Source organism: Platichthys flesus, chromosome 23 (genome assembly GCF_949316205.1).
Source record: "Platichthys flesus chromosome 23, fPlaFle2.1, whole genome shotgun sequence".
Lineage (NCBI taxonomy): Eukaryota > Metazoa > Chordata > Actinopteri > Pleuronectiformes > Pleuronectidae > Platichthys > Platichthys flesus.
In genome coordinates this window covers 7,700,990-7,841,231 of record NC_084967.1, presented here as the reverse complement: position 1 = coordinate 7,841,231, position 140,242 = coordinate 7,700,990, and the positions used below count along the sequence as shown (strand labels likewise).

The window sequence follows — 140,242 nt, the reverse complement described above, 5'->3', positions numbered from 1 at the left end:
CCCACCGCCCTTCGCCACCTACTCCCCTTTTGCTTGCTCGGTTGCTCCTTCCTCTCTTTGGACGGTACCCCGGCCTGGTCCCCTCAGACATTCTGCAGTGCGGTGCCACGCCCAAGTAAGCGCCATGAAAAGAGTCGAGACTTGATCGATCTGCAGCGCTCGGACCAGGAGAGCAGATCACACCCTTCTCCCCTTCACCATATTTAGTTACTCTGGTTAAAAGGATTCAAGATAAATGTGAAGTTTGATAAAGTCCTAAGTGGCTCAGTTTAGCTACTGGACATTCACCATGTGAGGTACATCATCTAGCACAGATCTTAAAACACACGCTGGATTGGAATCGGGTCGAATCAAACTATAGTAAGCGATCTGGCCTTGAGATGGTACCTTAACGTCAGGGGTGGATCCAGGGGTGGGGCCAGGGGGGCAATGTCCCCAGCTGAAGACTGATTTCACAACACAATGTGCTTGAAAAATTAAACATTTTCCAGATATATTCAATGACGTGCTGCTTTGCTTAAAGCTATCGAGCAAACAGTGAATAAGAAAATGTGCATCTTACTGAATCGAGACATTTTAATGGATGTTAGATATATAATTGTCCCCTCTTTGTAAATTGTGGTGGCCCTATTGGTCAATATTACTTCAAAAAAGCTTCGAAAATGAAATTCTGAGCAAATTGTAATATTTATTGTTGGAAAGTGACCCAATCTTCACCTGGCCCGACCCCTGCTTTCTGTTTTTTCACATGTTTTATTGAATTGAATGTTCTTCAATTGCCCATTATCTTAATTGGCACTATCTTACCCTGCGTAGAGGGCAGCCATTGTAATAAACATAGTACCTCGCATTAAAATATCCAAAAAACATAAAAAAAGTATTTCATTAAAGTTTAGTTGGGCTGAGCAATTATCTTTATCAAACAATTACAATAAGTAAGGGATAATAGCTCTTCACTGAGCTTATCGAGACAAGTGCATGTCCCCAGTGTAACTTAACGCCTGATTACATCCCTTATAAAATCCCTGTGAGCTCACATGCACGCGTTACTGTCCGAATGTAATCCTCCCTGCGTTATCACTGTACTATCAGCAGTCGCGTGGAGGTACAGTATGTTTTGCAGCTCGGTTACCACAGGTTACAGCTAAATGATTTACCCAGAGGGCCAAGGGTGTCCTAAAGCTCATGTCAGAGCTGCTTTCAACAACACAACTAGGCTGCAGCTGGCCTCTGTAACTCCAGACCTGTGCAGTGATCCGTGGCATTGTGTTCGGGGCACCACACTTCATCCGTTTGTGCAGCATTTTATGAAATGTGCATGTTTTATTTTTCCAAGCCGGGATTTTACACAAGATGGTGCTACATTTTTCACAGGATTATCTCATCTTAAGTGGAGTGCAACGTGTTCGGCCATGACTCAATCAATGGATCAATGACTGGACTGTTTTCCTTTCTTTATAATTTTTGTTTGAAAGCAGATCCAAGAAAAGTAAAGCTAAGAAAAGTAAAGCAGGGGAGGGAAAAAACTGCCTCAGTCCTTTTTCGGGGTTTGGGCCGATTCCCACAGGTTGTCTCACTTATTAGCTGCTTTCCTGCACCGGACCGAGCAGCACAATCCCTCTCAGTCTCCCTCCAAACACACAACAATGCCAGGAATGGATGCGTTTTGTGCAGTTCAACCGTTAGGCAACATCCGACCGCTTAATTCATTCAATTTCTCCCTCTGCCATGCCAGCACAATTGGCCTGAAAGGGTGCAGGTGGGGGGCGGAGGAGGCCGGTCCAAGCTGGTCACACACTGCTCTAAATGTTTCAGGTGTAGATGGGTTACAGCGCAGGACAAGGGGCGGCCTGTTGGGAAATGTGTGTCCTTGAGGTGATCCCTGCAGGCCTCAGTGGTCACTCTGACCCCTCCCAGACTCCGACTTGACCCTGGCTATATCTTTAGCAGTGAACGGTGCAAATGACCGGATCGGGTGGCTGCACCCTCTGCCCCTCTTCAATCCCTTTTCTCACTTTCCTTTTCCTCCAGATGATCACAAACAGCCATTGTCACTGGCAGACTGCGAGAACAATTGGGTTCTTATGCCGCGGCTGGTCAGGGTATGGGAGGGTAAACTTCGGCAATGACTGCACTAAGTAAATTATAGCTCCGATGGCCTGTGTGGTTTGGAGAGGCTGGGCTCTGTGAGAGGTCCCGGCGACGAAACCACCACTTCAGCACTTCTGTTTATTACGCAGAGCAAAATAAGGACGGCTCATCAAGCACAGAAGTTTTTACTATCGCTCACATTGATCCAAACACATAACTAACTGCAGAGGAAAAAAAGCAGTCGCACGAACTGAATAATTGCGTGTCTGCCGGGCAATGAAGGCCACAGTCCTCCTCCCTCTCTCCCTCCCTTCCTCTCTCAGATCGAGGCTCCGCCTGTCCACTGTCCTCCCGCTCTCCGCTCGCTCCACCCTCCCGCCCTATCTCCTTTCGACATGACATCATCTGCACATCTGTCGTCCCAACAGGGTGCTGGTGACATAGACAGGCCACAAAATTAGTAGAGCTCTCTCCCTCCGCCTTTTGTCACCCTCTCTTTCTTCCCCTCTCGCTTTCTTGTTGATCTTACCCTACTATACTCCTTATATTTCCATCCCCCTGTGGGCGCTTTTTCTTCCTGCTTTTCTCTCTGTCCCTGCACACCGTTTTTTTTCTATACCCCAGCTCTGCATCATGTCCTGCACATAAAATGGTCGCACCTCACATTACATCTCCTCGCTTCCTACAATGCGGCACATACATTTTGAGCAGGCAGGAAACAGCCATTAAACTAAATGATCCATGGGCCTCACCCCAGCCTTGACCCGTGTGATTGTGAGCAAACTCAATCAGCGAGGTCAGCACTAACACGATTTGACTCTGAGAGAAGTTTTTTTTCTCCTAACTTTCTCTGATTTGAGCTATTAGAGCCTGCTAAAAAACGGTTAAGAGGTCGCGACTACATCAACATGTGTGTGTGTGTGCGTGTGCGCGTGAGCAAGGACGAGAGAAAAGTGAGTGGGAGCCATTTTTCTAGAGTTTCAACGATGCCTAACCCATTAAGGGCCGAGTATTTCCATGGGAATAGAAAGTTACAGAAGTGCAACACATGTTTGATTCCCAGACCCGCAGTGCAATAATTCTTCACATACGAATTACGAACACATCAAATCGACTTATAGTGCAGCTGCAGTGGATTTGCAATGTTTGGTGGTGTAGATGAAAAAAATAAACGATTAAGTCTGTAATTAACCATGTTGCCTTAAAAAAAGTAGGTAATTTATCAACAAAGAGAACACACGAGCAGTGGTTCACCTTTCCCTAACACATTTTTCTGTAAATAAATACAATGCATGAGTACAAAATAGAAAAGACAAAAATAAGTACATTTTGAAAAAAATATAGAATTTTTCCCCGCAAAAGGATCATCATTTTTTTTTTGACATTGTCCTGATCTGACCCTAAAACTTCTTTTCTGCAAATTTTACTTCTAACATTGCACTACTTGTCTATTGTACCTTCTTTTGCCATGATTGTTATTTGGCTCATCTCCCTTTAGTAACCATAACTTTTTATTTTATTTTTAATTTTAGTTAATATTACTCATAAACATTTCATGCATGTGCTGATGTGGCAAATGTGGCACTGTAGTGTAACAGAACTCAGAGTTTAGAATAGCTGATTTAATGGTTTTTAAATCTTACTATCAATTACTAATAGCTGGATGATGTTTCCATTTGTAAGTTACAAGTCTGAATATGACTATGTGTCGAGGTGAGTGTATACCTATCCCTCTTTCACCTGTGAATCCTTGCTCTAACTTTGAACACAGAATTCCAATCCTTGCAGATGTATTGGATGGGGGAATAAAGTGCAGAAATAAAAAAATTCTGGATTTGTGAGTTTGAAAAAATCCTTCAGCTTTAAGGAAACCAGCTAAGAACAAAATAATGTTTGATGATACCCACTCAAAGATTCTCTAGATAAATGTCATGCTTCCCGTATTCAGGCTAACAAATTGAACGGTTGAATTTGGACATTTTGAAGGTAGGAACCAAGATGGTGGAACCACTGAGGAGTGTTGGGAGTGACAGGGCTGTTGTCCAGCTTCTCCTCCTGTACTTGGAAACACAGGAGTAAAGAGCCCCCTTGAGGATCTGGAAATGAAATACTTCATATGTTACTAGTGACTCTAAAACTGCTGACACATGGTAACATCAAACTCTCGTCAGCCTCAACACTAAGTATTTTTAAACAATAACACGAACATTTGGGCAAAAAGAGGATTTTATATATGTAATTTGGGACTGAAAGATATTATTGCAACATGATGATAAATCCTCTCTAAAATATATAAAAGCATGATGCATGTGTCTGTTTAGAGAAAACCTATTACAGATGCTGTTCTCATGCCATGAGAGACAGGATGGTGTGAAGTTGGTGTGAAAGTAATAAATTTGACCCAAACCAGACGGCTGGTCGAAGGTGGGATCATCCCCAGTGCTTTGTCTCCCTCTGCAGTTACAAGTGAGTAAAGACAAATGGAGGAGGCCATTTAAAAAGACCAAACTGACGAGCTAAAAGTGTGATAAATAGCAAGGTTTTATTTCGACTTTCAAATGAATGATAAGCTGAAGGTGTCACTTTATAGATTCCTTCTCACTTTTTCCTTTCTTGGCTTCAGGGTTGTTTTCCCAAACGTTTCCTGGTGACTCTGCACATCCACCCTCCTCAACATCTGTAATATGTTGGCTCCTCGAAAAATCTGCATTTATGCACCGAGGACATAAATCCTGTTTACATGAAAAGGGCTCTGCTCTCGAGACATTTATGTACGTTGTGGCACTGCGAAAACGCCCCCCCCCCCTCCATCTGCGCCCCAAAAGGGTTCAAGATGCTGAACATCGACAACAGCCATCACTCAAAATTGGAACCGTTCTTACGAGACATGGGAACAGTTCCCCTCTGTCATCTATTCATGTTTCGTGGATGCTCTGAACAGTGTAAATTAGACTTGATTACAAAGTAGTTTATTTCGGTTGTGTCATAAATACACTCTCTGCCTGTTAACGCCCCCCCCCCCCTCCCCCCAGTGTAGTTTTTGTTTTTCACCAACCACACTCAGATTTCTCCTTCATTCCAGCATGCCCTTCACCCCATCACACACACAGGCCCCATGTGTTTGTGCTGCCATATTAAAGTCGGAACAATGCCTCTGACATTGTGGTGCAAGCTTTAAAGCCACTTGAGTTGCATGTCGCTATGTGACAAAATGGCCCGTGGGCACTTGTCTGACCTAAACCCAATGGAACCCATCAGGGCGTCTTCACAGATCACACACACGCACACGTTACATACGACCAGAACCTTTCACAAAATGTCTTCCCTCATCGAGCTCAAAGCTTAAGTGTCACGTTTGAAGATTCAGGCTGTTGTTAATCTGTGTTTCTGTCACTGGCAACAACTCCTGGGAAGAGACTCAAACCAGTAATGTGACAATAGTGTGTCCCGGCTCTGCCTGTAGTCTTTTTAAATGCGGTGTAAATTTACACGTAGTGACAGACAACAGTGGGCCAGCTCTTGGGTGTTCTCGCATGTTTTTTCCTCACATGGTCTCAGTGAATAATAATGATGGAAATAGATCATTGGGTTTCCTTTGATCTTTTATTCATTGTTGCAGTAAAATGTACGGCCTTTAGGCACAGATGTTCTCTGTCCTATCATGCCACTAAATAACATGTCACAAGAACAACTACCTTTTTCTTATTGGAGAACCATTTCAAGTAGAGAACCTTAACATTGCCAAACAGATTACATGGAATAATAAACATGGAAAAAGACATTCTGTTGTCCTGCTCGTCCATTGCACTCATCCTGAATGACGTGTTGAATTTGGATCTTACTCAACTACTAAACGATAATTATAAGCTGGGTGAAAACATTGGTTGGAACACATGGTAACCATCCCTCATTAATTTGATTGAATTTAATGATTAGCCGAAGGACATGCTGCGAATGAGCCTATAATTATTGTGAAGCTTCCATCCATCATTCCACCCATCCATCCATCCATCTCCAACATTATACACACAGTATACTGCTTTTATTTGTTTTATTTTAGTAATTATTTTACTGGTTTTATTTAATGCTATGCTCGCCAATGTTATGTTATTCTCTTCTTACATTTTGCACTGTCGCTTCTTTTATTGTACAGAACTTTGTTAAACTGCAGTTGTATTTTAAAGTGCTATATAACTAAACTTGACTTCACAATTTTCCTGCAGCACCTTCTCCTGTATTACTGACTACACGACGATGGGACTGGCATTGACAAAAACATGACTTAAGATGAATTATTAGACGTTCACTACGATTATCAAAAACCACCATTTGCTTAACAACTACAGGGGATTCTGGGCTCAGGCACAAGATAGCCTCCCAAAATCCCACAGAGCCATAAGACACCATTATTAATCTGTGTTTTTATTTTCCAGTTTGAGGCCTCACTGCATCGCAGTTCCAGCTACCCCCTGCCCGTCTCCAGCCCTGTCATTCATCCTTTTAACGCGGATGAGGTTTTCAAAACCATCACTGTCAAAACTCGACAGATTACTATAAGTATCACAGCAACTGTCACCACTGATCTCCCGTCCTGCGCGTTCGGCAGTAAAACCAAATTCCTGTGCAGCTCCCCACTTCCCATGTCTCCCTGTTCACCTCTTCTCCTGCTCCAAAAAAGAATGAAAAGAAACAGATATCGCTGTGTGAACGCCAGGACAGTGAGTGCACGCTGCTTAAGTGCTATCTTGGCTTTGGAAATTGTGGTTTAGGAGGATTATTTGGACAGAAAGAGAGAGGGGTTGAGAAAGAGACGCAGTAAAAGGCGCAGAGAACACACAAACACAAAGGGGTTCTTCCTCCGCTGCCCCCGAGCCAGAGACATTATCTGCGAATTGTCCACTGGAAGGGCTGCATGTTGAGGTTTAAACAGCCAACACGCTGCTATTTAGTGGCAAAGCTGCTTCTCATACTCCAAAGCTCAGAGCACATGTGACTGCAGCTCGAGTTTCACAGAGTCCGAGTGGGCACGAGCATCAGGCCAATCTCATAGCAGCCAAAGAATGAACGGTATTTTATTCTCCTCCAAAATCACTGCTATCTCTCAAATCGCTCCGTTGGCAGCCGCCGAGAATTTAAATGAAAAGGTTTGCGTCCACAATATTTCCCTCGGGTCGTTTTTCTAAGAGAGCGTCTCACTTTTGTTCACATGACTGATGTCTCATTTTGCAGCAAATTGTATTAATACTATCTCATTGTGGTCGTTTGTTGGGCTCAAGTTAAGCTCGGGACGTCTCGATTTCCAGTCTCCGAAATGTCAACAACAAGCGGGGAAAATATGCACTTTGTCCTCGGTCCACTCTGTGAAGTAGACCAATAAAAACTGTGCTTTGAAGGTGCCTTGTGGAAGTGAACGGGAGCGTCTCCGCCCATGGTGCTCACTTCAAACAGGCCTGTGTTTGCTGTGGAACAGCTTTAAAAGGAAGAAACGGCAACAAATCCTCTAGTGTTCCCCCTTGTTGGCCTTCTACTCTAATGACACTATAGGGCACCTCAACGACTGTAAAGGTTTAACAAGGGTGTTCACAGCAGAGAAAAATGTGACAGATATATTGGATAGATAGATAGATATATAGATATATAGATAGATAGATAGATAGATAGATATATAGATAGATAGATAGATAGATAGATAGATAGATAGATAGATAGATAGAGTAATGGACAGACAGACATTAATTCAGAACTTGATCGACACTAACTCTACAGATGCTGCACCTGGCGCATTAAACTGACATTGAGTCTGAGATTCTTCCTTCATGCCACCACATGAGGGCGTATTGTCAGTGATCCACCAGCAGCACATGTGAGCTGAAAGAACCACTGACCATCTGAGGCATTTCAAAATGCATCCGACCCTCTGACGAGCCAATAACTGAGAAACTGAGAGTCCGATGTTGGAGTGATGAGCATTAAAAATTGAATTTCTCACCAGGAATTATTTACACATAACATCATAATACCTGTATGTATGTATGTATGTATGTATGTATGTATGTATGTATGTATGTATGTATGTATGTATGTATGTATGTATGTATGTATGTACGTATGTATGTATATAAATGCATTTATGGATTCTGTATATGAATGACTGCATTTATCATCTGGTAAGGTTACCAAAGGTTCCCTTTCATGTTTGGAAGGAGTGGGTGAGGTGAGGGGTGTTCAGCTGCATATTGCAACTTCACCACTAGATGTCACTACATTCTACACACTGAACCTTTAACTTCAATACATATAACAGTAACATATGTAGGGCACCTATATATATACATCCTGATAAATAAGAAAATTGTGCTGGTGAGACAATGGACAGATGGATGGATGAATGGATGGATGGATGAGAGATGAAGGGGGCTAGAGAGATGGTGAGATATATAATTAGAGAGATACACAGACAGACAGACAGATAGATAGATAGTTAGATAGATAGATAGATAGATAGATAGATAGATAGATAGATAGATAGATAGATAGATAGATAGATAGATACTTGTGGAGTTGTGAGCAGCTCCCTTATTAGAATCGGACTTCCGGAACCCTGCTGGCTCCCTCCCCCCCCCTCCCTCCCTCTCCCTCTCCCACCCAGTCCTCTCACAGACCAGGTGGCTGCGCGCACTTCGGCCGAGGGATGCAGCCTCTCATCTCCTCACACATGGACAGCAGAGCTCGGAGCTGCCGCAGCGCGCCACGGCTGCACTATAGCTGCTGAAGACACCACCACCACCAGCGCGCAGGAGCGAAGACATCAAGTCAAACCAACTCCTGGACTTCAGAGAAAAGGACATATTCATCCTCTTTTCTTTTTTTCAAACCGCAACAGCGCAGCAAAAGCGGTGTTCAATGCGCAACCATGCTCATCATCTCCTCCCGCAGTGCGCTGCTGTCCGTCTACTACCCACAGATCTTCCTCATCCTCACCAGCGGTAGCTACCTGTAGGTTTCTTTATGAAATGCACTTGCCCTATTTGAACCGTGAGTCACTTTGTATGCGACGGTCCCCTGGCGCGTGCAAATGCTTGTTCCTTGCGCGTAAAAATGGCCAATTACGCACAAGTCAGAAATTGGATAAGTCAAGTTAGATCGCGCGTTAAATGGTTCTAGTGTTGTTAATATGTTATCTTAAGAGCGTGCAACACGTGTTTTTACTTTTAAAGCTAACATTTAACCTCGCTATTTGGAGTAAATTGCTATATTTTAAAATGTCCCTTGTGATTCTGCTGTGGATAACTGTGGGAAAAACGTTGGAATATCCAGAGCCATTGGTAGGATATGCGTGATTTGTGTCGTTCAATCAATTACATTTTATTCCATAATGGAATCACAGACTATACCAAGGGACGGGGGCTGCAGACTGTTCCTCATTACATTTAATTTTAACACCGTGCCTTAAATCCAGTGGATGAAGATTTGGGTGTATGAAGCCAATATTTAATCTACATGATATTTTATATCTCCTAATTTGGGTGCTGCTGATGAGGTAACCTGCTCTCGGATTTACACGTTACAACAGAGCCATGCTGTCATGGCCGCACCTGGTATAAAGCAGCATATGGAAAAAAGTAACCTCATGGTTTCTCTCTCTATAGGAGCAGCATAACGTAACGAGCTTTCTCATGACATTAAAAGACCCAGACCCTCACAAAGAGGATGATTGCTGCACCATACATGCCTCTCATTCATAACAAGGGCAGGTCCTGAAAACCTAAAATAGCTGTGGTAATGTATGTCTTCTGTAACAGAGGAGAAGGGATGAAAGAATTACGTGGGTTGCTGAAAATTTACTTATTTTGCTTGAATAACAGCCAAGTTCTGTCCGACCAGGACACAGAGTTAAATCCAAACTACTCCAAATATAGAGAATGGTGGCAGGTACATGTCAGACAGATTCTTATCTATATTTTCTCGTAAAATCAGTTTTTTTTTTCTTTTGTCATCTCTATATACAGGGCACTATCCTCGGTGGTAGCCCTGGGTGCAAACATCATCTGCAACAAGATACCGGGTTTGGCCCCCCGTCAGAGAGCCCTCTGTCAGTCTCGGCCCGACGCAATCATCGTCATTGGCGAGGGCGCCCAGGTTGGAATCAATGAGTGCCAGTACCAGTTCCGCTATGGCCGGTGGAACTGCTCGGCCCTGGGCGAGAGGACCGTCTTTGGACAAGAGCTGAGAGTAGGTCAGTCTGTTTGAAATTCAGATTCTTTACATGTAGACGCTTTAGTGTGATGGCGAGAAACTGAGAGGGCAGAAGCTTTAGATATAGTTTTCAGTGGGACAAAACATCGAAAGGGAATGAGGAAAGCATGACGGGAAATGACCTCAGCTGGTATCAAACTAGATGTTGGCGTTCATGGTCAGTGTCTTAAATTTAGAGCTGCAATTAAAGATTTTTTCATGATCTATATTTCTGTTGATTTTTTTAATTAACCAATTTGTTGTTTGGTCCTTAAAATGCCAGAAAACGTCCAGAAGTGTCGCCCTAAGCCCAAAATGGCTTCCTCAAATCAGTAGTCGATTCTTGATCGATTGATAGATTAATGGTTGCAGCCCTATTTAAATTCCTCAACCATTGAGGCAAAAAACAAAGAGGTGTTTACCTACATACAGTCTTGTCCAAGGGGGCCGTCTAATCAAACTATATGAGATGGACAAAGGGACAGGTATATAAATTAGATCTAAACCACGACTCTCAAACTGAGAAAATAACTTATAACTAAACTGCGTGGCCTTATTTCCAAATGACTGAAATCAAAAGACCTGTGCTGACATCTTTTACTGTCATCCTCAGACCTCCTGTAAAATCTCCTCAGTGGCATCATGAGAAAAAAGCTCCGGCTCAGCACAACCGAGCAGCATAAAACAGACTTTCGAGATGGGTGGCAAAACTTTTAACTGAACTGAAGCCATTTCTGTGTGGAACCACAAACGCCCTCAATGAATAATTTGCCTTGTTGAGACCCTTAAAACAAAACAATAACTTTACTGCCATTGTTAGAGTCCCCAGAGGAGGCTCAGTTTGTGATGGATGTAAGGAATATCACTGGGCTTGCAACACAACTGTCACAGCCGTAAATTGAAGCGTGACGACTTCCTGGTGTCTCAGGCTTATCTGGGTGTGCCATCTACTGAAAGGATTTATAACCGCACTCTGTAAAACGCAGAAACTGACACATCTCCCTGGTTTTTTGTGTCCACTCGCTCCTATGTGAGTCTCCTGTTATAAACTGCATTTCACTCCGAACTGTTTTGTTGCGGTCTTGCTGTGGGTTTGGATCCATGTTTAATCTAGCAGCTCTGGGAGCAATCACTTTGGTCTGCACGGGAGAAGAGCAGGCAGACGTCTGGATCCCTTTATTTCTTTTGTCAGAGGGAAATGTCTCTTTTCTCTTGTGGCGTGTAAGCGAGGTCGAGGAGACACTTTGTTTCTCTCGTCTTCTCCGTGAAGACAGTTTTACAGAATAAGAATTTTCTGAAAGATAAAATCTAATCGAATCTGTACAAATATGATAATGGTGTAGAATGTGTCAGGAGTCTTCATGGATCATTTGCTCTCATCTTCCCATTCCTGCCCATCTTTCAAAAAGCAGATGTCAGCCAGTGACATGCCTCCGCTTGTGTCGCTTACGTACCATTCACAACTTCATTTGATCGACCTGCCAGGCCTGTGAACTCATTAAGGGTTGAGAAAGACCAGAGAGATTCATGAAAACCACTAATTGAAGTCAGCTCCAGCAGCTGGATGGCAACAATGGGACCCAGCATGCACTGCCGTACAATCAAAACAAATCACAGCGCGAGGAGATGGTTGCTTGGCTGTTGCATGCACCCCTGATTCCTTGAGAAACGCCCCCCCCCCATACAACATACGCGAGTGGGTCGTGGCTCTGGGGCTGATGAGGGAAGACTTCAGAGTTTGTTATGAGTTATGGACCGAGGGAACCGCAGGCCCGATGGTTTCAGCGAGCGAGTTTTGTCAGGTTGGAGAGGAGCCATCAGAATCGCCCCTATACCAGAGACGCCACGCATTAATACTCTGGGCTGTTGAGAAGAACAAAGACCCAGCATTATCCTGATTGGTTAGAGGATATCCCGTTACCGAGGGTTGGGCCAATAAATTCATCCCCCTCCTCCTCCTCCCCGCCATAAATATAAATGTGTTTATTCTCAAGTTCAAATGGTGACATACAAAAGGCTTGGAAATGGGCACATCTCAGTCAAGAGCCGGCCACAGATTATTTCAACATGTAATGCAGCAGTATCATTTGCTGTAATAACGCGGAGCGCCTGAGACGGACGCGGCATGACACTTAAGCCGTGTGAGAAATTTCAATGATGAGAAACAACAAGAGGCAGCAGCTCGACGAGAGCCGTCGCAGACAGAGCTCCTCGGTCGGCCAGTAGATGTCACTTGTGTTTTCTTCACTGTAGTGATTACGGTTCTAACTGTGAGAGACTCCGCTGATGCAGATCAGAGGTAGGAAACGAGGCAGAACGGTTATTATATGATTATAAACACATGCAGAAGGGTACTATGAACAGAACTGAATGTAGACAGTAAATGTACTTCCTCAAGTGAAAGTGAAGTACTAGTTGTATATTTTAATCATTATAACACATGCATCATAAAATGAAAAAATGTATTCATCCCCTTTCCAAACCCAGTTCCATTCAGTCATGCAATTTATAGTGGTGGCTATCTTTCTTTAAATGAGCAGTCCAATTTTTAACAGGCGGAAATATGTTTATCTACTGATGAGAGACTGTTTATTTCTTTCCTGAGTAAAAATTTGTGTTGTAATAAGAACTAAGCGGGCTGCAGCGATTCAACCACACTGGCTTGATGAACAGTTCTCTCTGAATGCCATGGCCGGATCAGTACCCCAGCTATCATCCCTAATTATCTGGCACCACTAATTGTACTAGTAGTTACTCGTTATATCAGAAATCCCCCACTGCTGTCTAATGCACCGGTAAAGGCTTCTTGAATCCTTTGGCAGGATGAAATCCACTTATATCTGCATTTTGCAGGTATTTTCCAAAGTAAAAGAATGCTATGATTATCTACACCATTTATCTAATCACAGCTGACACTGGGCGGGGGCAGAAAACACCCTGGACAGGTCGGCAGTGTATCACCGTAACTGAGAGACATGCACATCTACAGATTAAGATTAAGATAAGATACATTTATTTATACCAAACAAATGCACAACACACTCATGCAATGGTAGGTAAATTTATCCTCTGCATTTAACCCATCTGGTGCAGGACACACAGAGCAGTGAGCAGCCATGTACGGCGCCCGGGGAGCAGATGTTGGGGGAGTAAGGTGCCTTGCTCAGGGGCACTAGACAGGGTAGGGACAATCCTCTTGGATTTTTGGGCAGATCAATCCAGGTTCGTCTTTTGTTGTCTCTCTGTGGAGTCGAACCGGAGACGAACCAGAGACCTTTTCTGCCCAAAGTTTCTGCCACTAGACCACCGCCTGGTGCAGGCTTAAGAGTCTCCAGTAAACCCATCTGCATGTTTTTGGACTGTGGAGGGGAAGCTGGAGAACCCAGGGAAAACCCACGTTGACATGGAAAGCAATGCAAATGCCAGAAAAGCCTTATGACTTCATCAGTCTTATTGATTAATGAAGTTCGGTGAAGTCAAGTAGCTGCAGCTTAACTTATCCTTGAGGTCTAATTAGGTAGAATAAGAAGAAAGAAGCAGCAGAAGTGAAGCTAGTCTGTGTCTAGTTTCTAGAATGAGTCCAGAAATGTCAACAATTTCCAGAAATGCATCTAAGTGGCATCCTTCAGTTGTGGACCTCTGCAAACCCAACTCAGACTTTCTGCTAAAAATGTTACGTTTCCAGCCAGGAAGACATTGTACAACTGTATTCAGAGGCCAGGTATCCAGCAAAACTGTATGGCGTGTGTATACTATTCATTCCTTTCTTAGGGAAGTACAGCAATTAGTGATTTTAGAACTTCTACAAGAAAGCACCGGTACACATTCTCAGTCAGATGCTATTTTAACGTTACTTTTATTTACTCAGACTCTTCTCCATTCTCTCCAGGCAGCAGGGAGGCGGCGTTCACCTACGCCATCACCGCCGCCGGAGTGGCTCACGCAGTGACGGCAGCCTGTAGCCAAGGCAACCTGAGCCAGTGTGGCTGTGACCGCGAGAAGCAGGGCTACCACGACCAGGAGGAGGGCTGGAAGTGGGGGGGCTGCTCGGCCGACGTTAAGTACGGCGTGGAGTTCTCGCGGCGCTTTGTTGACGCCCGAGAGATCAAGAAAAACGCCCGGCGGCTGATGAACCTGCACAACAATGAGGCGGGGCGAAAGGTAACGAAACTAATTTGCTGTAAAAACAAGGTTCCCTTTCAAGCTCAGGCCCAAGGGGGAAACGGTCACCTGTCAGTTTTGTCATCTGAACATTTTTGCATGGCATTATAATATAAATCTGGTTCAAACCACAATGTAACTCCATACGTGCTTGGTTGCACAACATCTCTGGTCAGTTTTCTCTGGGCTGTCATGCTACTCTGTGGTCTGAGGAAAGGTAAAGCTAATTAGAGACTCCCGCTTTTGGGGAATGAGTTATTTTCCCCAGGTCTCTGACACAAAGTTGGCATCTGGTTAGTGCGCTGAAAGTCAAAATGCCTGCAGGAAGCCCAGCTTACCAGCAGACAGATTACAAGGATATGGGTTTACTGTTAACCATTTCAAATACGAGCAATGAACGGGAACTCAAAAGGACAATTCAAGCAGAACGAGAACAAGCTATTTTACTTTATTCTGACCTACCCTGTCCTCTTTCTGTGACCAGATCCTGGAGGAGAGGATGAAGCTGGAGTGCAAGTGTCACGGCGTTTCCGGTTCTTGCACCACTAAGACCTGCTGGATCACCCTACCAAAGTTCAGAGAGATCGGCTACCTGCTGAAGGAGCGCTACAGCGAATCGGTTCAAGTGGAGCCTGTCCGGGCCTCGCGGCTCCGCCAGCCGTCCTTCCTGCGTCTCAAAGACGCCCGGGGCTACCAGAAGCCCACAGACACGGACCTGGTCTACCTGGAGCGCTCGCCCAACTACTGCGAGGAGGACACGGCGACGGGGAGCACGGGGACGAGGGGCAGGCTGTGCAATGGCACCTCCACCAACACAGACAGCTGCAATGTGATGTGCTGCGGCCGGGGCTACAACACACACCACTACACGCGCGTGTGGCAGTGCAACTGCAAGTTCCACTGGTGCTGCTTCGTCAAGTGCAACACGTGCAGGGAGAAATCGGAGGTTTACACCTGCAAGTAGGGAACGAGAGAGACGGACAGCGGCTGAGGATGGGAAACAGACAAGGGGTCGAAGGTCAGGGGGATCCGACGAAGTGGAATTTGAAGTGAAGGACGTGGAAGTATTTATTCAACATTTTGCACATTTTGACTTCCTATTTGGAATTCTTCAAAAAAAGGAAAGGCACGCGTGAAATGGAACATGAAGCCTGGAGAGCGTGTCCAAATCATGTGACTGTGACATGAAGCGAATTCAATCTCTTCTTTCCCAGAAAAAAGCTACATCTTGCAAACACGTCACTTACAGACATCGTGCCCGAGTGGGAGGAAAGCAGCAAGGACTGTTATTGGAAGTGGAGAAGAGCGTAAACACGCTAACTGGAAGCAAAGTGCTCTGAGGAGATCCGGCGCCTGATGGATATTGAAAAGGTGGCGGTGGAATATTTTAACTGTACGCTCACACTGTATTTTGTTTGAACACTGAAAAATAAAAGCAAGATTATTTATGTCTTATAAGTCTTAGGATGGATAGCAAACTATTTTTCCTTTTTTGTAATGATCTTCAGTTGCTGCAGATCCCTTTTTTTCATTCACTTTATCAGTGGTCAGAAAGGTATTTGCTATGTCGGAATTATTTTTCTTTTGCACTCACATAGTCACACTTTTTTTCCCCTGCTGGGCTGGTGCTGTTGAGTGCTGCCCTGAGCCCTCTCTCATGGACGTATTCCCACCAGGGGCCAGACCCCCTTTTGTTGCACCAAGACCCAAAGAGGCAGAAACCACTGACATTACTATTTTAAGTATCCGACCTGTCAGCTTCAGCGTCACTTAAAATCCTGACTGTTTTCATTGTTTTGTTTTTTTCGGAGGGGCTCTTGACTTCTGAGAACGGCGTGTAAGCCTCAGTGGAACTCCATAGAGGTGCAATCAGGTTCAGATACATCCAACGTTCCCATGAGCAGCGGAGACGTGGAATTCCAACTGGTGGCCTCTGCTTACACAAGGCCTTCCAGCGCGGTTTAGGCCTGCCTGGGTGGATGGCATGTGCCCTAACCACACAGAAGGGGGTACGAGAGGATCAAAGTCCTCACAGCTATTTTTGGACGGCACCCTTAATGTATTCAGAAATGTTTATTTAGGCTTTATATAACTTAGAAAACAATTTGAAGAGTATATTTTTATATGAGGAACGTGGCACTTTATGTCATTTATAGATGGGAAACAAAGTTGCTATTTACCAGTGTTTTCTAATGTCATTTTATTCAGATTTGAGAGTTATAAATTATTTGGAATTTATGTCTTTGATCAAAGTTCCTAAAGTTGTAAATACCCTATGTGTTTTATTACCTGAGTAGCTCCGATCATCAATCTGGACACGATGCTTCAAAACTCAAAGTAGCTCACAGGCAGTAAAACCATTGTACATGAGTAGATATGTGGAAGATATATTGGAAGCGTTAGATGAAGGAGACTGTTTCCAGTTGTCTTAATGGTGCTTTCGGTGAAAAGGAGAAGCTCATTGCTGCCTGAAAAAGTGTAGTTATGACTTGAAATACAGCTAATTTAAGTTTATTGTCCTGTGGCTAAAACAAAGTCTGCATCACTTACAAATATGGACGGTTTGTTTTTTGCTTTTTTACCAATAAAATCTGAGTATCCTTGTAATGCCTCTTGAGTTTCATGTCACATCTGGAGTTTATTGGCCTCCTTATTAAAATCATTACAAAAAGCTGTTTGTCACTCACACAGTTCTTTATTGGGCAATTTATAAACATATTTGAACGGAACATGAAGCATGTGGTTTATACCCTGATTAAGTGTTTTTGTGTTTTCCCTCTTTAAGGTCTCCATCAAACCAGAAGGCACAGAGACAATATGGCTGAGGCCTGCTGGATAATACGCTGATATGGGAAACAAGAACTTCTGGCCTTGACTGATGTGGTGCTAATGTGTTAGGAGGTGAACAGACGACCGTGGCCGTGCCACCTCATTCAGCCTGGCTGACTCGCACAGCCTCTTTCCTGTGGGGCTGAAAAGCATTGCAGCCAGCCAGTCGAGCGCGAGTAACAGCTGTTTTGTTAGCCGTCTGAAATCCTGGGGACCGGAACCGCATAAGCTCCCACCACTATGCCGGTGGATTGAGGGGAGAGTCGAGCCGATTGTTTCAATACATTTTGTCATTAAAAATCTGAGGCAGAGCAAACAGGGTGGAGCAGGGTGTGGGCAGGCCCATAAAGCGCGGCATTGTTGAGGTGTCAGGACCATTCAGCTTATCCAGCAACGGGAGGAGCACGGAGGGATGTCATTCTGCAAACTAATGCTTCTGGTCTGATTCACTCACTCACACTTTTAGCTAGTATGCTCTCATCCATCCACCACTCATCCACTATAATCGATCAACACAAGAAGCTGAAACACACATTCACTTCAGCTAAATAGCACCTACATTATTTACTATAAATCTCTACAAAAGTCTATAATCCAGTAAAACTCTATTAAAGCTTGAAGAAAAAGCTGTTAAAGGTATAAAACCTGAACTCGCTATAAGCCCTCATGGTTTATTCATCTATATGACTGCAATAAGATAGAAATAGAAGATTAGGAATGAGTGGATGAATAAGGATGAATTCACTAAACTATGTTGAGTATAAAACTCTGTCAATAGAAGAAGCACTGCAAAAGCCAGCACAGGTATAGTGACAGACTCATGCTGTACACTGAGCGTTGTTGTTAAGTTACAAAACATGCATAGTTTATTCTTTGTTATTGCCTTTCGCAATATCCTTAGATTATAATATTAATAATGTTATGTCACTTTAAATAAGCAGGTATGTAAGAGTTTGAAAGAGGAAAAAGGAAAATGTTGTTGTCTCTCTGGTAAAGACACAACCATATATTCAGCTGTTGTGGTGAGGGTTTTTTGTGGTTGTTCTGTTTCACGGTTAAGGCAGAGGTCACTACAGGCCTGGAATTAAACCCCCAACCCCTGGTGGTAACATCAGTGTCAGTGGAAAGTGAAAAGACCTGGACACTGTGGTGCTTTTTGTTTTTGGACAGACCACAAAGCATCAGTTTCGCCAAAAAGGTACCAGCATGAGATTGTCCAGCCAAACTCTTCATTTCCCAGACTCCACTCACTACAGAGCGAGAGCTGCTGAGGTCCTTTTGAATATTGTTAAGCTCCTCTGAGCATGAGAACTACTTCTAGTACTAATACTACTTCTTTGACCCTGACCATAGATATATTTAAATTAAAAAGCAGTTTACTTTTATCTGTGGCATGGCTGTCAAGTTTTTCCGGACAGGCACAAATCTTTTTGTTCCGTTTCTTAAATACTGTGTAACATTAAGGAGGCTTCAGTACGTTATAAGTACATGTTCACACAAGCGCATGCACATGTACTTTATTCCCTCCTGAGCAACGACTTCACGTGAAAACCTGCTAGCGGGTTGAGGCTCTCTCTTCTTCCTGGCTGCTGCTCCGAGGTTCTTACGAGTCTTTCCTCACAGTTTTGAGCAGCAAACCTCCATCTCGCTCCTCCACCATGAATCCCAGCTCCCTGAGGGCAGAGTAGTCAGCCGGGCCGCGGCGCTCCAGCTCGGCCACCAGCTTCTGGTTCGGCACGTTGTTCTCAAGGAGGTTCCTGATGGCAAAGATGGCCCACTGGCTGATGACTGAAGGTTACCCAGTTAAGGAAATGATCAGAATTTAAAACGGGAATTCAATTAACTGTGGAAGCTTCGACGCAAATGTGCTTTGAATGGGGTGATATCAGGCATTATGAACTGTACTGTGGTTCTGTCACTTTGCTTGTGATGCATTCAAATAAGCCAATGCAAGTCCTGTCCACCAGCATCACTCTGCTTTCTGGGACACAAACTGCGGAAACCAAACCTATAGAAAGGTCGCACAAGGTCGTTCACAAACCAAGCTAACCATGCTGTGAAGATGGCCATGAAAGGCAATGGACAAAGACACCACAATAACCACACAAGTTAAAGTCATCCCTCCCAAGTTTCATGCAGAAATCCAATTAACCTTTTAAATTGCCAATCTGTCCCTGAACAGAAACAAATGCCAACATGAAACCAGTGGAAGGGGTGACCAGCATGTGCGTGTGTGTGTGTGTGTGTGTGTGTAAGCATGTACAAGAGGGTGCATGGGGACAGAAGATGGGCTCAGACTATTGACCTGGTTAAAGAACAGCCTGGGACACGGCCCACTGCTTAACAAACTGATACCAACTGGTAAGTGGAAGCCAAGCAGAGGCCGAGGATAAGAAGCTGGCCCAAAAACACATATGTACACTCTCCCAGGTCAAAGGTCAAACCCTGCTGGTTCACATCAGTTGAACGTACCAAGTTGCAGTGGGAGCGGAGCCTCCAGTGACAGTGTAGGGTTTTCACTGTATCAGGTTAACCAGAGCAATCTGATGCAAACCCATAAAACAGATAAATCCCATCTGGGTGAAGCCTGCACTGTTCTCTTATTGTTGACAGTGTGTCAAACAGAGGCCATAGTTAGTGGTGCTGTTTTATTGAATCATATCATAGTGATGCGTGTGATAATATTCTGCTCCTCTCGTTTCAGTGTCTGTGAGGCTGATAAAACATTGAAGCATATCAATATGCGATCTAATACAAAAGCACCACTGTGGTAGAAATGCAACAATATAAAGAAAGGTTCACATAACAGAATGCAAATTGCATTCCTCACAAACCAGTAATATAGTGCTACCGGGAACATGTTAACCTCCAGCTGAACTTCCAGAACCAAGTTGCAAAATTTGCAACTTATGTACATTATGTTTCCAGGTCAGACAAAGGATACATGGGTTGTTGCTGTCTATGTTGCTGTTGTCCAGGATGAGGGGGAGGCCTTCCAGCTCTCTCACCTGAGGAAAACAAATTCAGTGATATGTTAGAGAATGAACTGGTATTGATTAATCAAATAGATGTTAGAATTACTGACAGTCTTCCAGCAGTGATGACACACACAACAACATTTCATCGCTTCGAGTTTCATTGTTGTGTCTGTAGACAATAATTTAAATTAAGCAACCCTGCAAAAACAAAAGAAAACCTAAGGTTACATTTGTGAAAGGCGACGTTTGTGTTTTGATAACCTTCTGACACATTTTCAAAGCAATAGGTGAGTGTCAAATGAGAAGCAGCAACATGTTTTGCTTGCTTTGTCTGATGGCCATGCTTTCTGTGGTCTGACAAAGCAAACATACCACAGGCCCAGGCTGCCCACTCAAATCACCACCGCTTAAATCTTCCATAGAAACATTTGGGTGAATTGTAGGATTTGGTCGAGCGGTGCAGTCTAGCCAGCAAATACTGTTTCAAGAAAAAACAAAAGTACAAATATATTATGTAAAGGAACGGATTCGACCCGAGCGTCCCTGTCCCGAGCGGAGCCTCATGTCTATGCAGAAGCAGCAGTGTGGTTGTGGGTTAGTGTGCGACCGTCACAACAGGGTGATCTGCTCTGTATCATTCGTCCGATTCTATAGGCTCAATTGTTGACTTTGCTAACTGTTGCCCTCCTCTTGCCTTTGTGGTCACCCTTCAAATACACTACTGGGAGCTCCAGAAACACCGCCGGGCTGCTGAGTTTCAGAAAATGTAAATGTCATTTCAACTGTCAGAGACACAAAGTCGCTGACGAGCACAAGCACCCAGGTCTGCGTTTTCCACTTTCACGGGGATTGTCTGAATTTGCTTACATTATGTCCAAACCCTTAAAGAGATGAATAACAAGTGACTGGACCCCGACTTCAGCTCGGTACAGACAGTTCAGTGCTTTGCATGCACATCTTAAATTACAATATTCTCCCAAAGGTGAACAGAATGACATTTCGTTTACTGGAAGAGATCTTAGTGAAAAGAGATATCGGGTGATTTCTGACCACTGACAGACCACAGATCAGCATCCATAAATATTATTGAGAGGCCAACTGAGGGTGGCCGCCGCACAAGCATTCCACAAATCTGTTTCTATTAAGTAGGACTGAGTCTATAATGTACCATTGATAGAGGCCAACTCCTCCCTATCCACTTCATTATTTATCTGTTTTTTATGTTAATAGTCACATGCTGACAGACGGAGACAAACTGATAAAATCACCACAGAGGGAATGTTTCACGTTACAGTGCAAAACCAAGCAGTTGTGTTGAAAGAGCTGGTAAACTCGGAGTCACAGGAACACACGGCCTCATGCTCCATTAGATATTACACTAATGTGTGCTCCTCACTTTTTCTCAGTCCTCACACGTCACGTGGTTTGACGAGGATAAGACTGAAAAAGATGCAAATGAAGTAAGAGCTAGATCTGACTACGACGGCCGAAACCTCATTCTTTACTTGACCATTAATTCCATTAACTTTGACTAATCAAGGCTGGATTAGGAAAGAAAACAACCCAATGAAAGAAAATATTATAATATAAGTATTCGGATTTAAAATAATATCAAGGGCCTTCATTTCCCTTCTGTCAAATATATATTTTTTCCAAACCATCATTATTTGCACTGTTAGGGATTATACAAATAATTAATAATCAATGGATCTGTTATTAATCCAAACCTTGTTCTGGTTGTTGGTGTTGCTGTAACAGAGATTTCCTATTAGCCGGATGAGATGAGCCTTGAAGCCGGTGACAGGAGAAGAGTCTCCATCTCCACCGAGGGAGGAGAAGTTCTGAGCAGCACTGAACATATTCTTACTGGCCTTCCCTATGGTGTGCACCTGCCTCAGGAGCTCTGCAGGGAAAACGTAAATGGGGAAAAGCAGAACGTTTTGAGAAAAGGAGAACATACAACATTTTATTTACCAGGCTTTAGTTGAAACCATTACGGCTCCTCGCTCAGAAGATGGAATTGGAATTCCAGATAAATTTACTTTCGACATGGTGTTTAAATAACCAGTTATGTGATTTCTGTCAAACTTATCTGCATTTGCGAGACGGAATTTAATCTGTTTTCCTTTGGGCGATTTAATGGGGATCTGTATCTTCCACAGCACCATTTCAAAGAGTATCTATGGTGTGTAGCTGAAATATTTACCCTAAGACAGTCAAATCTGACCCACAGACTCCAGTTATGGAACCGGTCTATGAGTGTGTGTGTGTGTGTGTTTTCATTTACCAACAGTGGTCGGGAGAAGGTCAGGCTGGTCCTGCAGGAACATGAACTGTCTCTGGTCTGCGGTCATCTCACACAAAACATCAAGCAGACTGATCACTGTCAGTGCCTCCTGCAGGACCTGCGGGGGATTACAACCAACGTGAGTCAGTCACTAAAGGAAAGGATCGGAATGGTAATACTGCTATTGGAAAAAAACACTCCAGAAAATGAGAATGTAGACTTTTCCATTCAAAAGTTTCACAAACTTTGAATCCAAATCTTGAAATCTAGTTTATCTGTATCTCCGCACCTCATCGCTGGAGGCAGAACCAGTGGCAAGTGTGAGCACTGCTCCACAACCTGTCTGGAAGGAATGAGCCACGAAGCGAGCCACGCTGGGTGGGACGCCGCACTCCTCGGAGTCTTCCTCTTTTAGCTGGGCAAAGAGCAGTTCCAGCAACGTCACTCTGAAAACAGCAAATCTGTAAGTTACATATCTCGGGTACAATTTTAGATTTAAACATTGGTTATCTGTATCTGTGCTGGTTGGTGATTCTGTGACATATAGGCAGGATCAGAATCTGAAACCACTAAACTAGCTTTAACAAAACTGTCTCCCAGCATGTCAGTTTCTGTGGGAGACAGTCTTATTCATTTCGATGCATGTTTGTCTCTGCAGTGAAAGTAACGTACCGTTCAAGGTGAGACATCCCTGTGTACATGCTCTCCACCAGAGCTGAAGATTTGAGAAAGTGCTGGGTTGCAATGAGAACCCTGTAAATTTAATAAATACAAATTAAAACTTTACCAATGAGAAGTGGAAAATGTGAATTCTTTGCACATGAACTAAATATTGCATCACGCACACCATCAAAGACACATAAACAGACGTACGTCCAGTCCAGGTCAGGTTGAGTCCTACAGAGCTCCATCACCCTGAGTGCCAGCTGGATGTTCTGCGGCTCTGACATGTCTTCCACCTTGGCTTCATCCAGACACGTGTGGAGAACCATGGAGGCGTAGTTCACAGTCTTCTCATCCTTAGCCCCGAGCAGCTCCCTGCTCACACATGTTCAGCAATAGTTTAAATTATATTATATTATTATGTTTTCCAAACTTTATTTCGGACAAAACGGTGTTAAATGGTGTTTTTCTTTACGGATACACAAATATAACGGCAATTATGTCGAACACAACTTACAGGAAAAGATTTGGGAAACCCAGCCGCCAAATGTCATCTTTACACATTTGGTGTCCCACGGCCAAGTTACCTAGGAACTGGATCCCACAACGCAGAGCTGGAACACATGGTGAATAATAGGTTAATATGTACAAGGCTCGTTCTACAGATCATCTGATTTTTTCAGTATGGATGAATGACCCAATTCAGGACTTACTTTCAAATATGCCATCAGTACTCTCCCAATGTGTGTTCTGAAGGAAGCGCAGAAGTTTAAGCGATACATCAATGAAGCCGAGCTCCCTAGATGAAGAAAATTTAATTAATTTTGTGCTTGAAGTATATTTAGATGAGTCCTTGCTTATCTCTTTGGTTAAAGCTATTGGCAGATGGACATTATAAAATGAACATGATCAGGTGCCATAGGCAGATATGTAATTAAAAATGTATTTACATTCATCATAAAAACATCTGTATTGGCTGAATATGCTGATGTCTGGTGCTTGTGAGAGATGGACATTTAGTCATTTGACAAGTTCACATTAAAATCTTCTATTTAGAGCTGATTGTAACATCATTTGGGAAAGAGTGCTAGAAGGATGTGGGTCGTAGTGGTCTGGGTCGGAGAGAAAGTATTTAATTTGGTGAGGATCCAGGGAATAATTTTAAGCTTTGAATGAACAATGTTGGATTGGGTGGTTATTTTGATATTTTCACTTTTTTCCCAGGGAATAATTCATAGGTGGTCATTTCTAGATTAGCAAATAATATCCACAAGTGAAGAGCCTCCTGTATCAACAACACTGCGTTGTATCAGGAATCACCTGAGCAGACTCTGGTTGCGTGTGCTCTGCACACAGGAGTTCCTCTGGGCCCTGAAGCACTCGGCGGTCAGCTGCAGCTGCAGGCCGACAGACTGCTGGTCCTCGCTGGTCTCTCCGGCAGCATGCAGCTCGTTGCTGAGCCTTGTGAGGACCTGCAGGAGACTGGAGAACGCCTGCTCCTCCACAGCATCCCTGACAGGAAGTGGAAAGACAGAGAAGAGGAAGTCAGCGGTTTTAATCTAGGCCAGTGGTTCGTAAACATGAGGGAAGCTGAGGAAATTAATGTGGAGTGAAACTGAATTTCAATTTACACAGTGGATTTCTTCTTGAAGCTTCACTCTTTGCTGGGATACTGGCATCATCAGTGACATTAGTTCTGTTGCTGTGACAATCCAAAATGTCTGCTGTGAAAACTGTGAATCTGAATATCTACTGTTATTATTAGAGTGCAGCCTCGTTGTAGTCGTATTACGGAATAAACTCACAAAGCTAATCCTGGAACTCATCACTCTGAATAATGGAGCAGCCCTCTGGATGTGAGCAGTGACTCCAGGCTACATTAGCCTGGAAGCTAACGCCCTCAGTGTCCGTTGATTATAGGCCGGAGACAACATGTCCTCACCTGTACTCTCTGTCCCGTAACGCAGCCGTGAACGTCTTCAGCACCTGCAGGTGCTCCGCGCGGTGTTTTTCATTCAAAAGGCCGCCGATAGACGCAGAGATGTCCTGGTTGCTAACAGCTGCCATGTTTGCCTGCTTACGAGCGTGCGGGCGGGACTTCCGGGTGAGTATGTGCCGCACTATTGGTTGAGCCTCGGTTACGGAGGCGGAGTCAGAGCATGTGCTGCTGTTTTGACTCAGCTGTTCGTCTCCCCTGCAGCCAGAGGTGACGGACAGCTGCTGGGATGATGCTGCTACTCTCTGCTACCAGAGTCCCATCCCAGTACCGAGTGATGGGGGATTTTTACTGGGAGTCAGCGATTGATTTGGTCAGAGCACAGTTGGTGGACCCTCATTACCCCCCCCCCCCCTTCCCCGTTCATCACACTCCCTGACTCCAAGTCATCGCAATAAGAAGTGGATTATAAATATAGAATCCAGAGGAATAGAGAGCAGGAAAAAAAGAAAGAAGGTAGATAGATAGATAGATGGATGGATGGATGGATGGATGGATGGATGGATGGATGGATGGAAAGATAGATGGATAGATAGATAGATAGATAGATAGATAGATAGATAGATAGATAGATACATTGATTTATCCACAAAGGGAGAGTGCGATGTCAAAGCAAAAACTGCAACCTAAGACAGGTAAGACTAAATTTCAACATATACCTACATAAATTACTAGTTACTAATTTATGGTAAATATATTAGCAAATTAGTAAATATAAAATAAATAGGATTATGATATTCAGTCATTATAATCTGCTTTAACACTGAGCCTCAATCTGAAATCACTCTGCTGTCTTAAACCAGTAGATTGAGCAGTGGACTTGATATGATGTGTTTTCCACCTTAAGATGTGTAAAGAATAAAACATGACATTAAACATGGACTCAAATAATGTCACATGTAAAACATATGCTACCATGACAAAAGCCTTGAAGTGCATCCATCCATTCATCGTTCTCCAATACAATCACCTCTGGATAAAACATCATCATCTCTGCCTGTGCTATATTTAAACATGCTGCACAACATTACACCCACTCATTTCTGAGGTGGAAGTTTTGCAAGTTGCAGCTGCAGCCACATCTTAAATCAGTTCGCCTGAGGCCACGGTTAAAATGTCTGAAGATCGTTTCATTGAGGTCCGGACACGTTGTGGGACAATTGTTGCAGCTGCAGACAGAAAAAAATAAAAGAAGCCACAGGACAAGCCTCTGAGATTTCCATGTAAAGTGGTGGCGTTTAGATTACAGGATTTTCCTCCACATGCTTGTCCCCTGTGTTTTCACTGGCAGGGCGCAGCACAGAAGTGGTGAGAGGCCGATCAACATGGAAGAGGGTGGATTATGGATGGTAAGAGGTATCCACCTCAAACTATTTGTCAGCTTTGAGATGAATATTCCAAGAAGCAAACATTCCCGGTATAGGACTCCCATTATTCATCCTCCTTTGAGCCGAGAAACTGGAAATACCCTCACAAACTGGAAGTGGTGTAGGGTGCGATGAAGAATCAGAAGAGTTGGGTTACAGGAAAAACAGGACATCCTCTCAGGTTTAAGAAATCCTGGAAACCTATATTATGCCAACCAGAAGAGGACTGGAGCAGTGGTGGAGCTCTCCTCAGTGAAAACACGAATACAAATAACAGCACCAAGTCTTTATTATTCACGGACACTTGACCTGACGGTACAAAACACAGTTTTATTTTTCCTTTTTATCAAACGATGCGTTATAGAGCAGGTTAGTTGAAGCAGATGAAATGAAGCAAACATCAGATGGTTCCAGGGGGTTACACAACTGACTACAGAAGTGGCACTCATGACAACAAAATCTGAATTCAAATTAAACACAAAGGAGAGTGGTTAACGAGACGATAGCTGGTTATTGCCTTCAGGGAAGTAGTTTTATGCAATAATTATGCGAAAACTACTAAATCAATATCCACAAACTTGATGGAAGGAAGCAGTATGGGTCAGGGACAAACCCAGTAAATGTTGGTGCTAATCGGGGAATTGATAATTATATTTTGACTTTACTTTGGCCAACATCGAACTATCTAAAAAACAAGGGCCTGCTGTGAACTCATGTCCTGGATGGGTTGCAAACTGCAACTGTTCCTGTAATGTTCCTCACACTAAATGTGGCATTATTTAAATGCAACGTGCCAAGTTACGTGTTATTTCACCGATGTAGTACTTTCCTTCCCTTCTTGGCTGGGCTCAGAACCAGAACTCAGAGATAAAGATGCGTATGACGACAACGTTTTGATGGGAAATGGCTCCTGACTTGACATAATTCATAGCCACCTTCAGCTCCAGGTCCCGGGGGCCAACGATCGGTTTGACCTGCCGCACAACACCTGAGGGACGACTCAAATTCAGTACAGACACATATATAAAACAAGTAAATGTGTGTAATACTATAAGGGATTTGGTAAAGGATCGACTGCCTGGGTCCAGGTGGCACAATCTCCTCTTACCCATAATCTTGTTCTGGTGGAAGCGCTTCTCCACGTCGAAGGAGAAGTGTTCATCAGCTGAAGTGATCTCGAAAAAAAAAATCAGTCGCTCTGCTGGGATCGGCAGGGTAAGCTGCAACGAGGGTCCGCAGGAAAACAATTTCTGTCAGGCGAAAGGGTTTCAAGCTTTTATTAGTCCAATGGAGGAAAACCACAAAAGTGCATCCGCGTCTACAAAATCTGATATTTGTGCTGCAATTAAACAATTGTGCTGTGGGTTGGAATAGGGAATTGAATCTCATTCGCTGTGGCAGGTTGGAGGACGGAAATTTCAATGAGGCTGCAAATAATTGCTTTCAGGAGCTACTGAATCGGGTAATATGATACAACATCTTAATGAAGGCACATGCAGATAATCAACTGTGAATGTCAGAAAAGCGGTTTCTAAGAAATGAATTTGCCGTACCCTCGGGTGCGCTGAAGTCTATGAAGTATGGCAGAGAGAGGACGCTGTAGGTGATGATGTGGACGGGGTTCAGAGCACAGTTGGCGTCCCCAAATGGGCAGGCCTTAATACAACGTAAACCCATCGATACACCCGGTCTGGATCTATAAAGGAAAGACAGCCATGATACAAAAAAATATCAGAAAGTATAGAGGGAATCAAAATGGGGGGGGAAGGACTCATGACGTGTTCAAAGAAAAAAGGAAAAGAGGCATACAGACATATACAGCAGTTCGACCAAAAGTTGAATTGAGCAATAAGAGAAAAACCCTGGCAGCACCTGAATAGCCCCATAGACCTCTCTGGTTAACCAAGCGACGAGTGCCTCAGAGAGAGGCCAAACCGTGGAATCGTGTTCGTGAGGTGTCCCCCAGTGTGAAGACAGTGCCGCTTTCAAACACAACCTCAGAAAGTGCAGCGTGAGCGGAGCCGTGTAATAAGCAGCAAGCAGGTGAGTCCAAGTTGTTCGCTCAAAGGCCAAAGCCACAGGGATGATTGTGTGGTTGAAAACAGACCAGGAGAAAATCAGCAGGGGAATGTGAAAATGAATGTCTCTTGATTTGGTCAAATTACATCATATTAACACTGATGGAAAAGAAGGAAATGTAAAAAGTTTGACTGAATACGTTTAAGGCCATTCACTATGGTCCATACCTCCGACAAGGCCCAACAGTCCCCTCATGAAACCACATTCAAATTCATTAGATTCAGATACTATTCAGATCTGCAACATATTGCACACACTCCTCAATATCAGTTCCTTAAACCTGCCTGACGTTTTAAATCAAGATCCAGGAATTATTCTCTGGGAAATCAACAATGTTAAACAAAGTGACCAGAATAAATCCTGGATCCACACAAGAATTCTGTGGCTATTTTCCTGACCCACACGAGTTCTACCACAAAGTTTCACGGAAATCGGCTCTGTAGTTTTTGCGTAATCCTACTTAAAAACAATAAAACAAAAATGTCTATAATAACAAATAATACTACTAAAAATTGGTTGAGCAGTTTTAGCATTTTATAAATTAGCTGGTCATATAATCCGGTCAAAAATTCCATCTATGCATTTTCAATCAGCTCTACATTCACCAAACACTGAAAGAGGGAAGAGAAAATTGTGTGGTTGCATTTATCCAGAGCAGCTAGCAGGCTTTTCGGTATCATTTACAGTAGATTTACTGATAACCACCCAATACCAACACTAAAAGCTCCATCCATCATGTGAGCCGTAATACCGCTCCACCACTAATTGAGAGCCCACGCTGGCCGGGCCCCAGGTGCCCATAAATAAGTGCCACGCTTGTTTTTCTTTGCCGTCCGCTGAGGCGAGGCCTGTTTGATCCTACGGTGAGGCCGCTTGGAGTGGATCATAGGAAAAGTTGGTTTCTACATTAAAAAATTACCACAGAGGAGGAAGCACGAGAGTGGTGGCAGAAACCATTGGCTGTATGTGTGTGTGTGTGCTTAGATATTAAAGGGTGAAAAGCCATTTTTATCTGTCACTTTTTTTTAATTCCAGTCACATAGAAAGTACAAATAAAGTGAAGCTGCCGCAGAGACCTGAGGTACACTGAGCTTCCATCACCAATTTATTAACAATAGTGTTGTGGAGAACTGTAACAGATTATGAGCTCCATCTAGTGGTGAAAGAAATTTCCTATTATATCCACAGCTGCATCATATCCCAGAGTAAATAACAAAAAGGCCTTGACACTAGTCAAAACAGCTGAATTAAAATAAACTACTTCATCTTCGAATGTTTTTACTACACTTTAGCATGTAGGGTCCAGGACTACTAGTGAATTGTCTCTTCCAAAATGTCAGATTTGTCTGTGCAGTGAGATTCTGCCTTTTTTAACCATAAATGTGACAATTTCTTTTTGTCGCCATAAGGAAGAGAAGATGAGTAATACCTGGACCACACACACACACTTCTAAATAAGGAGTAGTTGAAATATAAAAAAAAGTCGGAAATGTTACAAATGGACGCTGGGAAAAAAAGAGAATTTGGCAAAGGAAAGAAAAGTGATGAAAAAGGAAAACCACAATTAGTGGTGGATACAAGACTTGAAATATTAGCTGTATTATTTACTATTAGTTTTACTAGTTATTTGTGTACATTTTACACAGACTTCTAATATGGCAGAGTCCTCTAGGGTCGTATTGGCTGCTCGTGTGTGACAAACACAGCAATTTTGGCCATGTACAGATGTGCCGTTCCGTAACGGATTAGCCTCATCTCCACGGTCAGAAAGAAGTCCAGAGGCTCAGACAAGGCACGGCGCAGGGAGATCACTCCTCCGTGGGCCTGATGCTGCACGGTGAAGTATCCCTCCTCGTCTCCGGACGCTATGCTCAAGAGCATGTCGTCTCCCAGGACCGAATTGGACGGCCCCATCCTGAAAACGTCGGCGGGGACGGGAGTGTTGGCGGGGAAGCTGATGTTGTAGAAGGAGATTCTCAGCGGAAGCGAGAGACATGACGCCGGGTCCCGTGTGAACTCGCAAGTTACGCGCTCACAATGGCTGAAAGGGAAGACATGAAAGGAAGGGCTCATTGGATGGAGGGAGGAAATGCTAAAAGACGCAGAGAAGTCTGGCGATGTTCTGTCAACGAAAGCCGCAGGAGAACGTCAACAGCCGGCCAAAATCAAAGTGACATCAAAGGAGATATGAGTCAATAAAAACAGTAACAGGACAGAGTCTTAAAGATCGAATATAAGTGTGAGAGATGCATCATGCACAGCTCAGGGGGACTAAATCGACAGTTTCATTTCAACAGCTCGATATAACCAAGAAGCTCTCACCCCTGTGACACTTGTCGGAAGTTCTGAGGACACTGGAGGGACAGGCAGCGGAATCCTCCCTGGACGTTGAAGCAGCCCTCAGAGTCAGAGCAGGTGTGAGTCTCTGCTGCACATTCATCAATGTCTGAAAACACGGGAGGAAATGAACCTATCAGTATGGAGAATCTTGGACAGGCTCAGACACAGGACCGTACCTTTACTACAACATAACATAAGTATTTCAATTATTAATATTGTCCCAGGGGTGATACTTGGATTCCTTTAAAATACATCCGATTCCTGAAAGCTGAAAATGTCTGAAACCGGTGGAGGTTAAGGGTTTTTCCTCTGCTGACCTTGACATGTGCGTCCATTGGGGGTCAGTGTGTAGCCAGTGGACGGGCAGGTGCAGTAGAAACTTCCTGGGGCGTTGGAGCATTGGTATGAGCACACGTGACCCCCAGCGGGCAGAGCGCACTCATCAATATCTGAGAGGAGGAGACGGACACATGGATGAGTGAACCAGTAAATCATCCTGCAATGAGGTCTCTTACATTAAAAGAAAAGATTTCCTTCCCCTCCACGGGAATAACAGCCGATGACAAGCATCAAAAACAAACCGTCACATGTTATCCCATTGATGTCACTCAGCTGGTAGCCATGGCGGCAGTAGCACTGGTAGGAGCCGTACACGTTGGAGCACTCCTGGCTGCACGGGTTCGCCTCACACTCGTTGACATCTGTCGGCATGAGAGGCAAAGGTACCAGATGTGTCTTTACAACTTGTACTTGAACACAAGAAAACCTCTGCTTTCAAATCGGGTTCTACCCTGCGCCCATCACACGCCAGAGTAAGAAGGAAAATGTCTATGCAGCGTGTAACTGGATTTTTTTAGTCAACAGAGGCTCAGACGTGATTTAAGTCAGTCTACCTTCACAGTTTCTGTTGTCATGGGACAGTCTGAAGCCCGTGGTGCAGCTGCACAGGTAGGACCCCTCTGTGTTCTCGCACTTGTGGCCACAGAGTCGTCCGGGATAGTGCCTGCACTCGTTGATATCTACAGAGCACACGGAGGACAGGTCGTGAATTACAGGTCTGAAGCGCTGTCGATGTGAAAATACAAATTCAACAGACATATAGGACACCATGCTAAAATTCCAACAGAAAAGGTAAATACAGTACCTTCACACAGTCTGGCGATGCTGTTGAAGACGAAGCCAATTCTGCACTCACAGCGGTATGATCCCACAAGGTTCACACAGCCGTGGATACCACACACATTTCCTGTACGACACTCGTCTACATCTGTGAGGAGAGAGGCCAGCGAGTGGGAGAGAGACAGAGGAAGGGAAGTAACATGGAGATTAATGTGAAATCCAATAATAAAGCCTTAGACTGAACATAAAGATGTAAGTTGGACAGCTCCCCAAACGTACTATTTAATTTGTTTTTTGATGTTGTAAAGTCAGGGTCATGATTGACAGCGGACACTGATTTACAATTGGTTGAACGCGAGTATCGCCACTTGCAGGCATACAACTGTCTGCGTGAACGGTAACGACTTTATGGGCAATATCACAAGCATGCACACAGCTATACGATGTAGTAATAGAGCAAAACACCAAGTTATAGATCTCCTAGTTATCATGAGAAGTGTAAAGGAATGCTGGTTCATTATAGAACGTTTACAGTCCCTGATTTACAGTCTCTGATTTACACAGAGCACATACATGTATCAGCTTCTACCTTCACAGCGTGTGCCGTCCTGGATCAGATGATAGCCTCTTCCACAGCTGACTGTGTTCCTGCGGCAGGTGAAGGAGCCCTCTGTGTTGATGCAAGTGTGTCCAGACAGGCATGGACTGGTGTTGGCCACGCACTCATTTATATCTGAGACGACAAAAAAAAAATCTACAGCAAACCAGCTCAGCTTTTGACCTGTGAAAGGTTTTTACCTAATAGTGACACCAAACTCACCGATACAGCGGCCGATGGCGTCCTGGATGAACCCTCCAGTGCACCCCTCCGTCGGGTGGCAGCGGAACGAGCCAACTGTGTTGTTGCACGTAAAGTCTGGTCCGCAGTTATGGGTCCCCAAAGCACACTCATCAATATCTGGAACAAGCAAGATGATTGCATCATAAATACGCAGTGCACCTGAACAAATACTCTTAAATACTGCATGTTTTAGGTGGATTATAATTGCAGGATTAGAAGGAATTGTAATACGTAGCAATTACAGCAAGCCATATTGTGATTTGAATTTGAATTTATGTCATGTCCACAGTGGTCCTGACTGGTTACCTTGGCAGTTGTTGTTATCCTGGAGTTCGTACCCAGTACCACAGCTGGTTTCCCTCTGACAGCGGAAGGAGCCCTCCGTGTTGATGCAGGTTTGGCCGGAGACGCAGTTGTGGCTGCCCAGTTGACACTCGTTAATATCTGAGGAGAGAGAGAAAGCCACTAAATCATATGAAACTTGAATACTGGAGCATTTTCAGTAGATTGAGCAATCACATTTTCACATGACAACATTACAACTCCCCAAAAGTGAAGCCAAAGGTCCCCAATCGCCACCTGGTGGCTGGCTGCAGAATAGGTCAAAGATCCCGCCTCGTCCATGTTAACTGATTGGACATGGACCAAACTAAAAAAATCTAAGTAGATATTACATTTTTCGCATTACGTACCTTCACAATTCACTCCATCATTTTCAAGCTGAAAACCATTGCGGCAGTCACATGTCCCATTAGCTGCACTCAGCTGAGAGCAAGAGGAGCCTGAAAACATCACAGGCACAAATGAGGAAGAAGTCATCTCAGTGTCACAGGAATAACGTGACTTGCTGATGGAAGACGGAGGGTTAGATAAGAAGGTGCCCAAACTACTGGTATCAACTACCTCTTGAGGATAGGCAGTTAACACCAGCAGGGCTCCATCCGCAGATCTCACGGGAAAGACAATTCAAGAGCCAGTAAAGGAAAGCATTAGGGGCTGAATTCTCTGAAATATGATGTATGCAGTCACAGTGACCTTTAATCTTAAACCACCAAAATCAGATTTAATCATCCTTATGTCCAAGTGGAGCTTTGTTTTGCGAATTAGGAGAGGTTCCCGAACTGTATTGAAAAGATATCGTGTCCACAGAGGTGGGACGGACACACTGTACAAACAAACCCAAGATTCCTCCACATTCAACCACTTCTTTTTTTTTACAGCAAACACAATCAAATTCCCAGCATACCTTAAGAGAACAGAGGTCAGACAACTCATCACAAGGTACGACAGACATCTCTGTTGTCTCTTATCACCCCCGGCCTTTGCTCCACATGATGTGACTGTTAATGCAGATCCCAGCTTCCCTACGTGTGTGAAGCCGGCTCGGAGACAGAAGCCGTGAGTTGCAACTAGTCACCATTTGGCAGCGTGTCTACAGCTTTTCCCAGAGCACACCCCTGTGACCTTGTCTGTCTGGTTGTCTGGCCAACTTGTGGGAAGCAATGTGTGTCACCAAGGCTGTTTGTTCAGCCCTGTGTCTTCCAGGCCTAATAAAAACATGTTCTAATGATATCCCATTGACTATTTTACTGATGTCTTCATTGACCGTGAGCGTATAAAGGAGGATAACACAGAGTGAAGCTAATCAAGACACAAAAGGCTGAAGTGAAATGCTCTTTTTTTTTACCCTCAGGCTTTGGTGTGGCCTCTGTGTTGTTGCCACAGCAGGATTTAGCCGTGTGTTCACAGTGTTTCCCCAGCGTCAGACCCGGCAGCTCGCAGTCCCAACTCAGGCCCGTCATGCCGAGCATGCAGCAGTCACAGCAGACCTACACAGGTGGCCGGTGAAAAGAAAAAAGAAATCCACACTCAAGTTGAGATGATTTATAAAGTGTCAGGAGAACGTAGAGGTGAAGATATTGACATCGGGGAAAAGAGCCACCTTGGAGACCTGCTTTTGCCTGAGGTCTCCCCTGAAGAACGCCGTCTCGCAGGCCCCTTGACTTCGGGCCAGTTGAACGCCCTTGTCGCAGAGCTCGTCTACGACTGTTGCTTCGCAGCACCGCTCCTGAGCGATCCTGGAAACAGACGGCACAAAATCTGGCATGAAACCTCAGCCAGAACAGAAAGAGGGGCTGGATAACAGAGCATGGAAAGGAAATCTCAATATTAACATTAGATCGGGTTGATCAAGTGTTTGTGTTGAAATACCTTACATTTTTACTTGGTACTATAAGGAGCCTACACACATATATAACTAAATGTTATGACACAAAGTAACCATATTCTTTTTATTTATTTGTATACTGGAAAATGCTTTATTTAGTTGATTTGAATTCTTTTTCCAGTTTCTTCCTGCCTTTCTGTGCCAAATGTCCCCTCCTCTGACCTCCTCCATGTGTTGACCAGGTGTTCCTATGTTCCAGCACTCATCACCTCCCAGTTCTTTAAAAGTCAAACGGGGGGCCCTTCAGTGTTAAAGTGCTCCAGGGGGCCACTTAACGCCCTGTACTTACTGCCCAGTTATACGAGGTAAACCTCCCCTGCAGTGGGAACATGTTTTGCGGGGCTGGGGGAGATGATTTGCAGGCTCGCAGCCCTGTTGGCTATTTCCTGCTTCTTTAAGATACACACTGGTCTACAGCACGTACGCGTTTCCCACTGCAACGTTTCACACTTTCACTTTATTCTGAATCCAGCCTGATGTATAATGACCCCCCCATTGAAAAGCTAAACCCTATGTAGTATTTCTGTTGTTAGATTTGAAACTATTTCACACTAATGAAACCACATTTAAATGTATAAGATCTGGTATCCAAATTGCACACACTCAGAAATAGTATCCCCGTTCAAATATTAAAACGATTCCCTGAGAAACTGTCACAACTTTCAGGAAATGATTCGCACCAAATTTGTGCCAGAAAACACATCTTTCTCTTGCTCTCACGTGTCTGTGCCCAGGGCGCTGGCCCATTCTCTCATGGCCTCCATCATGAGACCCACTGGGAGGAGCAGTGTTGTCGAGAGAAACCAGGTGTCTCTTACCTGCAGGTGTGTGAGGAGGAGATGAGGGGAAGGAATGAACAGTCCTGTTCTCTCAGGGCCCCGGCCCTCCCCTCCTGGCAGCACTTCAGTATAGTGGGATGCTGAGACTCTGAATGGGTGGGGGGGTGATGACATGTGGATTATTATTAAGACACACATCAGAAACATTGCATGCTGGGGGGGGGGGGGCTCACACACTCTCACACACACAGATCATGGAAACAAGGCTGCAGCTGAACTCCTACACCACCACGAGAGGAGGCTGTGCTATTCTCAGAACCGAATACGCGTTAAATCGTGGGCAGTTTACAATCACACTCGCACCTGAAACGCAAAAAAAGTGACTTCCTCACCTTGTGCCTGCAGAGCTCCGCACAAAGAAAACAGGAGAAGCGCCCACTGCGCCATCGTCTCATGAATGGCTCAAAGTTAGCGGTGATTTCGATGTGAAAAGACTGTGTGTGAGAGAGAGAGAGAGAGAGAGAGAGAGAAGGAGACAAGTACATCTCTCAGACCTGTGCAGGGGGGGTTGAGATTTGGGGGCGGGAGGAGGGAGTCAGGGCCGCAGACAGACAGACACACACACACACACACACACACACACACACACACACTCACACACACACACACACACACACACACACAGACATCTAACATATAAATCACAAAACACTACAATAAGTCAGGGTCAGGGTGTTGGCTCTGATTTGCAATTTAGAGCCAACACACTAACGTCCAATCCTGTTACAATGTAAATAATCAGTTTGCATTTTATTTATTTTTAAATTTTCCTCGTTTGCAGATTTATTTATTAACTATAAAAATAAAATTACAAAAAATATATTATAGCATATGTTGTATTCACTTATTGTATCTTATATAGGTCTTGTTTTCAAAATAAGGTTTGGTTTTAATTTGCAATGTTATATTTAAGGATGTTTTACATATATTTTTTAGAGCCCCATGGTGTAAGTATAGAACAAAAAGCTATATGATCATTTGTGTGTGATTGTACTAATTTTAGTCACCTCTTTAGGGTGACTAAAGGTCAGGACCAGTGGACCTAATGGGGACTAAAGCCCAGTTCTAATGAGGCTAAATATCATTTCTGAGTTTGTGGTTGAGGTCAGTGTTTATGTTAGGCTGTCCACAATGAATAGAAGTCAATGCAGTGTGTGTGTTGTTATAAAGATGAGAAGAGCAATATGATCTGAACACAACACTGTTTATTACAAATATTGTAAATGCAGGTATTTTTAATGCTCAACATTGTGTAGAGTTAATTTACAGATCAAGCGCAGTTGGTTTTGTGATTAAGTTTTACAGGACTTCAAATAATTATTTTTATCTCAGGTGAGTTCATGATTTTACAGGAGGGCTAAGTTAAAAGTCAAAAAGGTTTTTGACTAAACGTGTGCGATTTAATAAGATTCCGGCAAAAACAACAAAACAAAGAGGTGACATAAAAGCATGTTTTTAATGATGCAGACGGACAAGGTCACAATCTGGAAAACACACCGCTGTCAGAGGCCGACAAGGACAAAATGATAATTGTGTCTCTGAACAATCTCGGAGCGATAATATTTCAATAAATAAAAGTCTGCGAAGAAACACAACAAGGCGGCTGCGTGATGAATCATCTTTGGGATTCAGGGGAGTAAGAGACCTTGAAGTGGCCACATTTCTTTTTAAAACTAACCGTGATAACAATTTCTGTTTTGTTCCCAAAAAGTTATCAATCTCATCGTCACACTGATATGAGGGTCACTTCTTTGTACAGTATATACAGCAGCCCTATTTGTTGGATACGAAGCTTATCAAAATAATAAAATAGAAAATAATACTATTGCAGTAAAACACCACTTGCTTATGAACCAGGTGGCTGGTACAAGTCTATAAACACACAAAAACAGAGGCATTGATATTTATATTAAGACATCGCACATGCATTTCTGATCCAAAGTCTTGTTTCCTTATTCCAACTGCAGCGTTTGTGCCTCAAGTTCATGGCGTCATTTTATGCAGTGATTAGATAACGGGTGATAACGTACACATGATCCTATCAACAAACAGTTGTGTGCTTCTTAGTGTCGTCATTATCACAGAACTGTAACCTTTGTATAGCGATAACACAAAGAGTTTATTCAGTCCCTTAAATGTGCATCACTCTCTCTAAATACGTCTCTTCAGTGGAGCCGGACGCTTTCCCCCCTATTGCAAATATAACATGGTACAAAATCTGACTGCAGCACATGGAGGTCCCCACTGGGGCCGATTCTGTGGAAGACTAAAATCCTCTTTTTTCTACTTTCTCTCCGCCATCTACCCTGACTCCTCTTTGGCTGGGTCTGCTGCCTCCTCCTCCTGGGTTTCGGCCGCATCTACAGTCTCCTCTGCAGGGTGGTCAGGGTTCTCTTCATTTGGAGAGCAGGGGGCGACCCCGTCTTTTGTGCCACTATCAGCGGCGAGAGGGCTTTTCACCTCCTTCACCTCCTTCACGGGAGCCTTCTCATCTTTCTCTGGATCTGTAGGAGAAGTGGCGTCCTCAGCGGTGGCAACCTTCTCCTCTGTCTCCTTCTCTTCCGTTTCCTTCTCCTCAGTCTCCTTCTCCTCAGTCTCCTTGTCCTCAGTCTCCTTGTCCTCCATTTCCTTCTCCTCCGTCTCCTTCTCCTCCTTCTCCTTTTTGCTCGTGTTGGTTGCCTTCTCCTCAGTTTCCAACTTTTCCTCCTCTTCTGCGGCCGGCGCCTCTTCCAGAGGAGCCAAATCCTCTTCCACAGGGGGGATTCCTGGTCCTGCAGGACTCTGTGGTTTATCATCTTCCATGGGCGCCACATTGTCTGCCATCATTTCTTCATCCTCGTCGATCTCGTCCTCTAAAGGAGGGATCATCTGATCTTCCCTGCCACCAGGGAAGATCTTATCTGGGTAGGCGATCTTCAGCTGCTCCTCAAAGTAGTCCTCCAAGTACACGCCTGCGCTGCCCACTTCTGAGGTCACCTGGACAGTCAGTGCACAGAAAGGACAATGAAAGAGGAAGTTTGTACTTGAGCCCATAAATGATTGTTAAGTTAAGTTGTTAAGTTGATTTATGTTATTTGTAAAATGTGATTTTTACCTTGTAATATTTGGCACAGTTGAAAAATATGAGCCTGACATCGGCGACAAATCCCTCCAGACACATGTAATATTCACCGTCCTGCGACTTAGACTCCAGTCTCCTCTTCACTATCGACAAATCCATCGGCGTCTTGATCAGCTCTTTGTACCGCTTGGTCTCCTGCATGGGGAAAATAATTCAAAGTTTGAGATAGGGTTGGTAATCCAGGAAAAGCTAGCAAGGGATGGCTAAACGTGGAAAATATTCAACCGATCGACCCATTCCTCCCATCATATTTCAAATCAACCAGCAGATACGTGACCAGTTTAGTTCTATTTTCTAACCAGAGGTGTTTTTGTTTTTAATTCCACTGATAGACCACTGGATACAGATCCTTACCGATGGAGAAGCAGGTTGCTGGAAGTCAGTGCTGAAGTCGTTGCAGAACAGACGCAGGAGCAACCTCTCACAGCTCTGAATAAATAAAAGGAGGAAAGATTAGGTGCAAATTGTTCAGGAGAAGGCATTTATCTTGATGGAAGTTAAGGGCCTCTCACAAAAGAATTATAATAGAAACAGCAGATGAGGAAACTGAGTGAGCGTACCCTTCTATTGACTGGTGAGAATTCCTCAGAGACGACCTCATCCTTTCTGTCGGAGTCGTACACCATCTCAGGTGAGACCAGGTCTCGGCAGAATGAACAGAACCACTCGCCACTGAGGAGAGGAGACATGTGAGGACACTGAGAGCTGTGAGGACACTGAGAGCTGTCAGGACACGTGTGAGGATTAACAAAGTACCGACTCTGCTCGCAGGGCCCTCAGCACCTGGAGGAGAGCTCAACAGCATCTTCATCATTAGTCTTCACGTAGAATCCTCGAATTAGTTCTACTCTAATCACATTAAGAGATAAGAAATACAGGAACTGTTGTGTGAAGAGGAGGTGTAATGCTTAAGACAGCACATTACTGAAAACGTTATATATTTCCTTTTTTGCGCAAGTATTTGCATTAGTGTATCTACTTTGCTTTCCAGATCTTCCTTCATAATCCTCTAATATAATCAAATGTGATGGAAGCATATTTTCAGATTTTTATAATTGTTAAAAAGTTGTTTGAAAAAAAAAGGAATACTTGAGCTGTCAAAGTTTAAATAAGTAAGTACAAGGGAAAGTGAAACTGACCTGAAATCACTTACCAACACCCTTATAATCTCAATACTTTCTTATCATTAATTATACTGAAAGTTAGTTAGAAATAGTCCCTCAACCTCCTTGTTTTGGAATTAGACAAAGTTGCGCACATTATCAAGCCGTAGAAGTCAGGTATCGATGGAATCAAAGTGAGCATCATCAAACGTCACATCTTATTCGTCTGTTATTTTACTTTGTCAAAGCCCACAAAGCTCAATCCTCTATGAAACGGATTGGTATAATATACCCCGGAAAATAAATGAGGTGTCTTTTTTCTCCTCTATTCTTTTCCTTTATTGGGTCTGTTGATTGCCTATTTAAAAATGTGAAGACTATTTAAGAAATACCTGAAAAAAGAGAACTGTTGTTTACAGTTGTTGTGTGGCTCGGGAGAGGGAGGTCTTGGATATCCTACCTCCGGGACCTGAGCCTAGATAAGCGGTTGGATGGATAACTGTGATAAATGTTTTTCTAAGACTAAATGTGCAGCTAGTAAAGCTTCAAAAACCACACTCTCCATCGGGTACCATATTATTTATTAACTTCTGCCTATTAATTCCTGTGGTGGCACCCAACATACGCTGTAAATGTTTGACATCCCCGTGTCACCGCGAGACAGTCTTGTCTCTCACCTGGGGGACTCGTTCAGCGATGGGATGTGGCAGGTCAGGTGGAAAACTTTGGGACACTTGTCGCAACACAGCAGCTCTCCTCCGTTCTGACACACGGCACACCAGTCCTCGTTGGGATCTTCCTCCGGCTCCGCTCTCTTCACAGACTCTGGCTGAGCAACTGGCTGAGGACACTGCTCTTTCCCAGTGTTGGACTCTGATCCAGGGACCAGGTTTGGGACAGTCACCTTCTGCTGCAGCCGGGGCATTGACTGAGCCCCGGTGCTGCTGTCGGGCAGGCTGGACCCAACGCTGGACTGCACCTGTAGCCAATGAAAAAGCAGGATATATATAATCAAGTTACAAGACTGACAGTAAAAAAAAAGGGATAATTAGAAAGCAAGGACTTGACATTTTTGATTAAGGAGACAGAATAGTCCTTTAACTTCAGCCGTTTTCGGATAGAATGTATGGATATGTCGTAAAAATCGGTATAAATAAGTTTATCAGCACATCGACACCAGCGTCAGCTCGTATCGCCAAAAGCTGTCAAATCAATGTCAAAAAGCAGCTTTACAAACTACTACATACTAAAACTGTGCCACTTTAGAGCACCTTTAACAACATATTACACAACTAAATACATTTTTTAAATTGTTCTTACAAAGTGAACTTCATCCTCGTCCTCTGGTTCATCTTTGATGATGATAATGGGCCCTGGGGACGTCCTTCTCCGTCGCTTGGCTGACGGGGCAGACGTCGGCTCAGAACTCTGCTTCCAGGAAGACGTCCTTCATCGCACAGATTGTCAGAGACAGGAGAAGAAGATAAGCACCAATATAGATTGAACAAATACGCAGTGACCTTCAGCTGGTTTAAAAGATCAGATTGTCTTCTGAACGTCAAGATACACGTGAATGCAGTAGAGGAAAAAAAAAAAAAAAGTGTCACAAGGACATATTGCATTTTTTATATGCTAGGATTAGATAATGATTGTAAACAGTGACGTAAACAAAGGCTTTCAAAAAAGTGACACAATCTACAATAATTTCAAACAAACCTCAGAATAAAAACATCTGACAAAGGTCAACAGTTTCATGATGAGATAAGGCTAAACCAAGAATCAAGTAGTCAGTCCTGAAAACTAAACTTTGACAATTTAAAAGCCCTGTTTTATCAGGATCTTTTCTTACCCTGTGCCTCGGTCTGAAGACGAAGGTTTGGCCATCGGGGAGTTCTGCCTTGCTTGAACTAGAGAAAAGAGGATGATAAAAAAAAAACATAAAAAATCTGGAAATTGTTATGTAAAGCATTAATTTTTTTTAATCTTATTCACAGAGTTTTTCTCCGGCTGCGACTCCACTGAAGCTCAGACACTGACCTGCCATGTGGTTAAGTGTGCTTGTTTTATCTGATGATGCTGAGGCGAGACCTGGAACGTAGCTGGGTTTGGGGATGGAGACTGAGATGGACGGGACCGTTGCACTGGCTTCACTCCTCTTCAGGAAGGAGGGCTCAGGCATGCCCCTCTGAAGAAAACAAAACAAATATAGGGTGAAATTAACAAGACAAAGTTAAAAATCCTGCTAAAGTCAGACTGAAAATCTCTCTGATCCCTCTCGTACAGACCTGCTGTAGGGACATCTGTGTCGCTGCTCCCGCAGACAGAGGCTGTGGGTAGCGAGAGGTACCCTGCAACACATCCCCGGGTTTAGGAGGGAAGCTGGAGCTATTGATCAGATCTCTCAGAGACTAGATGTGGAAAAAAATCAAGTTGAAAGCTTAGTTCAGATTTTATAAATTAGTGTCAATTATTCCTATTATTTTGTAGGGATTTATAAATACTATCAATTAAAGGTTAAGACACACTGCTGAATAAAACATTGGTACAACAAATTCTTTAAGAGTCTTTCTGTTATTTCAATCTTTGATAAGTTTGATATAAATAAACAAGTTTGTCCTACTTCCAACACACACCCATACATCCAGTTTCAAATCTGCAGTCACTTACCTGAGCAGGTGTGTATCCCGAGTTGTGAAGCATGGAGGAGGTGGGACTTCTCGTGTTGGGCTGGGAACTCCCATACCTGCGTCCCGGTTGTGCCAAACCTAGGGGTCCCTGGGAGGGTGAGGATCCTCCGTGGACTGGCCTGGTCGGCGGCGGAGGGCCAGGGGGTCCCGGGAGCCGGACGTTCTGGTACCAGGACCAGTGGTTGGGAGGGGGCTGTCTGTGGGACTGTTGGGAAAGCTTGTCAACCTTGGACAAAGGGGTGGTTGAACAGTTTCAGTGCTGGTAGAGGCTGGACTTTAATTATGATCTTAAAAGGTAAAGAGCACTAAGAAAATGTCACAGTACTCGAGAGGCAAGCAAAGAGTGCAAATAAATATTCACCCCTATCCCCTTACTTTTTACACAGGACTAGTTAACTTGTCAGGGAATCAAAACCAATACCTGCATCTGGAGCTGGGCCAGCGTGCTCTGACGCTGCTGAGCGGAGAGCGACAGAGCTCCAGCAGCCGCCTCTGCTCTGGGAGGTGCTTGGTGGTTGGGGATGGGCGGTCGTCCCGGGCCCCTTTCTACCGTAAGTGCACCTGGACAACACAAGCAAATAATAACTATGAATAATCACTGAGTCCTCTGACTGATGGGGACTCACACAGTTCATTGGCTAAGGACTATTGTAAAGGATTCAAATCGATGCAGCACAACTTGAGACTTCATCTTTGTCTTGTAAACCCTGCTGCTTCAAATCAGTTAACTACTGAAAAACGATAAACACACTTTGATGTGTAAAAGTTCTCCTTTAAAAACCAAACAACTGTTGCTGCCTTTCAGAAAATAACAGACTTCATAGCAATGTTCTACAATGTACAGAATGTCTAGCGCTTGTGTCACAAAAACATTGCATTGATCAAATATACTTATTTCTCTGTATGTATTTAACATTTTCTCCAAATGTAACACTATGTAAAATCGATTTGATATATTTATCTCCCAAAGCACCATCATTTTAATCGCAGATGCAGTCAAGATATTCATCCAGGTGATTCCCTCCTCTTCTATTTTTCTGTCATGCTTAAGACTTAGGTTAGCACCACATACATGTGCAAAAATAAATGTATGATAATCCAGAATTTTATATTTTCAAGAACGAATGTGAGATTAAGAAAAATTGTATTAAGGCCAGGGAGATTAATACACTGGAAGGTGTAGATGTGAATTTAATCTGTCTTGTTTACTAAATTCAAAGAGCACCCTGACAAAGATAGAACAAAGGTTCAGGAAGATATGGTCGACAATTCTTTCCAAGAAACTGCACAGAACTGTGGATTTATTTTGAAAGAACATATTTTCCTCCTCCCTGATGTAGATATTTTAACATTATAAATCATCAAGGATTCTGGGTCTAACCTTTAATCACATTGAGCTTCAATTCTAGAAAGCTCTCATGTCGTCAATCTTTATTTTAGGTCTATGTATTTCTGCAGGCAGCCAGCATCACTGCTGATTGCACAAATGGTGAGTGTTTCTGATAATGTGATCTTTACCAAGGTCTACGTTAGTGGCCCAGAAACCGGAGCGACACTGGAAGCGAACTGAACTCTGAGGGACGATGGAAGGATTACAGCTTGCTCTCATCAGGTAATGGATCTGGTAAAGGATCTAGGAGACAACAGAGAGGCACATTCAACAAGTGTCACTGAAATCATAACACAATTGTCGTATTTTGTCAAGAAATTATTGTAAAAACTCACCAGCCTCTTGCAATACAGCAGAGCTGTTCCACTGTGGCTGGCTGTGGCCCATTTTGTAAAGCTTATTACATGATCGAGGTGCCGACTCAGCGAGTTGACGTCGTCTTGTTGCTTTTTCAAACCCAGCTCGTGTTCTTTAGTTAGACCCTGAGATCATGAAATATAAAAATATATCTCACAATTGACTTTGAAAAGGTCATTATTTTTAACATGGCGATAAAAAAAATCAGACAAACACTGTACCTCAAGCTGGTTAACCAGAATCTTCCCCTTCCTGTTGATCTCCATGATCAGGTTACAGATGGACTTCTTTATTTCATTTGTTACAGACTTACGGTTTTCTTCAACTTGTTGAAGTCTGAGAGGATCAAACAGAAAATAAAAAATATATCATCCGCTACTTTGACCCAATGTCTTTTGAATATCGTTGAATTTGCTGAAATGAAAGTCTCATTATGTATATGTAGCATTTCAGTGTTCTTAATTAAGTTTTAAACACATTGTATTACACCTGCAGTGCATATAGACCAGAGGCCTGTACTGCGAAACAGGATTTGCTGTAATCTGGGTAAATTCAGGTTTAGTCCAAATTACGATCACAGCTGTTGAAACAAACTTTACCCGTTGCTGATACAGCTGGACACTTCTTCAATGGTTCTTCGTTTCTCTTGTAACTGCTGCGTCATGTTCTCCAGGTACTGCTTGTGGTTTCTGTAAGCATCCTCCAAAAACTGGTAGCTGGACACAAAGAAGATCAAAGTGTGTGATGAACAGAAGAAAATAAAACTCCTTCAGCTGAATTACTCATTGGGTATTTTTTGGGAACAGACAAAGGGGCTTTAAAAGAAATACTAACACCTCAATGTATTTTGATCTGTTTCTGACAGTAAACAGGTTTTAACGCACAGCACATTATGAATGACAAGGGAAAAGGACTTGCTTAAAATTCAAAGCAGGCTTGCTAAATTATCTGCAATGCTGTAACAAGCTGCTTCTCCACAGGAGGCTATAAAGGGACCCGGAGAACTTCCCCACAATTGGGTCCGGAGGTTGCCTTTCTCACATGGACCATGCAAAGAAAAATACACTGTTTTGTGTTAAGGGGAAAACAATGGCACATACTTGTGATCCTTGTGCTTAAGCAGCTGACAGTCTCGACAGGTGAGTCGGTCACACGTCTCACAGAACAGCTTCAGGGGCTCCTGCTTGTGGACGTCACAAAACACGGGTTTCTGTGTGGAAAGGCCAACTGCTTCTAGGATAAAACAAACAGTATATTTTCTTTGTCAACAAAATGAAACAGCTTAACATTTCCTTTGTATGCTTATTGTCAACATTATACATATAGCCCCCAGTCCACAGCACCTTAGGTGGTTTGCAGAATATTCAAAATAAATCTGTATTTGACAGAAATCATATTATCGCTTAACTACAGAATGGATGAATGTGCCATAACTTAGGTTTAGAAAAAAATGCTGATTATTAGGTTATATACTTTTGTTCCAGAGAATTGCTGTGCACAGACGCACACTACCTGGAGACATCTCCTCCTTCTGTCGTATGGTGTGATCCCTGGTGAACTTGACCCGTTGGTGCGCCTCAACGCACGTCAGGCACAGAAACTCCACACACTCCACACAGTAACCTGTTGCTTCTGTGTTGTCATCGCAGCTCATACACACCTATTTAACCCAAGTAGAAAGAACACAACCAATTTGTTAAAAACCACCAATGTAGTTTGGGGGAGAGTGGTGTCATAAAGCTGAATTGTTGCTCATGTGAGAGGAAATGAACAGGATGTGCAGGTGACCTGGCTGCTTTTCTCCATGGTGCTGCTCGGCATCTCAGCAGAGTCCTTGACAAAGTAATTATCCAGCACGTCCATCTCCCAGCATTCCTGTCTGCATACCGGACAGCGGAGGGCTCCCACTGAAGCAAGAGACCAGGTCCATCATTCAAAATGTCACATCCTATTCACTGACATAGTATCATGTTTTATAATAAATGCAGGGCATTGGCTATTAGTTACAGGATATTCCGACAATGACACCAGCATGAGAAATGCGTCCGATACTGCCTAAAATGCAAGGTTGGACATATGGAAATCAATTCTACTTTACTACTCCAAAACAGCAGTTGAGCTGTACTGGCAAGGACTGCTTCTGGAGCCTTAACGTAGATGGACCACACACTTTTGGAACGGCTCGGACTCTTGAAGTTAATTTCCACATTCACTTTCTCCATTTATATTTCAGAAACTAAAAAGAGTGTTAAGCCTGGAACCAGCTCGGAGATGAGCCATGGCCATGAAACATTAGATCTGGAGCCCAAACATATTAGCCTACGGGAAAAGGCAAAAGTAGAAGACTGTGTGAATTATTGTTAGAGTTCAGAGTAGCTGTTATCAGCATACCGGAACATCCAGAGTGATAAGCACCTATGATATTAACTTGTTGCTTTCAGACATACGGGATATCCCAGCATGCGTCACTCCTATCCTTGCTTCATCGCAATCTACCACAGTGTCATGAACCACAACAGCCTCGTGAGTCGTGACACTGACAGGACCTGTAGGCATCGAGACGTGTGTACTCACGTGGTTTGTTGTTGTCGACCTGACCCTGGGAATCCCGCCGGGGGTCGGCGCTCCTGAAGGGGGGCGGCAGACACCTCTTGCAGAAGGAGTGGAGGCACGGCAGCAGCTTGGGCTCCCTGTTGTGGAAGCTCAACTTGCAGATGGGACAAGTGTCCATGAGCCCGATGGTGCCCGGCTGCTTGAGCCTCTCCTCCTGGGCTGGCAGACTCTCCGCCTCGTTCTCCACGATGATGACAATGTCGTCGTTGTCGACATTATCGACCCTTTCGTCCATCGCTTCTCCCGATCAGCGATCTTCTCAGGCAACTGATCGTTACAGCGGTGCGATTAAAAACAAAAGCAGAGCCTCAGATTTTAACTGAAGCCAGCCCGACAGGGGATATCATCACCGACCCGGCGCATTACAACATTAGATACGCAGCCATTTTAACACCGCAAACTGTGGTTTACTAGACGGTACTTTCACCGCTTGGGTTTGAGAATGACTTCCGTTCTGGAAGCTAAATTAGCGAGCTAGCTTGATTTGAGTGCACATATGCTAAGGGTCAATAAATAGGGGTTTCCCCGCGTTTGTTGCGCTTCCCATTAAAAACGGGCAACAATTAATATCGCACGGTCACTTGTGAATTAAAATAAGGCTACATACAAAGTGTTTAGAGGCTCATGGGTCCAGGGGGAAAGCGACCATCTGTGCGCTGGCTTCTCAAAACACAAACGATGTACATACCCACAAGTCACTGCGGTGTATTAAAGAGACAGTCACACTGTGCTGGTGTCGCGTCGCGGCCCGTTCCCCCGTTTGACTGTGTCCCAAAGCAATGTGTAAACCTTTAAAACAATTAAAAATAAAACCCCTCCTTGTGCGTAAATGTCGTTCTGAATACAAACACCAGCGGTGGGTTCAATTAGACTGTGGCTCCCTCAACAACACTTTCACAATAAACTGGATCAGGCGATATATAAAAAAATACCTGCTCCTTAAAGTAATTCTGCTAAGAAACTATAGTATTTAAAATAATGTTATATCTAGAACAAAGCCAATAGCGCACACAAGAACCAGTCATTAGATTATGATCAATTGTTTAATAATGGTATTATAAATGTGAGTCAGCTGTTAAATAACGAAGGTCTCTATGAAAATACTCAGAAAGTACAATTTACCAATCACTCCAAAAAAAAATAGCTATCCAGTTTGAAGTTTCGCCCTAAAGGTTTTATGTAAGTTTACAAATATGTACTTTCTCCTTCCAGGACAGTGTGACCTGCTTTGTTTGTGGCCCCTGGATATTTGACACAAATAAAGGTTTAGTGTGCAGAATCTAGTGATAGTGGTGAGGCTGCGTTTCTCAGCTCTCCATCCCCTTCCCAACATGAAGGAGATCCTGTGGTAGCCTTCAGTTGTCATAAAAAAAATCAAAAGGTGTGTTTGTTTGTCCAGTCTGGGCTACTGTAAACCACATGGCGGCCTCCATAGAGGGGACCTGCTCCCGATGTAAACATAAAGTATTTAAATATAAAAGGCTCATTCTAGGGTAAAGAAAACTACAATTTGTACAATTCAGATGAAATACACGAGTGAAAACTTCACTAGGATTATTTCTGCCAATAGATCCCTTTCCTCTAAATCTCAAACATGGGACCATTAAATACCACAGCTGTGCAGTTGTTTATTTCACACAACTGGTTACTATGAGCCTCTTGACCATGAATATAGACCTTAAATATAGGGTTATAGGGGATGCTGTCCTGGAGTTGGCAACCGTTAGGTTAAATACACTCACAACCTTATATTGACTTGCCCTGAACAACATCTATCAATATTAACTCAACTCACATCATTTGTAAACATTACCTCAATTGTAGCCTCAACGTACATTTTGTCGAGGGGCTGTCACAGTCCAGCCCTGCAGCCCTGGGAGGAGTCTTTCTAATGTTATCTCAGGAGCCACAACAGTGTCAAAGTGCAGCAGAACAGGAATAATCTTATCGCTGTGACTGACGTACTCAACCCTGAGCTCTAGACCAGGACGCGTGCGGCTGTGACGGCTCCAAGAGTCACACTTTGATGAGAATGAACCTCACAGCTGAGAGCCACTCCGTTCCTCTAAGTGATGGGAACAGCATACCCTTGATGGGACTGGGGACATATGGAGACCCTCGCACGGTAAGACACATTGTACATTTACCCAGATTACCCATTGCTCATGCAGACTATATTTCACTGAATTTGACAATCTCCTGACAGACGCCTAAAGGAACTGCATATGAATCCGTTAAAGTGGCCATTGACATCGGGTACCGGCACTTCGATGGGGCTTTGGTCTATTTCAACGAACATGAGGTGGGACAAGCGATAAGGGACAAAATTGCAGATGGAACCGTGAAGAGAGAAGACATCTTCTACTGTGGGAAGGTTTGTTTGTCTTTGAAGTTACGGCTTACTGGCTACACGGCGGTGAACGCTAACCTTTCTGTAACATGTTACAGCTTTTGTTTTGTCTCATGCAGTTGTGGAACACATTCCATCCTCCTGAATTAGTGCGACCTGCACTTGAGCGAACATTGAAGACGTTACAGCTGGACTATGTTGACCTCTATATAGTGGAAATGCCGACTGCCTTCAAGGTAAAAATAAGTTCCTCTGTACCTGTGGACGAAAAACATGGCTTGTCTTTTGTAAACATTGCATTACTGCCAAAGATATTTCACCTCAGTCATTTTTACAAAATTACTTTTATTTTCTGAAGCCAGGGGAGACATTCTACCCCAAAGATGACAGTGGGAAATATATCTATCATGAGACTGACCTCTGTGCAACATGGGAGGTGAGAGTCGCCCTCTACTTGCTATTCAAGAATAAAACGAACCACTGACCTTCACATATTGCTGCACCGTGTTTGATCAATGTTCAAAACTGAGTTTGAAAACTCTTGTCAAACCCACAGTTCAGAAATTTGCATATTCATGAGGTCTTTCTAGTCACATTCTCTCTCTCTCTCACCCCACTAAAATCTAAACATTGATTATTTGTTATTTGACTATAAAGATCAGCTTTAATCAGTCTACTTGATTTTCTACAGACAATGCTAAATGCAAAAAATTGACATTTTGTCATAAACATAGGCTCGGGTCAGGAACCATACTTTGACAGCCGCCTGTGTTATGTGCCTTTCAAACACACAGTTGGTCCAAAGTTGAACTTGTTGCTGTCTGGCTGTACCCTCTTTTTTTTTACCTCTGTCAGGCTTTGGAGGCTTGCAAAGACGCCGGGCTTGTGAAATCTCTTGGAGTATCCAACTATAACAAGCGACAGCTGGAGCTGATAATGAACAAACCTGGGCTGAAGCACAAACCAGTCTCGAACCAGGTAAGGCACGGTAACGATGCGCCTGTATCCTGCAAATAAGGCGAATGATACAAAGACACTCACGTTGTGGGGTAACAGCTGGAAGAGAACGTGCTGACAGTAAAAGGCACCAAGCAAATAAAAAAAAAGTGTCGCAATTCAGGGTCAGGCTGTGTTTGACGACAGATTGCGGCCAGCGAAATATGTCCAATGGTCACACTTTTAGATTTAAGTATCAGGCAAATCACTGGAATTCTTGTTAGACCAGACCATCTCATTTCAGTTGTGCCTTCATGGTCTACGCAGCCAACGAATTTGTACTACATGGCCTGCATAGACTCCCAATTTCTCTATAGGAACTAACAATCAATATGTGTTTTTCTAAACATAGGTTGAATGCCATCCCTATTTCACTCAGCCAAAGTTGCTTGAATACTGCCGTGAGAAGGATATTGTCATTGTGGGATACAGCCCCTTGGGGACATCCAGAGATTCATCCTGGTATGGAAGATGAATGCTCACAGAGTAATGTCCCTGCAATTAAAGGTGGCACACATCTATAGATAAGCTATTTGCTGTGTCATAGTAAAATACCAGTCTTTCCGACAGGGTGAACCTTAAATGCCCGCCGCTGTTGGAAGATGAGCTGCTGGTATCGGTTGCCAAAAAGTACAACAAGACCACAGCCCAGGTGGCCCTGAGATTCAACGCGCAGAGAGGAGTGGTGGTCATCCCGAAGAGCTTCAACGCCGCTCGCATCAAGGAGAACTTCCAGGTTTGCTTGAACATGCACCTCGAAATATCAGGGAAGAAAACACGAACCGATGTGTGATCGATGTCTTTTGAAACTCTGCAGATATTTGACTTCTCTCTGACGGAGGCGGAGATGAAGGCGATTGAGGGGTTGAACAAGGATATCCGTTTCGTGGAGCTCCTCATGTGAGTGTGATGCACACCGCGTGCGAAACGCCCTGCTCCTCTGGTAAACGCATACTGAACGTTTCTCTCTATTTACTCAACAGGTGGGCAGATCATCCAGAGTATCCGTTCCATGATGAATACTAGACACCACCGATTTCAAGCTGGTTCAGTTCATCAGGGGGGATTTTCTCTCTCGTCTCATGTTGTATCTCTTTTTGTAACTGTCCACCTATTTCTATACACTGTACTATTACAAATGTATTTGGTAAATCTCCATTCTGTGTTCTGCCTCAGTGTGTAGAGTAACACCTGTTACCCGCCACCCATCTTTGTTACTGTGTAAAACCTGCCCATTAAAAAGATTTTTAAGCAAAGTGTTCGTTAGTACTATGACCTCGAGATTCTCAAGTTTGGATTCCAAATCCAGAAGCTGCGAGTAGCACCGAGGGGCCGTTATACTGATGTGCACATTGCTACAGATGCTAGTGAAGATGACATGATTCTGAACCTTTATGGTTTTTGCATGAAAGGATCATGTGCCTGTAGGTTGTGGACATGGATTGTACTTTCTAAAACAGTAATGCTTTGTAATTGGAGAACAACATGCTGTATAATATCACTACAGCGACAAGTGAAAGGGGAGAAAGAGACAGACATACCCCTTAGCAGCAGATATCAGAGTTTCACAATTTCCATTTACTCAAAAGCGTTACTTCAACAACTGTGGACTGTCTGTTGAATTTAGGTCAGTTCCCAAAGAGACATTTTTAGATCAAATTGGATCTTTTAGACGTTGACATTTTTTGGGGGTAATCCCCGATGAAAGCAGCAGCTAGCCGCTGAGAGCTAGCTGGATTGGACGGTTCTCAACCTCTTAGTCCGGTTGTTGTCACGCCCTCACTCCCGGAACCCCTCACCCAGACCCAGGTCTGTCTGGGTTCCCCTCCGCGTGGACTGAGGGTCCGTGTGCGGACATGAAGCTGAGCGAGCAACTCGGATATTCCGACCTCCCGCCACATAGTGAACATGCAATAGTTTTCATCGATGAAGAATAATGTAATTTACGTAATGTTACGTTATGTAAATTCTTAATGATCAATTAATCATTGTCGATTAATTATGCCCATCCCTAAAATGAACGACATGAAAATATGAATTTAACTAATTATCCACGACTTTTCCAAAACTTTTGGGAGATTCTTTTTTTCCATGACTTTTCCAGGCCTGGGTAAAAACATTTTAAAATGCCATGACTCTTCCAAGTTTCCATGACCGTACGAACCCTGTAACTTTGATGTTTGCCTAGGAATCACAGTATGGTGAATTTCACTGAAGGAAAAAATATTAAAGAAGACTCAAGATCAAAGCAGACAAAGGCAACGAACCAACCTCTAGGGTGCACCAACACAGTAGATGGTGTCAGTGCACTTGGTTAGCACATTGCTAAAAACATTTCTAGCTTTTAGGTTGTGGTACACCGCTGAGAGAGAAAAAGCAGAAGAGACAAACCGCAGGCGCACAACGTTTTCTCAATGACAAACAGCAAGATTACTACCCCTGATTTAACCTGATTCCCCCGGCTAAAGAAAGCTCTACCAAGATGGCTAATTTCATTGGAACCACTGGGCGAGTTAGTCGTAGAGATGAATATGACCGGATGGAGTGGAGGATATCTTGCCAGGAAAATAGAGATCGGACAGACCCGCTGGGTAGGGAGAGGGCCAACACTCAAATGGAACGAAACTGGAGAATCCAGCTTCAACAGGAGCTGCTTGTGAACAGCCAAAAGCTGGAAAGACAGAAATCCCTGAAAGAAATGTATATCAACAGGGAAAAACAAACTAGACAAGACCTTGAGAGGTTGCGGAAGTACAGCAAACCTGAAACCCTCAGCACGACCAGTATTGCGTCTCAAGTCAACAGCACCATCAAGCAGAAGAAGAAGAAAGAACTCCACAACGATTACGAGGAGTTGAAGGTGGCTCATATGATCAGCGATCATAAGTTCACCATAGCGCTACAGGATAGGAAGGAGAAAAACCAGGTTCTCCAAGAAGAACTGGATCGGCTGAGAGCTTCACACCAAGAGATCAGCAAAAGGTATGAAGATCAAATCCTCACAGCGAGACAGGAGGTCGACGAGCTTAGGCGGGAACTTGAGAAAGAAATTAAGTCTCGTGCAGAGGACAAGCTTTTGATGCAAAACTTCATGGCTGAGCAGGAAGCTCTCCGTCAAAAGATGGAGAAGCAGACAAGACTCCTGCTAGAAGAGGCTGCTAAAAAAGGAAATGTTTATGCAGAGAAAGGTGGAGGAGCTAACAACTAAACTCAATGCTCAGCTCTCACTCAAGGAGGAGTTTCAGGAGCACCATGCACTGGATCCTTCACTCTGGAAGAGAACCAGAAACCTCCAGTGATTGAGGAATCAAAAGAAAATGAAGTTTCCAGACAACCATGCACCCAGCAACCGATCCCTATACTCTGCAGAAGGTGAAAATAACCCTGGGTTGGGACAGGAGGTAAAGAATTGTGTTCAAAACCCTGTTGTTTCAGAGTTTACTGAACTCATAAACAGGGCCTCACAGAAAGGCCAATGGCGTAATCCAAAGTCCACTACAAGATTGTATTATGTCTTAAAGCAACAAAAGATAAACCAGAGACTCTCCGGGGAGGTAAAAGAAAACTGTGAAACCATCATCTTTAATGTAGAAGACTCAGGTGGAATCTCTGTCTTCTGGATTGCTTCTTTTCTCTGATTTGACCTCATCTGAAATCTGATTGGTTCTCACGGGGGCCAATATAATGCAAATCTGTTGAGGTAGATTTAGCCGAGGGGGCAGCGATGGTACAGTACAGGACCTGCCCCTCTTCAGCATGATCTCAGATGGAACATCTCTTATACCTTCAGCACCCAGAGTAAAATGAAATAATTGAGCCGTGAGAATGACAATGACATGAATACTTAGCGTCACATATTGACTCATCAATTCTCTCCCCTTTAAGCCAACCACTCACCGTGAGACCACTTCCCCGTTCAGGCTTCTCCCTGATAAAATGGAGTCTCATAGTTGGAGCTGTTCGGTTTATCCACCTTATTAACTGAAGTGTCCTGAGTAAATACATGGTGTGTTTTTGTGCTGTACAAATAAAAAATTGAATGCCTGTTTCCGTGGGACAGGGTGGGGAAGATGAGCTCAAACAACAAAATGAATTTACATTCCTGAAAAATAAAACATGTATATAGTTGAGATGATTAAAAGCTTTTAATTCTTTATTATTTATAGTTTTACCAGTGAAATGAGGGCTGCCTCTCCTGATGTTGAAAACAAACTACACAACAGCTTTGACACTGATCATCCAGTTTGGATATAATTCAGAGATTTCCCTTTATGTTAACCATGAGTTGAGGAGACAACATGTGTATCCTCTATTATTTGTGAACAATGACACACAGCACATACACACCACAGAAGGCACAAGAAGCTTTACACAACTTTATTGAAGATTGTGTATAAATACACATGCACATTTCAAATGTAAACCCAAGTGAACTCAAGTGCAGCCAAACCTGGAAACCCTCATTATGTCATCATGCAAGGATGTCTTGATTATTTTATCTTAATTGTTTTACAAAAAATTCCCAAAACAACAGACGCATCCTTTTTTTCTTAAAAATATTCCCTCCCTGACGAGAGCGCAGGCAAGATTTTGCAAACTGGCGTGTTCGTGAGGACTGAAGCCACATTTCCCCCGCCCACCCGACACTTCACTTCTTGCCAAGGTTTTAAATATATTGTCTGTTTATTATTAAATGCTTACATATAAATAAATAAACTTTATCAAATGTGCACTCACAGAGTGAACTCTTATGTACAGTATTGTATAAGCCTATAGTAGCAATCACATCTCACTCAGTCAGGACAGGGGGTGAGTCGCCCCGAAAGGCAAGGCAGCGGCGTGGCGGCGAAGCGCGGAGACGCTGGTAAAGGCATGGTACACAGGTAATATTCTGAGGCGTACAGGTACGCTAATGCTGTTTACAATGGAAAGAACAGGTAGAAAAAGAAAACAAACACTCCACCATGGAGAATAGGGTTACATCGATGGAGGAATATCCTGCGACAATCTGCCACAAAACGTTTTCACTGTATCATGATCCCGAATAAGCTGATTGGTCTTTCGGGCAGACTCACCCCCGCCGCTCTCAGATTGTGTCCGCTCTCCCTCACCCACCCTCAAAGCTCAGGCCCACACAGAAGCATTTGTCTTCTCCCCACCTTTCTGGAAGGGGACACATTCAGCAGTACCCATGAATTCATACAGCAAGTATCAAGGGTGAGGAACTCCACTACCATCCCATTCAACCTAACCAAGAGAGGGAGCCATGAAATCAAAGAAAAACAAAAAAACAAAAAAAACAGACCTGGCCCAAAAAGAATCAAAAGGCATCAACCACATACATCTGGTCAGTGTTCATTCCATTCAGCATACATTCTGGCCCTCTTGTGGGTGTAAAAAAGAATAACTGAGATGTCGTGGCTGCGATACAACATGCAAATGTGGACATTCGTACTGAAGCGTGGGTGTATGCGGTGTAATGGAGACGGTGTGACAGTGAAGTGCAGAGAAAAGGCGACTGGTCTGAGATCAAGAGTTAAGGCCGAGGTGATCCAAACAAGAGATGATGCATCTGATGTCGGCGATATCACCCATGTTCCCAATCTCACAGCGCCTCCAATATGAAGCAGTTAAAAGAGTGCAGAGCCCCGGTAAAGCATTAAACACCACCTACAGTTACAGGGGCAGAGGTGACGATTTGTGTCTGCCAGCTAACCAGACAAGTATTAGGCCCGTTCAGACCTGGTATTAACAACTGTCCTGACAGCTTTTGATCATCACAAGTAGTAAGCTCTTAGTTTGTCTATGGCATAAAATCTATCCTGAATGGATTTCCTGTGATTGGATTCCATGTACCTCCTCTGTATGCAAATAAATATTTGTTTTTTGAATTTGTGGAGACCAGATTTGAGTTCAGTACGAGTTGATAGATGTGAGCGAAGTCAGGAGGGGATGAATGAATCAAAGAGCTCTGCACAAATCGACTAAGAAGATAGATTTCCTTCAGTTAAAAAAAAAAAAGGAAATAGAAATCCTTGTGTTCTGTGTTGAGTTGATATTCTTCTGTGTGTCTGTGACGACAAACTAGTCAATTTATGGTTACAATACTTTCGATTCATTGTGAAACCGTAGCGCTGAAGTATGTTAGAGGACGTCAGCTGAGTAGGAGGCCCAGGACGCATTTACGTTCACACAGCAAAAATAATGTGACCACCTCCCAAGTGTGGTCTCATTGATCAGCTTTTGTGTGCGTTTAGCTCAGAACTTAGCGCTGACTCAGGATAGATGTCAATACCTGAACAGGGTCTCTGTTGCATTTGCCGAGGTCATTAAGACAAAAAATTGAACACCAGGCAAGCTGTTTGGTTATTCTGCAAAGCTAGCTGGACAATATACTGATCCTTCTGTATTTCTATGATTTCAGAAATACATTATCGGAGGAGCCAAGATTGAGAGACAGCAGAAGCAGGACCTTAAATCACTAAGTTTGGTGCCAGTTTACTAAATACTAAAACAGCGTGATCATAGAAGCAGCAGCAGTAGCACAAAGCTCGGACAGTTTGGCTGTGTGACACTTTAAAACCACACCTCACTTCTCTATGTTAAAGGTTCAGTGTGTAGTTTAGTGACATCTAGTGGTGCAGTTGCATGTTGCAGCTGAGTACTACTCACCTCCCCCTCCAGTTCCAAACATGAAAGAGAACGTGTGGTAGCCTTCAGTTGTCATGAAACTCAAAAGTGTTTAGTTTGTCCAGTCTGGGCAACTGTAAACAGCATGGCAGCCTCCGTAGAGTGGACTTGCTCACGGTGTAAATATAAAGTATTTAAACATAAAGGGCTCATTCTAGGGTAAAGAAAACAACATTTGGTTAAATTTAGATGAGGTACACTAGTGAAAATATCACTAGGATTATATATATTAAATTTCTACCAATAGATCCCTTTCACCTAAATCTTACACACTGGACCTTTAAGTCTCCACTGCAGACGTGTCTCACCACTGAATCACTAAAGGAGCTTCCTAAGCATTTTATGTGAGGAGACCTTGAAGAGACAACTTCACTGTTAATCATCTGCAGTGTGCGTGGCAATAATACATAAAAAAAAAAAAAACCAAGGTGGATGGTTGGTGATTGTGCAAGTTCAAAAACGTTTCAGTGTTTAAAATATTTACAACATATCTGAATGATACTAAAAATGATATGCCAACAATGCATTTCTCTCAAAAATATATAAAATTAGAACAGAACACAAGAAGCAGAGGAAGATTCAAAGTGCTACACTAACGTACTGTGAAGCCTCGAAAAAAATTAAATAATAATAATAAAAAATCAATCCCTGGTGTCGTTCAGTAAGCAAATCCTAAACGAATGGACGTGGCGACACACACACACACACACACGCAAACACACACACACACACACCGTGATAAAACCACAGAGGAGGGCCCTGATTTCGTAGTTAGTAGATTTGTGTACCGCGGCAGCTCCCTGACCTAAAAAGGCGTCTTCGCCGCAGTGGCTCCGCCTGTGGAGCGGCCGAGTCCGAGCCGCTGGGTGGGACTGGTGGCGCCCGCTGCCATGCTGTGCTGTCCATATGGCTTTGGATAGAAAGATCCCAGATTCTCTCTCCATTAATCCGCATCTTCTGCATCCACATCAGTTGGCTTTCATGGCGACATCTCGAGTGGGCGTCTGTTCCTCCTCGTCTTCCTCCTCGTCTTCCTCCTCCTCCTCCTCCTCCTCATCCTCCTCCTGCTGCTCGTTGTCATTCTTCCTGCGCCGGTTCTCGTTCAGGTCCTCCTCGTCATTCTGAGCACTGGCGGCAGTGGCGGACGAGGAGGCCTGAGTGGAGGAGGCTGTCTTCTTTTCCCTTCTCTCCTCGTCCTCATTTTCATTCTCGTTCTCCTCCTCTCCCTCCTCTTCCTCCTCCTCGTTCTCCTCCTCGCGGTCCAGAGGGAAGTAGCCGGTGCCTTTCACCGTGTCCTGCCGCTGGTAGAACAGCACGTAGCCTGCTTTGGACTAGAAACACACACACAAAAACAACTCAGCTATACTGCAGATAATGCACAAAATGAAAAATAGAAAGACTGTGGCTGTATTCAAATTGAGTTCCAGTTTTAAACACCTCAAAACTATTAATTCAAATTAAACTTGATTCAAGTTTTTTTTTCCCCGAGAATATTGCATTTTTTCCTGATTGTGTTTTTTTAATAATTCATCCCAATTCGTCACAGCCTTAGAAGTACAATACTTTGATGAAATGAAATGTTCTGGTTTGTTTCCAGTGAATGGGTTTTGATGAATGCACAGTGGGACGGTTGCCTGGCTTTACAAAACGGGGACCCTCACCACTATTTGATCATCGTTGGCAGGAGACGCGCTGCTGTCATCAAAGTTGTACCACTTTCCGTCGTCTTTGTTCTTCCCGTAAGCGGTGTCTGAGAAGGACCAAGAAAAGAATACAATATTAAACACAGTACAAAACTGTCAAACAGGTTTTCCTCTTCATTACTGCACTTTTATGTACTAACACTGGTTTATTGTGTTATAAAGTGCTGATCATTTCAAAACTCCATTCAGGGACAGTGTGTTTTCATTAACACAACCAGGGTTAAGTTAACTTAAATATATATGTATATATATGACGTGCAAAACTCTAATAAACAAAGCCGGTAAAACAGTTTATAATACAGCAAAATACTGCAGCTCCTTTGTCACCCAAAAACGTTTGCTGCACTATGAGTTAGTGCTTGGAGTAACACATCTGTGAGACACACTGTGAGAAAACTTGGAAGAAGGTATTTCAGTGACTCTGTGAGGAATTGTGTTTTTGAATCTTACAGTGGCCTCCTCCCATTCCGCCATAGTGGTTGGACACAGCAATGAGGTCGTAGCGACACGGCCCAGAGTTGGGGTTGATCAGGAACTCAGACATGTCCAGATCTCTAAAGGAAGAACGCAGAAAAGTTGTCAATTTTACGCACGACTTGGTCCAGAGCCTTAAGGCTGAATTATAGTCCTGCGACTGCAACCGCGGAAGGCCACGCAGCTGCATCGACGGACTCGTTTAGGTTTATACTTCTCTAACGTGCTGCGCGCGTTGCAACGCAATTCACCGCCAGAACACTAGGCGAAGACAAAACACACAAAGAAGAGACGTCTTCTTCGTCGACTGTTTATTTACATCGCCACTCGGGCTCCTCATAGCCTATTTCTGGCGGACAAATCGGCCAGTCAGTGACGGGTTATACAAGTGGTCATACTTTCGGATCTCTTATGCAGGAGTGCTCTTCTATTTGTTCCATATTCGCTCTTCTAAATCTTCCGTGATTTCCGCGTATTGTGGGGCATGAAACCGGAAACTAGACTCCGGACGGGATGCAGTAAGCAGACCAATCACAAGCCTTGCAGGCTGCGTGAGGCCCGCATCGCTTTTTCGTGTAGTTAGAAAAATTGGCGGACGCACGCAAGCCCGCAGAGGGCACGAAAGGGGCGTGTTGCGTGTCTTGCGTGCATGCGTGCGTGCATGCAACCCGACTATAATTCGGCCTTGAGTAAGGCTTGGCCACAAACAGAAATGGGGATGAAAGAGTATGTTTGTTTGTGTATGTGTGTGTGTGTGTGTACCTCAGTGGAAACTCAACAAGGGAGTCCAGTTTGTCCCTCATGTAGCGGCTGTAGGAGAAGCGTTTCAGATGGACCACCAGCACTGGCGGCAGAGACCACAGGTCCAGCTTCTTAGTTGCCTGTTGGTGCTGCTTACAGTTTGGACAGTACCTGCGAAAGAGGACACGGTTTAGGAAACGCGTCATGATGGGGAAGTCCACAGGATGCTGGTGCTGCCACATGCTTGTAACTTGTTTTTTTGAAAGTGTGGCGTGTGTTCCTCACCACGGGTCCTCTGCTCCCAGTTTTTCTTTTGTGGTGAACAACTCAATGCAGTCCTTCAGCTTGAAGAACGCCTTCTTCTGGGGCTTGTACTCCATGCTCTTGTGCTTGTCAAAGTCCTGCCCGCAGTCACACACACACACACAAACAGAACTGTCAGGAAACTACTTATATCAGCATTGTGTCTTTGGACAGAGATGATATCCTTCTACAGAAAAGGAGTAAAAACTGATGACACCTCAGCACAGAGAGGCCTTATATTAGTATTATATAATTCCTGATTTAAAAACGAAGGCCTATAAATTACCACTTATTTCTAATTAAAACTGTTTTACACACTTTATGTTGTCTATAAACTTGTGTAGTGTGTCTTTGACAATGAAAGCTTTTCTTAAGGAAGCAGTAGCTGCAGTGGACATCATACGTCTGACCTTTTCACAACAAGACGCTCAAGCTCGTCACCACGACTCCCTGTCGCTCCTGTCTGGGTCGGGCTGCCATATGTCATTACGTGACAGCAGACTGCTTTTCCTCAACACTAACAGTCTTGGTGCTATAAAGTGATTCAGCTCCTCTGATGCACTAATGCTGTAATACAAGATGACCGTGTCTGATATTGGTTTTACCTCGACAACGGTCTCGTCAAAGTACTTTTTCTTCATCTCCGGTTCCCAGTCCAAAGAGAGATAAGAGCGGTCTGTAAAAAGGTGAAGACATGACAAATCAGATGAGTGACTGTTGAAATCGACTCTACACTCTTTATTACCACAGTTTGGGATCTGACTGTAGGATAATTAACTCTGGTGTTTAGGAAATTACTCTTGTGAATAAATTGGCAAATGTATACAATCATTTTTGAAATATGTTTACAGCCCCTGGGTACTGAATGAACCAGTACCATGCTTGAATTCTAAATTGGTCATATTTTGGTTATATCATTTGCTTATCCCCATTTCGTACCGCTGAGTCTGAGGTGTCCCTCGTCGAAGCGGATCTGCCTGGTGTCCTCCTTGACGAGTGAAAAGTCTGTTTTGCCCATGTTATTGAACTGGAATGTAAAAAGTCTCTTTCTGTTGTGCTCGGCCGTCTGCTGGCCTTTGGTGGAGTTCTGCGGGGCGACGACGCCGTTCTCCAGTTCGTTGTCCCCTCCCACGGAGTCCTCCGATTGGCTGTTGTCGTTCTCGGAAGGCAGCTCCTGATCCTGGCTGGACTCCTCGTCTTGCTCGTCAGTCTCCATCTCGCCTGCAGGACAACACAGCACATTAAATCAAGCCAATAAAATTAAGGGAAGGTCCCACACACACACAAATGCAAAGCGAATATCGCAGGTCAAAGTTCACCAAAGTAGAACTCCATATAAAGCCACTCTGACAAACTGGAAGCAAATGTGAAGCAAAGAGCCATCACCATTGAGACATTTGCTCAACACAAAAAGCACTTACTTGGTGACCCTTCCTCCAGGAGTCCATTAGTGGCGTTACCATTGACAGTGTGTTGTTTGGGCGGCTGTGTCTCTTCACAATCCTCCTCATCCTCCTCTGCAGCAGGTCGCACAAACCGGCTGCAAAAAGAATGTTTACATTTTTATTTACAGCAACTTTCTCACAATAATGTTTTGTGGGCATCATCAAAACTCACAAGCGTTGGAATGTGTCTAGTTCGTGGACCTACCAGAGGCGCAGGAGCAGCATGTTGTAGAGTTTGTCTTCACTGAGGGTTCTGGGTACAGCGATGAGGAAGGGCTGTCCGAACAGCGGCGTGCTGGTGTGGTTGTAGCCCGACTGTTTGTACTTCTCCCTCAGGTGCACCGGGATCACTACGTGATCTGTGTCCTCCACCCTGTTCACCGCAACCTCAAACCTGCAAACACATGTGAGGTCTGTATTGAAGTCCCACTGGAGAAGTCAGCTGCAGATGTGAATGTTGAAACCTGTTTCTACATTATTTGTATTTTTGGAAAATAAAGCCATTTAAACAGGTGGACTTTTATTTTCTTCAGTCACATCTTTTGTATATTACTAAGAATTACTAAAAACTGAAGCTGATTGATGAGCCAGAATTATTTAAATTTAGTATATATGATGTTTGACCTGTTTATTCTTGGGTTGAGTGTTTCTTTTTGGACTCTGTTTGTAATCTGAATGTAAATAATGCTGTTGTCAAACTTTGATGAAAGAGTTTTCCTGTCAGCCATGCTCAACACTCACACGTAGATATCGTCTCTCTCCATGATGCTGCTGAGGTTCTCGTTGGTTGCAAAGATACGGTGGAAACGGTGGTTGTAGATGTCAGTTACAATCATCTGGAGGATTAGAGACATATAGAAATACAATGAGTGAAGAAAGAAAAAGTCAGAAACCAAACTGGAATATGAACCTAGCCCTTAGATTATTGATTATACCTGTATAAATATTTTAATCCAGCTTCACTTCTTGTCATTAATTTTAAAGGAAATAGATCCAACACTTTCTCCACTCACTGCTGGGGTCAGTTTAAAAGGGAAAGGACTGTTTTGGATTGGGCTGTCCAAGCAGATGTTCAGTATTATAATGTGATGGCTAATACAGGACAAGAGCTGAGCTGAGCTGACAGTGATGATTTACCTTCTCAGCAGGAACCCCAGACAGGCTGGAGAGGGAGGTACACAGATCAGAGATGTAACCCACCTTCGGCACAGTCAGCTTGTACTGAAACAGAAACACAGGGGCTTTACTTCCACTGTCTTCACATGAGACCATAATGTTATGATATAACGCTGACGTGTGTTTGCATTTTACTTGTGTGGGTTTGGCCAGAGCGTCCAGTCTGACTAGATAGACCTCCAGCGTCCGCTCCTTCTTCATGGGAAGGGGCAGGGTCAAGTAGCAGAAAGGATCGAAGGTCACAGACACTTTGGAGCAGACAGGACACACCAGAGTTGACTTGAAAAGGCCGTGGAAGATATCCACGATGATGGAGTTGTTTCGCTTGATGTGGTTCTCCCATGCTTCTTCCGCCACGACCTGGAAGAGAGTGCACAACAAACCTGCTTTTGCAAGAGACCTCAAAACTGGAAAACCATAAACAAACTGAATGCTTGAAGAATCAATGTGAATGTTTGTACCAAATTTTAAGACATTCCCTCAAGCTTATCTTAAGATATATCATGTTCACGAAAACCATAAACCGTCTTTGTGAGACCATTGTGAACTTCACCTTTGACCACTCGTTACCAAATTAAAGCCAAGTTCAAGTGAATGTTTGTGCCAAATGTGAAAGAATTCCCTCAGGGCGTTTCTGAATTTGTATCCCATTCACAAGATAAAAATGTACTTTGTGAGGTCACCGTGACCTTGACCAACAAAATCACGAGATTACGTGTTCACGAAAACGGGACTAAAGGAATACCGGAAGGTATAATACATCTGGCCACCGGGTGTTGCTGGCGCAGATGCAAAAACATGACTACATTTTTATTCATATCTTTTACAGGGACTGACAAATTCACAGCACTTTCAGATCTGGAGATGGTTTAACACATTTTTGCGGGGTATTTTTCCAAAAGTCCTGATCATGACCTTATCGGGTCTGCCGTTGGCGTCCTTGAGCTGGATGTAGGGCTTCTTCCTGATGCGGTTCAAGTCCTCGTGAAGGCCGTCCAAGAGAAAGGCCAACAGCTCGTGGGAGTCCTGCTGCTGGTAGCCTGAGAACTGGGGGGCGAAGCGGCCCACCTGGGTCTGGAGGATAACAACATGTAGACAGATTGATAAAAATAACAAAAACAGAAGGAAGAATGAAAAGTTCAGAGGATTTGACAATATTAGACAACCATAAGATTAAATAACTCTATTTCCAAAAATTGAACACAATTCCTACTTTTGTTTGTCTGGAGGATTATGTTCTGGTTAATCTATTATGGTTATTTAAATAATGGTATGGTTTCCTACTCATGTTTTTGTTTCTTTCTATTACTTATGCAAAGGCATCCTTTTGCAGATATTTAAAAGATAACAGCTACTCTATTTTACAACTAATTTCCTGAATAAAGTAATAATATTGTGTTATTGTTATTGAACTTAACATTATGAAATACTCAAAGATACTCATGTTTTTTTCTCCATGTAGTCACCTTGAAAGGCCTCGGGGTGACATAGCTGTATTTGCCCGACCACAGCTGCTTGATAAGCTCAGAGTAGGCCCTGGCGATCTCCCCTTTCATTCCCAGCGGGTTGTCCTCGTTTAGCTCTTCTGTGTACTTGTCTTTGAGGAAGAACTCCGTCAGTGGAGGGATATTGCTTAAACACTAAGGAGGAGCAGAAGCATGACAGGACAATAATCAGAAGAGGGTGAACTAAGGCTCTGCATGGGATCAAACCACCATGCTGTCACTGACTACTAGCATGAACCCATCTCAATTGGGTACATTTGAGTCCAAAGATCACTGAATGACCCTTTGAAGAGTTAGAATTCTAACAACTTTCTTCTTAGAAATGTGTAGAGCCCCCTGGAGGCCAGCGTGTTACCTGCACAGCAGAGTTCATGAAACAGGTGTTTCCCAGGTTGGAGAGTCCACAGAGGCCCGAGCGATCACTCTGCCTGCTCTGGTCTGAGTAGTCATAGCTGTTACTGTAGGGGTGGTAGGAAGGCAGACTATAGCTCGAGTTCTTCACACTGTGCAATAAACATACAAATGCACAAACAGACAGTTATATACGGATGGGTGAATGTTGGTCATGAACATCTATTCTACACAGATATATTATACTACATTCTACTTTCTATGTTAAGTTGGTAATAAGTCAGGGGGCGCCCTTAGCTCAGTTGGTAGGGCGTCCCCCCCCATGGGCCTAGGCCAGCAGCAGACCCGGGTTCGATTCCAGCCCGCGGTCGTTCTCTGCATGTCACTCCCCTCTCTGCCCCATTTCAACTCTGTCTCTCTACACTATCAATAAAGCATAAAAATGCCAAAAAATAATTCTTAAAAAAAAAAAGTTGGTAATAAGTCGGTGAAAAATGATGAAGACTCAACTATCCACAAGTAAAACCTATAACCCCACACAAATATTTTCTCAGGCTCCCTTAACAATCAGTTAGAACATAAAGCTGGGCCTCCCCAACTGCAGCACTCAGCAGACCTCTGGGGTGGCTGCAAGTCAGTATTGGTAGTTTCAGACTCCCACTGGTCAAGGGAAACAGCTGTGATGGCGGTGGAAGCGGTGGCCTCGCAGTTCAACACGCGGTGGTCCACCCTTCTGCTCTCCAGCTCCACCGCCTCCGGTCTCAGGCACCACCAGCAACACAGGAGCATGACATCTCAGCACCACCCCGGCCCATGCCGGCCCACATGTCCGCACAAAACTAGCCGACCAGCAGCCCAGGTTAGGTTTGGTTCTGGTCCGACGCATACAAATCCTGGGGTTTGAGGGGCCCGGGAAGGGAAAGTCCAGCTCCAGTCTTCCACTGTTGATTCCTGAAGATAACTCAGCTCAATCTAGTGCAGCAGCTTCAATAGATTAAGATGCTTAAGATGCAATACAGTCCAGATCAGGTTTAGGCCTGAGTTTGACTTTCGAGTCCAGCACGGGCCAACAACCAAAAGACAATGCACATAAACACACAAACACACACTCTCTCTTTCTCAGAGCTAACTAAGCATCATCCCTCTTCTCTCCTCCCCCCTTCGTCTTTTTCGGCCTCTACCGCCTGTCATCTTGTTATCCTCTCTGCCTCGGATGTCCTGTCCCGTCCTGTCCTCTGGTCTCCTGCTCCTCCCTATGGCCTGCCTGCTGCTCTATGCTGCGCTACAGCTACCAGCAGATATTTATAGCAGCATCAGCAGCAACAAGGATGCTCAAGACTACCGCTACCGAAGCTAGAGGTGCACAGAGAGAGAGAGGGAGGGAGAATATAGGGGGAGGGGCGGACAGTACAAGGGGGAGAGGCTGACAGAAGAGAAATGAGGGGATGGAGGGGGCAGCTGATCCACTGCATCCAGCTGAGGCTGCAGTATTCACAGGCTTGACTCTATCTTAGTATCTCTCTACCCCTCTCTCTAACATTCATTAACATGTTCACTAATGTCGACACAACATTTATCCCCTTTTCTTACACTCGGCTACACATTAATTTGCAGCTCGTCTCAACACACACATTACCTGATCTTATTTCCCCTCTCCTGCTGTTTAAATGCACGATATGAGAGTTTTATCACATCGAAAAACACACACACAGACCTTCCCCTCTTTCCTCCTTGTTAATATGCCATGGGTGTCTGTATGAGATCTTTTTAAAAGGAGGGTTTAAATAAATAAAAGATCCAGAGAGAGGGGTGGTTTCATCACTGGGTGTGGAGGCAAGCAATGAGGGGAAGCAGGATCAGATGAAATGTATTCTGAAGGTCACTTAGAGACTGCAGAACATGTGCATCGCAATGAGTTCAGGGGAGAGGGAAAGAGACCAAGAGATACATGGACACACAGAGAGAGAGAGAGAGAGAGAGAGAGCTGGGGGCTCGATGCCAGAATCTAGGGACACCACCTCACAAGATGGTGACACTGCTACTGCTGCTGAGCGTCGCTACAGAGGCTAAACTGACCGCACAAATCAAATGGAGAAGTGTTATGTAATGTGGGAACACTTCAAATGAAAAAAATAAAACAGACTCCATGCATAATTTAGAGACAACGACAGCACTGGCACTACAGTGAATCAGGGACAGAAGAGCTGCTTTGACTAAAAATCCAATTTCCCCCAAGTCAGCCACTCAAAGCATTCCACCGACAGGAAACTGTGACGCTGCTATCAAACAATATAAAGCAGAGAAATGACAATGTGACACCACGTTACCAAGCTACAAGCCAATACTGAAAAATAACTGTTCTTTAAAGTAAAGGAAGGGCGGGCTCGCTTCACCTTCAGCACCTTCCTTCTTTATCAATATTGATTTTTTTGGGTGGCGAGCCTGTTGTCGCTATTTATGAATTCCAACAGTATTGAAAAATGCAGTGCAGAGTGTCTATATATAAGACGCACACACGCATAGAAAGACACACTCCAGCATGCAGTAAATCTCACACACAGTAGGTGGAAGGAGGGGACAGTAACAGTCTCCTGGACAGCAGAGCAACACGAACGCTCCGCCCACAGTTCAGCAGTGCTCTCTAGCAGAGGGCTGACAAATCCTCTTGGGCCCAATTGCTTTGGAGGAAATCGGGTTACAGTTACGTTTTCAGAAAACAGAAACTGAAAGCTGAAAGCTGAATAGAAACTGAGCTGTGATTCATTTTGGCGGAGCAAAAAAAAAAACAAGACTTGTGTTGTAACACTCCTGTCACCTCTGCCTCATGTGTAAAGATGATTAAGAACCATGAATCATCTGAAAATGAAGGCTCACAATAGGGCTGCATGTTCAAGCATGAATGATTATTAAATGCTGAAGAAGACTGTGCTTTATTTGTCTGATTCATTTTAGATATTCTTGAAAGCACTGATTTTCCCATTAATTCTGAGGACTGTGGTGACACGGCATTTTTTCTAATTTGGCCGCCACAGTTTCATAATGAGCTGGAAAATGTTTTCCACTTCTCATACTAACTAGACAGAATTTGGTGTTTTGCTCTGTGTGGAAAGCTACTTGCCTTGTGCTCGCTTCCGCTAATGTACTATCGCTTGCTTGTTCTATCGTCCATAAAGTTCTTACTGTCCAGGCAGAAAGTTAGAGCTCATAGTTTCACCTGCAGTTGTGTAATGCAATGCAGTTCACTCTCACAAACTAACTCATCTCTCTTCACTCTTTAGTCTGTGTACCTGTCAATAAGAATCTGCTGCTTGTGAGAGTGCCCTTTATAACCAGGCAAATCCTGTCTCAGACATACATTGCATTGATTCTGTGATTCCTTAATGCAAGGAGTGGTTAAATACCAGAATGATTCTCACACACAAGACAGCGTTTAACAACAAAACCCCAAGCCAAACAAACAGCCCATTCCACACAGACAGGTTAAGAACAGGTACGGTATCGTCTTTTAAAATGAAGAAACAAAATCTGACCGGAGGACAGTCTGATCATGAAAACACATTCGTTAATCAGTGGCTTACTTTCATGAGGAGAATTTTGGTATTAAAGATAACAAATAGGTCAAAAGATGATGGAAAAGGTCCTCTATTACGGTTTCATTATATTTGTACTGAAATTATGTGCACAATAAGATACAGCAGCACTGCAATAAAACAACATAAGGGGCTGCGTTGGTGTTCGACTGCTGTTTCAGGTAGCAGTGAGAGTACACAGGAACATCTACTGCAACAGTAGAATGACACAGTGAAACAGGTCAATTTGTATGCTTAACAGCTCTGTTGTTTCCTGCATTGTGGCTGCTTCGCCAAACTGGCCTAATTCAGATGAGTAATGGCTGTGTGGCTGATCTGTGGCATCTCCCAGGTGTTGGTTGTCCACACATTGAGCGTGTCTGCTGCAGAGCTGGTAGGTGAGGTTTCTAGTATAACTATTATATCTCATTCAAATAAAAGTCAGCCTATGTACTTAACTAATTTCCAGGACTCTAGGGAATGAAGCTGTGTATCTTCCAGTCATGTAAATATGTAACAATCACGGTCACTGACAGTGATTAGTGAGTCTCACACAGGCTACTTGAACCGGATAACGTGGGCGAAATGAAAAGCAAGACATTGCACAACGCACACACGCCACAAGTGTGGCTAGGGCGTAAGGAGATGTGTCTTTTCCCCCTTAGGACTTAAGTGACTCTGATTCTAGTCGAAAAAGGAGATGAAGGACAAGTACCACATAGAGGCCATTTTTAGACAAATTTAAGACTAAGCACAATAGGAAAATTCATCAAACTGAGGTAAATCAAAGCCTTAAAGCTTGAAAACAATTAAGTTTGATTAAGTTGTTTGTGTTTTTTGGATTTACCCAGGTTTTGAATCAGGGAACAAGCAGTATAAGCATTTTGTCTTTCTACGACTTGTTGATTGATTGCATCGCTAAACAAATTGCTGACATGTTGTGATCAACTCTTTTATGAGACTAAGATAGAACAGACCTTGTGGCCCAGATTAATGGGTAAAATAATTTCCACATCAACCATAATCATGCAGCCCGAGCCATAGCTATCAATCAGTCACAAAGAAAACCAAATGCAATCTAAGAACTAAACACAATTAAACGCTGACTGAGGCACCCAGAGGCACCAGTGGGCCATTTATAGAGAGCGCTGCTGTCACTGACGAAAAATTCCAACGAGATCAATCCCATGTTAGCCCGGCCCCCCGCCCTGCTATCAGCTGAAACTGCATCATCAGGAGAGTTTTAAGCCCCAGACCACAGCCAGAGATAGACCTGTAGAAAACAAACTAAGACACAGTTTACCATGGGATAATGTAAACTGCTTGACTGGTTTGTGGAATGTGAATTGAGCTGAGACACAGCTTGCATCAATCAAACTTAATCCATTAAATTTCACAGACTTAACAGACTTTCTTCAGCCCGCTTTCACTTTGGAAGCCAGCGCTGAGCTACATCTAAAGGCTCCATCTCTGGCTGTCAACATCCACGCCCACCCCTCAGCTATTCAAGCTATTCAAGCCCACTACTGAGCCTTACTTCCTGCTGTTGAAGGTGCTGTTATGATTGTTTGTGAGAGATGAAGGCGAGATCTTTGGCAAAGCAGAGAGATTGGAAGCACCAGATGACCTTCAAAAGATAAAGAATAGATCATGAGTTAGAGTAGAGAAAATAAGGAGCCTTTCGTAGAAAGGTGTGTGAGTGTCCATTAAATTAAACTGAGATGAGATCAAATAAATAAATTTAGGGATATGTCAGCAACAAAACGTAAAGCAAAAGAAGAAGTCATAGAGAGGAGGGATTTTTTGGAAGATGATGAGGTGCTGTAGTGACAGAGCATGGAAACTTGACAACGGGTTTGGCAATTTCCAAAGCAAAGGCGATAAAATACAATTTCCAAGAAAAGGAATTCTGGTGCTGTGTGACATCAAGTTACATTTTATCCCTTCATACCGACCAAAACTGAAAAATTCCAAAGCAATTCTAAAATTAACTGCTTACTGTCGTGTTTGTATACAGAGTGGAAATTGCATTCCACTCCTTAGATAACTTCCTTCTGTCAACAGAGAAATATAAGCCAAGTGATGTTTTGTGTCGATTCACTTACTTGGGGGCCGTGGAGCCTCGGGGCCAAGAGCCATCCTCGCTCTTCTGCTCTATTACAAGAACCTGTGGGTGACGGAAAAGAAGAGGGGGGATTTCAGCGTGTTTCCACCGTGTTTCAAAAGAATACCCAAAAATTGAAAGAATTCTGAATGAACTATCCCTTTAGGTTAAGTTTATTTCATGCCTTTAATTGCTTCAGAGTCTGAGCAATTAAAGGTTTTATCATCGTTGGCATCGGTCCGCTCTTCAGAAAACCCTCAGAATGCATTTTTATCCTGTCTGTTAATGGGTTAAATGCATATATCACACCTTTATTTTAAATGCAGAGCTGGATTTTTGGAGGATAGAGATTAATGGATAACAACCTGTTTCAGCTGCAGCTAAAGTGTCAGTGGCTGTTTCAAATGGGACAAAGACAGGGATCTTATCTGTCGTTTCCCTTGGTGAGGATTTGTCTAAGACTTAGCGATCCTCAGGAAACTGATGCTGGTAAGCGGGACGGCCTTTTGCCTCACTGTTGCCAAGTGTCTAAATAAATCTGTGTTAAGAGTCAACTGCTAGGTGGATGCCAAGACATACATGTTAAATTAAAGCAGCTTACGAAGAGAGGTTGTGTACCTCGCATGGACAGTTTTTTGACACTGTAGCCATCTCCTTACAGGACAGTTTCTTCTAAATAAATTAAAATTTAGGCTTTTCATTTACCAAGGAGAGAAATTTTGGAGACATTAGATTTCGTAGTAGCTTGTGAAACTGAGTGCAGGTCTTTGACTCGATGTTCAAATATGTTTTTGAGAGCCTGAACATTGTACTTTGATTAGTCATTGTGTCCTCTGCTGGTCATAATTACCTGTCCGATACTGATTCAAGCTAAGTAGAAAAATACGTAATTATTTAATCTCCACTCTGCTGTGTCCAAAAAAGAGTAATTGGTAGAAGACAAATGAGGAAAAAAGAGCTTTCACTGAACTCAGGAATACTAACCGTTTACAAAGCAAGTTATATTTGGAGACCTCTGAGTCAATTTTATCAAAAATGTTTGATCACAAGCCATGATTGGTTATTCCTACCTGTCCTTGGTAGAGGCCAGCATCCTGGATGGTGCTGTCAGGTTTATTGAGAGGCTCGAACGTGTTGCTCATGTACCTGTTCCACAGCCTGGTCTCCTGCTCATCAGGAATGCTGAACAGCTTCCTCATCTCCTTCTCGATCACATCTGCAGCAAAGTGTGAAAAAGAAAAAATGAGTTTGGTTTAAAACAGAAATAGGTAGGGGATTACCAACACTTACTTAGAAAATGGGAAGTGAAAAGATGTAGAAACCGTTCCACCGCACATAAGGAAGTAATCAGTAAATTCATATATAGACATGTTTGAATCAAGAATTGCAGAACGTTTGGAGCATGAATTGAGATGGTTGATGAAATGAAAAAAATAAATGCACTGAAATCAGGACTTTTTAAGCAATCTTGTATTTGACTTATGGATCATATGAAGGGATATTAGTAGTTAAGATAAATAAATAACTGACTGCGTATGTTCAGAGTTTACAAATCCTCTGTATTCCATGAACAAAATCATGACAGTCACTGTTACTTAATGTTTTAAGAAATGTTTTAAAAGCAAGATATTCAGCGTGAATATATTTTAGTGAAGTCATGTATCTTTCACAGTGTCCTTTAATCAGTATGTGTGTCGAAAACCTGGTAAATAAAGAAGGCTGAATATGAACTACGACCATGTAAGTTTAAAGATAGATACAGAAACAGTGACTCGGACCTACCTATTGTGTCAGCTTTACTGAAGCGTCTGGTGATCACATTGTCCATGTTGCTGTCTTCACAGAGCTTCAGCTCCGTCAGGTACACCTCCACCTTGCAGTGCTTCACAAACATACCCTGCTCGACCACCTGGAGGAAATAAATGGGGTATTATTAACTATTGAAATCACCTCGTTGAGTCAATGATTAAATGTACAGTATACTGCATTTATACTGGTGTCAATGTGTTTAGTGACAGGAAAGCGTTCTATACAAGTAACTCTAAAGAGTATTCAAGGTATTTTCTGCTCTTGAGCAGACATAAAGTAGTATCTTGCTTGACAGCTAGTAACCAAGCAGAGAATATCAACAGGAGTCGTAAGCTTCCAACTTTACCAGCACGTCAGATGCAGCGCTTATAAGTTATTCTACTTGATTTCTATGTTAAACATTGGAATTAAATAGGTAAGCTGTGGATTCTTTGCACTGCCTTTTTCTTGTGGTTAACAAAGCAGGGTTTGCTGCCCTGGTTGCCACTCCTCTGGTCTCCTGATAGGAGCACACTCAGACTGAAGTGCCTAAATTAGCAGCACCTCGTGGAAACAGCTGAGGGGTCCCAGCCTATTTATTTCACCACTGAGCCCCTCTGACACACACTCTCGCACACGGTAACCACCTAACAAATGTCCCTGAGAACTGCAGTAGTCTTGCACACACACTCGCAGCTCATATTCTCCCCCAGCCCCTCCCCTCCCCTCCCCTACGCTACAGAAGCCCCGATGCCCCCGGTGGGCCCATCCTATCCCTTAGCACAACACCCATGTGTTTTTAGCTCGGAGCTAAAAGCTCAACTCATCGCCAAACTCTTGACAACAATTTTTCAAATAAGAGCCGAGCCAGAACCATTCAGCCCACCCACTCCTCCCTTACTGGTTATGCCTGTCGCACTGAACTCGCAAGCTTCCCTCAGTGTGACCTCAGCCGTCATTCCTCGACTTCAAAAAACAAGGACGCGCAGTAACAATTCCCCGGTGCTGGCAATCACACCAGGACACAGGACAGTGGAAGGAAACATAGGACCAAACATTTAACCAAAATCCTCCTACATCCTTTTTTAAACGTGTGATCCCCGCATCTCAGGATGAAAACCCCACAAAAGAATCAAATAGCTTAGAAAAAGAAAGAAAGACTAATAATGGACCTCCTGCATGTTGTGTCCTGCAGATCGCTCCATGTAGCTTTTCAGTCATCCAGAACGTTGCCTGAAAATAGAAACCCGGCGGCCACCCGATATGTCCCACTACATACATGGCAAAAGAGGAGGGTCAGTGGAAGGCAGGGGGGGGGGGGGGTGAGAGAGAATGATAGAGATGGAGGGGGGAGAGGAACCTCTTCTCGCGGCCATGATGCCATGACTAGTGAGATTTGAGGCAGGGATTTGATACCGTGGGTTCAGTTGAGCTGTGGCCGCCATCATGAAGTATTCCACTGACTGAACTAACCATAGTACAGCCTTAAAGTGGAATGTGAACCAAAGTTATAATTAAAACGATAATTAATACCTGCAGTTGAAAAGAGACATGATTGAAAAACTGAGATCCTAAGTAAATATCCACTAGATCAATATTATCTTTTTCATGTTCCAGTGGATCTTTGTACATCAAACTGATGAATCCACCAACCTATCAATTCTCTAATGGTGTTACACAAACTAAATATAATGTATAATGAGCAGCAGTGGAGCTGCATCCATCCAATTATAAAGAATTATAACTCTGCTGTTACACATCATTTTCCTGATTCAGAACTCAAATTTGTTAGATTTTTCTGTACAGACACACACACTCCAGATTATCCCTTCCAGGGATAATCCAGACTCAACACAACCAACTACTAACCACAATCCTCTTCTGATAATGGATCAGAGAAAACCACCTTTGCTTGCATCACGTTGCTCGCCTAGCACACACTCTTTCCCTCAAAATCCATTCATACTCCTGAGCGAATGATTGAACCTTTACCTTGCGTGCGATTGGCTCCTGCCCGTCGGTCAGCGCGTACCAACTGACGAGCTTGTTCCAGCCCTCTGTGGGGACCAGGATGTAGTCCAGCTCGTCGATGAGGTGTTCCCTGATGGCGAGCACGTCCCCATCTAGATGGAGGGAAGGAAGAAAGGCACATTCAGTGAGACTACAATAACTTCTCCCTTACGCTACTGACCCTGCGATGACTGTCTCACAAAACACAAAAGAAGACAAAGGAGCTGGAGAGCTTTCTATGAACGCCCCCTACCCCAAATCTGAAAAGCATTCACAAACAATGTTGTTCTCATCCCCCTTTTCCTCTGAACTCTTTGTTGCCACTTCCAGAATGATTAAGCCAGACTGTCCGAGGGGCCACAGAGTAATGTAGGCGCCACAGACTATTCAGCAATAAATGCAATAAGGTTAATTCAGTAAAGAGGTGGATCATCAGGGGTCTTACCTCTGAGAAGACCAGCGTTATCAACCGGGCCAGGGTAGACATTCTGGTCACCCATCTGGTATTTGTCCCAGCTGTCAAACCCCACATATCTCTTCCACTGTTTAAACCAGTGACTGTCCACCAGGTACCTGCAGGGAGGGGCAGGCAGGAATACATCAGTTCAGATAGAGCAAGGTTGTTAACGGACACACATCAAGAGTCACGTTTGATTAGTATGCATGTATATAGTGACAACAGGTAAATCTGCCTGTGTCACTAATCAGATAGATAGTAACAGCAGCGCTGTGGACGCCGGAGTTGCGTTCAGGTCGCTGCATGCCTGTTTCGCTGGCTCTATGGTTTTGACAGGTGTCTGTTCTCCCCGACTCCGCCCTGCCGAAGGCGACAGATGAACCCGCTGACGGGGAAACAGCTTGGAGCTCCGGTGGTCTAGCAGGCTAGCTCCACACTAGCCTGCTAACAAGAGCTGATAACCGATGTGTAGCACTACCGAAGGGGTGTCACCAGGCAAAAGTGAAGCGGTGGTTGGTAAAGCTCAAACCAGTCGCTAAAACACTACATTTAAAAGATAAGCTGTGGTTCTTCATTGGCAGTCGAGCAGCTAGCGGTAGCCCAACGCCGCTAGCCCGCCGTACGGACACACATGAAGCTGACAAGATCCCGTTAGCTAGCTCGCGGCTAACTGTCAACACGGATCGTCACCGCGGCTTCCTCCTCCGTCATGGCGCTGACAGCCTCGGCGGAGGAGGCCGACGGCTCCGCTGCGTCTCTGTAAGGCTTTCAGGCCGGGCCTCACCAAGTGTCCCCCTTCCTCAGCTGTGTTTTCAGCAGCGCCGCGACCTCTCCTCTCTGGGTGTCCAGATCCGCCGCTCCTCCTTCCGCCATCTTTCCTCGGACATCGCCCGCTGCATGCTGGGTAAGAGCGGGGCGTCACTGTGGCACGTAGGGAATGACGTCATCACCGCCGCAGCCAATCAGCGCAATCGCCTTCGGCGCAGGATCAGTGTGACGACACCCAGCGGTGAAAGTTATTTTTCTGGAGAAATGCTCCAAAAGTGCCTCATCACCGTGATGCTGATCCAGCTACACACTGACTGTATATATATATATATATATACACAAAACATGACAAGAGTATGAATAAATAAATAAATAAATAAATACACACATGACTGAAAATAGATACAGTGTCTATTAATTGAATTCTTTATAAATGTTTTATATTCATGTATTTATTCATTTTAACATTATCTATTTATTTCCTTGTTTCTACATGTATTTATTTATTCCTAAATGTATTTATTTATGTATTATGTATTTATTTACATGTTGTATTACACGCTGTATCATTTATCTATTTACTCATTTATTCCTGTATGTCAACATTTATTCATATATTTCTGATTCTACCTTCTATTTCAACAATTATTTACTTTGTTTATTCATATATTTATTTACAGATTTATTTCTATATCTTTTTGCATTTATTCATTTATATTTTTTTGTGTCCATATGTTGAGGTAGTTCCGTTAATTAGGTCGGCGGGCTGGACTTAGTCTGAAGCCTGATTGGTTGTAGGACTGTGATCATTTGGTCTTCAACATCTTTTTTGAGTTGGCAGGTACACGGGAGAATCAATAAATGTAATAATGTGAAAAAGTGAAACAATGGGTCAATAGTTCAACACAACATGAAAATTAGCATCTTTATTTAAAAAATGTACTTACAAGATTCATATTATACAATATGAAACTACCCTGTATGTACCATGTTAATCCTCAACCTACTGCACATCTAAAAGAGTAATATATATAATTTTCACTGGCATTCTACATTTTCACAGTCTATTCACTTAAAATATAACATTTTAATTAAATTCTCGTAAATACAAAAAAAATCTCCACAATCAGTTATGATAATACAATATATGATACAAATATGACCAAGTAGCCATGAAGTGATGTTACCGATAGACAAGGAGACTTCATTTAACAGTTGTAACCTGCACTCTTACTGTCATATGCATTTGCAGAAAACTTTTAGTGGCACCTGTGAAACCAAAATGTTAATGGCTCATGAATTCCATCTTACATTGTATTGTGCTATTTACATTATCGATGAAATGCAGAGCCGAACAATCCATGCCAGCATATTAATGGATTTCATTCTGAGTAAAGCAAATTACTTTTGTCCCTGAAAAAAATGCCCTTGTCCCTTCCCAAACGTCTACATAATCCAATATGTGAAAAGATACTTTTTAATCTCCAGTATCAGACTTTTATCATATTACTGTTATCCCTGAAATGCCGGGCTCTGCCAAAGCCCAACACTGTCGGCCTGTTATCTCCTGAGTCCTCCGCAAGTTATAGTAGATGATGTGACACTTTGTTACACCTTTCCCTGCACTGATCTTAGGGGCGGAGGGAGGATGCAGCAAGTGATTGATGGAACCAAAAAAACCACGAGTCTCTTTCCACGTATCCCCAGTGGAGTCTCATACGTTGGTGTCTTTGTCTGAGACGGGGAAGTAGCCATTTTTAGCCGTGGTGGCGTCCACCTCGGGAGCGAAGATGGCCTGCAGCCTCTCCTGCTCCCTCTTGGTTTTGGGTAAGTCATCAGAGGGTGTGATGAGCACCTTAATGCGCTGTAGAAAAATGGATGAAATCAGCGAGAGTAAGACAAGAGAAGCCATTTCACAGTTAATAAGTACTCAGGGTCTTTTCACTGAGAAGTCGTCATGGTGCTTTACGGATTTAACGTTACCTCTCGGAATGTCCCCTGAGTCGTGCTGATCTTGTACACCATCCAGAGCGGGATGCACATTATGGAGGACATAGCCAGCAGCCAGCCGATGGCGTAGCCCCACCATGGGTACACATACTCGTTGTTGTACTTGAGAGGAGTGTATTTGATGATGGAGAAGGCAAAGGTACCCTGAAGAAACAAGCGGACAAATACTATGACTGTTGAAGAATGAACATCTCATTTCATATGTCTTTCAGTTTGAGAGCAGGACTTATTCATTTCAAGCTCATATCTTGTAACGCTTACAAGATTGTATTATCATAACTCTGTACTTCAGCATGAGGTCCCCTCAGCCCTTCTATTTTCTTTCCTCTGAGCCTAAACTTCTTTTTGTTTAGCAAGTCTCTCAAAATTCTCCAACCAGGTATAATGTTGATGAATGAAGTTGGTGCTGCCCTTGTTTTGGGTGTGTAAGCTGCGTGTGTGTGTTAGAGTAAAGTTAATGTTTCCTCAACAAGGGAAATACAAGAGCAGGAGTGAGAGCGAGGAGAAGAGCTGAAGTGCAGGAGATCTGAGTGCAAGACACAAAACATCTTGAGTTCAAGTGTGTTCCAGAAGAGAGTTGTGGTCGGCCTTTGTTATTTTTGGAAAGCGGCTGCTGTTTGTTGATACTCACGATGCACGTGGCCGGGGTGAGGAACTTCCAACAGAACTTGATGTACGGTCCTGGCCGGTACCCAATCATGTCCTCAATGTTGTCATAGAAACGATCGGCACCTGCAAAAACATTTATTTTAATATGCCCACGATCTTTGGAAAATACTTGTGAATCCTTCAGTATGTCTCCATTGTCCCACTCACCATAGACCCATGCTATGCAGACCGTCTCAAAGATGGACATGAAGAGCAGACACATCCCACTGGCTGCATAGTAGTCAAAGAGCTGGAAGATGTACATGCCCCCCTGAAGAGAGAGAGAGAGAGAGAGAGAGAAAGAGTGAGAGAGAGAGAGAGAGAGAGAGAGAGAGAGAGAGAGAGAGAGAGAGAGAGCGAGAGAGAAAAAGAGAGAATTAAACAGAGAAAACGACCTGAAATCCATTATATATATGAATATGTGATGAGTTATGGCTCTTGAACTTTTGCGTAACTGTTATTCTGCGAGGCAAAGCAGAAATACAGTCAATTTACCATTCATAGGTTAATCTCTGCCTCAGTCGTGACTCAGGCTGCTTAACAACGTTGGACACTTACCATGTTGACCAAAACCTCTCACTCGTACTTACACAATGGCGACCTGTTGACACCTCTGCAGAGAATTCTTGTTTCCAGCTGTGCAGAGGTGAAATCATGTCAACCGTGTTGGACTCGGTGAGAATCTGTTTTAACATAATCCTCTCTAAACAACCATCTGCTGCCTTCTCCTCCTCGAGCATCAGCAACCTGCTTCCAACCATGTGGGTGTGTAGCATATTTCATTTGCTTTAGTTTCACACGATCTAAATGCTGTTTTGGAAATAACGTCACTAAATTGGGTCAAATATAATGAGTTAGGGGTTAAAATGATATTTTATAGACAGTGAATATGCAAGTTATTATTACCTTTACTATGACAATACTGTTATTTCCAGTTGAAACCTGAGTTGATGCTTGCAGATCTTGGTCTCTGCATGCATCTGTGAGTGTGAGTGTTTCTGTGTGAGTATGTGTGTGGTCCCAAAGTGTGACACCCCCCCCCACCTACCTCCGTCAGCATGATGAGGCCCATGAGGAAGGAGATGAAAGCAACGACCAAGAGGAAGAGCTCCCTGCGGTTCTTGCGGCGGAACACAGTGGGGTACATGTCCACAATCGCAGTCACAAGGCTCTCCACACACACAAACTGACGACGGGTAAACACAGTTATTGATCACTAATCCACGATATTAGAGAAAAATGTAAAGTTCGGTAAACATCATTTGTGAATATGAATGAGCACGCAGTTGTCTACCTGGCTGTCCAGCCCCAGAAACACAATCATGATGAAGAAGAGTGCGGCCCACACAGGAGAGAAGGGCATCATGGACACAGCACGGGGGTAAGCTATGAAGGCAAGGCCAGGACCTGCAGAGAGATGAAAACTGACTGAAAACTAGAGCTGACACAAAAATAAATGATGACCCTAAAGATAATATCAGGACTGTTGAAGCTGTTCCTTCGTTGACAGAAGTCTCACCAGATTCGGCTACTTCTGAGATCGGGACGTTCTGTTCATAAGACATGAAGCCCAGGATGGAGAAGATGGCAAAGCCCGCCACAAAACTGGTGCCGCTGTTCAGGAAGCACAGCGCGAGGCAGTCTCTACAGAACACAGCTCATTGGTTAATATAAGAGGAGAACACATATACTGTAATCTATAGATAGTGCAAATGGGAACTTGATGATATTAGGTATGTATAAATATACACACAATATAATGTTGATATTCATATTATATTGCAAACTGTACTATACTTCCTATTAATGAATATTAGTCTATCTCTCTCTATACATATGTGTGTATATATATACAATATTGCATAATATACAACCTATACTATACTGAGCAAAATAATGCTTTGTTCCACAACTTCCCATAATATTCTGTCTATATGGGAAAGATGTATATTATGTAAATATCTCTATATTTCTTACATTGTATTTTATTGCCTATTTTTATTCTACTGTGTACTTTCCCTTGTTATCTTGTCAACCTCTTTTTTGACTATCGTCTGCTGTAACAAGTGAATTTCATTTTAATGTTTGTCTGTTCTCATCTTGGTCAAAACCAAAGCCAAAACTGAAGAATTATGTTATGGCGTCAATTTCAGATTTGAAGTATTTCTTTTTTTTTTCTCCTGTAATGAGGGTATTTACTTGTAGCAGTTGTTGTTGTATTTGTTGTAGCTGCCCAGAGCTGTCAGCGACCCCAAACAGATGGCATAGGAGAAGAAGATCTGGGTGCCGGCATCCATCCACACCTAACACAGGGGAGACATGTAACACGTGAGAAGATGCTGAGCTGCTGCGTCAAAGTCATGTGATGTATTACATACGTGTACATCCGACATGAGAGTACTAATATACTCAGGCTGATGTGTGGACTCAAACGTGCTGCTCGGTGTTTATATAATCCAAAGGAATTAATATGCTAGGTTTTCACATATGTACTCATTGACAGCTGCTGCACCATAGTAACTGGTGAAACTCTTCCTGCCTTAAACACTTATTAACAAACCAGGTTTCCACACATGTAGAAAGTGCATGATGGAGCGCTCAATAGGGACACAGAGGTTTTATCATAGAGAATAAACAAATTACATATCAGCCATGATTTTGACCCCTATGATAAACTAGGAAAAGACTGACCCAGAATAAGATGAAAGAGGAATTTAACAAAAGGAGAAATTATGAAATGTTTGGATCTGATGGAGAGACGTTGACAGAGCCCTGTTAAAACTCTCTCTGAGCCTGGTTAGCTGACTGTGTGCGGCTCAGTCCTGGTGGAGCTTCATGTTTACAGTCCCAGCAGCGTCCTGGCCCGGTGTTCGATCCCTGTGGTCTCTGCCTCTTTCATAAAGAACAGGTGGCCCCAGCAGAAACTAGGCTCCCCAGCAGAGAACCATGGGAGACCTGCACCTGGTGCTCCCTCGCACACAGGGACCAGAACACACAAGAACCCCTCCACTCGTGATTTCATGATTTTGTGGTTGGGTGTAAGTAACTTATAATTGTGTGTGTATATGTGATGCATACATCATATGTTCCGTTCATCTTGTCGGCTGCACACTTCACATGTGTATTGTAAATTGCCTGAGGAAGTGTAGTGCAGATTTTGGTGCAATGTGAACACGTGATATGTTCAATATGAATAAAATGTGAATTAACAGGTGACCAGTGCTCTGTAGCAGTCAGTGGGGTGGGGCAGCAGACAGTCAGACTGAGTTGAATATGTAGTATTCTACGTTCTGGGGTAAACTACAGCAGTGGTCTACAACTGAGTCAAAATTGCCAAAATTGCCAAAAGAGATTATGGATTATTTTCATTTCCCCCTATCGCCAGACATTCATATAATCCCTTCCTCTTTAGCAATTTGCCTTCAAAGTAAGAGCACAATGTTTGTTTTGTTGCTGCAATGCTTTATTCTGAGCTTTTGAACTCAGAGCTTTTACTTTAGAAGTCATAGACTTGGTTCTGAAGAGTGTGTCTTTTATTCATTTCTGAAATAGCCAACATGCAATGCGTAAGAACAGAACAGTTCAGTAAATCTGAACCAAACACATGAACAGTAATTAGGCAAATTCTGTTTAATTCAATGAAAAGCACTGACTATGAATTCTTCACTGCAGATAAACCTGGTGGGATGAACGCTAAGTTTTCTAACTTCACTCTGCACCTTAGACTGTTTATAAAAAGCTTTGCACACAAAGTCCCGCACAGAAACAATAAACAGTGACACAACATTGTAGAGCTGTTTGAGGAGGACTCACTGATGACTAAGGAATAATTCATAACAAGACAAGAGAACAGCCCATTCCAAACAGGCAGGTTTAGAAGCGACGCATCACTAGTTAACTTAATAGTAATCACAAACCAGATATTTACATTCAACAGATTTTCTCGTTTGGTACCTGTGGGTCGGACAGGCGTCCCAGGTCTGGGTAAAGGTAGAACTTGATCCCGATCGCAGCACCGGGCAGCGTGAGCCCCCTGATCAGCAGCACGATCAGCATCAGGTAGGGGAAGGTCGCAGTGAAGTACACAACCTACACACAGACACACACACACAGAGACACACACAGACACTCGTTATACATGGAAACAACAAACATCCTAACTAGGAAGAATAAATACCAGATGTCCTCCTGGAACTGTTATAACACATTTATTTGTACATCTCAGTTAGATGCAAACGGGGTCAAGACCCTGAGTCACCCCTCACCCACCTTTCCGGTGGATTTCACCCCCTTCCAGATGCAGAAGTAGCACATGATCCAGGCGATGAACAAACACAGGGCCAGGTCCCAGTTTAGAGAGCCGATCTGGTCGATGCCGGGGGAAATTCTCAGCGCTCTCCTCCTGCAGAGGCAACAGAGATGCATTGTTATTATTGTTATTATTATTATTATTATTATTATTATTATTATATAAGTAATACATCGTTAGGGAGAGGTTAGGTTAGTGTGACAACTCACTCCCAGAACTCCAATACAGGAGAGGTGGCGTTTAATGAGGAGTTGGAAGACACGTTTCTCTTCTGGAACTCCATACAGTTTTCTAAAAGGGGAAAAAAAAGGGAGAAAAGTATTATTAAACGTGTCACAGACATTGGGAGGATCCCGTGTCGTGTTCTGATGCACACACGTGTTACCTGTGTTCCACGTGTTGTTGCAGGACGACCAGGCCAGGTCCCAGGAGAAGGAATAGTACAGGTAGAAGATGCCCCAGGCCAGAACGATGATGTAGTAGAAGTTCAACAGGGTCACTATCACCTGGGTGCCATAGCCCAGTCCTGCAGGGAGCACATTCACAGTTCACGTATAGAGCATAACATAAATCATTTTAATGTTCCATATTTCTCCCCCCAGACTGAGAAGATACAGTCATTGTTAATCTCTTTGTCAACACTGCTTGTCTGTTCCAAGTTGTATAGAGTATTTTGTGGTCGTTTTGTGTCTTTTTTGATTTCTTTGTGGTCATTTGTTGTTTCTTTGCGGTTGTCTTGTTTCTCTTTGCGGTTGCTTGTTGTCTCTGTTGCCATTTTTTGTGTCTCTGTGATTAGTTTTGTGTCTCTTTGTAGTCGTTATCCATCTGTGTGTGGTAGTGTGCTTGTTAACAGTTTCCCAGTCCAGCACAGGGGCACCCTGACCCCTTGTGCCCCTGAGTGTGTGTCCAGGAGACTCATTCACTAACACACGTGCGACTGAAGGTGACACATTTGTCCTTCTTACCTTCAAACAAGGGACTGATCTTCCTCCAGCAGGTGATGCCTCCCTGGCTGGTGAACTGGCCCAGAGCCGTCTCCAGGAAGAAGACGGGGACGCCACAGGTGAACAGGAAGATCATGTAGGGGATGAGGAATGCACCTGAGGGGAGAAAGAGCAAAGGAGTCAGGGATCAAGCTGACTGAAACGTGAAGTTCAACATTAACTCGAACCGCGACAAATGTGGATTCACACTAAAAGCTAATGATGAGTCCCCGGGAGTATCTTTCAGGTTTTATTCTATTTTCAATTTATTGTTCTACACAGATATATTTATTTAATTTTATTGTTTCTCTCTTTCAACTTATTTGTAAATTATCAAACAGCTTCATCCTGATTATACGTCTTTTATCTTGCTCTTTAATCTTTTACTTTGCTTGAAAATTGTTTTAAAATGGGCTTTTTAAAGTTGTTTTCTTTTCATTTAGTCTCTGTGTTGTTTTTTATCGTCCCTGTGCAACACTTTTAATCTACCTCTGTGTAAAAATAAAACCAACCTGCCTGCAGGAAGAGGCTGAACTTAGGAAGATGTGGATTGATTTAAGATGGTTTGAACCTGTGACCTAATGCCTTCTTGTGTATTCTATCTCTTTAAATGATGCAGCTGCTTTTTTGTGAGATGGCCTTTAAATGTTCTAGGATTGCAACCAGAATAAGTTGGTTTGAACAAACCTAAAATAAATACAGATACAAACTATAAACATGCATTTATTATCTCACTTAATTACTGCAACAGCCTCTTCTCTGCTCTGAACCTGACCATATTGAAATGACTGCAGTCTGTACAAAACTCAGCAGCTCCACTACAAAAACTGTGTGATTAGGGCTCTTTTCTCTAATAGTATAATATATTTGGGCCTGAATCCCTGTCTCCCATGTCTCTCTTTCAGCTTGTGGGCTGACGTCCCGTCGGGCGGCCGAGGATGTTTGCTGTGCTCAGATTTCCTCCTCTCCACGGGGACAGCTGCCGCGAGCAAGGAGCAACAACAGCTGTCTGACCCCGTTCGGCCCCGACCCCCGACCTCTGACCCCTGCCACCCCATCGAGAGAGGGGGAGAGACAAAGGCGTCCGATTCAGCAGCCACGCAGCCACGTCCAAAATAAAGGAAGAAGCACTGTGGTTCATGGAGTACTTGTGTTCCTTCATTCCAGTCTTACCTCCTCCATTCTTGTAGCAGAGGTAGGGGAACCGCCACATGTTGCCCAGTCCGATGATGGAGCCTGCGACCGACAGGATGAACTCCAGCTTGTTGCTCCACTGGCCTCGCTCCTCCATCTTCTCCTCGGAGTGAGGCACCAGGTCAATGGCTTGGCTCGTGCCATTGGGGACGCCTGCTTTGGCCACGTCTCCTGCAGATTCAAACGGAGAAGAGGGGGAAGTGTCTCAGCAGGATGTTGCATGAATAAGGGCTGATCTGATTGTTCTCAGTCATGCACCAAACAATGGCAGCTGAAGAGGCGGCCACTAATATGCAAATGCAAAGCAAGACATTAATGAGGGAATTTGTAGAAAAAAACAATCGCAAGAAGACAAACCCTGACCTTAGCGTACATGATGAGCTACTGCAAGATCAATGAAATCCTTGTGACTTAAATCAAACAAACGGAGTGATACAACTTTACGAAATAAATGAAAAATCTCTCAAAACAACCAAATCTATTTCTATGAGATATTGTTGACATGCGTCACTCACCCTTCATCGCTGGGTCTAGCAGAACTCTCGTTTCCAGCCCGGAGCTGCAGTCTCGGGAGATTTGATCTGTCCAAAATGCTGAAGTTTTAGTATTTAACACAAGCGGAGAGAGGGGCGGGGGTTTGTAATGGCAAACTTAGGCCAAGCCCCCACCTTGCCTCCCTGGGTCTGCCCCTTTAAGAGCAAAGTCTATCATCGGCCATCACTGGGTGGTTTTAATCAGGGGACACGGCACAAGAAACACATCAGACGACATTGGGACATCGGAACTCTGCTGAAGACACATTGATAAGGTCGTCGTGCAAGGTTAAGATTTTAGATTTCATGTATTTCCCTCCTGTAAAGAAACACCAATAGGCCAAGGGCCTGTAGTGACATCGTTATTGATTTCTATAAGGAATTTAAGAGACAAATCTTCCATCCCTGTGGAAGGATAAACTGCAGATGTGTATTAGAAACTCATCTCCATCATGTGTTGCTACAGTCGCACTTTCCCCTCAGACAACACCACAAGCAGCAGGGGGCAGGGATGTATTTGCATTAAATGTCGAGGGGTTGACAACGGAAGTTATGCAATCGATTATCTATTATCTCAGCTCGTTTTGTGGTTCCATGTGATGCCACACCCCCCCCCACCACCACCCCATCCCCCGGCCCCCCCCTCCCAGCTCTATCTTCAGGGACAGAGCCACTCAAATGGAGGGCTGAAGCAGTTGAGGTCAGTTTGCACCGGATTTGAGTCAGCTGAGTTAGGAGTTGATTGATGAGTGAGTACACACACGTACACACCCACTCACACACTCATCCCAGCCCCCCCCCCCCGACACACACCTCCCCTCCGCTCTATTTTCAGCATATATCCATGATTCTAAATTTGACAAAGTGATTGCTCTGATCAGACTCAACATGGAAAAATAAATCACACGATAAATGGATGCTGAGTTTATAAACAAGACAAATCTATTGACAACTGAAAACAGTTTGGATGCAAACCTTAAAAGAAAACACATTTCATTTAACTTGCGTGTATTCATAGCAGAGCTCCAGAACATGAAACCACATCCTTCCTCTAATGGAGCCAATGAGTAACACAGGGAATGTGAGGCTTAAACTTAAAACTTGAAAATCAATCAACCTCTTCATTAACATGACTATGAGTCACAGCTGAGTCCCTGAGCACGACTACTGACTGAGTTCAACTCAGATTATTTACAAGAAATAGAACCTACAAATATATTTAATATAAGAGCCTGAACAAGAAAATCTTCCAATACGATACATATTTATTCATAATTTTTGCAATAAGTTCCTGAGATGTCGTCATCAAAACCATGACAGAGAAAATGTTACTGAGGTCTGATGTTTTACAGTTTTACTAAAATAAACAGTCACCTTTTTTTCTGCATGTTTAATTGTAAAAATTCAGTCTGTGAAAGGCTGATATGGGTCGACACTATTGGTCAAACAATAAATAAGTCGGATAAGTGTATATAATTCTACAAATAGCCTATTATTTTTTTTAACGTTTGAATTTGATGGGTGGCTGATATTACAGCTCAAAAAAATTTAAGTTTCGTTTCGGACATCTCTCTCCATGTCTTCCGACAGACAACATACTAACGTGCCTTTTTTAAATCTTCACCGATGAGGTTATGATTTCACCTCTGTCCATTTGTTTGTTTGTGAACAATAATTAACAAAAACAAGGTAACGGATTTCCGCAAAACTCGGTGGAAAGATGCAGTGCAGGTCAGGGAAGAAAACATTACATTTTTAAAAAAATTTACAAAATCAGGCACATTTTGGGAACTGATAGATATGCATGTGCGTTTACTACTAGTAAAACCACTGTAGATTAAAGCAAAAAGTGAATTGAGGCAAAAATAAATACAACAACAACACAGTTTTCACTTATTTGACTAGGAATAGTTTATTAAAGGTGAGAAAACAAAAAGCCACAATCCATTTGTTTAAATGCTTAAAAGCTATGTACATTATAAATAATTCCACTACATTACAACCATTTGCTTTTTTCCTAGTCTGACATCCTACATATTGAGAAGTAACCATCTGAAGGGCCAGGCAGAGGAGCGAGAGGAGCGGTTCAGGGTTTCCAGTACAACACGACCGATGGGAACATGTTTGTTTATTTGCCAGTTTGCACTGAACACAACAGCTGGGGTTTGTTGGACTGGACGTTAAGTGATTTGTTATTCTGGGGGGGAACTGGGGGAAATAGCTGGTGGGCGTTTCTAGAGGTGAAACGGCTGCAGGAGGACTTAGTGTCGTCTGTCCATTAACAACCTCTGCAGCACAACCGACTAGTTCAGAGAGAAAATGTCGTTGCTGCGGTCTCACAGTCAGAGCGGGATTCTCCCAGATGCATGTTGTCTTTTTATCTTGTGCCCTGTAATCGATGCAGTCACAGAGACACCCTGAGTGTGGCCCTCCTCTTCTTCACACGGGGTTATTCTCCAAATCAGCAGCTGTACAGTCTTATAGGTTGATGGGTTGTAATGCTCGCCTGATTCCAGTTTTGTATTAAACTCGTTGTGTGTGTGAGGTACAGTCTTCAAAGTCAGTCCTAGGCTAACTGCCTTGCTGAGGCTCTGGCTGCTGCTGCTGGTGGTGGAGCTGCTGGTGGGACGTCGTTGGGATTAGATGAGAGGCCGTGGCCACGTGAGTCCACGAGGCCACGACGGACGAGGGCAGACTCTGAATCGATGTCGCCAGCACCACCACGCTCTCCTCCGCCACCTCCTCCACGGTCATGCCCACGGTCGCCCCGGTGGCCTTGCGCGGGCAGTCCACGCAGATGTAGTCCTCGTTCTCAGCCATCTCGCACGTCACGCCCACGCACACCTGGTGGAACCACTCGTCGCAGCCGCCGTCGCACTGCACCCAGTCCACCTGGGAACACACACACGGAGACAAATGCAGACACGTGAGTGTGGAGACTACTGAGGACAATAATTAATTAGGTTTTAAGTTCAATACAAACACATTATTCTTGAATCTTGAGTTATGGCCACAGTGTGTACTTTGAGATCACACTGACTGGGACCTTTGACCACAACATTTCAACCCCCCCCTTGAGTAGCAAGTGGACGTCTGGAGCAATTGAAAACAAGCAGTAATTCCCTCAAAGCGTCCCGGATAGCAAAGTCACCCGATGGCACTGAGACGCCCAAAGCCGGCCACACATTGGCTGCCGCATTAAAACATGTAGCAGTGGTTTGTCAAGTAAAACACAAATTTAAAGGAAACAAACATCACTAATGTGTAATTTTTAACAGTAGGCGGCAAAGCTGTGAGTCAGTCATTGTTTGATTGATGTCATTTAGTGGAATACTGAGCCAAAAAATTACCAACTGAACACACACGCTAATTTTCTCTGCGCACAACACAGATAAACTCCTTGTGGTTAAACGTGTTGTGTCGTGCTTCTTGTGTCTACCCACAGACAAGCAGGCTCAGGAATATACACCTTCAGAAACGCACACTCAACAACGCACTATGAACTTTAGGAGCTGTTGTAATAATGTTCACCTTAAGATTCTGCTGCTGCTTTATGGTTCCACTCCATTTTTGTCTGTCATATAACTTTATTATATTAGTAAGCCAAACTTTACTCTTATGCTTGACCTTTTTCTTTTGTGTTCAATCTCTTTTTCAATGTTTAATTGGACGACTAGCAAAGGGACGCTTGTTTGTATTGATCAAATGACAATAGGAGCCCTTGAAATTCAAATCTTTAGCGTTTAACAATCTGCCGTTTCTTTCTATTTTACATGCCATGATGTGACAATCCCAGGGGACAATGAGTATCCCAGGGGCCTTCACTCAGCCAAGTGGTTCCATTCACTCAGGACCAGTCACCACTCTATCAAAAGCCTAATAGATACTTATGCAAATCTTTGGAGAACACGTAAAAGACACAGGTTATCACATCCCGGACAAACTCACTGGCAGTGAGAAGGAAGCATCATTCTTATTAACACCACACAACTGTTAATGATCCCAGCTTTGTGTGTTGCCTGCATATTCCATCACCTTCATCAATACATCATCCGTGTTCCGCACACAGAGCTGCAGGCCTACCAGTTCCACTGCTCCGATTGGCCGCCCCGTGGGCACAGAGGGGGGGGGGGGGTTAAGGAGACTGGCCACTGGTTAACTCGCCGCTGAGTCTGGAGCTCCGTCTCAAAAGAGAGTCCCATCAGTGTGTCCTGTTAATACGTTATCTGTAACTCTCTTTAAGGTGTTCCAGTGCTGTTATCAGCGTTCTGCGTTTCATTTTGAGATGTGTTTGTTATTAACTCTGTCCTCAGCAAACAAAGACACATCATTCACCAGGCGTTTACAGTCTCAACTACCTGTAAGCTTGTTCCTATCAAAGAGCCAACCGGTATTTACCGCCTCTCGACGTGTGGCAGCGATGTTACCAAGCAGGTCAAGAGAGTTCCCACTGATGATGTGCTCAGCCAACACTGGGGTCCATCATCAGCAGGGCACTCAGAGATTGAACTTTGCAGAATAAGAGCGTTTGCTGAGAACTGAATGGCAAAAAATGGCAGATGGGCTAAAATAAAGCAAAACGCTTGGTTTGGACAGGAAAGATTCACCAGTGGTATCCTTTGTTTCTCTGGAATGTGAAACGACTGACTTTGAAGGAGCCTTCAATATGGGACAGTAATTGGACTTTATAATATATATCATACCGGAAAGTCCCACAAGTAAAACAACGACATGGACCATATGCAACAAATATTTGCTGAGTCATTCATTCACTGTATATATTTGTTTTTCCAAGGGTTTAACCTGTTCAAGGTCATACAACAAGGAAGCAGTCATCACTTCACAGGCAGGGTCAGTAGCATAAAGCTTAATAAAATACATAATATAAGTTATTCTTTTTTTTTTAAAATGCACTGATATCGGATTGGTAATAATTGAATCGGTCAATAACTAAAGTCCAGGTGTCGGAATTTGAAAAAATGGTATTGGATTGTTTTTTATAATTACTCCAATATATTCAAATGGTTTTCCGGAGAACATGTAAGTTGAGATGTTTTTTTGAAAATGATATTAGAGCTGTAACAATAAGTCAACTGACGTCAAATGTAATCAACTATTAGACCATCTCTGGTTGCTGCTTTTTCCTTTTTCAATATTAGATTAATATATATTATTAAGTGAATGTGCTTTGGTTTAAAAATGTGGTTTTTGATTCATCAAGAGAATAACAGATATCTTCAGAAGTATAAATATAAAATTACAGCAGGGCTTGAATCAATGAGAAACAAGTGAATATAACATTTTAGAAGGGGATTTTGAATTAAATAAAAAAATGACATGAATTGTGTCAATAATTCTACTAAAGCATTGTTTTAATATGGAAATAGCATATTTAATTGATTATAAAATATTTAAAAGAGACAGAACTTTGAGTTTTAAAAAGGTGCACAGTCACATGGTCACTTGACCACTGTTAATTGCTAAACCAAAGCTGTGCCTATCAATCATCTATGATTCACCTCCTTGTGCCTCTTTCCCTGAATCACGCTCCCAAAACAGGTCTCGATCTAAGGAGCGGAAACTCAGACGTATCTTGGCAAGAGAAATATTTAACAATATTATTCCTGAATAAACCAGTGGAGGCCAATGGCCTGAGTTCTCACCTTATCTTTACAGGGTCTCTGGCAGTTCTTAGCTGCACACACAGCGTTCTCATCATTGGAGTCCTCAGCTCCGGACCAGTCGTACTTGGAGGGAATGTCCAGGATCTTCTTCTCCTTCCTCTTCTCCAGGCCCTCTCTGACGGCCTCTGCCTTGGCAGCCGCCTTCTCCTTCCTCTTCCTCTCCTTCTCCTCCTTGACTAACCGTTTGGCGAGCTGCTTCATCTCTCGGTTTTTGTCCATGTTGAGCTTTATTTTCTTTTTCTTGGGTTTCCCGCCCAGGCCGAGCTCCAGGCCGACCCTTTTCAGCTCCTTGGACTTGGCCGGTCGCATCTCTCCCATCACCTGGCCCCCGCCCACGGCTGCGGCGGCCATCAGCATGTGGTGGTGCTCGGCTCTTTCCAGCTTCCGTTTCCTCTTCTTCTCGGCATCTTTGAGCTTGAGCTTCAGGGGCTTGTCCATCAGAGAATCGTCGGGCTGCAGAACACAAGGAAGCGATGAAGCTATAATTCAGTATTTCTTGCAGGGACTACTTTCCTAAATTTGACCAGCGTTAGCAAAAGTCGTCACCAGAACCAATCACTACAACTGACTCAAACACAATCTTGAGGTTGTGTAACAAATGACCTCCCTACCTCCATGACCTGCAGGAATCTCTCCTCAGAGGGGGGGTGCGTGGCCTGCAGGATCCTCCAGATGTGCTGGGTCTCATCCAGGGACACCTCCAGCAGGTCTCCCAGCATCATCAGCTCCTCCAGCTGGGCCTTCGCCTGCGGGGACAGCTCCAGCACCGGCGGCTCCAGGCTGCGAGGGATGAGAGGGGTCTTCCGGGGCTGCTTTCTTGGTGTACTTATGTCTGAAATTATACATTCTGAGTGTGAGATTACAAAGGCACAAAGAAAAACTGGAATCCCTAATTTGAGTCTAATTCAAAATGTGAGTATAAATATAGAAAAACTGAATTTGAATCATCAAAGCTTGAATGGTCTACTGAAAAAAAGAGAGAGAGGGATAGATGGAGGGTCAACAAAGCACATTTAGTGACGGGGGTGGAAAATGTAAATGGGGCCTCACTTTGCACACAGGACTTGGAGGCGGAGGAGTAGGCATGCTCGGCACAGAAGGAGGGCGTGGCAGCCGGCCACATGTGACTGACCACCTCCTCGGACTTGACGGGAATCTCCTCGTCACAGAACAGGTAGGGCTTGACCTCACCTGGGTCCTAAAACAAAGACAAGAACAGAGACAAAACTTAAAAAACATCCTGCTCGCTAATAGGGGGTTTGAGCAATGTCCCTCAATTCTGCCTCCCTCACCTTCATATCGTAACCGTAGGTCTCCCGTATGTCCTCGTCTGAGTCCGTCTCCTCGTCATCGTAGTCCAGAGACTGACGAGGTGACGTGGCTCTGCTGAAACCCGACTGCTGGAAAGTCTGGATGTGGCCCTGGTGAGGGGGGGGAAAAAACTGACTCAGCACATGTAATGTTTAGCATTAGATTTCCTGTGATCCAGCTTCAGCTCTTCTCCTTGTGCTCATGCTGCTTCTGTGTGAATGGAAAAATCTGCTCACAGATTTCTCCTCTTCTACTGAGCTTCAGCTGCAAAACAGCCAGCTCAGAGATAACCAGTTAAAATAATTTCTTTAAGCCGTTTCTCAACGATCCCTCTGCTCTGTGTCTGTGGCCTCCTACAGTTTCTTAGAGTTTGTCTGTAAACTGATGAATGTCTTGTCTCTTTGAGAAAACTTCATTAACTTTCCAGTAACAGGGGCATCAACAATTCTGGATCAAAAGTCTTCTGAGACCCTTTTTTGTCAGAAGAGACTCCATGTTAACGGCATGTTTTAAATAAATAATTTACTGTATTTATGAGAAGCTTTGATTCATCTCCGTCTGGTTTCATTGACTGGATCCTAGGTTTGCAAACTACCGCTCCATAATTTAAGACCAAATTTTATACAACGTGTATGTTTACAACGAGCTGATACCTGTAAATCCCTTCAGTTCTTCACACTTTAGAATGTGATAATGTGTTATCAGTGCCCTCTTCTGGTCTATTCCAAACTTGCATCAACAGCCCCAATAGAGGCCATGAGAACTAAATACACCACCTAGAATCTGACTGATGTATGAGAACATAAACCAAGATCATTTAAATCATTCAATCTTTCAAAGTTGTTTACCTGTAAGTCAGGGTTGGCAGCAGCTTTCTGAAGCTCAGCGTTGATGATTTTCTCGGTTTTCTCTCTTGCAGCTTGCTCCACCATCCGCTGACTCAGCACAGACAGTTTCGCCAGGGCCGAGGACAACTCCTCAGTGGCGAGAGATTGACGCGCTTGGTCCTGGTGGGACATTTGGACCAGTGAAGAGGTGAGTACTTAGCAGAGATCAAAAGCGCTCACAATAAAGGTGGTGTAACCTGAGAAGCTCTGATCAGTAATATAATTTCGCTTCATACCTGCCAGCTCATTGCCCTCTCGGTCAAACACTGGAGAGCCTCTCCTTCTGGCAGACGCACCGGCAGCTTCTGCAGCGACACCAGCAGCGACAGAATTGTCTCTAGTCTCGGCCTCCTGGACCGCTGACACAGCGGACACAGGAATTTAGAGTCTTTGCTGTTGCTCTGCCAGCCCACGCCCACTTTCTTCTGGGTTCCCGTCTTAGGCAGAGGCACGCATGCTCCGTGGAACCAGTCCTTACAAAGCTCGCACTGCAACATGAAGCCGCTGGCCGTCTTTCGACACAGGCAGAACTTTACCTCCTCGATGCGGTCGGCCATGGCCATCTTGGCAAGGTTGGCAGCTCGGAGTGAGTGGATGGCCTCCACTTCTTTCTGCTCTTTGGATTTGAAGGCTGCGACGACAGTGGAAGGTTCTCGTACCTCCTCCAGGCTTTCCTCGAGGTCGCTGAGTGCGTCAGGGTCAAAGGCGCCTCTCTCCTTCTCCATGAGCTCCTTGACACGCTTCCGCTTGCTTTTGCTATTACCGTACACCCCGATGTCCACGCGAGGACTGAGAACCTATGAGAAGAGACCAACTTTTCATTCCGCTGTTTTTCATTTCATGTATATTTATTTTTCACCCAACTTTGACATTATGTATTCAGATCCACCACCATAGCCCAATGTAATTCCCACCTCACAGCCAAGCATCAAATCAACAACTACTCCCTCCTTGACTTATGATTACCCACCTGGTGCAGCGTGTACGTGGAGTTCTTCTTGAGGAAGGTGCGACCAGTTCTCTCTCTCCAGGATCTGGCTGCCGCTACCTGAGACTCCACCTGGGTGAGCGGATCTAACCGGACAGGGATGGAGCGACCCCTGGCCAGCAAACTCTCCAGCTGCTCCAGGTAAGCGTAGCTGCTGCCGCTCTGGATGGCCTCCACCTTGGAGGTCCACTCCTTTGCCTTCTGTAGGGCCTCTCGGAGGGCCAAAATATTTGGCAGATATGCTGGGATGTTACGAGCTTCCAGCACAATGCTCTCCAAGGTCACCAAGCTGTGTCGAGGCCTGGGGTTAGATGAGGACAAAGAGACGTGGTTTGATCGAGTATGAGTCATGCGCTATTTTGTAAAGCCAAGTTCACACGTCATTACTTGTAGTCGTTGTAGGTTCAAAAACATGTGGAGGAAATCATGAAGAAGTTCAGTTGTATTGGACAGAGAGTGGGTTGGGCTGCATTATTATGTACGAACGTAACCATAGCCAGAGAGTTTGTGTAACTGGTTTGGTGCGATCCTGACTGGGACTTTCAAAAGTGACAAGACTGGTTTAAAATCTGTAGCTTGTGCACAGTTGTGACTAACATGCATTTTGCCTGCAAAATGCTTTAATAAATGTTTAACACCACCGTGGGAAAGGAAGTCTTTGCAAATGTGTATCCTCATTTGAATTAGTGCAGCCTTACCTAGCCTGAAGGCAGCCACGAGCCTTATCCTCCCATCTCTCTGAGACAGTCAGGATCTCTTGTAGCTCGGCCATGGCCTTCTCCACCGCGTGGTGCGGAGCCAGACCCACCCCAGAGTCTATCAGTCTCTTCATCAGCTCCAGGGTGACCCGGTGGGGCTCGGCCAGGGTGACGCGAACCTGGGAAGGACAGTATGTTGCATGAGACCTCAATTACTTTAAACCACACAGACAGAGGACAGCTCTTATTACGTTCTACCTCATCAAGCCAGCGGGCCTGCTGGAGCTCCTGTTTGAGCCTCGGAAGCTCAGGCAGCTCAACGTCCAGCCCGCTGCCCAGATCCAACAGCACCTGCAGCTTTGAGGAGTCAGGCATCTCGTCCGACAGCGCCGCCTGTGCTCGCTCATGGAAGTCCTCCACATTTTCCAGTAACTCCTGGAGAAGTTGGAGGTAAAGAAACAGAGATTGGGCACAAAGATAGTCATCGTTTAGAGAGAGAAAGAAGGGGGTTTATAGGAAGACAATTGAAAAGGAAAGAACAACAACTGAATATGACTATTGGAGTGTGGGTGTTGACGGGACTAACTTTGACTTGTCGGGCCTGGCTGATGATGCAGGGCAGCCGGAAGAGCTGATCCACAAAAGCCTTGAGCTCGTCCACCGTCAGTTTGGTGCGGTTGCGAGTGTTCTCGGAACGCAGACGACCGCTGCACAAACACATGGGAAAAGAGACCTGATTTAGTTTCTCCTCTGAACCTGAGCAGATAATGCATTGATTTCCAAGCTCGTTTTTGGGTTCAAAATCTAAATTTTGGGGGGGGGCACTACTTGAAAAGGTTTACAGGCTCATATGTTCAGAAAACGCTTTAGTTTCTTAATTCTATTTATTGCTGAAACAGCAGGAGACTCTCAAAATGTGGTGGATGGTGTTGAAAAACACTGCTAGGATCCGTTTCATCACCCTCCAGAAAAGGACTATTGATCCCAGCACAACACATACATTCACGAAAAACATATACAATGCACTAAAGGACTGGGAAAGACTGAAAAAGCAAAGTAGTTCCCCTGTAGGTGAGGGTACATGCTGGTTTGCTCACCTGTGTCTCTGCTTTCGGCTGAGCAGCAGCTGAGCTACAGAGGAGCACGTCTCCGCCTCTTTGACCATCTCCCTGAGGCGTCGATAAAGACTGTTCTCTGGATACTTTCTGTCCTCGGCGTCCTCCAGCAAAACTTTGAGCTCAATAAGATCTGTGAGACACAAAGATTCATGAAATGCATCAATGACACAACAGAATCAAAATACAGTTGGGGGGGGAAATGTATTTTGTTGCACTACTAAAGTATTTAAAACCTTTCTTGTTCTTCTGGTCTGCAGCCAGGGCCTCTGTGACCCTCTTTGCCCACGTTTCATAGGACTGAGCCCGTGTCTTCACCCCATAAAGCATGGACGGAAACTCCTCCAGATCGTAGCGATACCTGAAGTATATCATGGAAAACACTAGTTGATGCGGTTTGTGTGGCTACTGCCAGTATGACTTTAATTAAAAATACTTGACTCTAAGTTATTCTTTTATTAGACCTAACTAAACTGGTACTGTGCATAACAAAAGAGTCGCCTCACCGGAGACACTTGTTGCCGAGCGGACAGTCGCACAGATCTTCTGCGTGGTGAAGACAAACCAGACGGTCGGGGCTGCAGGTGCAAGTCAGCGCGGACAGAAAACAGGTTGTTTTACACTTGTAGCACTGGCGCTCATCATCGGGCACCAGTTCAAAAACCTCTTGTTCTGAGGAGAGCACCCCCTGCAGGCAGGGAGGAATGACAACAAAACATGAAACTTTGGCATAAAACTACAAACCCAGGTTTAAACCAGACTACCAGTTATTATCAAAACCGAAATCCCTCTTACCATTTCTCGTATGGCGTGTCGGAGCTTTGTCTCCTCCACCATCATATCTCCCATTTCCTTGAAGACAGAAGCAGCCAGTTCCACGTCAAGGCTCTCTGGATCTGCAGCCATCTTGCACAGCAGCTCCTCGTGTGAGAAGACGCAGTAGCGGTGGAGTCGCCTGTAGTGGGCCACACACTGACGACCCATAGGCAACTGAGGAAGAGCATGATTGAAAAATTAACATCCATGTTCAGTTAATTGTTTTAGTATAATAGTTGTAGAAAAAGCAGTAGAAGGAGTGGTTGGGGAAATGAAAAGGAAGAAGAGGAGGAATAAGAAGAAAAGAGGAGGAGGAAGAAGAAGTGGTCGAGGAAGAGAAAGAGTAAGAACTATAAGAGTAAGCGAAGAATTTAAAGAAGAAGAAGAGGAAGAGCAAGAGGAAGAGTGAAAAGAGGAAGAGTGTGAAGTGCGTTCCCCCTCACCCAGTCAGCAGTGCAGAAGTTTACAGCCTCAGCGAAGTTGTAGCCCTGGTTGAAGCCGCTGTGGTAGGCTCTGGGGAAGGTCACCACAAACTCCCCTGCACACTGATTGGTCCTGTACACCTGAGGAGGGGCGGTACAAACGTGTGGATGATAAACAACATGGAACATAAAACCAATAATCAGATCAAATATTAAGTGCAGGCCCGGGGACACGTACAGGGACGCCGTGCTCCATGAGGACGTTGGGATTCATGATGGTGACCAACTGATGGAGGAGGTCTGGCTGCGAGTCAAACAGCTCTGGAGCCAACTTCTTCATCACGGCCTCCAGCTGCTCTGCTGCAGAGGCTGGCACGCCGTACCACGTCTTCGGCTCTCCCCTGGACAGAACAGAAAGGAATAAATTTGCATTAAAAGATATTTACCTCAAGTTTCAGGGGGGAGTAATTAAATGAATTCAGGTGATCATAAATAATTCAATTAATTTGTTTGACTTTTTCAGTTGTCAGCGTTATGTATTTATATTTTTTTGCTTTAATCAGTGGATTTTATGTTTGCATCCGTATAAAAGTATCAGAGGTAGGGGAAAAAAGGTCTCACCAGTGCAAGAAGTTGATGGAGTAACTCCAGTGGTCCTCGATGTGCCAACAGAACGAGGAGAAACACATGCCCACGTAAAGCCAGGGTACCTTCATGCCTGAGATGTCCACATTGATGTGGGTGAGCACTGACTGCTCCAGCACCGGCATGTTGTTCAGGTTCCAGCCCGAGTTGGCATACTCCTGAAAAGACAGGCAATATTTAGATCTATTCCACTTTATGGAAATAGTCATATTTTAGAGCTTCTATTAGATGGAAGTCTGAGGAATAAACATAACCCTGGTGGTGTCTGTAGCACACATTTGAATCTCAATTCACAGTGTTGTATTGTTATAATGCTTTGATAATATAGTTAAGATAATTTATTGAAGAAAAGGGGATTTGGTCTGCAATTGGAAAAGATACAATCAGCTTTTGTTATTTTTTATCTGCTCTGATCAGCAGTGATTGAAACGTGAAACACGGCTGAATGTGCTGAATTGGCAAGACAGCGAGGTGAGAGAGCGCCTCAGGTGTTGGTGCGTTCATGATGTTGAACATGACTTACAGGGGAAAAAACATTTCAAGATTAGATGTGGAGAAAAAACTAGAACTACTGCCCGAGCCTGAATTCCTTAGCCAACCAGTGCAGGTTCAGTCCCCACACGTTTGACCTTTATGCATCTTATAAGATGGAATATAAACAACAGAGCAATGCTCTCACCTCTTCGTCGCCCAACAGCCTCCTCTTGCCGTCCCTGAGAGGAAAACCGCTGCCCACCTCTTTGGAGCTGATGTCAGCGCCGTACTCCACGATGACATCTTCCTCGAGGCTGCTGACCAGGCGCCAGAACTCCTTCTCCACCAGCTCCGTGGGAACCATCTGGAGGCACAAAGTGGAACGAATGAGAATCTCTGCATTACCTCTTCACTTCAAAAGCCTGAGAGCAACACATTTCCCTTCTAAGGGCACATCTGTACTAATATCTTTCAGTTCTCAAAGTAAAATGGGGTCAGCAGCGTTTCCAAACTTCTCAGTTTTAGAGGGTTCTAAATCTCTGAAGAAGGGTGGATTTGAGTCGTATCTGTAGCAGAGTAGATGTGCTTTCAAACGAAAAAAAATTAAGGTTGGCGTATTCTAGGTTAAAAATGTGGATTTCACGTACGTGTACGGGCATGTTGAAATAGTCCGACTTGAAGTGGTCAGCCATCTCTCCGAAGCTCTGCAGAGTGTACTCTCTTACAGCCTGCTCGAAGCCAAACGCTTCCCTGGGCTTACTGCACTCCTGTGGGGGGAATTGGACAACAGATGATTACATCAGGAGTATATACAGCAACAGGGCAATAACCACAACAAATTGTTATATATATCATAGATACGACTTGGATGACAGAGCGATAACAAAACAATTCTTATCATATGAGACAATGACAACACCAGAATGTGAAATTACATCGGAGGGACGGTTTTAGGATGTTTGTTTTCACATTTGAGGATTGGAAAGAATCGTTCTTTCCATAATCAATACAGAATCCGAAATCAAAGAGAAAATCAAGGAGAAACCAGAATGAGGCAAGTTCGACAAATTGATGATCAAAGGAGTGGACCATTTTATTTCCATTTCCTATTTTCGATTTGAGCATCAAATCTAAAAAACATATGATTTTTTGGGATTGATATTCTAATAAATCCTTCTCTTACGTTCAGATTTTATGTTTAATACGGAAAGAACAAATGATAAACAGATTGAAAAGTATAAATGAATCTGCATGAACTTTGAGAATCAAAATTGGCCAGAGAGCGTTACCTCGGCAACACACTTAGGGCAGCGCCAGTCCCCCTTGGGCACGTCCTGCAGAGGCGGGATCAGACAGAAGGTGTGGTAGCTGTCGTCACAGCCGTCACACAGCAGGAGCCGGTCCTCCTCGTCGCCGCGGCCGCACACAAGGCAGAGGTAGAGGTCGATCTGCGCGGGGGTGGGGTCATACACAGAGTTACTGAGGATACAATCAATGTCAGAAATCAGGTTATTGTCAAACACACAGTAGGACTACTACTCACAAAGTTGACCTCCAGCGTCTCCTTGCGAGGTCTCATTTTGATGGCAAAGGCCTGGGCTTTTAAGTGACGCTGCTTCTTGTTGAATCCGTCGTCTAATTGAAAGTTTCAGATACAAGAAAAGAAATTGTCTCAGATACTTATTTTTTTTTTTTGGTGCCTCCCATGTGTTTTAACATGCACTTCAATCACAAACGGTCCATACCAGCTGACACGATCTCCAAGCCCACCATCTTGGGACTTGTGCCGAAGATTTTCAGGCCTTTTGGCTCCTTGTTTTCTCTCTAGAGAAACACAGCAACAAAAATGGCAAAGTGTGAAACGGAGTCAAAAGGCAAAATCCATAATAATACATTAAGTTATAGACCAATCTCTGTCCAAATGAGCATTTTGGCTCTATATCACTTTTAATCTACTCACATAATTACATGCACATATGCATTTACAAATTAAAACATAGTGTTGTGGATGTTGGGAGCACATCTGCCAAGTCTAGGATTCTTGACGGGGGCAGTGACAGAGATGTTAAAGGACATTAGCCAGTTTTAAAACAACTACATTTTTCGGGGGAAATGATGGCTCTGACAAAAATGTTTGATATTGTGACCCATTTGGAGCAGGAATTCAACTTTATATAATGTGACCCAGTTTCCCAGCCTGTCTGACAGTTATTACGAGGTCATGTTGTTGTTTTATATTTACCTCCGACTTAAGGCGCCTGGACCGCCTCTCAGGCAGAAGCTGATCTTTGGTTTGCGTAGCGTCACCCTCCCCTCCTTTATCCTCCTCCTCTTCCTCCTCCTCCTCCTCATCTTGCTCCTCTTCCTCCACCGCCTCGTCGCCAACTCCCTCATCTACGTCCTCCCCATCATCGCCCTCATCATACAACCTCTGGATGCCCTGATTCGGGAAAACATGAGTGTGAAAGAAAACCTTGTTATTTTCTTGTTTATTTGCTGTTTTCATGAAGGCGACAGAATTTTTTATATCAGGCAGACACGACGTGAGTGAACAGCAGTAAGCCCTAACTCACAGTAAGCGTGGCTCCAGACTGAAAGAGCTCGTAGGGGTAAAGAATCCTCTCATAGTGGGAGCGCAGCAATGAGCCGGCGCCTTTCCCAGATGGAAACCCCATTCGGCTTGCCACCTTGGACCACCTCTTCTCTTTACACACCGTCTCAAAGCCACCCTCAGTCGACACAATCTGAAACACACACACACACACATAAATGCATAACAAAGGGTAAGGCAACTGAATCAATACATGCAGCAGTCAAACATAGGATCCACCCATGTGTTGACAGTATTTATCCACATCATAAAACAAATTACAAATGTCATAGTAGTAGTGTTATTTTCGTATCTGTCTAGTTTTACCTTGCTAAGCTGATAGAGGTCCAACGTCTTTCTCTCCACATGAGGGAATCGAATCTTGGATCCCTGCAGCTCCCAGAACTTTGCGATTTGATCCAGAAAGTTGAGCTTGACCCGAGTGAGCGCCTGGACGTGTAGGAGAGAGAGAACAGACTCTGAAGGCAGGAGCCTTATGTTCTGCTGTTATGCACACTAGACCGGACACCTCAGGCATTAGTATAACAGAATGGCTGCACTTTGATAAACGAACACACTGAAGTTAAGTGAGACTCTTATAAAGTGACTCTGGCGCTTTCCTGCTGCCCTCGCTTTACACACCTTAAAAAAATGAAATTACAAACTGAAAAATTCTAAGTTCGGGTCTGCACTCAAAACGCATCCTCAATGCATCTTGGGATCCAATCACTTAAACCACATTCGGAGCTGGTCTGGGATACATGCGGCCACATTCTACTCACTGTGTGAATGCAAATGCCGGGGGCCAAATGAAGGACCGCATAATCAGCTGACGTCTTCTGACCCGTTACAGTCTCACCATGAATCAAATGTATTTTTACGCTTCTCAGTGTCCATATGCTTATTTGTCTGTGTGAACCGCAACAATATCAAAACTGACCACTGCATAATATTTTGCCATAGTAGCTCTACGGAATCCATGAATGAATTGATTCATGGATTAATTTAGATTTATTTTCCGCCCCTCCTGAATTCTCTCTCTCTCACACAGTTAAAGACACATCTGTTTACTCAGACTGGGTAAGAACACCGCAATTTGGTCTTTATAAGCACAGATGACAAATGTGATTATTTTCATATAGAGCGGGAAAGGAAGCTCTGAACACAAGACACACTCGTGACATATTTTAATACCAGGTCAGAACAGGGTTTAGAGAGAGAATTGATGCGTTTCTACCAAAACATGGAGCAGTGAACAATGTGAACAGACTGTTTCTCATTTCTAAACTGATCATTTGAAATAATTTCCAAAATACATGAATGTTTATTTTATCATCTTAACAAAGCAACGCTTGAGATTCACTGTTCCCTTATTATTATTACAGTTATTATGGCATGATGCATCTTCTTGGCAAAGGCGCATGTTCTTGGTAAACTCACCTCGAGCTCGTTCAGCCGCTGCACTCTGGGAGTGAAGCGAAAGTTGCGTACGTCACAGGCAAATGGAGGCTGCCAGTCCTGATAGACAGGAAACAGAAGCATAACAACAATCTTCCTAAAAACCACATCAATAATGAGTGGGTGACAGATGCAAGGCTGCAACTTGAAAGAAACCAATGTCAGAGGAAAACGAAAGAACATGAGCAGATGATATTTAGTGAAGGTAGAGATTAAAACTGTATTCATAACATAACACTCATGGCCAGTTGAGCCTTTTACCGTGCAGTACAACTGTGTATAAATACCGACAGTTGATGTTGATATAGTTTAATTTATGTCACACAGACACATTTCAAACTAATTAAAAGTCCTAGAAAGTAAAACTGTGCTCTGATGGGTATTTGTGTGTGTATGCAACACATCTTTTAAACATATTATAGGTCCTAGAAAGTTAAAACATGGTCGGATGGTTATTTACATGTGTATACAACACATCATCCTCAGACCCTAGAAAGTTAAAACGTATTTTATTGGTAATTTGCATGAGTCCACAACACCATCCAAACGTATTTAAGGTCCTAGAAAGTGATAACGTGGTCTGATATCTATTTTTTTGTACAGCACATCATTTACATTACATAAATATGGATTATGGTCTGGGGCTACAGGCCTGCGCGTGGCTCAATGTCGCATCTTCGCAGCTAACGTGGTACATTGGTTGTAGTGCAACTTGGCTAGCCCTCAGGAAAACAACAACAAATGGGCCTTTTTTTAGAACTGGTGATTGTACTTTGTCCCTTTCAAACTTTTTTCCTGAGCAACAAATGAAATCCAGTGGCAATCAAATCCAAAATGCACATGATGGCAGATAAATTAAGCCTCATTTGACCTCTATTAGGAGTAATGGCAAGTAGTCATGTCGCAAAATTCACGCAGGCCCAAAGCAAAGCAGCGTTGGATCATAACCTCATAGATTTGAATCGTGATGATTGTTGTTTCAATGTGTGAAATGCCAGGAGTTTACCTCTGGGGGTCGGATCTTGCAGATGCCCGTTTTCTCGGCAATGGGTCGGATCTTGTTGATGAATCCTAAAGGGTCCGAGAAATCCTCCCAACTGGGCTCGAAAACCGGGCATTCGGGCGGAGGGACGAACTCCGCAAAGGCAGACATGTTGGAGCAGTTTCCAGTGAAACAGTCTTTCAGGATAATATGAGAGAAAAATGCACCGAGTAGAGCTCAACAGCCCATGGTCATCACTTCCAATGATTTTCTTCTTGGGGAACTTCCTCCGTGTCCATCGTGATCCTCTAAAATCCCATAAACAGCCAATCACTGACCAATCAAGGATCGATTGCAAGTCATCGTCTGGTGCTTTGACAGCGGATGCATTAATAAAACAGCTAATTCCTCTGACTAGTCCTTTCCCATGATCTGTAAACGGAGGGCCACAACAGGCCGGGCCGGGGAGTCTCCACCGCCACCACTCCCCTACCTGGGACGGAGGGCAGGGTCAGTCCGAGACGCGATCATCTCGCCTCACGGATGACAGCTCCACATAAATCAAGTCTGTGGCAGACTCGATCCGGGCACCTCCAAAAACAACGAGAAACTAACTTTGTAAACACAAACACACACGGGCTCTTCCAGTCACTGGCTGGTGATACTATGTTACGCAAGCTAACGCGGCTATGGCTAGGTCTGTGTACCTGGGCAATGCACGATTTCTTCGCGATGATGCGTTTCCAACAAACTTGTACTCCACAGGGCGAAGTGTTGTGAGCTGTCCGTGTGCGCTGGCTCTCGCAACGACGCTAGTTGTCAGGTTTGCCCGGATAAAGTCCACTGTTCTCGGGGCACCTGATAGCTGGGGACCACAGGGAGGAAGCTAGCAGCAGCAGGCGTACATTGTTGACTGATGTCTTCACTCACTGCATCCACCCCCATTCATTGAGGCATTCGAGGCAATGGAAAACTAGCATACAGCTAATTTGACTGGCTACAGTCAGCTTAGCCCGTTGCGCAGCTAACGCGAGCTGAGAAGGTGGATGGCGCAGACGGTCCGCGGGGTCCCCGGGGGGTTCTCTGGAGTCACGTGGGAACTGAGCGTAAATCCATTTGCTTTATTTCGCCGAGTGTCGAGCTCTGTTGAATTTAACGTCGTCTGTAGCCGCGTTAGCCGACGTGCTAACAACTAGCAAGGTTGAGAGAGCTGCTGTGCTGCGTTCACGGACACTCGGACTTTATCATACTACTTTCCAGTACGCTGTTGATGTTGTTTTGTCAGTGACTGTTTTTGCAACAACTTTTACCTTTAAATGCTATTTTATATTGTGAACGCGACGGCGCAGATTGCATAGGTATCTTTCAATCGAATTGATGAGTAGAGCATTCGAGTAGAAATTGAACACACATGCACAACAACACAACTAATATGTGGATCATAGACGGTGTATAAAAAGGGAGTAGATATGAAATGACTGTTACTAACATGGGCCAGGTGATCACAATTCAGGCGCAATACGAATTATGAACGGTTGATATGAATTTTACATTCTTGTACCATTTTGTCCGATAACATTTATATTTCCAACAGCACTTGAAGGCAGCGTTGTTTTAAAAATGTTCGCTGAAACGACGAAAACAAATCTGCGTTCATGTAAACGCGAGGTCTCGCTGCCACGTCTAAAATGTTTGATTCACTAAGATCCACTTTCCCCTAAGAGAACGATAATGATTCCTGTTGCTAAAAGACCATAACTACACATCCTCCACTTCCGCCTTATATAAAAATTCCATCGAGAGTGCGACGATGAAAGCTCTGGTACTTCCGGGTTTGCCTTTTGATTCCTTTTAGAGATTTTTTACTAAAGATTGAAATAAAAATATAAAAGACGAGAAAATATGAATTGACCCCCCCCCCCCCCCCGAATAATATCAGCAATAATATGCAATATGTAGAAATAGTCCAGTACATCAATACACATTCTCATAATATATATAATAATACTTTTTTTTTTATCGACAATTCAAATATTTTTTATGACAATGGCTATTAGAGTAGAATCTCGAGTTTTCCTTTTTTTCCTGAGTGCAACCAGCAGAGGGCGCTCACTGAAGGGGCCTCAACTCAACCAACCCTCTGCTGGTGTTTTGGGGAAAAAACTGTCGGAGTGGGACGTCTCCATTCTTTTTCTGTCTCTGGTAGTGCCTAAAGACGCACACAGACACACACATCAGACCGTCAGACCGGAGCTGGAGAGGGAGGAGAATAAACCCCGTCTCCCCTCGCTGTGGGGGCTTACGGGGCACATGTCTGTGGTTTCAATCTGGAGGATTTGACATCGTGACAACTTTTGTTTTTCATCTCCCTGCAGCGAGAGAGCAGAGACAATGGAGGAGGAAAAATCGTGAGTGAAGAGCCGATGTGGGATTATTTCATTTTACGCAATCAGAGCATGTGAGTTTCAAGCTACTGTGCCCCCCCCCCCCTCATTAATCTCAGCTGTTTTTTAAACTAAATGCTTTTATCAGTCACTCTTTGCCTTCTGATATGTCTTCATCCCACACGTGATTATTTACGAGTGCACATGTTAGATAATGTCTCTGCGGTGATATCCTCCATGCGTAATTGGATGATTTAGATACGCAGGGGACAGAATTTGCTTTCCTTTTTCCTCATTTTTCTAATTTAGTCTCCGTTTTACTGATGCCACAAGGCAAACATTTTTTGGGGGGGGGGGGTGGTAGGAAAAATATGGATGAACGTCGCCTGTGCTCCTCAGAAACCAAACCACGCACGCAGGGCTCCAGCATCTCATACCTGCCACATGTCACTTCCCCTGAGGTTAACCGAGGAGAGCAGGGGGTTTAGGAAACTGGGGAAATGTGCTAGAGCTGTAATGTTCACAGTCAGGGTGGGGTTTTTGTCTCGCTTTATTGCGGCCACGTTTTACGCGCACGTCATTTCTCTCTCTCTCTCTCTCTCTCTCTCTCCCCCCCGTGCGCTTTTACGCACAGCGACACAGGATGAATGGAGATCGAGGCTGAGACACTGGAGTGAGGAGATCGTTCAAGAGGACGACAGAAGGCGAGCAGCTGCAGAATAAAAGAGGCCAGGCGCTGGCTGAGGTAGTAGTTTGTGCTGTTGGTCGGGTTGTCACGTTGCTCCCGTTATGGAGATGACTGCGCAATCTACTGCCTTGCCGGCGCTGGTGACTTGCGACGGAGGAATGGAACCGGATCAGGATGAAGTGAATGCAGAGGAGCATGTCACAATTATCAAGTGTTGTGAGCTTGAACAGATATTTTCATCTGAAACACATGAAAAGCTAAACTATCCAATGCTTTTTTTTCCTCCATTTTTAATAAAGCTTATTTTAATGGCATCACGTGGATTTGTGTTACTTCTCTCCAAGTCTTGTTTCAATTTGATATTCACGCCTCAATCTCGGGGTGGATGATATTGTCCAAGGGTCAGTATGTAAATGTAAAATATAAAATTACAGGTTTGTACTCAAAATCATGTTTGGACACTAATATTCCAACAGTAATCTGATTAAGACAATCTGAATGAAACACTGCCATGTATTCTGATCACAGGTATAAGGTCGCAATCAGAATAAGTAGCAATATTAATAAACTATTCTTTTGTTTCTTGTTCCTTCAAATTGATTTGGTCTGAAGAATAATTTGAACTTGGAGAAGAAGGATTTGGAGAAATATCGATTGTGGGCACTTGTGTGTTGAGCATAATTTCTTCCTTTTTTATGACACGCACAACTTTTTACATTTAGCTATATATCATTTTATTGTCATTTTTTTACTTCTGGAAAAGAAACACTTCAGATAAACAATGATTTTTCTCCCCATAAGTTAAAGTTGCACAAAGAAACATTAAAATATTTCATTTTGACATCATGAGTTATTTTTGTCTTATACAAAATGTACATAATGACATTCACAAACAAGAAAGGTTGAGGGTAGCACAATGGTCACTTGAAATGGTTCCCCATTGGGCTTTAACTTCCCCTTTGCTACAGAAAAAAACTCCCAAGTTCTTCTCATTTTCTGATAATGAAACTTATAGTCTAAGGTAGAAAAAAAAAGCATCAGTCACTAAACTTTAACAATGTAGCAACTTGAGTTCTATAGTCGGGCAGAAAGGACAGAGCAAAACTTATGTCTGATCTTGTAGCACACACTAATCCACCACTATTAATTTACAAATGTAGTGGAGCTAATAAACCATCATGAAGGCCCGGTCATCCTCATCAACCACTCTTCTAACAGCATTTCCAGTTTAACTACACCATAGTTGAACCTGAGTTGACGTGCAGCAGCTGGGTGGCACAGAAGGATGAGGAAAAAACAACTTTATTTTCATTCTTTGACATTCATCTAAGAGAAAAAGGCGTAATGACGGGTATGAGGTTGAACATTCAACACATATTCTGGTTCCGCCATTCGTACTTTGTCTTAACACGATCACAGTTCAAAACATTCAGTTAAAGTCGGGCTATTTCAATCAGCTGCGTCCACCTGGAGCCCATGTTAAGACAAAGCTTAGGTGGTCAGTTATAAATAGAACGAGTAAATTAAGCAAAAATAAAATCGATAAACTATTAGAATAGAAAATTAACCGTCGCATAGCTTATATGATGAAAGATCAGATGGAACTCATGAGCGACAACAGCACATAACAGATATTTAAAATATTTATTTTCATGGAATGTACGAGAGGAAAAGTGCACCATATGAATTTCAGGTATATGTAAATGACTGCTGCTTGTAACAGGAATGTAGGTAATAATTGTCGATTGGGAAAAAAATAAAATAAAGATGATAAATAGCCCATGTAATGCAATGGCACATATCAAGAGACTCAAAAGAACAGTTCGACACTATGGGGCCAACACTGTGTGGCTGAAAGTTAGCGGAAAAGACTGGGACCATTGAGTCTGTGCGCTAAATGCCAATGGCCGGCAGCAGGCTAGCTTAGTTTAGCATTAAGCCTGGAAATAGTGGAAAAGTTAGTCCAATCTTTATACTTGGCTACGCTAAGATAACAGACTGCTAGCTGTGGCTTCGTGCTACTGCACAGACCTCAGTAGAACCAATCGAACAAGTAAGTGTATTTCTCAAAAATTCAAACTACTCCTCTTATCAATGGCTTCCTCATCCTGGCACGGCACAATTTTCAAATGAACGTCTTTGGATTCAGTCAATCGCCTGTACTCCCTGTTTTTATACAGGGAGACTTACGCTGCCTTCAAATGGGGTTGTGTTTACAGGGATGTTTTTTGTATTCCCCAACGGCTTCATCTTTTCGTACATCATGCATTTCCCTTGTTACATTACCCACCTGCTTGCTCGCTACATTTTCAGGCCTTGTGGGTTCTGGACGGCAGCAGTAACGTTAATATTAGCCTCCATGTTGCTTTTTCCTAGCAGCGGCGGCTACGTCTTAGGAACACAGCTTTGAAGAAATGGACGTGCTTGCTCGCTAAACTGTTGCTAGACATTGATAAGATTGATCCATGTCGCCATTTCCCAGTAGCAGTGTTTTCACAATGAAACCAATTAAACACCAAGAAAACCATATACACACGATTACACACATCGTAACCGAAAGCTCGAGATTTCCATTTGAAGGCAGCAATGAGGTTTCCCTTTTCACTCGAGCCTAAAGTAAACCAGTGCTGCTCCAAAACTCTACACATCCATTTTACAGGGGAAAACATAAGCAATCACTTTTTTCGGTCAAGGACAAAATCGCACCTCTAAAACATGCAGTCTGTTTATGCTGTCAATCTTTTTTAATTCAGTTTGGAAAGAAACTTCTTCAAAACTTGTTATCGATCCTCTTCCATGTAAGTTTCTCCTTTCCCCAGACAACTCCTCATGTCCTGCTCTCATTCAGTGAGCCTGGCTGAGCAGAGCAGCCTCAATGAATATAGAATAATAATAGCGGGAAGGGAGCGAACGTTAATTTTTAAGTTTCTGAGGCCTCGACAGTTACGAGACTGAACAAATCAAATCGCTTCTCCACTCAACAAGATGAGAAAAAGAAAAAAAAATAAAATAAAACACTATAAGGTTCCCTGTCTGGCGATAAGGGTTTCTGTTTCATTTCATTCTCTTCCTTTATAATGAATCACACCAAGCTATTATGCTAAATGTCTGGGATGCTAATTGTCCCAAAGGAACGAACAACCTAATAAATATATGCATGGTTACGGCACATTAACAAACAAATAACATTACTATAAACGCTTCGATACAGTACAGAAATGTAAATTCAGTCCATATAAAACAAACTGCAGTGTAAACCATTGCACCGTCGCTCATGTTCCCAGGCCTACGATAAATCACTGCATGCACTGACACACAGGGAATCACTACATCCAAACACAAAACCTCAGTGTTCCCGAACCTGTTCCTCTCTTGACAAACACGATCTGTTTTGACGTCTAAATCTTCTGAAACATGTAGAACATGTTCAGGCAACAGGGACATTCTGTCTTGGTCTCTGTGGGCCTTTGATTCAGCTTGATTTCAAATGTATGTCATGATTATCTAAATCCTCCCTGCTGCAGGGAATATTTTCCTCCTCGTCATTACGTGTATCATGCCCCCTCGACGAGTATTGTGGGTCGGCCTAAAGTGCTACTACACTGCTGGGCAAGTCATTTAATCTAAAGTTTATTCTGTCACTGTTTAGAAATAAAATAGATTTGTATTGTTTTGCCTAGAGTTTCTCATCTAACTCTAGGCAAAAAAAGCTATTAAGTGCATTTCCCCAAATGTTTTTATAATCCATGTCATAGCTATGCTGCTAATCCCCAAGTTCAATAAAACTCAAGCTACTGACAACATCAGATTAAATGACTTGAAACAGTGAACATGTTCCTTCTGTGCACATGTTAAATGAGTGATCAGTTTTCATATCAAACTACGTCGTTCTCCTGGCTGATCATCATAGTTCAGATCCTCTAGTGAGTTTTCTTGTATTCCATCAAGAAAGCAGATTCCTCACGAGACTAGCCTGCTACTATAGAGGTCGACAACTTCAAGTCTTCATCCTTTTTCTTCTTCCGCTGCATCCACCTGTTAAGTGGCTCCTCAGCAAAATGATCCTTCGCGGCCACACTGTGGCAAAACAGAAAATGCACCGGACCTGCCAGCTCCGTCCACAGTCAGGAGATGTAGGAGGTATTCTTTTTATAATAAACCAGTTTGACTGTGCAGTATAGGGGAAGAGGAGGGTACGAAAAGAGACGGTAGGAAGAGGACAAGCCGGGTATTGTACAGCATAAGAAGAGAGGTAGGAGAAGGAAAGAAAGAAAAAGGTCTTTCCTTCATTTTCAATTCGATTCATTCGCCTATTTTATATTTCGCATCTCTGCAGAAGGTTTAGGGAAAGTCACCTCAACCATCCTATGGAACTACTTTTACTCACGACAATCCTTGATCACTAATTATTTATTTGGATTTACGACTCAAATTAAATAAATTTACCATGTGTCTGGTGGTTTCTGACACTAAAATCTTCAATAAGTGGCTGCGCAATCCTGAACTCGAGCTGAGAAATCAAGCAGGAACAAATCTAAAGGTCCCATCTGAATCTCGTCTAAGGAGGGAAATCAAAGTGCAAACGGCACAGGGGGAAAAGGGGATTCTGAGTAAAGTTCTGAGTTGGTTTAGGAGCCTACAGGCCCTTCAGGGTCCTTGAATGGCAGCATCTCTGTCGGGCTCCTCAGACCTGACGATTGCCGTACATGAGCGGTATGATGAAGGCCGAGATGTCGTCTCCGGAGCCCAGGCGCTCGTTGGTGATCCGCCAGCCTCGGTCCCTCAGCACGCCACGGGCTCGCATCACCAGGTCCTGTGCAGCCATCGTGTACCTGGACAACAGTAGGAACATTAACAAAACCTTCAGTCTCTTAATGCTGCAATATGATTACCTAATATGAAACTGAGGCTTATTTTAACCTCTGTCTGAGCAGCTTCTGGAAATCTAGTCCATGATGGGGGTCTGTGATGGGGGTTCAATAGTTTCCCTTAAATTAGCTGACTGTGGACTACAAATGATGAGAGGGGGATTGACCCTCAGAAATATTTGATTTCAATAGTGCTATGATTCTGAGAGCAAGTGTTAAGTGGCCAAGGAAGGTTGTAATTTATCCTTATAATGGAAACCAAGCCTGTTGAATACAATCTGCAACAGAGCTTTCACAGTGAAGCAAAGTGACACCACATGGTGGAGAATGGAAGGCAAAGGGAAGAAAGAAGCAGAGGAGAAGTGTCCTACCTGTGCTGGTCATCAGGGTCACAGTTGGCTAGAAAAGTGGTAACTGCCTCAGCTACTTCCTGGTTGGAGAGGACGTCCCAGAGCCCGTCAGTTCCCATTACCAGCACATCATCAGCCCCGTGCTCATACTGGGTCAGGTTATACACCTTCACCTGCACGATAACCACAAAACAATTACACTTTAATTATTAAAAAAACGACTCATTAATTCATGCTAACATGCACCCATCTTCCGCTGGACCGACTGATGTTAGCATCACTACGAATACTTATCTGAAGCAGAAACGTGCAGTGTGTCATTATTCAGTTACTATTACAATCGCTGTTACATGAAAAATTTAAGAGTATCAACTAAATTCCATTAATCAAGAACCCATAGGTGGAAATTAGTGCAAACATCTGGACAAGAGTGCAGCTCGGGCCAACATTTTCTGCCTGAAGAGAAATTTTGCCGTCGGGTCGGGTATCCACACTTTGACCTGGACAAATAGCACCAACTATTGGTCGTCGCTCAGAATCCAGAGCAGAACAATTATAGCATATTGTCAAGTGACCTCAAAGTGAAAGATTTCTTTCTCTTCTATACTAAAATCTATGCTGACCGAGCATTTACACAATCGGATTACTAAAATGCAGTCCCCATTCAATCTAAGCTTTTTCAAAAACCCACCCGAGAGACTCTGACAAGACGTGAGAGTCGTCTCTGTGCTAGACAGGGAGGCGTACATGGAAAGTGTTGAGCGGCGTTTCATCTTCCGTGTGAACCTGGCGTGAACCCGGGCATTAATGAATTAAAGATTAAGAGGAGAGCTCCGGGAGGAAAAGTGCAAAACTCTGCAAGTCGAACTACATCGGGAGATGAAAGCTCTTTGAAACCAGACAGTCAGACAGGTGAGCTCGGGTTTCTCCTGCGGCAGAGGACCCTGTTCAGACAGAGAGGCAGCAAAATGCTACTTCTGGGGACTGTGGTGCGGATATGACAGGGTTAGAAACAGTCATGTGGCAGAAGTCAGACACGACAAAGTAAGGAGTCGGGGTTGGCAAGAATAAAAAAGATGATATGGAGGAGATGGATTCTGTAATAATTGAACCAGCTACAGGAAACAGCCCGATTCTGAGGGTAAACAAGTTTAAGGAGATAGATGTCAACAGGTTTACCCAAAAGTCCTTGTGTTTGGAAAGCATGGAATGACAAAATGAAGCACAGGCCAGCTGCTGACCTAAGCTGATATAACGCATTTGTCAATGTGTTCTTGACTGCCTGAGCTACAGTTACAGTAACAGTGGGATAACGAGACATTGAAAACTGCTCATGAGCACGACGTCACTGTATGTGGGGCACTGGATCCTAGGTGGCCTTAATACAAAAAAAGGGAAGGAGGATAAAAGAAAAGGAAATCGCATAAATATTGCACCAAAAGTCTTGAATTCTTAAAGCAGCAGTTTGACGTTTTTTGGGATGAAAATGGGGATGCTATAAATCCACCATCTAAGACAATTTTCAAAATGTTTCTATTTAATATTCTTTATATCTGCAGTATGGGAATGTGAGTCAGCAGGATATTCGCTGCAGTGCCGTGGCTCTCACCTCGGGGCAGCAGGACAGGAAGGGCTTGATGTAGATGTTGGAGTCGTGCACTTTGAGGTCGTGGTCCCCGAGCCCCCGGGTCACACCGATCGTGGCCAGCACCCGAGCCTGTAAAGCAGAGTTTCTATTTGAATGAAGAATATTTGGATTTGGAAGAAATTGTAATATTTGTGATGATGTCAATGACCCTACTTCTCACGTGATTATAATGTCAGCAATTTTTCCCCTTACTAGCTTAAAGCCCCAATTGCTAGTTTCAAGTGTTCTTCAAAACAACATGATGAAACAGCCCGATACGCATCCACACCCCCCCTGCTCCTCAAAATATGCTTACTTTTGTTTTTTTTTTTTTAAACAAGATGGCGCTGGACAAAATGTGTGACGTCATGGTGGGTTGACACTTGTATAAATATGGTGTCTACACTGACTATCAGCTCTCCCACCCACTCATGTAGGTGGTAAAGCTGGAAACAGTAGCTGACTGCACAGTGTGTCGAGATACAGGTTTGCCTTTTAGGGCACATGCTGGTGTGCTTGTTTTTTTTTTAAATCAGTGGAACCATGTGTAAATATAGATGCCTAGATGTCAAGTTGCTACTGGTGCAGTTTGACAGAGGGAACATCTAACATCTGTCAAAAAACATCAGGAGTATATTAAGTAAAATCAGAATATGAAAGCCTCTGCTGTTTTCCATAGGGGCTCGTTTAGTTCATTTTCCTACATTGCATAAGTGATTAACACTACACTTTACACTAAAGGTGTCTGGGTTGCATGTCTGTCAGTCAGGCTGCAGATATGTGACGCCGTTAGAAATGTAGTTAAGTATCCAGAGGTTACTGAAACCCAACAATGTCCCCGTTCTGTTCCTTTAATTATCAACATCTTTTTCTTCTTCCTCCCTTTCATCCCTGTGGGAATTTAAAACCCTGGCGCTGTGTAGCAGACAGAGGCTTCTCCCTGTTCTGATGAAGACTTGTTACATTTTCTTCCTCATCAAACTGAGCTGAGGACTCTTGTGTTTTGTGTGATTTTGGTTTCAATCTCTTCCTCACATTTCTCCCAATGATGCACCAGTGGGAATTAACTTCACGTCTAAAAAGGACGACTGTCGTCTCCCGAGTGGTGTGTGTCTGCCTGAACGCCTGTTTGTGTGTGTGTGTCTGTGTGTGTGTTAGACATCGCTACTGGAGTGGAACCGATGGACAGACTCCTCTCTCTCCTAGTGATGGTGTGCATTGACACACACACTTGCACATCAGATCGCCCACTCTCTGCGTGGCTGGCAGGCTTGTCGTGTTTGTGTGTATGCATGTGTGTATGCATGTGTGTGTGCATCATACTGACAACATTAGATCTGGTAATTTAGTTTTTCCTCTACAGCTCTGAATGCCTGGCATGGAGTGGACACAAGCGTGCACGCACACACCCACACATACAAACCCACGCACACACACCCACACACGCAAACCCATGCAAACACACCCACACACACAAACCCATGCACACACACCCACACACACAAACCCATGCAAACACAACCACACACACCTACCTTTTTCCCTTCACCATATATGAGTGGAAACTTGAGGTCGTCATCCTCGATGGTCTTGTAAGCCCTGTGTATAAAGACAGGAAAGATATGAGTCTTACACTCACACACTTTCAAAAAGAGGTGCACAAGCGTTGTGAGAAGAGCAAACGGAAAAGTGTCTTTAATTATACTGCATGAAGTGGTTTTCTTGGGTCACAGTTGCGATGGTGGCCATCTTTGGATCTCCAGGAAGTCACAATCTGCACTTTGTATTCCCTCTATCACCCGACCTATTGTAGAGTTCTGGGCCATTTAGTCTCTTTCTTCATCTCAAGACTTTCCTTTTCCTACAATTTTCTAATGTAAACACAAATATCATCATTCATGCCATTTATCTTTTGATGAGAAAACTGAATTAAAGCTGCACTGGTTATTATTAGTCATTTTTTTTATGTATCAAATTAGCACATATGCAATGTGAAGAGTGACTACCCAGTTTCAGTTCCTTGTTTTAGTTTAATGAAACACGGCTTCACTCAACACAACCTGCCCAACACCAAACAGACAAAGTTATCAAGCAGCTGGTTGACAAAGTGGAGCCTAATCAGCAAAATTGCTTCATATTTCTCTGTGGAGTTGGTGATGACCAAAACAGGAGCTAAAAGAACATCAAATATTGTAGTAACATTTATTGTTTGGTTGTTTCATGGTTAGTATAGGTGTAAATGGCAACACTTACATTTTGGGCTAAAACTACTTTATGATTTGACAAAATTTTAATATTTAGTAACAGTTCATCCTGCTTCCCCTAGGTACCCAATAAACCACTATGTTGCTTAAGGACCATGTCCTTTTGTAAATGGATCACATTCTTTGTTCCGTCTCCCATTGTAAAAATTTAGTTTTGAAAGTTCCTAAAACTGGGGGAGTACATTTTTAAAAAGAACCGTCAAAACGGGTGCAGCAGGAGCTAAGATGCTCTTGCTGACTTTTAATCCTGTTACGGTACTCGGCTCCAAAAATACACTTCCCAAAATGCAACATGACAGCATGTCTTTGTGAGAGCCTCCCCCGTCTGGTAACAGGCCACATCTCTCAAAGTCCACACCACCTCCTCTTGAATAAATAACAATGGAAGAGGATTATTAATACACTTAAACGCGGGGAAACAAAGCAACTGCCTGGCTTCTTGCAGAACTTCCAACACTTTGATTTTGCCCCCAGTCTCAGTGAAAGAGTCTGATGTGCAATAACAAGTGTTTTGCTGCTGAAACATTTAGTGAGGGACTGTGGGGGGGGGGGTCTTACGATGCACAAGCAGACAACTGAAATGAAGTTCGGAGGTGCACAAATGGAAGCAGAAGATCTGAAAAACACACTTTGAAATGGAGCTTTGATGTCAGAGAGAAAGACTCCAGGGTTGACGCTGACGTATTTAAACCAGCTCCATTAGACTTGGCGTCACCAGTCAGCGGAGAACACTTCAAACAGCATTGTGTCGGACCCGGGTTTGATCCCTCTGTGGGGCTGCGTCTCTCACCGCTTATTTTGCCTTTGTGCCGGAGAGGTAGAAATATGACGTGTTCATCCATCGGCCGCCCTCCCATCTTGGCTCGTCAAGACGTTGCACCTCTCATGAAAGAGAGACGACGAATGAGTCACACGCTGCACTAATTTATCTTCCCAGTGTCAAATCTGGAAGGAGAGGAGGCTGCGGAACGTCAATGCTCGTTTTCGAAATCGCAAGTTATTTTTCTGTTTCCAAGGTTTCGATGTTCCCCTGGTTTATACTGAAACATCTTTTTATGTTTTGAACTGTTGGCGAGACGGAACAAACGCCTCACATGACCGCAGGCTCAGCAGAAACACTGATGAGCACTTCAGCCCTTGAGAAGCTCCAGATGAACACTGTCGTGCTCCAGGGCACCAAAACACTCGCTGCTTCTTGTAAACAAGCGTCGGTGGCCACAGGCGGGGGCATTACTGTCTCCCGGCTTTCTCAGATCTCTTTCCAAATGATTCTCTAGCTGCTTCAGCCTGTGACCCGGGTAAACCTTCAAGCCGTGGGGGATTGAGAAGGAGACACACTAAAGGACAGCGGAGATACAGGGCGACATCTTGAACCTCCCTACATGTCAAGAACAAATAGCTGAGAATGAACGCCTGTGCTTTTTTTACGCATTTGGAGTTTCTTGAACAGCACAGCTCTCTTATTAACATTTGAGAAATGTTGCTTAATACAACCATATTTTCATATCAGTCAATAGGAAAGCCTTTTGTACGATCAATAATGCATGATACGATAATTTGACATTTTGTCTCACTATTATCATCAGATGTAATCTGGATAATAAAATATGGATCAGGTCTGTGATTACGCATCTCTTCTCACATGACATGATGGCGCTACCATCCATGGAGGACATCTACTCCCAGCAGTGCAGGAAGCAGAGCAGCCAGATTATTAAATCCCTTTCACCCCAGCCATAAAAAAGTTTGCCTGCTGCCGCTTGGCCGACGGTACCGCAGCATCAGGGCCCGCACCACCAGGCTCAGAGACAGTTTCTTCCCCCAGGCCATAAGACTTTTAAACTCCTCTGAACTGCAATAACTCCACCAAACCAGCGGCGTGGCATATTTGCACTACTGCACAAATTGCACTATTGTTGTATTATTTTATTTCTCTCTCTCTTTCTCTCATCTGTAAATATATATATTTTAATATATATATATTTAGATATATATATTTTATGTTGATATTCTATTTTATACTATTTCTATTTATATTTTTTGGTTATTACTTGAGCATTGATAGAAGAAAGCCTGTGACTCAAGCATTTCATTGCCAGCGACTGCTTAATGTTATTGTTGTGCATTTGACAATAAAAATCTTGAACCTAGAATGACATATTTTCAGCCAATCATGCTTGTGAGGATGAACGTGACCGTCACGTCGTGACGCCGTCTCCTGGTTCAAAATAAGAGCCTTTTGCGTCGAAAACGATTGTGTCTGTGCTTTCAGCTTTCAGAATCTCAACAGCGCTTCGAAATCACTGTATTGAGCGTCCCGTCCCTACTCTGGTTAGGTAGGATCATTTTCCTCAAAATAAAATTATTCTAAGCCTCTGGTACGACGCTTCCCTCACAACTCAGTGTAGAGCAAACCCCGAGCTAAAAGGAAAGTAAAAAACTGGCTTCTGTATATATTTGTAAGGTGGATCCAAACAAAACTCCAAATGAATGTGTAAATTCTGCCATATGTAGTAATGAAAATGTTCAAGCACAGACAAATTGTAAAAATGACACTGAAGTGCTCCCTTACATCGATGCAAAGAGAAGAGTAGTCCGTACAGTGGCTGGCACTGGAGGGGGCGGCCACATTGTGAAATATACATCACACACCCCAGTAGGAACACAGTACGAACACAGAACACTGTGTGCCTCAGTGTGTCAGCGAGGGAGAGCGAGTGTCAGTAAAAGCACATCTCATTACCGGCTTCCACTGCAACAACCACAATTAAACAGCATGGTGCCAGGCTCAGCCACGTAACGCTGCACATAAAGGACCATGTCTGCTGCAGTATCATTATATCGAATCAGGTTATAGCCTGCTCCCTTGTTACATCTCCTCAGCTCTCACTCTGCGGAAGAGTCAAAGCAGCGGTAGAGGAGAAGCGCCCAGCAGGGAAGATCTTTCTCAGAGTATTGTCTCATTTAAAGGTGGATGCAGCTGGGTTGCAATCCCAGAAAATGAGCTTTCATTTGGCATCCTAATTTGAGATCATTCTCGGTGAGTCAGGCACCTTCCTGGATGAAAGGGTCTGCCATTTTTAAGTGCCGGGTGTGAGTAGTGTGTAAAAAGACAGAAAATTAGAGAGGCAGAGGGAGACTGAGGGGACTCACCACCCGTTCATGGTGAAGTCTCGGTAGAGCATCCTCTTGCCCACCTCTTTCCTCTGAACTCTCCGGGGAAATTCCAGGTGCGTGAACTCATTTCCTAACAGGTGAGGCTGCATGAAACCCTGGAGAATAACACAAGGATTGGATTGGAGTCGATCGAGCGGAAAAATGACTTTCAGTTTATCTGCTAATCTGCTTCACAATTTACTAAATTAGTTTTTAAAATGCTGCTAACGATACATTGGCAACTTTTCTCTTTTTAAAGCAGGACATATAATAAAAAAAAAGCAAAATACATTCATATTGTATATTGGGTTGGCACCATAGACTGTATATATAGTTACAATCCACACATTTTTAAGACCAATAGAATCATTGATTCAGACTCCTGGTTAATACACATTATACAGTTGAAAAGAAAAGCCTGTAAGCCTGTCTACAGTTTGTTTTTAATGTTAGACATAGATGTTAACACTGATGTACCTGTAATAAGCTGTAATCAGCTTATATTAATCACTAATTAAGTATTGTTCAGGCTAGTGGACTGTATACAAAGATGGACGACAACACAGCTCCCCAAAGTGAAGCCAGAGCTTCTCGATTGCCCCTTGGTGGTTGGCTAAAGAATAGGTCATAAAACCCGCTCTCCTCCATGTTAGAGCATAAATAATAAAGGCATATACGTGTGTTTTTCTTACCAGGAACTGGAGTCTCTGTCGCTCTGATTCTGGTGTGAACTCTGTGGACAGGGGAATGATCTCATTGGCTCTTATAACGATAGCCCTGCGGACAAACAGAGTGGGAAAAGTAATGTACATGCAACCTTACAATCAAAAGAACAAGCAGCTGCTATTGGGACCCCCTGTCTCTGTCCCAGCATGTTGATGCACCGCCATTTTTATGTCCCCGGAATCCTGAGGGTCTAACTGCAGTGTAATTAACCCAGCGTTCTTCACAGAGCCTTTTATTTAGGAGCACAAGAGCACACACCTACTGTCACCTGCATTCCCCACATATAGTTTTCCTAGCAGGTAAACCACAGTGAGAGCCGTGCATCCTCCTGTGATGTTGTAATCCTGCTTCTCCCTCTCGATCTGGGCATCCTGGGAAATAAGGGAGACAGAGACAGTTTTTTTAGTTCCACGGGGTACAGCTGGAACGGTGAGTGCTGCTTTCCACTGCCATCTAGTGGTGATACTCAGGGCGTCAACACCTTCATCAGCATCAAATTCAAGGACTTACCAGGCACCACTGCCTCAAATTCAAGGGCTCAATACACAGATCAAGGTTAATTACTGTTGCAACATTACACATTTTTATAATGAGGACAAGCTGTCTTTACAGAAGCTCAGAGACCACAGTTAAATCACTGAGAGGCTTGAATGTGGGAACAATTACAGAGATGTCAGACTACAGCACGAGGAGCAAAACAATAACTGGTTTAAGTAGATCAAAAAAATAATTATTTACTGGGAGTAAAGCAGAGAGATGGCAGAAGACCGCTGAAATAGTAAATTTGCTAACATTATTAAAAAAATAGAAATTATTAAACTATTTATTTATGCATAAAATATACAAATTCAAGCACTTTCATGTTTAAATATGTCTATTTAAAAGAACTGTCAATACCTCTTACTTTAAAAGATTTCAAAGACGCCAGAGGGTTGATACACTTTGGTTTATAAGGATTGAAAATGAAAATGAAATGCACTGAATCATATCAATGACTCTGTTCCGTTTCGGAGCATTAATGAATGATTTGTGATTAAAAGAAACAGATTTCCTGTTGCGTTTCTTCTGAGTTGCATTTGATTTAAAAGCAAATGATTCAAGACATTTAGCGAGATGCTGCCTTTGAACTAGACAGTGGGATGTGCACGGCTGAGTGGCATTTCGCCGGGAGACATCGTTTCATAAGCTGCTCCTCTGACGCCAGATGCCAATTTGTCAAAAATAAACCTTGAACAGAGAAGCAAAAGGTTGTGGTTTGTGTGCGTCTCCGTGAAGTGTGTGTTGAAATATGTGTGGCTTCCGGTTCTCAGGTCAGAATATCCGTATGTGAGTAAGTGCAGCTCCACCAGTATCTGTATGCAAGTAAGCAGTAGATTTTCATGGCAGGTATTTTGACATCTTGTCTAGAAATAATTATAGCATAAGAGCAGCATCTAAAATCCAAAATAAGAAACAATAATGACAGGGAGACTTTAAGTGAGTGTAAATCTTTCAGGCTGTTCAGGATGAGTGGAGTGGATACAGCGTGACATGCTGCCCGTCTCTCACCATCTCTTTGAATGCGTTCTCTATGGCTCCTATCACCAGGCTCTCGTGTTGGATCTTCTTCTCCGTGAAGAAGCGAGGCGGTGGCGGGGTGTTGGACGGAGAACCCGGCGCCCCCGCGGCCCCTCGCAACGAGGCGGCCCGGGTCAGGGACCGGTGAGGGCCGAGGGTGGATCCCTGGAGGTAGGGGTTGGTATCGGGCTCTTCCCCCAGCAAGGTGGGAGGTGGAGCCCCCTGATTGCGCAGGATCTCGATCACGGACTGGAGCTGGCAGGCGATGTGGTGCTGCAGCAGGCGGGAGGCCACGACGGCTGCACCTGAGCCAGCGTGACCATCGAACAAGGCCCAGTAGTGGAACACCAAACCTTCAGCCTCCTGGAGACATAATATAGAAAATATTTCTTTCACGATGGGATGATCAGCACAGAGAAACCAACAAAATAAGCAGCAAAATCAAACATTAGCCTGCTGTCAAGTGCATTTGGAGACAGAGTCTGTGCAAAAGCAATTGAAGCGCTGTATCGAGGTCATTCCAATTCACACCCTTGACCAATCATAAATCAGTCTCAGCTGTCAATCATGATGTTTCAGCTAATTTGCATCGAATCAATTAACTAATTAAACTAATTAAACTAAACTTACTGGCTTTACTTTTGGGGAGCAGTCATGTCGTCTATCTTTATGGTCAGTCGATGGTAATATAGAGTAAATCTGATTTTGAGTGGGGTAACTATGCAAAGGAACTATACATAATAGTATATACTGTATATATTGATAATATTTAAAGATTTGTGTAATTTAAACAATAAAAACGTTGTTAATCTGGGAAGGGTTTACACAGAGAAAAAGTTGTTCCCAGTTAACAACAGCTGAACTTCCAGCAGAATACCAGGACCTTATTTGACAGGGAATGTGTATTAAAGGTCAATTAACACCAATCAGAGTGTTTGATGATGACACAGGCCTGACAAAGCATCGACAGGGAACCTTGTGTTCTTTCTTCCTCCGGAAAGAAATGAAGCGATGAGGTTTGACCTCCTTCTACACACAGTTGGACAGAATGAGTCATGAGGTTTTCTCCTGGGTCTCTCCACTCACAAATGACTCACCCACAATAAGTGGTTCAGTTAAGTTCAACTCCCTTACATCAAACTGAAGATCTGCTTATTGTGCCAGATCGATGAGATCATTGCTCATGAGGCAGAGAGATAGTTTTCAACATTGATTCATATCGGATTTGATTTGATTGCTTTAGTTTTACCAAGGTAGTGTCCGATGACACACTGTTTACATTGGAATACGGAACCTTCCTCATCACTTTGTATCATCTGGGTGTGGTGTAGGTTGAGATGATAGTCTACATATAAAGATGGACGACAGGATTCATAAATCCTGCCTCTTCCATGGTAGAGGATGGGACGTGGGCCAAATTCAAAAGTCAAAGTGCTCGTCAAACACATTTTTCTCAGAGATGGTTTATATAATCTGAGGTAGTTGTTGTCACACTAATGTGAGGTTTTCCAAGTAAGTTTGAATTTAATTAAAATAACTGATGCTATAAAAATGGGGTGAAAACGTCATGACTGACAGCTGAGACACATGATTGGTCGAGCGCGTGTGTAACGCAGGACGTCGGTAACCACACCAACATCACTACTGACGGCCACAGCGACTATTGATCACTATATACAGTGTATACTTTATGTACTATCTATTCCCTGTGTAGAAATACACGAGTAACAGAGCACATCAATAAGTTCTGTGTTTACTCACGTCCTCCAGCTTGTGGTCCGCGAGCCCCAGGCCCTCTCCGTTGGGCAGGGAGATGCGTCTCTTGGCAGTGGGCGTCTTGCTGGGCGTTGAAGGAGGGCAGCAGCTCATTGGCCTCCTTCTGGCCACGACCACTGTGCAGCACGCCTGGTCCTCATTTAACGCACTCTTGCCAGCGTTGATCACCCTGTGAGAGGAGGGAAAGGACAGTGGACGTTTTAAATATACAGGTAGTTATATTTCACGCTGGTTAGCTTGTCGGCCCATTTTGAGGTCCCACTGCATAAAAATAGGGTTCCAGTTAAAATGTTGCCTCACACAACAGATACACAACTTGCTGAGATTTGTCGGACATCTGCGGTCGGGGGGGAACAAAGCGGCTGAATGAAAGCCGACATCAGAAGCTTTTTGTCGGATGAAACGGCGGCCTGCTCTTTCATGGTTATTATGGCTCAACGCAGGATCACAACAATTAGTCAGAGCCGCAGCCCCGAGGGTCATCTCCGTTCACCCAGCGAAGCAGCTGGCTGTGGATGTTTAATGTTCCCGATGAAGATCAAACGGCAGCGCTTGTTTGTGGCACGGCTCTGCAGGGACGGTCCTGATGCATCGGGACCATTCACTGCTGGGTGAATTAGAGGTCTTAGTTTGTGTGAGATGCCCAAAGCTGTATGTGTGTTTGTGTGGGGTCTCATTCAGCCCGATCTGTTCCTTATTTAAGCATGCAGGCCACAGAGAGATGATGCCATCACCCATTAACAGTTAAGGCCAAAATAAATGTATTTTAGCATCCTTGTACTTGTACATGATCAGTGTCAGTTTATGTCAGCTATAGCTTGGACTGTGTTTCCAGTTTCCATAGACTGTATGTCAAAATTTACTAAATGGAAGCTCCCAAAAGTGAACCCAAAGCATCCTGATAATACTTGCATCATGTAAAAATGGCTCCAAACAAAAAGCTCCCCCGCTTTCAAGTAAGCAAACATCTTATTTGCAGGCCTAAGCGTTTACTGACCAGCTCAGCAAACCACAAGCGCTACTGATAGTTAATGTAATACGGCGGTTTAAACAAAGGGTGAAGAGAGGGAGACTGTGGAGACGGCCCTGATGAGACTGGCAGTGTAACAGACATCTCTGGGGGGTGTTGTGAATGTCTGTGCCGAGTTGAGAAATTGGCATGTCTATTTATAGCCTCAGACTGTGGGATGTTTTCTGCGAGGCAGCATCGTCGACTGGCTCTTAGCCTCAAATGCTTGTTAAAATCGGATAGAGAGAAAACGGAGGACAGGTGGATGAGGAAACAGCAAAACAGACAAAGAGCAATAACATGTACATGCGTGTTTATGTGTTTTTTAGATATTTTAGACATTTTGCTGTTATTCAGTCATTATAAGGGTTAATGGTTTAATGTTTGGTTATATTATTATTTGTTTGTATTTTTTGCATATGTTTTTACGTTACATTGTGCCATGCACTTGCATTTTGCCACAACGGCCAAATAATCTCTTTAACGCCTTGAGTAGCTGTCCACTGCATCTGTTTGAAGACAGAGAAGGGGGAGTCGGAGGGAGTGTGCAGAAGAAAATGTCTTTCTCACTATGTGCAATGGTTAAATAAGAGGTTACCACAATAATAAAGGCCTTTGTACTGTAGAAACCTATGAAATTGATTTATATGTATTCTTATGGCACTCAGTAATCAGTGTTAAAACATAAACCGGTGTCCAGTGTGTATGCTCATGGTATCTCATAAATGAACATTTGTTCCTCATTAATGAAGCAAAAAAATCCCAACATCACCGAAGTTGAGCTTCTTAGTTGTGAAGATGTGCTTTGTTCTTTGATATAATATGTTAATAATTGGGTTCGGGGAGTAAAACAACATCAATAATGATCATAATGTTACTCAATGGCAATATAAGAAAAGTTCAACATATTGTATTTGTATTGTGAAGGCACAGGCGTGGGAAGGGGCTATAACATATAATTGATCTACCTCAGATTTGGCTGTTTAGAACGTTTTTGTCATTCACAAAAATAAGGGTTTAAAACCACCACCTTCATTCAGGGTAAAGAAAATCCATCTTCAAACTTAACTGAAATAAAAATTTAACCTGTAAATCAACTGATTCAAACATTTTTGTCTTGTTGTTTTGTATATTTTGCCTTATATTATACTAATAATAATATATATAATTATGTTTTTGGACTAAATTATTAAGACTAAATTACTAGTCTTTTAAACAACCCTGGGGAAAAGCAATTTGCATAAAAAAAACTTGTCCACCGTCCCTTGTGGTCTTGAAGGAGCTCAGACTTCCACTGCTTTGGTCATAATCTGTCATTCGTCGTGCATGGTATAAAAGCCATTATGTCCAGAGAGCTGGTTTTCACTCTGATTACTCAGTTCCGCTTCAAATTGCCCTCAGGGTTGATGTGGCCATAAAACACTTTGACACATCAACCACTTTTGAGCTTGTGGGATCCACTGAAGCCCAGGACCCTGCTTCATCTAATCCATTGTTAACAGACCCAGTGATGTAACGGTCTGTGTATGTGTGGCACAAACAAGCAAGTGTGATAGAAATACACATTTGTATAAAACTGGCAAATCATTAAAAGCAATTCTCGTCCTCCATATAACCACAGTGCATTTAATTTAATAATCCCAATGTGTTTTCATGAAAAGTGCAGCTGGTGCCATTGTGTGTCTGTGACTGGGAGTACTCCTGCGTCTCATTTGTCCTCATTTCACCATTTGCAGGAAGCGCGATCGCCATTTTATTTCCCTGCTTATCAAATGTTTTCTTTCATTTGGAACAATTACCTTTCTTCCGCCATTAAGAAAGAAAACCTAATTTTCCCTCCATTGTCAGACATCTAATCCCCTCTTTGTTTCTCCACCCTCAGCAACAGATTCTGGGCCAAACATTGGCCCCAAGGATGGAAGAATTATTTGGTGAAGCACAACGGTTGAAAGCATTGTCTCTGTTAAACTTGGAACATGAGAGGAAGAGGAACATCAGTCATGCAAAGAGTCCAAATTTAGAAAGTTTTCTGGAAGATTTTGCAAAGGAGGCACTGTAATAATGAATGTTGCAGATGTGTTGTTCAATATTAGGAAACACTAATGAGATTGTGAGGCACATCGCTAAAAAGACACATAATTAAACTAACATTAGTCCCAACATTAGCATCGGTTAAATCCTATTATGTCTGCAGCAAACTTTGATGCGTTTCTCCTTGACTCTTTAAAATGAGAACCCTGTAAAAGGGTAAAAGAAAAGCTCTCAATATATAGTGAAAGCTAAATGATCTATATCGTACAGCTTATAGCTACAGACCCGGATAGAGCTACACGCCACAGTCACCTACCTCACCGGTTTCTTTACCAGAATGAAAATGATAAATGGAAGATCATTCCGGTTTGGTCTAACGTGGAACACCAAGGCAGAGGTTAGATGTACGCCGTACTGCTTATTGAAATAAAACAACAATAAAACAAGACTCATAGTGTAAAGTACAGATAATGTTACCTTGCACTCTGATATGTTGTTAGGCTAATGAAAGCATAACTACTTGGGCTATTGTTAGGCTAATGACATTATATATACTTGGGATAGTGTAAGGTTACGAGTGTAAGAAACTATATATAGCTCTATAGCATGTGGCATAGTATTCAGCATGAAAGTGCTATCACACAAAAAAAGGGCCCTTAAATGCTCATTGGCCTTGGAGTCACGCCTGGTAACTTCTGTAGGACTGAGCTTGGTAACTGGAAACGACAATATTTGCATGTTAAGTATATTTAGCAGAGTTAAATGTAGTTATTAAACCTAAAACACCACCCTCCAAGCTATTTATACACCAATGTGCAACTATTCAACAAGTAGAGCAATCCAAACCCCAGCTACCGTGCAGGCCAAGCCATATAAGTGATGAATGAATGGATGGATTGAATAATTCCCAATACTGTTGACGGTGAGTGTGTACGCAGCGCCGTGAAGAGCGAGGACACGCGAGCTGGCAGAGGCGAGAGCCCGAACGGCTGCTGTAATGACAACACGAGAGGCTTTAATTACAGTTAAATGCTGATACGTGCTGAACTCATTAACCACACCGGTCCCAAAGAGACACTTCCTGCCTGCTCTATATAAAAGTGTGAGTGTTTTAATCCGGGGGCAGAGAAGAGAGGAGGGGATCTTATATTTCGAGCGATGTAAACATGATAGAGGATCAGAGAAAACGTTATTTCCTGCAGAAACAGAGGATGATGTAATGCACCCCTTTGCTTGAGGAGACACAAATATATGTATTTGTACAAATGGTTTACAAATGGGACCAATTATCATTATCAGTGGGTATGGGTATCTACAGTGCATCTTCTTCTTATCTACTTCCTGACTCGTGCTTTGGTGGGCCTCATCGTGAAATGTCAATCGCTCACATTCACGGGTGGAGGAAGCGATTGCTAACTTGGAACTGACCTTTGTGATCCATTACCCAACAGGGATGCAGCCGGAGAAAGTCGAAAATCTGAACCTACTATGTGCTCTGTGAGAATGAGAAGCTGTGGTGAAGGTTTTCATCTGTTTAACATAAACTGCTTTTGAGGTAATGTGTTCGAAAATAACCCAACAGCCACGAAACCACATTCAGATGCATCGTGTGTCATGTGTGGTGAAATAACGATAGAAGTCCCTCTCGCTTTGACACTGACTGCTGACATTTAGGTCCAAGTTCTTAATGCCAACTCACTGTGATCAGATTCCACCACCATGCCTTTACACAGCTGCTGACCTTCCACCAGTGTTTACCAGGCAACTCCCTGTACATTGATCCCACTTTGATTGGTGCTCCACTCACCCAGGTGAAGTTCAGACCAGGACCTCCCTACAGAAGTGTGGCACCCCATGAAGGCTACATCCTGCAAACAGGCCAATTAGGATGGAACAACATGCAAAGTTATGTGTCCGGCTGCAGCCACACCTCTTTTTCAGTTGACATCTTCGTGAGTATTTTCTACCTGTACGTCATCTCTTTTTCATCCAGGGATGTTCTTATTGTTGTGTTTTTTTCTGTGTCACGTCATTGATTTGCCAATATACCTACAATTTTTTTTCCTGCTCTATTCTCACAAGGGCTCTCTCGGACATTTTACCTGTGGACTGGTCGGAAGAGTTCAGATATAACCTATTCGGTCACTTGCATACTCAAATACAGTTCGAGAAAAGGCCCGAAGCCAGCTTTAAGTATATTCTTATTGTGTTATATTTACAGTATTTTACCATTTCTAATGTTTCATTCTTTCTTCTCATGCTTATTTTAACTCTGCAAAGTGCATTGAATGACCTCTATGTATGATAATGTGCTATGCAAATAAATGTACCTTACCCATACCTCACACTGCAGGTCTGTCAGGCCACTTTCAAAAAATAACTTTCATCTTCTCATCCAAGCTTTGCAATTAACAATTTGTTATGGCAATTTTCTGTAAATCGTTACACTACAGCCTTTATGAGGTGCTCACTTAGAGAGCACACTCACCAAAGCTTTTAGCACAACTCAGGAACTTTTATTGTATCATGATATCTGATGCTATCCACAGAATTAATTTTTAATGCTTGCAAGACTCCACACATTTGTGGAACCAAACTGCTCCTACACTGTATGTAAAAGCCCCCCCTCACTTAACCGTATGTAGAGACTGGTCATCAGCCCAGTCTGAAGTCTGCAGAGCCAGATTATAAGGTTGGCTCTCGTTGAACTGGTGACATGCACTCACCCACTGACCCAGAGGGAGCCACAAATAGAGCACAGTAGTAGACTTAATACCCAGATGCTGCTGGCTAGCACGTGAACACCAGCTTGAGGGCTGTGATCCTCCGGGTGGAAGTGGTCGTCGTTTTCAAGCGAGCACGCGATTTCAACGTGGTGCACGGCAAAGGGAGGGTGCGTGTAACCCAGAGGGGGGGTGCAGCTAGCTGGGGATGGGTGCAGGTCACAACAGGTGCACGCACAGCCGGAGAAGGTGCACATGCGTGGGTCAAAGAAGCTGACAGCTCCTGGGCCTCCACAACACTGACCTCAATGAGAGACCAGGAGCCGCTGTGGGATCAGCTAGAGCCGGGGTTACTTACTCAGCGTATCCGGTGGCCCACGGTAATCTCCTGGTTTCCTTCAGGATGAGGATGGGCCGGGAGTTGTGGTCCGCCGAGCACTCGACCTCATCCGGGGACAGGCCGAGGAACTCGGGTCTCCTGTACGGGAATTTCAACTGGAGATCGGAGCCGGGGTTGCCGCCTCCGCCGGAGCTTCCCCCGGCCACGATCCCACCCATGAATCCGGCCACGGCGGACTTGACCCGGGTGAGCATGTTGGTGGAGCGGCGCGGCGGGGTGTCCGTCGGCCGGTGCGCGGCGCCGCGGCTGCCTTTCCCCGGATTCCCCCCCAGCTCGTCCGCGCTGGTCGACGACAGGCTCGGTGGAGAACAAGCGGAGGATAGACCCTCAGATGGTCCGGGTTTCATTCATCCAGAACGGGGACACGAGCCGCCACCGGAGACCTGGCTGGAGAAAACAGCAGCGATGCTTCGGTCGAAACCCCGCACACCCCCATGGAGACTCGGTTATTACAGCTCGGCCGCCGTGAACGCGGAAATACACTGAAGATTAACGGGTCATGTGATGCAGCCATGGATGCACACTGCAAAAAGAGAAAACAATTCAAGGATCGTGCCAGGTTTATAAAAATACCTGAATGAAAATGCTGTAAAAAATTGTCATTGCAAAAATAAGATTACTAATACATAAGATAACTAATGCATAAGCATACAAAGCATTCCTCAAATCACTGCTTTTTACTCTTATGCATTAGTAATCTTCTGATTGCAATTTTAATGTAAACTACATCTTCAATGATGAAGTGCAGACAGAAAGGAGCACAGCTTTATTTTTAATTGGCACACGTAAATCCTTTATCACACATATATACCAATAATTTAATTTATATACACTGAACAACATTTGAAGTGTTGGCAGGCTACAAATTAATGAGACATTTTTTACAGTGCGGATGAGTATAGATTAATAATGCTGGCAGAGCAGCAGGTCAGAGTTGAATCAGGCCGATGGTCATTACAGTAATAGAAACCTGAGCTCATAGTGTACAACACTCTTTCCTTGAGTGCTGCACAGTGTTACTGCTCAGATGTCCAGGGAGCCATCCTTTCCTACACCCTAATAATAAATATGTATATTATTAATAATTTTTGTCTTGGATATATACCAACATAAGAATGCTGGTAACACTTATGAGACTTAACAGAGGGTTTATTTTTTGTTATTATGTACAAAGTCAACAAAAAAAATGGTGTTATCAATGCATAATAATCTCCAGCAATAACTGAAAACAGAAAATTGGTCATTGTTCCAGGGAAATATCCACTTATTGATAACTTGTAAAAATTAGTTACTCTTTATTGGATAATTAACAGCAGACTTAATACATCACTCTGCTATATAAAAGCCTTCTGCTCATAATCACCTGCCACCATTGCATGTGCTAGGCGTTGCTGTTGTGGAACAAACTACAGGTATTGTAATACACACATATTCCCAGTAGATAGAGCCATAACACAAAAGACAGCTTTTGCCCACAGATAAGGATCTTTTTCTGAACAGTGTGTATTTTGGAAACACTTCAAACCCACATCTGAGAAACAAATCAGGAGTGGAAAAACATTGAACCGGTTGATTTTATATCGATAAAGCCATCATGGAACTTAGCTGCAGGTGTGGGTCACGTCATTACGGTGTGACCTCATCTCCCATTTTCTATAAGGAAGCTGAAAACACTGGGCTTGGTGCCATATATGCCATCTACTTGCGTGTGTGTGATGTTTGTAATTGACTTGTATTTAGTCGCCTTGTACGTGGGTGTTCTCCTTTGTGTCTACTGGGTTTAGCACAACATTGGCAGCATAGCTTGATTATCAACATTGTTCAAACATCAGACCCATGTGTAACTGGGCTAAACCATGCTGGTATATTCCTGTTTATTTTTAGAAGGTGTATCCTTGGATGGAGGGGGTTTGCCTTTATAAACCTGTTTATAAGGGCAGGGTTTTAACTTACTTACTTACTACTTAACTAGACTTAGCTTTATGGTCCTGTGGATGATATTGCACAACACTGCATTTAAAAGAAGTGCAGAGCTTGACAGTGAAACGCAAGTGAGGCTATATTGCTCTAACAGTTTTCCCTTGGGCTGCTGCTGCCACACCAATGTATGGTACGCTGTCTTTACCTCTTTACAGGAATGTTGTAGACAAGTATTTAAGTGAATCAGGACTATCAAATAACCCTGTGATTATGTTAAAAGTGCTCGGAGGCTGTGTTTGGGTAAAACTCTTCCCTGACTCATTCCCAGCACTAGGCCATCAAGAAGGTCAGATGTTGCCTCAGGACATCCCTGTTGTTTCGCGGAAATCGCTCTGAGTAGCAGCACATTCTACATCGATCAAAACCTGTTATTAACATGAATGTTTGGATGAAAACCCAAATGATTATACTGCAATATAAGATGTAACGATTTGTTTGTCAACAAGTTTCCTGACGTTTTGAGTAAAACCAACTTATTGTGTTTTACAGTGCGCAATGTTCGCTTCAGTGCTTTATGTTACTCAGTATTAGAGGAACCTTTGCGTGTATGGAGAAATAAAAGAGGATAAAAATAGCCCAAAAATCGTAAACGTATGAAAAAATTCTGTGAAATTAGTAATATCTTAAAGACATTGATAATTGATGTAAAGTTGCTACAATCATTATTTTTGACAATAACACTGATACAATCCTCACATGTATTGAAAAGCTCAGGACACATGCAGTATGCTACCTGCTTGCAACACACTTTAGCGACTCACTTTTGCGACTCGCGGAAACCCCCAATCCACGTGAATGCTAATCTTGCCCATGTTGTCTCAGCTTTCCATGTCAAGATAAAAGGCAACAACACATAACGAAGAGATAAAACGGAAAATAAGGACATAACATTCCGAGTGTTCCAGGTTAGTGAAACTTCAAGCAAAACGTAGCTCTGGAGGTGTTGGCCTATGTTTGGGCGCGTGGTACAAGCACAGAGCCAAGAGGAAGTATTCTCTCTAAATGGAGAGGTAAATGTCAGCCAATTTTACTATGATGAATAAATGCCTTGGGTGAAAGTCTTGTTGACTCATCAATCAGGGGATAAGAAACGTGACACCCTTAACTCAACAAAAGAACCTTCTTTCCACAACTTGTTCAACCCTGAATCTCAAAATTCAATCAGCAATAATGTTCCCTGCAAATAAATAAATAAATAAAACACAAAGAAAAAGGTTGGACAAGGTGAACACAACATACTGAGCATTAGGCTTGTATCAAGTTACAGCCATTAAATCCTTTTGGTGACTTATTGAGTTGGATCCGACTGTTGGGGTAATCCCCAGTAAATTACAATAGGAGGTTTTCTTGCAGTAAATACATGGTGTCCGGTAATTATTTTATCCTCACATAAGAATTTTTCAAGTTGTCAAAATGTTTTCTCCCTTTTCTGTGAATCCTGACACAGACTTACTGCTCGTTCTTTGTCACAGTTTATTGCTGTTACCACATGGATTTTCTTTCCAGATGTGTCACCAGTGCTGTCACAAGATCTAGAGGGTAGGAGTATGTTCAATATGACTTGTATGACAGCAATATTACACAAGTAAGTTCAGAGAGCTCCGCCTCCTGTTTTTTTTTTCTCCAGCTGCTTGTACACTGTATTTCCCTCAGTCCCCGACTCTGCCTTAGTCCATTAGACTCTGGATACCATCACAGTGAGGATTGAATAAACAAGGAAACCTCCTCACCATCCATCCATCCATCCATCCTACGTCAGGTCTCTCCCCTCCCCACCCCGCCTCACCTGACCCTGCAACTCAGAGGAAAGGATACAAGCGCTCCAGCTGCCGGTGGTGAAGATGATCCTGTGGGTTGCCCTGCTCACGGCTCACTGTTGCTTGGGTCTGTATGGAGCTGCAGCAGAAAGCACAGGACTGGAGAGGATTGAAAAATGCCGCACCAGGTGTTCTCAGGTAAAACTGCAGCCTCACAAGCCTCAAGAATCACATAGTAAGGCTCATTAAGTGTACTTTATACAAGAAACATGCGAATGTCTACCATCTTATGTTAAAGCTGCAAGCACACTTAGAGCTACTGCTAATTTATTTGAAATGCTTTTGAGGTAATCCTGTCAAAGTATGAATATATCAGATTAGAGTAAGTGTCTGAGCTATTAAATAAATTCTTGTCACTGCATGTCTCAACTAATTGAACCTTTGAATCTAAGGTGAGCATGCTTTCAGTGCTGCAATTAATGCCTACATACAAGCAGCTTCAGCCGAGCTCATGTTAATAGGGGAGACTGCTGTGAACTTCCTGGAGGCTGAAGTACTTTTAATCATTTGCTCGAACCTGAGCAGGAAACAGCAAAAGTCAGCACTAATATGGGTGCAAGCAAAAACTGCAAAACAGATTTTTTGATAGCGGGGAGAACCGTGTGGCATACAAGGCATGACAAAGCCCTCCTTTGTGCATACTCATCATTTTGCACTGGGATAACTCATCCACTCATACCTAAACAAGGATGTGTTTTTAAAAAGCTTTATGAGCGAACTTCTGGAAATGTCCTCAGTGACACACACACACACATGCTGTTGATTAATCTCTCTTTTGCAGCTTCCAAATATAGAAAAAATAAGGGTGGAATAATTGGTTTGAATATTTTACCACTGTTGTATAAGTGGATCATACTAAAAGGTTGGGCTTCCTCGTGACGGAGCAATGAGGATGTAAAAAGCTGCTTATTTTGTTGCCCTGGTTCTCCTTGATAATAACGACTTGTTAATCTTGTCCCTTTTCTTTATATCTACTCAGGGCCTTCACTGCAAAGCCAAGCCAGATTGTGAGTATTGAGACGTGTGGCCATTGTATCACATGCATGCACGCAGGATATGATTTAGCACAATAGAACATTGTGTGTGGCTGACAAGAGTCAATACTGTCGGCACCTACTATCTTGTAAAGTGTTATGATGCCAAAAGGAAACTGCTCCACATGCAGAGATGCAAAATGAATGTTTTGGTTAGAACAACTCACGAGGAACAGGGGATTTCGAAGAATTCAAAGTTAGTCATGATGACTTGATGATATGATGATCCATGTTTCAACTCATCCCTATGAATAACAGAGGGAGATTAAAAAGATAAGGGTCACTTCTTTAGACATGAAAAAAATCACAGGTCGTCTATGTCTGCATGCTCCCTGTGTTGCACTACTTTTTTTAACATTTCTGTCCCTGTCCTGTGTAGATATCTTCCGTCCTCCGTGTCAGGAGGCTGCTGGGGGTCTCAACACGTCCTCCGTGTTCCACAACGTCAGCTTCTCCACAGTCCTGATGTGTGAGGGCAGGCAGAAGTGCTCACTGCAGCTCCGGGTCAAAACCGCATTACAGCTTACAGGTACATTACTGTGGTGGAGGACAGTCGACAGCTGTTCCAGTAGCTCTGTGCGCTTGTTCCTAGGAATATGAACAAGTCTACCACACTGATGTAATGTTTACCATTAGCTCAACTAAAAAGTCAAAGAACATGTTGAATCATTTTATGGTTTCTGTTATTTTAGCTGGTTCTTATCACATTAATGAATAATGTTCAAACTTGGTTTTAATTAGTTATTTGATGCTATAAAAATAGGTGAATTGTCAAGATTATATATTATAAGTTTGTCACTGCATGTTTATGTTGTAGGATTACTGCACATTCTCTTTAAGTAAAGTGGTTACTAGTGGTTACCATGTCTCAACAAGGAAGTTTTAAAAGCAGCTCTCAGTCAAGCCACCTTCTCTAACTGGACCTGGTTAGAGAGGGTTATCACTGGTGACACATTTGCAGACTCACTGTGAAGGAAGTTCTCTTTCACCAATCACGTTACACAAACAGACTTCTGCTTCTGTATCTTTACAGTCAATTGACATTTTCTGTTCCCGATTCTACACACGCCCACATATTTCTGATGAGGTGTGTTCAAAACGCACACACTGGCATGAAGCATGCTCACGTGTCCATCAGCAACCATGATATCCTCATTGATGGATTTCCCAAGTATCTGGGCTGGCGATCTTTAGTCCACCCAGCTGATTAAATATGACACATGCTTTTGTACGGCTCGTGCACCAACGCCAGGTGGATGCATTGGTAGCTTTTGAATGGTTAACAGTTCCTGCTACTGTCTAACCGTCACTATCTGACCTCTGACCCTCTCTCCACAGAGTCCATCCAGGGCGTGTCAATCTGCACCTTTAGTGCAGGGATGATGATGAGCTGCAGAATCCTCAAATTCACCAGATCGTCGTGGAAGGCAATGTCTGGGATGCAGGTAGAGTTAACAGCCCTGTGCATCACAAACATGAGTGTAATGCAAGAGGAGTTGACTTCTGAGTCAGTTGCATGAAATGTTAAAGTCAGATAAGGCAAGACAAAGTTAGACCAGTATAAATTGCAATTTCTTTATATATATATTATTCCAATAGTTTTATGTAGGAAATTCTAAAAACTAAAGTTGAAACCAAAGTTTCAGAATCACTTTAACAACTCTTGTGCACCAAGTTACTGTGAGTTGATGATGGCTTCTTTGACGATATTGATGAAATGACACGTGACACCATTTATAAAATGTGCCCTTTCTTTGAAGGTGGACGTTGAAAACGACTGCACTTCCGTTTCTCCCGATCAAAGAGTTCAAGTCGTGGTGAAAACTCTGCCGAGCTTCTGCGGCATAACCTGGACTGGCACCTACACTGCTCCAGGTGAGAAGGCTACCCTAGCATATTTTCATAATTGTGCCAATGCACGATCGTTTGCACGGGACAGATCGCAAACAGAAAAAGTGAAAGCTGAACATGAGATTTGCATGCTGCTGCAAGTATTCCAATTGCAAATGATAGAATCATTATAATTATATCTAAGTCATTAAATATACTTTTCTCCGCAGCATGCATCAGTGAAGATATGAGAAGACATGTCCCTGACTGCATCAGTAAGTTAATTTCTTTCTAGGCAATGCATGCATATGTGTTATAATAGTATATAAAGTATTTTGTGCATTTAAACAAAACCTTTGTAAGTTACAACTCCCCATCACAAGTTCAATTTTCCAGAACAATTTAAAGGTTGATATTAATAAGAGTTTGTACATTTTAGAGGCCTTGAGAACTAACCTTACTCTTTAATACTAGATCATCTAATATAAGCTTTTACATGTACATGAGTTGAAAATCTTAATTATCGGTACTGACCTGTGCTTCTTTCAGCTGGCCGGCTATCATATAACGTGAGCCTGGTGAAGAAGGAGCTCAGCGTCAGTGTTTCAGAAATGATGGAAGATCATAAGTACAACCTTCGTCTGTGCCACAAGGATTTCCTCTGCTCTGGCACGGGGACCCATTTACTGGTCAGTCCCTCCATTGATCGGACACTAAAGCTGACATGGTCACACCCACAGGAGCATTTGCAGGACGTTCAGGCGAGGGGTTGCGTCTGTGAAGCACCCGCGGTGGGCAGGGCATGATGTATATTAATTGTGGCCGCTTTATGGCCCCCCAATTTAGAATTGTGAAATCCGCCACTGCAGTACTTACTTAACAGTGAACCACCCTTGTTACCGATAATCAATGTGGTCATGCTTACCATTGAATTTAATATGTCAGAGGGACCTTTGTGACTTGAAAAACTTTCTATCCCTCAGGCCAATTTAAATTGACTCATTCACTGACACACATGCTTTAACTGCAAATGTAATCCTAACAGAGACGCTCATTTAGAAATTGATCATGTGACATGAGGGATCGTTGAATCGTGTTTACCTTTCAGATAAAGAAGGAGGAACTTGGGAAGAGTGTCACCCTCCCGTACTCGAGACCTTTGCCCTGCCTCTGCATCGAGGTACAGTTTCTGTCAACACTCTTTTATGAGCCATGCAATGAATTGTTGGAAGGAGAATGTTCCACCCTCATTAATTACATTCCTCACAGGGGTGGTCAGCGGTGGTGGATGCCCCCAGAGTCCAGGTCTGCCCATTCAAAGACCGTGAGTCATTTAATTGCATTTAGTCACCTTACGCTTTGTGTGTGCGATAACGCAGGATATGTAAGATGACAGCGTATGTTTTCCCTTCTGCTCAGGTCTCAAGGAACTATGGTCTGGAATTACCTTTGACCCACTAGAGGAGACACTGTCCTGGGAGCTTGCCTGCCCAGTCGCGACTGTTGTGGCGCTGTGTCAAACCAGAGAGGATGGCGTGTGTGTGGACCTGCCCAATGCCTCCCGTTATGTTAGCAGAGGAAAGGTACAAGCCTTCATGGAACACTTTGTGTTTACTTTGTGAGGTTTTGTAGAAGCTGCAACTGGCCACCTATCGCTAAATCACAAAATCGAAATTGGTCGAACAATCATCGAGATGTTCCGATACCAGAAATGCAACACACACACACACACACACACACACACACACACACACACAATGCTGTATAGACAGGATCCAGACCATGGAGAAAGTCAGGGCATCATCTCACAAGTAATTCCTATTTTGTGGCACTTATATCAGCAGATGAGTGATGGCTGCCGTGAATCTGAACGTTCAGCATCTGTATTTCATACCTGACCTTTAAACGTGCCAGGAACATCGCGAGAGTGAGAAGTGATACGATACTTCTGTAACAACAAGGAAGTGAAGGTCTGACACTGTGTTTTGAGAAGAGGTCACAGTCTGAATCCAACCTTGAGCTGCGTCACTTGAGAAGGGAATTCTCTGTTGATATAAAAACATCCAGTGACGCAGAGAAACTCCCAACTGCAAGACGACCTGAAAAAATTCAAAAAGGCTGAACCCAAACAAAAAGAGAAACGTAACATTTAGCAAGTCGGATCTGGTAAAAATAAAGTGTGGACATCCGCTTGAGAAGTTGCAATTCTACTTTATTGGATTTATTTGAATTTCATTTCAAATTTCTATTCATTTCATTAATAACTCTCTCATCACTCTTTGATTTTCAGATCAGTTTTACTGAAGTGGACCCACACCCTCAACTGTGCGTAAAGGTAACAAACACTTGCTTGATTTGGGTCTGGTTATGGTAATATGCTGTTTCCACCAGCTCTGGCAATAGTGCATCTTTGTTTAAGTCACTTTGAAATAAGGATTTAGCTATTTGGGGAAATCAGGGAAGAAGATCGATACCAGGGAAGAAGCAGAGTCGAGAGTTTCTGACAACAACAAACATGATAACAGTCCTGATTATGTATCTCTTAAGAAAGAGGGAAAACAGACGCTTTTATAATATTCTGAACTACTGACTACTGCGATTACCAGTAGTACTGCTCCGTTACGTCTGTTTTATGCGTATCCGACACTTTCAGAATACGTAGACAAATTGGAATGAGGTGAACGAAATGTGCAGACAGAAGGCTTCGTCCGTTTCCATATATGCTTATCTAATGTGGAAGATGGAAGAATAAAGGCAGTGGAAAGGGGGGAAGTTCAAATGCTCATCCGTTCTAGCTAATTGTAGCAGGAAGTAATAACTCTGTTCTCATTGTTACTGTATGCACTAAGCTGTTATTAAACAGTTCACTGGAACAGATCTCTGTGGGTGTGGCTTAACCTTTAGAAAGAGTACCATTCTGTAGTAGTACCATAACACGGAATGGCTTGTCTTTTGGTCAAATAAATCAAATTGCCTTTGGAATTAACAAAGATGTTTTGTATTTAAATCTCTAAAATCTCTGTGTAACCGCTGCAAAACAACATCTTACCTCCTCTGCAGTTTACTGTCGGCTCTCAGTTCTGGACCAGGTGCCCCTTTGCTGATGGAAGACTCAAAGGTAGCACTTTCTCTCAATATGGCATTTTTCCCATAATTTGATGGGATGGGAAAAATAAATCCACTCACACTTCCTTCAGGACAAACGGTTGATTATATATGAAGATAACGATGGACTTACTGCGATGCGGTGTTGTGCGATTGTTCATTTTAATCACGGCTCTGCCATCATTTTCCAGCATGGGATGTGGTTGTGACCAGACGGGGGGATCGTGAAGAAGTGGCCGTGACCTCAAGGGTCAACGCCACGTTCTCTGTGGGGCTGTGTGTGACGCCTGCCGGGGAAGCTGAGTGCCGGGTCATCGAAACCCAAAGGGTGCATGTGGTATGTATCTCACCAACAGAGCCACAAGCTCAAGTTCCAAATGATATTTCCTTATTCGGTGTTTGATGACGTTGGTTGAGGGTGTGCAGCCACAAGTGTCGCCATCAGGTCACTGCCAAATACCAGAAAATTGTATTCACGCAAATTTCAATACCTCTCAATGACTCAGTGTGGCCTGTGTGGATGCATCCATCCCTGTTACTAGGAGTTGTCACAACAGGTTTGCAATGTTTGCACGTCAACTTATCGCTATGTTTGTTATATATTTCATATTTTGGTTGCTAGGAAACAAAGATTTTTCCTCCGAAGGTTGTACTAGCGTCTGATACAAAACACTTGAAGGTAATGTTAAAAGATCCTTAAACAAAATGGAGCTTTAACAGTTTTATATTTCTGTTAGATATAGATATTTCTGTTAGTGGGATATTGACCATTGGAAAAGGGGCTAAGAACGGGATCGATCTTATTCACATCTCAGCGGTTTTAACCCTCACAATTCAGACTCAGCTCAAACGACAAAAACACACAAAGCATCCTGAGCTCGGGAGCAGTAATAACCACGTTAAATCTGTCAGCGCATTGACAACATGTTCTTTTGCATTGTTGTTGCAAGGAGCTGTAGAATAAGGCGTGACGTTGCGCTTAAATTCTCCTTCAATCAATTCGGATTTTTCTTTATTTGTTTTGTGTGTTTTTCTCAGGGGGAAAATGAAGCTGTCGGTTTGAACCTGATTGACAAAGTATGCAGCCCTTGTGTCCAGGTATGTTTGCACAGCTAGTTTCTCTTTTGGGGTAAAGCCTGTGTGTTCCTTGAATTCCCAGCTGACTTTAAATGCTGTGTGTTTGAACAGGTGAGGCGGCTGGATGTGAAGCACGCTGCCACGGCCATCCGATGTGTTGAGCAATGCAGTAAGTACTGGTTGTTGATACGGGAAAATCACCTCTTATCTCCTGAGTGATATAATCTGGGTGTATCTCCCATGACTTCACAGTCAAATGCATGTTGCCACTGTTTTATCTAGTTTTTTTTCTTAAAAGTGCTTTGAAGAGACGATGAATCTTATCTTAACTGTCACGCAA

At 43.5% G+C, this 140,242-nt stretch overlaps 10 protein-coding genes across 15 annotated transcripts in view; 3 read left to right on the top strand and 7 right to left on the bottom strand.

Moving 5' to 3' along the window:
- Positions 1–8,883: 8,883 nt before the first annotated feature.
- On the top strand, positions 8,884–15,702 carry wnt7ba (wingless-type MMTV integration site family, member 7Ba). Its single transcript, XM_062382263.1, has 4 exons — positions 8,884–9,087; positions 10,101–10,327; positions 14,216–14,487; positions 14,972–15,702. The coding sequence occupies exons 1-4, from the start codon at positions 9,005–9,007 to the stop codon at positions 15,449–15,451; spliced, it is 1,062 nt and encodes a 353-aa protein (XP_062238247.1). The 5' UTR covers positions 8,884–9,004; the 3' UTR covers positions 15,452–15,702.
- Positions 15,703–17,162: 1,460 nt separating this feature from the next.
- On the bottom strand, positions 17,163–25,334 carry atxn10 (ataxin 10). Its single transcript, XM_062383180.1, has 11 exons — positions 25,187–25,334; positions 24,565–24,756; positions 23,958–24,043; positions 23,762–23,858; positions 23,455–23,619; positions 23,254–23,334; positions 22,871–23,027; positions 22,582–22,699; positions 22,022–22,197; positions 20,261–20,324; positions 17,163–19,104 (listed from the first exon to the last, which is right to left on the bottom strand). The coding sequence occupies exons 1-11, from the start codon at positions 25,309–25,311 to the stop codon at positions 18,920–18,922; spliced, it is 1,446 nt and encodes a 481-aa protein (XP_062239164.1). The 5' UTR covers positions 25,312–25,334; the 3' UTR covers positions 17,163–18,919.
- Positions 25,335–26,892: 1,558 nt separating this feature from the next.
- On the bottom strand, positions 26,893–35,977 carry LOC133949168 (fibulin-1-like). Its single transcript, XM_062383371.1, is given in 16 exon segments — positions 26,893–27,595; positions 27,716–27,794; positions 27,796–27,857; positions 28,161–28,303; positions 31,009–31,132; positions 31,344–31,475; positions 31,608–31,727; positions 31,920–32,045; positions 32,171–32,293; positions 32,735–32,878; positions 32,966–33,103; positions 33,293–33,430; positions 33,679–33,768; positions 34,674–34,815; positions 34,929–35,064; positions 35,934–35,977. Coding segments are annotated over 16 exon segments (1,881 nt in total). The 3' UTR covers positions 26,893–27,455.
- A 1,512-nt stretch (positions 35,978–37,489) lies between these two features.
- Positions 37,490–48,323, bottom strand: trim24 (tripartite motif containing 24). Of its 4 annotated transcripts, XM_062382466.1 has the most exons (20): positions 47,931–48,322; positions 47,285–47,590; positions 46,499–46,617; positions 46,223–46,370; positions 45,811–45,943; positions 45,310–45,426; positions 44,932–45,046; positions 44,689–44,835; positions 44,482–44,596; positions 43,385–43,524; positions 42,944–43,189; positions 42,562–42,684; positions 42,314–42,461; positions 42,126–42,183; positions 41,597–41,723; positions 40,954–41,255; positions 39,734–39,845; positions 39,528–39,602; positions 39,147–39,308; positions 37,490–39,028 (listed from the first exon to the last, which is right to left on the bottom strand). In XM_062382466.1, exons 2-20 carry the CDS (start codon positions 47,556–47,558, stop codon positions 38,354–38,356), a joined length of 3,336 nt encoding a protein of 1,111 aa, XP_062238450.1. In that variant the 5' UTR covers positions 47,559–47,590; positions 47,931–48,322; the 3' UTR covers positions 37,490–38,353. The 4 variants fall into 4 exon arrangements, with proteins under 4 accessions (XP_062238450.1, XP_062238451.1, XP_062238449.1 ...); XM_062382467.1 differs by having other exon boundaries at positions 45,811–45,940; positions 47,285–48,323; XM_062382465.1 differs by having other exon boundaries at positions 47,285–48,322.
- A 915-nt stretch (positions 48,324–49,238) lies between these two features.
- LOC133948616 (aldo-keto reductase family 1 member D1-like) lies at positions 49,239–51,925 on the top strand. The gene is made up of 9 exons (XM_062382469.1): positions 49,239–49,448; positions 49,530–49,697; positions 49,793–49,909; positions 50,032–50,109; positions 50,529–50,651; positions 51,022–51,131; positions 51,240–51,405; positions 51,487–51,569; positions 51,653–51,925. The coding sequence occupies exons 1-9, from the start codon at positions 49,350–49,352 to the stop codon at positions 51,693–51,695; spliced, it is 987 nt and encodes a 328-aa protein (XP_062238453.1). The 5' UTR covers positions 49,239–49,349; the 3' UTR covers positions 51,696–51,925.
- Positions 51,926–55,031: 3,106 nt separating this feature from the next.
- LOC133948731 (ubiquitin carboxyl-terminal hydrolase 15-like) lies at positions 55,032–75,864 on the bottom strand. Of its 3 annotated transcripts, XM_062382693.1 has the most exons (22): positions 75,770–75,864; positions 74,974–75,101; positions 74,511–74,641; positions 72,513–72,639; positions 71,801–71,946; positions 70,732–70,793; positions 70,164–70,253; positions 65,062–65,209; positions 64,668–64,841; positions 64,117–64,275; positions 63,337–63,561; positions 63,163–63,246; positions 62,767–62,861; positions 62,231–62,419; positions 62,002–62,120; positions 61,520–61,801; positions 61,186–61,256; positions 60,563–60,678; positions 60,299–60,448; positions 59,513–59,616; positions 59,021–59,109; positions 55,032–58,690 (listed from the first exon to the last, which is right to left on the bottom strand). In XM_062382693.1, exons 1-22 carry the CDS (start codon positions 75,856–75,858, stop codon positions 58,328–58,330), a joined length of 3,141 nt encoding a protein of 1,046 aa, XP_062238677.1. In that variant the 5' UTR covers positions 75,859–75,864; the 3' UTR covers positions 55,032–58,327. The 3 variants fall into 3 exon arrangements, with proteins under 3 accessions (XP_062238677.1, XP_062238678.1, XP_062238679.1); XM_062382694.1 differs by lacking the exon at positions 70,164–70,253; XM_062382695.1 differs by lacking the exon at positions 70,164–70,253 and having other exon boundaries at positions 65,062–65,164.
- An 800-nt stretch (positions 75,865–76,664) lies between these two features.
- Positions 76,665–85,519, bottom strand: LOC133948618 (sodium- and chloride-dependent GABA transporter 2-like). Its single transcript, XM_062382472.1, has 15 exons — positions 85,413–85,519; positions 84,877–85,068; positions 83,686–83,820; positions 83,106–83,246; positions 82,930–83,011; positions 82,681–82,813; positions 82,366–82,500; positions 80,611–80,714; positions 79,931–80,055; positions 79,706–79,818; positions 79,460–79,597; positions 78,580–78,682; positions 78,395–78,495; positions 77,737–77,907; positions 76,665–77,617 (listed from the first exon to the last, which is right to left on the bottom strand). The coding sequence occupies exons 1-15, from the start codon at positions 85,417–85,419 to the stop codon at positions 77,468–77,470; spliced, it is 1,830 nt and encodes a 609-aa protein (XP_062238456.1). The 5' UTR covers positions 85,420–85,519; the 3' UTR covers positions 76,665–77,467.
- Positions 85,520–87,323: 1,804 nt separating this feature from the next.
- kdm5a (lysine demethylase 5A) lies at positions 87,324–104,702 on the bottom strand. The gene is made up of 28 exons (XM_062382471.1): positions 103,525–104,702; positions 102,501–102,578; positions 101,388–101,510; positions 101,044–101,214; positions 100,713–100,910; positions 100,216–100,294; positions 100,014–100,105; positions 99,760–99,918; positions 99,118–99,237; positions 98,676–98,834; positions 97,973–98,154; positions 97,590–97,752; positions 97,373–97,492; positions 96,909–97,103; positions 96,620–96,801; positions 96,350–96,474; positions 96,096–96,246; positions 95,585–95,705; positions 95,257–95,433; positions 94,999–95,177; positions 94,283–94,601; positions 93,549–94,109; positions 93,274–93,432; positions 92,407–92,535; positions 92,165–92,312; positions 91,726–91,946; positions 91,094–91,567; positions 87,324–88,322 (listed from the first exon to the last, which is right to left on the bottom strand). The coding sequence occupies exons 1-28, from the start codon at positions 103,669–103,671 to the stop codon at positions 88,002–88,004; spliced, it is 5,253 nt and encodes a 1,750-aa protein (XP_062238455.1). The 5' UTR covers positions 103,672–104,702; the 3' UTR covers positions 87,324–88,001.
- Positions 104,703–108,202: 3,500 nt separating this feature from the next.
- Positions 108,203–129,549, bottom strand: LOC133948791 (protein phosphatase 1H-like). The gene is made up of 10 exons (XM_062382798.1): positions 129,018–129,549; positions 122,882–123,065; positions 121,112–121,483; positions 119,822–119,934; positions 119,530–119,614; positions 118,835–118,953; positions 114,953–115,016; positions 113,400–113,507; positions 111,812–111,963; positions 108,203–111,404 (listed from the first exon to the last, which is right to left on the bottom strand). The coding sequence occupies exons 1-10, from the start codon at positions 129,404–129,406 to the stop codon at positions 111,257–111,259; spliced, it is 1,734 nt and encodes a 577-aa protein (XP_062238782.1). The 5' UTR covers positions 129,407–129,549; the 3' UTR covers positions 108,203–111,256.
- A 3,135-nt stretch (positions 129,550–132,684) lies between these two features.
- Positions 132,685–140,242, top strand: part of il17rel (interleukin 17 receptor E-like) — a 9,911-nt gene continuing 2,353 nt past the window's right edge. Inside the window, exons 1-15 of the mRNA XM_062382799.1 lie at positions 132,685–132,994; positions 133,836–133,863; positions 134,270–134,419; positions 135,229–135,335; positions 135,651–135,765; positions 135,951–135,995; positions 136,270–136,409; positions 136,829–136,900; positions 136,990–137,044; positions 137,140–137,303; positions 138,011–138,055; positions 138,781–138,838; positions 139,017–139,162; positions 139,864–139,923; positions 140,014–140,071. Of these exons, the coding sequence (XP_062238783.1) occupies positions 132,881–132,994; positions 133,836–133,863; positions 134,270–134,419; positions 135,229–135,335; positions 135,651–135,765; positions 135,951–135,995; positions 136,270–136,409; positions 136,829–136,900; positions 136,990–137,044; positions 137,140–137,303; positions 138,011–138,055; positions 138,781–138,838; positions 139,017–139,162; positions 139,864–139,923; positions 140,014–140,071 (1,357 nt within the window). The 5' untranslated portion in view covers positions 132,685–132,880. The remainder of the gene's footprint in view (positions 132,995–133,835; positions 133,864–134,269; positions 134,420–135,228; positions 135,336–135,650; positions 135,766–135,950; positions 135,996–136,269; positions 136,410–136,828; positions 136,901–136,989; positions 137,045–137,139; positions 137,304–138,010; positions 138,056–138,780; positions 138,839–139,016; positions 139,163–139,863; positions 139,924–140,013; positions 140,072–140,242) is intronic.

What these genes read in the sequence shown, in the direction of transcription:
- wnt7ba (XM_062382263.1), top strand. Translation starts at nt 9,005, where the DNA reads ATGCTCATCATCTCCTCCCGCAGTGCGCTGCTGTCCGTCTACTACCCA. An exon ending in TGGACAAGAGCTGAGAGTAG is followed by an intron (nt 10,328 to 14,215) that starts GTCAGTCTGTTT and finishes CATTCTCTCCAG; the next exon opens with GCAGCAGGGAGGCGGCGTTC. An exon ending in ACAATGAGGCGGGGCGAAAG is followed by an intron (nt 14,488 to 14,971) that starts GTAACGAAACTA and finishes TTCTGTGACCAG; the next exon opens with ATCCTGGAGGAGAGGATGAA.
- atxn10 (XM_062383180.1), bottom strand. Translation starts at nt 25,311, where the DNA reads ATGGCAGCTGTTAGCAACCAGGACATCTCTGCGTCTATCGGCGGCCTT. An exon ending in GGGATGTCTCACCTTGAACG is followed by an intron (nt 23,028 to 23,253) that starts GTACGTTACTTT and finishes TGCTGTTTTCAG; the next exon opens with AGTGACGTTGCTGGAACTGC. An exon ending in ACACCAACAACCAGAACAAG is followed by an intron (nt 20,325 to 22,021) that starts GTTTGGATTAAT and finishes TGTTTTCCTCAG; the next exon opens with GTGAGAGAGCTGGAAGGCCT.
- trim24 (XM_062382465.1), bottom strand. Translation starts at nt 47,558, where the DNA reads ATGGACGAAAGGGTCGATAATGTCGACAACGACGACATTGTCATCATC. An exon ending in GGTCGACAACAACAAACCAC is followed by an intron (nt 46,618 to 47,284) that starts GTGAGTACACAC and finishes CTCTTGCTTCAG; the next exon opens with TGGGAGCCCTCCGCTGTCCG. An exon ending in TGGCCCAGCTCCAGATGCAG is followed by an intron (nt 43,190 to 43,384) that starts GTATTGGTTTTG and finishes CCTTTGTCCAAG; the next exon opens with GTTGACAAGCTTTCCCAACA.
- LOC133948616 (XM_062382469.1), top strand. Translation starts at nt 49,350, where the DNA reads ATGAGAATGAACCTCACAGCTGAGAGCCACTCCGTTCCTCTAAGTGAT. An exon ending in ACATCTTCTACTGTGGGAAG is followed by an intron (nt 49,698 to 49,792) that starts GTTTGTTTGTCT and finishes TGTCTCATGCAG; the next exon opens with TTGTGGAACACATTCCATCC. An exon ending in ACCTCTGTGCAACATGGGAG is followed by an intron (nt 50,110 to 50,528) that starts GTGAGAGTCGCC and finishes TACCTCTGTCAG; the next exon opens with GCTTTGGAGGCTTGCAAAGA.
- LOC133948731 (XM_062382693.1), bottom strand. Translation starts at nt 75,858, where the DNA reads ATGGCGGAAGGAGGAGCGGCGGATCTGGACACCCAGAGAGGAGAGGTC. An exon ending in TAACGCTGGTCTTCTCAGAG is followed by an intron (nt 74,642 to 74,973) that starts GTAAGACCCCTG and finishes CCCTCCATCTAG; the next exon opens with ATGGGGACGTGCTCGCCATC. An exon ending in ATGCTGCTCCTGCGCCTCTG is followed by an intron (nt 62,121 to 62,230) that starts GTAGGTCCACGA and finishes TTCTTTTTGCAG; the next exon opens with CCGGTTTGTGCGACCTGCTG.
- LOC133948618 (XM_062382472.1), bottom strand. An exon ending in CTGCTACAAGAATGGAGGAG is followed by an intron (nt 83,821 to 84,876) that starts GTAAGACTGGAA and finishes TTCTCCCCTCAG; the next exon opens with GTGCATTCCTCATCCCCTAC. An exon ending in CTCAGAAGTAGCCGAATCTG is followed by an intron (nt 79,819 to 79,930) that starts GTGAGACTTCTG and finishes ATCTCTCTGCAG; the next exon opens with GTCCTGGCCTTGCCTTCATA.
- kdm5a (XM_062382471.1), bottom strand. Translation starts at nt 103,671, where the DNA reads ATGTCTGCCTTTGCGGAGTTCGTCCCTCCGCCCGAATGCCCGGTTTTC. An exon ending in CCAGGCGCCTTAAGTCGGAG is followed by an intron (nt 100,295 to 100,712) that starts GTAAATATAAAA and finishes GTGTTTCTCTAG; the next exon opens with AGAGAAAACAAGGAGCCAAA. An exon ending in CTTGGAGATCGTGTCAGCTG is followed by an intron (nt 100,106 to 100,215) that starts GTATGGACCGTT and finishes ACTTTCAATTAG; the next exon opens with ACGACGGATTCAACAAGAAG.
- LOC133948791 (XM_062382798.1), bottom strand. Translation starts at nt 129,406, where the DNA reads ATGAAACCCGGACCATCTGAGGGTCTATCCTCCGCTTGTTCTCCACCG. An exon ending in TCCTGTCCTGCTGCCCCGAG is followed by an intron (nt 111,964 to 113,399) that starts GTGAGAGCCACG and finishes GTTATCGTGCAG; the next exon opens with GTGAAGGTGTATAACCTGAC. An exon ending in GACCCTGATGACCAGCACAG is followed by an intron (nt 111,405 to 111,811) that starts GTAGGACACTTC and finishes ACTGTTGTCCAG; the next exon opens with GTACACGATGGCTGCACAGG.